The sequence below is a fragment of the Vulpes vulpes genome, chromosome 16 (genome assembly GCF_048418805.1).
Source record: "Vulpes vulpes isolate BD-2025 chromosome 16, VulVul3, whole genome shotgun sequence".
NCBI lineage: Eukaryota > Metazoa > Chordata > Mammalia > Carnivora > Canidae > Vulpes > Vulpes vulpes.
This window is the reverse complement of record NC_132795.1, coordinates 68,970,078-69,100,582: the sequence shown is the minus strand read 5'-3', so window position 1 is coordinate 69,100,582 and position 130,505 is coordinate 68,970,078. Positions and strand designations below refer to the sequence as shown.

At 40.5% G+C, this 130,505-nt stretch overlaps 2 protein-coding genes and 1 pseudogene across 3 annotated transcripts; all 3 read left to right on the top strand.

The window, feature by feature from the left end:
- The first annotated feature begins 8,328 nt into the window (after window positions 1-8,328).
- On the top strand, window positions 8,329-33,054 carry IL18RAP (interleukin 18 receptor accessory protein). 2 transcript variants are annotated; one of them, XM_025992742.2, is made up of 10 exons: window positions 8,329-8,472; window positions 10,582-10,900; window positions 10,997-11,183; window positions 18,573-18,723; window positions 23,323-23,388; window positions 25,071-25,194; window positions 27,076-27,227; window positions 28,365-28,502; window positions 31,156-31,329; window positions 32,235-33,054. In XM_025992742.2, the coding sequence occupies exons 1-10, from the start codon at window positions 8,400-8,402 to the stop codon at window positions 32,597-32,599; spliced, it is 1,749 nt and encodes a 582-aa protein (XP_025848527.2). In that variant the 5' UTR covers window positions 8,329-8,399; the 3' UTR covers window positions 32,600-33,054. The 2 variants fall into 2 exon arrangements, with proteins under 2 accessions (XP_025848527.2, XP_072597722.1); XM_072741621.1 differs by lacking the exon at window positions 28,365-28,502.
- Window positions 33,055-54,927: 21,873 nt separating this feature from the next.
- On the top strand, window positions 54,928-128,972 carry SLC9A4 (solute carrier family 9 member A4). Its single transcript, XM_025992386.2, has 12 exons — window positions 54,928-55,799; window positions 61,939-62,402; window positions 87,915-88,174; window positions 89,380-89,597; window positions 92,241-92,443; window positions 93,007-93,093; window positions 96,493-96,563; window positions 103,742-103,903; window positions 108,997-109,093; window positions 114,110-114,241; window positions 115,410-115,497; window positions 121,816-128,972. Exons 1-12 carry the CDS (start codon window positions 55,544-55,546, stop codon window positions 122,169-122,171), a joined length of 2,394 nt encoding a protein of 797 aa, XP_025848171.1. The 5' UTR covers window positions 54,928-55,543; the 3' UTR covers window positions 122,172-128,972.
- On the top strand, window positions 99,307-100,552 carry LOC112915310 (dynactin subunit 2 pseudogene; annotated as a pseudogene).
- Window positions 128,973-130,505: the final 1,533 nt, after the last annotated feature.

The following is a 130,505-nucleotide window of genomic DNA, read 5'->3' as shown; positions in this document are numbered from 1 at the left end:
GTACACTTGACTGGAGCATGTCCACTATGGCATCTGCCAAGATACAGGGAGTTGGACCTCTGATGGGTACTAGGAGCTCACACTATATTGATGCCAATGGTTGGCCAGGATGGTCAGTGAGGTGCAGAAAGGATGAGCTTCCCTGCAGCTATCAACATACTTGTCTGAAGCAAGGACAATGACAAAACCAGTGCCCAAGATCAAGTCAATTTGTAGCTTTAAATACTTGGAGGAAATAACTGAAGTGCAGCTCCGAGGAAGGAGACTCAGCCTCTGGGGGAAGCCATCTTTCTGAGCAGAGGCTACTCTGTGAGGGGAGCTCAGGAGCAATGGAGGCCTCTTCAAAGAGTAAGGAAGCCACAGATCTAACAGGAAGCAGTGTGTATGAGCTGTGGGCAGGCTACAGGGTCCTTCCTGCATGCTACACCGGTAATGAACACAGTCAGGGCAGGGGACTCCGAGACCAACATCTGTATTTCTGTGTCAGGTTTGTGATGATAAGCTTTTCTCTCTTTACAGCCTGTCTTGCAGTTGCTTATACATACCCAAGGGGTGTGATTTATGTTATACCCATTTATACATCAAGATATACAAGCTGATGTGTGTGCTTAATAATTAGTGGTGAACATGTTAAGGATAGACTTCCAGATTGTGTTTTGAATGTCCTAGGGCTCCTTGTGGTGCCTTAGGGACCACCTTGGGCAGTGGGATGGAGTGAGTGGGAACACAGGGGCTGGGCCCAGTCTTCTTCCCCCTGCCAATTCCTTCCAGATGCCTCAATTAGAGCAACACTGCTTTTATATATTTTTATGATGAGGTTCCATACAGCAACTGTATTTAACAAAACAAAATACCACTGAGTAGGTCATGGTTTAGATCTAATGAGCATAATCCTCTCTAGCTAGCTGAAACAGAAACGGTTCTAGACCTGTTTAGAGAGAGAAAAAAACAGACCCTGGGCTACTCTTCCAAAGCCACACAAAAAAACTGGACTACCAAAGGAGCTGCTGATCCTACCACAGACACGAAGAAATCTGTGGAATCAGGAAGCTCCTGCTGTAGCTGCCAGCTCCTGAGCTAGTCTGGCGTAGAAGTTGAGGGAAAGCCCCATACCGTGGAGTTGTCAAAGGGTGAAAAAGCCAATTGTTTCTGGATACCTAGGTCTACCAGGAGTCAACATAGTTATTAATTAGCTTTATCCCACAATAAAATAGCCTCAGAATAATTTATCATACTAACATAGCCATTTATATTTTGCTTACTGAAAACAATCCAAGATTTTTGGGGGTGGTACTGTTTTATACCTTGAGAATATCCCATTAGAATATAATAAAGTCAAGCTCTTGCATTCTGGAGTCATGTGACATTAGTCCTCTTGATGTAGTTTTGTCAACTCAATAAACAGTTAAGTTTCTTTGATTCTGATTTTTAGGAATTGCTTCTTAAAATTTTGTTTTGTTTTATTATAATGTAATAATGGCCTTCAAGAGCAAATCTGTAAAATAAAAGCAAAGTCAATATGCCCTTCCATTTTTATTATAAATGAAGATACATTCATATTTAAATCCTCTCACTTCTTACAGATAAACAGTAATATATTACATACAATTTTTCTACCTTGCTTTCCCATTTCATAATACATTCAGAGATCATTTCCCATTTACGTGTGGTGCTGCTTCTCATTCTTTCTTACAGATACATGACACATGATTTGTGTGACTGTACAAGTTTATTCAACCAGTCTCAAATGTTTCCAGTCTTTTGCAATTTTACATTATGTTATAAAGAATAGTCTTATGCATACATTTTCTCAAATTTTGGCTAGAATATTTTGGGGATAGATTTCTAGATGTAGCATCTCTGAGTCAGAGAGTAATGCATATGTACTTTGGCTTAATATTGCCTTTTCATAGGGATTGTCCTTTTGCATTCCCATTAGCAATGTAAGGAATACCTACCCTTAGCTTTTGCCAGTTTTTCTGTAAAGATATTGATCTTTTTCATCTCTGTTTTTAGAAGATTTTTACATATAAGCTATTAAGACACTGCAATGTAAGTTGCAAATGTTTTGTTTTCCTGATCTATCACTTGTATTTCTGCTTTGCATTGGTATTTATCCATTACCTGATTATAGAGGAATTTACCCATTCTTCCAATACTTGTATATATTCACTCTTTAACATTTAAATATTTAATCCAAGTCACAAAATCAACAAGGATTCAAGGACAGGGAAAATAGACCCTATTTCTGGACATGTGAGGCAGAATACACATGAGGGGAACAGAGGAATTGATGGCCGCCATTTTGGGAGACTATCCCCACAAAGCCTACATTGGGATAGCCCATGTCCTGAAAACCTATCCAAATCCTATTAAAGTGATTAAATTCAGTATCCAGGTCTGTGTTAGGAACTCTACACTTCAGGACTGTTCCCACACTCCAATTCACTTGAATCCAGTTCAATTCAACAGTTACTGAATACCTGTCATAAACAACACCTTAAGTTTGACCTTCTCATTCCGTCTACCCATATCTCCTCCCACCCCAGGTCTGCTGCCTTTCTTCCTGCTGCTCCCACAGGACACTATGAGCCTGGAGCTTCACACACCTGGAATATCCTTTTAGCTGCTTCCTCTGGCCTCTTTTGGAATAGGTCTGAGAAAAGAAGCCACACTGTCTTGGAATACCAGGCAGATTTATGATCAGTGGCAGATCCTTTTGGGGGTCCATTTCTGGCTATAGTTGCTGATTCTCTACCGTCCTACCCTCACCTCAGGTCAACACTTATTTTGCCTTCATCCCAAAGTGAATTTAGTCTTCACTTGTGTTTTATGTTCTCCTCTAGTTAGAGGTAGTTGTGGAGCTCTGATGTGCTCAGATGAATCAACCTTATCTTTATCAGAATATAAGACTCTTGAGGGAAGGTGATCTTGAAGCTTAATCAATATGCTTTCTCAGCAGAACTCTTTTTTTTTTAAAAAGATTTATTTATTTATTCATGAGAGACACGGAGAGAGAGAGGCAGAGACACAGGCAGAGGGAGAAGCAGGTTCTATGCAGGAAGCCCAATGTGGACTCAATCCTGGTACTCTGGGATCACGCCCTGAGCCAAAGGCTGATGCTCAACCACTGAGCCATTAAAGCATCCCTCGGCAGAGCTCTTTTGAATAGTGTGATCTCAGGGTCCTTACTAAGTTATTTTAGTTGTTCTATCAAAGGAACAGTAGTGCTCTTAATTATATGTTATATTTTGAAGCTTTCTCTATTAATAAATAGTACCAAGAAACCTTGGTGAAATTAGACTTTAAGTTTATTTCCCTCTTTGTCAATAAATTGTTGCCTTAGATAAACAGTGTGGGAGAGTGATTTTTTCCTCTTCCAGAGTTAAAAGTAGTCTTAAGAGAGGTTTAAGCTTATATCATAGGGGTTACACTTTCAAAGGTTAGTTTTATAAGATGAAAGAGAAAAAAAAGTTGAGAAATTGAGTGCTAATATTCTTTACAGGAAATTCCTGTAAAGGAAATAGGCTTACTCATTCTGTCAACTAAGCCTAACCACAAAACCTTATCTAGTTGACGTGGTTGGTCAGAGAAGAGTTTTAGATGCTTCATCTTCAGGACATTTACTTCTACTGATACAGATAATTAATTTGATTTTTCTCTGTATAACCATAGATTTGGCAATGATAATGGTCATTTGCAAAATAACAAATGTTTTCTTTTTTTCTCTAGGCATACTCATTATTCCCAAATATGTGTGAGTTAAATGGTTGTTGTGTCTTCTCTAGGGATTTCTCTGGCTAGGAAGAGAAATATAGTAGAACTCTTTGAAAATTAATATTCTCCTGTGTTCTTTGGATATAGAAGCTGACAGTTACTGAAATAAGGAGCCAAAGTTCCTTCCTCTTTTTTTATGTCTTAAGAACAGGAAATAAATGTAAGAATTAGTACATTGTTTTCACTAGATTTCCTAACCAGAAAATATAGGTTGAGAAAAGAGCTTAAATAATTTTCAAAGTGAATTTCTCACATAATTCCTTTTCGTGAAATCTTTATCAAGAAAATTTACATATCTCTATTTATGGAGTCTTCACTTTATAAAAACATCACTGTTATCAAATAAAACTATAGTGACTTGAGCATTTTGTGGAATTGGCTAAGAGTAGCAGGAATCTAGATATTTGCCAAATTCTGTTTGCCTTCACTTGACCATAAGATCAAGTGAGTGAGAATAGGCACACACACTGGATTTTCTGTAGTTCCCAGACAATGAGGTATAAAGCTAACATGGACCATGTGAAAATAAAAATAAAAATAAAAATATAAAATAAGTAACAAGAGATGGTTGCTCGCTGGTGCAGTGGTGAGGAGGGAAGGATGGAATTCATTATGCCAATGGCCAGACAAGGTCTCTCTGGAGACAAAATGCAAAATAAGACATGAGAGAGCCAAATCAAGTCCCACGGGGTTTTGCAAACCGTGGTTGGAATGGATTCCTTTTTTTTAAAATTTTTTTTTATTTTAGAGAGAGTGCAAGAGTGTGTGTGATGAACAGGGGGAGGGGCAGAGGGAGAGAGAAAAAAATCCTCCAGCAGACTCCCCACTGAGCTTACAGCCTGATGCAGGGCTTGATCCCAAGACCCTGAGATCATGACGTGAGCTGAAATCAAGAGTCCAGCGTTTAACTGACTGAGCCACCCAGGTGTCCCTGGAATGGATTTGTTTTCTCAAGTGCGGCTGGTGATGACTGCAGCATGGAAATGGCATTCTCAGGTTCACTTTTTGGGAAAATGCCTAGAGGCATCTAGAGGCTGGAGATGGGGAGATTATTCTTTGAGTTAAAGGAAAGAAAGGTGAAGGGGAGACCACATCTTGAAAGGCAATTGCTGATTCTGCCTTGTTCCTTGACCACAGTTCTTCTAAGAAGAGCCACCAATGGGGATAAACAATGCAGCGACTCTAGTCTCCATGCCTGGCTCTCTTCAAGGTGCTCCACCATCCCATGAAGCCTCTCCTCCCCTGCACACGCTGTCCTCTCAACAGGTCAGCAGCCAGTACTCTGGTCCCCACCTGGGCAAACTGGTCTGGATGGATCCTCCACCCTGTAAGGCTCTGAAGCCTCCTGTCCAAGGGATTCCATCTCTTCCTACTTCCTTCCTCTCGCTTGTACCTGGCCCGCGAGCCTGCACACTCATTCCGCTCATAGCCAAATGGTGTCCAAGCTCTGTCATTGTCAACAAATGCTCAGACACCACGTCTGGCTTCCCTGCACAGTGTAGACTGTGGACTACACGGCTTGTCCTCACCTCTCACATTCCTTCTGCTACTACCTTTTCTTGTGCTTCTCTCCATCAGCTCACCCCCCGGCCTCCCTGCACAAACTGATTGATCTATTGGAGCCAAATCTAGAGGACACTTCTTAGTCCTTATCATGCCAACTCTGTAGCTCCTGACACTGACATCCCATTTTTCCTCCAGACTTTCTCTGTGCTTAGGATCAAGATGGTCTCCATGCTCTGTTTCTTTTCTTCCTTTTGGGTTTATCCTTTTTCATTTCAGCCTTGGCTCTGACCCACCCTCTCCAGGCTGGTGTTCTTCAGGGAAATCTGTCTGCCCTCTCCTTGCGGCTTACAGAGGCTCCTGGCTTGAACTCTTCCCCTGCTGCTGTGCCCCCAGAAGCATTTCTTAGTTCCTCCCAGCTGCCTTTGTGGTGCTCCAGCTGGATCTCCAAAGGCACTTTAAGTTCAATGTTTCTGTTAGATAAACATTAATTATTAACAAAAAATTATAGATCTTAAAATTTCTTCCTCCTGCATCTGAAGATGTTGGAGACATGGTGTGTGTGTGTGTGTGTGTGTGTGTGTGTGTGTGTGTGTATTGGAAACTGGTCAGAAATGAAGAATTTCATAAGATGAGGAAAGCCCACTATTTTATTTCTTTTTTTTCCCCCAGTATTTTATTTCTAAGAAAAGATAGAGGAACCTGGAAAGAAAGGACCTAAGAAAGTTGAAGGTGGAGGCCGTGGTCACAGGAATATCCAGTGAAGACAGGGAGGGGTGAGGGGAGGAAATTGGCTGGTTAGATGTGGAAAGAGAGGAAGACTGATTTTGTCAGCTTCCTAAAGAACACGGGTATTGTGTGAATGTTTCTAAAGGGCCAGTGGACATTTCGTGTAACTTTTTTCCTTTCCCTCCCTCCCTCCCTCCCTCCCTCCCTCTCTCTTTTCTTTGTGTCTTTTTCTTTCTTTCTTTCTTTCTTTCTTTCTTTCTTTCTTTCTTTCTTTCTTTCTTTCTTTTTTCTTTCTTTCTTTCTCTTTCTTTCTTTCTTTCTTTCTCTTTCTTTCTTTCTTTCTCTTTCTTTTTTCTTCTTTCTTTCTTTCTTTCTTTCTTTCTTTCTTTCTTTCTTTCTTTCTTCTTTTCTTTCTTTTCCTCCCTCCTTCCCTCTTTATTTTTTATTTTCTGTCACCACCATATTGGTTTCTGTCTTGCATTCTCCTATAATTGTTTATTTGCATGTTTGTGTTGACAAAGACTCTTTTCATGACCAAATTTTGGTCAGGCTCTCTGAGACCTCTCCTCCACTAGGCCTTGAACACAGCCTCAGTCATATGTCTGGTCTGCCCAGTCCATTCTTAGGAAAAGTGTCCTGCTAAGCCATCCTCCCACCTTTGATGTCTAAGCCCCTGACACACCTTGCACAAGAACTCTGTTGCATCAATTTCGTAAGAATACCTCTACACTCGATGCCTCCTTAGTTAATTTTCTAGCTCCTGACTGCCTACCTTGCTCCTTGGTTATATCCTCCCCTATTCTTCTTGAATTTTGAATTGAGCCTGATTTCTCTCCTCTACTGCAATATTCTTGAATAAAAGTCTTTCTTACTATTTCAATTTTTTTATTTTACATTGTTCTTCACGTTGTAACAGATGCTTGAGGACAGGGACTCTACTATTTGTTTTGTCTCACCCCATTATACACGGGTGGCTAAGCAGTTTAATGCCTGCCTTTGGCCCAGGGTGTGATCCTGGAGTTCCGGGATCGAGTCGCACGTCAGGGTCTCTGCATGGAACCTGCTTCTCCCTCTGCCTATATCTCTGCCTCTCTCTCCTCAATTAGGCTACATCTCACCACCCATTACGCACTATTCTGGATTGAATGTGTTCACTCCCAAATTCATACGTTGCAATTCTAACCTCCAAAGACACAATAATGATGGTATTAGGAGGTGGGACCTTTGGAAAGTTGCTTAGGTCATAAGGGTAGAGTCTTCATGAATAAGATTAGTGTTTTTATAAAAGAGACACCAGAGAGATCTTTAGTGACTTTTACCACATGAAGACACAGTGAAAAGGCACTATGCACTAGATAGAGGGCCTTCAGCAGATTACAACCATGCTAGTGACTTGATCTTGGACTTCCCAGCCTCCAGAAGTGTGAGCAATACATTTCCTTTGTGCATAAGCCACCCACTGTGTGGTATTCTGGTAAAGCAGCCCAAATGGATGAAGACACCCACCCAATGCCCTTATCTCTCATCTTTTATAAATGGCTTGAAAATTCCACTGGCCACCCTATTGAGAGACAAAAGTACCATGAACACAGATCAGGTTCTCATTCCCTCTCTTCAGGTGATCCTGTCCCTCACTTTTTCTATTTTAGAGAATTGTTTACCCCCTCCCAACCCCATCTCATCTTAACTTTAAAAAGCCTAGGCCAGTATAAGAGTGTTTTAGGGCAGATTTTTAGGTAAAATTCTTTATTCCTACAACCAAGCTGAAGAGTGATACACACAGTAAGACAGTGACAACTTTTCCTTTCTTATTTGGGGAACAGAGAGTCTATTCTCTAACAGTTAACACAAATAATTAGTAAATAAGATAGACACGTGGACATTCTCAAGCTGTACACATATGAGCCATAGCAGAGGCTTCCATAACTGTGGAATCCTGACATTTTTAATTAACGTGGGTCACCTTTTCAGGAAAAGTTTCATTTAACTGTTTCCAAATGACGCATGGAAATACACATTCTAGGTGATAACATAAAATAAAAAGAAGAAGAAGAAGAATTCCATGAAGAAAGGGCACCAAAAGAACATATGGTATGGAGCAGAGGTCCAAGTGTTTCCTGTGAGCTTGAGATACTCTCCCTCCTTCAGACGTATAAGAAATGACACATGCAAAGAGACTGCTACACACCATTGTGGGCATTTGGGTAGGACCCGCCCCTTTCAAAGCTTCCTGTGCGACTTGCATTTTGGTCACTGGTTCTGATTTCTTCATTTCTCATTTCTTGACTTACAGAAATGAAGACGATTCTCAGGGAGGAGCTCTGAAACACGAGGTACCACAGCCTGGCAACGCAACAGACTCACTGAAGTGATGACAGGACCCAGGAAGAATGATGCTTTCTTTGGGCTGGATTTTTCTTTGGCTTGTCACAGGAGAGAGAATTAAAGGAATGACTACTTCAGGTAGGGTTTTCGCTTATCATGTTCACTGTGAGTCTTAAAGTCAAGATTTGAAGTGACAGATAGTCTGATATATCAGCAGCTTGACCTATTAATGCAGAGCATTTCCTTTCTGCTGTTGAGATGGGTGCAGGAAGACAGAAATGACTGGGGTGAACAGCTTTCAGCTGATACCAAGCGTCAATAAGGAGCCCAGTTATGGTAGCCAGGTGTTCAGTGGGAGCAGTTGAAGAGAAATGAGGAGTGGTTCAGTCGTCTTTAATAGTTAAGTGCTGCGGCTACTGGCCAGCTCAGGTCCACTGGGAGGGCATTAGAGCCTGACCTTCTAAATGGAAGCAGTGCAGAAGACAGACAAGGGAGCTTAATTCCTCATTAAATCATGTACTCTTTATAAACATAGGTTAGAGTTTGATCTTTATTTCCTCCAGTTTTGTTGACATGTAAGTGACATACAGCACTGCACAAATTTGATAGATAGCAAAATGACTTATGCGTATAGTGAAATGATTAGCACAATGAGTTTAGTTAATATCCATGATCTCATGTAGCTACCAAAAAAGAAAAAAAGAAACTTCCTTGTTCGTTAGTTGTGATGAGAACGCTTAGAGCGCATTTTTTTTAACTTTCAGATCAACCACACAGCAGTGTTAACTATAGTCACCGTGTTCTCCAGTATATTCCCCTTACTTATGTATCTTATTACTGGAAATGTGTGCCTTTTGACCACTTCATCCAATTCCCCCACTTCTCATGCAGCCTCGGGTAACCACAAATCTGATCTCTTCTATTTATAAGTTTGATTTTTGTTTTGTTTTGTTTTGAGACTACGTGTAAGTGACATCATCTGGTGTTGGTCTCTCTGGCGTATTTCATTTAGCATAATGCCCCCAAGATCCATCTATGTTGTTGAAAAAGGCAGGATTTCTACCTTTTTTTTTTTACCACTAAATAATATTCGTGTGTGTTTGTGTGTGTGTGTGTGTGTGTGTAATACATCTTTATCCATTCATCTGTTGATGAACACTTATTTCTGTATCTTGATTATTGTAAGTAACGCTACTATGAACAAAGAGGTTCAGACTGTGTCTTCGACATACTGTTTTCATTTCCTTCAGATATATTCCCAGAAATGAAATTTCTGCATCTTATGGTAGTTCTATTTTTAATTTTTTTGAAGGAGACTCTACTCTTTTCCATAGTGGATGTACCAATTTATGATCCTGACAGTACGCAAGGGTTCCCTTTTCTTCGCCCCCTTGCCAGCATTTCTTATCTCTTATCTTTTTGTTGATAAGCCAGCCTACCAGGTAGGAGGTGATATTTTACTGTGGTTTTGATTTACAGTCCCCTAATAACGAGTGATGTTGAGCACGTTTTCACGTACCTCTTGGTCAATTATATATGTTCTTTGGAAAATGCTTATTCAGGTTCATTGTCCATTTATAAGTGGCTTATTTGGGGGTTTTGTTTGTTCTTTTTTTTGTGGTTTTGCTTTTGAGTTGTATGTATTCTTTTTATATTTGGATGTTAATCAGGCATATTTTATTAGATACATGGTTTGTTTACTTTTTCCCATTCTATAGGTTATCTTTTCATTTTGTTGATCATTTCTTTTTTTAAAATATTTTATTTATTTATTCATGAGAGACAGAGAGAAAGAGAGACAGAGAGAGAGAGAAAGAAGGAGAGAGAGGCAGAGACACAGGTAGAGGGAGAAGCAGGCTCCATGCAGGGAGTCTGATATGGAACTCGATTCCGGGATCTAGGATCACGCCCTGGGCTGAAGGCAGGCACTAAACCACTGAGCCTCCCAGAGATCCCCCTGTTGATCATTTCTTATGCTGTGCATAAGCTTTTTAGTTTGATGTAGTTCAGCTTGTTTGTTTTTTCTGAGATTTTATTTATTTGAGAGAGAGAGAAAGAGGACCCTGAGATCATGACCTGAGCTGAAGGCGGACGCTTAACTGACTGAGCCACCCAGGCACCCAATACTTGCTTATATTTTTTATTTGGTTGCTTGTGCTTTAGATGTCATATACAAAAACTCACTGCCAAGAGAGAGATTTGTCTTCTAATGTGCCTCCCTTTCTCTTTGTTCCTTGTGGTTTTCAGATTGCCTCACCAAAAAACTGCTCTGGGAATATTCTTCAAGGAGTGAGGAGTTTGTCCTATTTTGTGACCTAACAGAGTTACAGAAATCCCATTTGTACCACAGAAGTCAACTCTTACCAACCCAAGGCTCTGAAAACTTGCCCTGCAGTGGTCATGAGGACCTATCTGATGTCCAGTGGTACCTACAACCTCAAAATGGCGATTCATTAGGGGAAATAACTAACAACTTTCCTCACATCACCCAGGACAAGAGCAACCTATGCTTTCTGACCGCAGGAATAAGTAATGCTGGGTCATATATCTGTAGACCTAGGATCTGGTACGTCCCAAATGCATTCTTAAACGAAAACATTCCCAAGCCCTGTATTACCTGGATATAACATCTATGTTCATAGGCCTTTGTTAACTCTCCTAGGACCCCTCAGGATGAGGCCTGTTGTATCAAGACCATCTTAGAAGTTAAGCCTAAGACAAATCTATCCTGTATACCAAATAACTCTGTATCACAGCAATACCTTCTTTTTGGTAGCATTGCCAAAATTAATTGCCCTAGCCTCAACTGCCAAAGTGATGCACAAAGTCCAGAGGTGACCTGGTACCAGGTAAGAATGATTTCTCCAAAGTATGATTTCTCAGCTTTGGAACTTTATGGAGCTTTATGGAGTTACCATAAAGTATCATTTTTATGGTAACCTACCCATAGACGCTTTATAGAAACGTGAGTTTGAGGATCTGAGGTCTAGAGCTTTGCAAATACTGACCTTGTGCCTACAGAGAAGACCTAACTTTCTAAAGTGGTCTCTCTCATAGGTAACCACAGGGAACCATCTTTTTCATCCATGCCAACAAAATTTCTAAAATTCAAGTGTATTACACCTGAGGTAAGACATAAACTTATGAGCATCAGCCAATGCAGAAGACCAGATAAGTTCCTTCCTATTGTCTTTGGAAAGCAATGGGGATTCCTATGGGGAAGGGAGCTACCAACAAGTGAGTCCTGGAGGGTTTCTGAATAAAATAGGAGACTGGAATGCTTTCCAAAGAGAGCACATCTGGGAGGACAGTTATGGCAAATGCAGATGGCCCAGGTAACAGGTGCCTTGCAGAAGTGAGACTGGGGTTGGGGGGAGGGAGTACAGTATAAAGAGGAAAAAGGGGCAGGGATGAGGAAGAGGCAAGTTTCCTAATGATTTTGAGTTATGAACCACATGTGAATAAGCTTCATGACAAAAACAATTCTTATTGCCATTGTGTCTCACGGTTTTTCCAAGTGCTAACAGATACATAAATGTCACATAACCCCATGTCAACATAGCCTCATGGTCGTTGACCTCGTGGTGGCAGAAACAAAGAATAGAATTTCCATTGCCTCCTGTAATTGTAATAATTGTTGAAAGTCTAAAACTTTGCCTTAAGTAGTTGTATAAAACATTAAATTCGATTTCAAAACATATGTTTGTTAATACAAAAATATCTTTTTTAAATTATTATTTATTCATTCATTCATGAGAGACACAGAGAGGCAGAGACAGGCAGATGGAGGAGCAGGTTCCCTGGGGGGGGGCCCGATGCAGGACTTGATCCCAGGACCCTGGGATCATGTACTGAGCCAGAGGTAGATGCTCAACCACTGAGCCACCCAGGCGTCCCCAAAATTGCCACTGATCAGTCATGCCAGTGGCCATGTTTATCTGGTGGCTCTACACACTCCAAGACTCAGCAATCAGAGAGTCCTGGCGGTACAAGCACCAGGGTATGAGAAGATATATCCTCACTTGATTCCCTTGAGACCTGCTGACAATGGGTAGACAGGTGTCATCATGTCCACTATAGAATTAATATACAGAGAGAGAACAAGTGATGTGATGTGCTGTAAGTCTCACATTTGTATTTTAAAGTGACACTAAAAAAATGTTGGCCTCCATAAACTCCTAACTTAAGAAACATACAAATTTCATAACCTCTAAAATGAGGTTAGGCAGCAAAGTCCATGGTTCTGTTCATTATTTTCAGTTCTCTTAAGAATAAAACTTCTCTTGATTCAAAAGTATTTAGTGATCTGGGCTGACAGATTCCTAGCCATGTCAGGGTCGGCTGTTCCTAGGCCAGTAAAGCAGGCTTGCCCCCCGCCCCCCGCCCCGCTCCCCCGTCATTTCAGATGAAAACACATTTAAATTTTCAATCATTGTATCCCTGAAGGCAGTTTTCATTTTCAGGTAAACAGAAGCCACACAATTTCTGTCAGTTTTCTGCCTGTATCTCTTATAAACAAAATCCTAACGGTGTATGACTTTCACAGAAGGAGGTCTGTGGGGTCTTGATTTCATGTCTCTGGGGTCTCAATTGCAACGTCAGGATGTGCTTAGCAGTGAATAGACATCTGTCCTTAAAGTGGGTGAACGATTATGGCTCTTATCAAAATTGTACTTTCTGATGCAGATTTGGATAGGTCATTATTCATGTGATGTTTCCTAATTGCATGTATGTGTGCACACGCATACATGCACATGTGCACACACGTACATACACAGGCACACACGCACAGACCTTATGGAAGGAGTGTATCACTAGAAGTGGTGATACTAGGCAGCAGCTAAGACATGAGGCTCCTTGCCTTCATGCTAAACCCCCGGCACTCAGGTGATGGGTGGGTCGCATCCAAGCCATCTCAGAAGAGATGACATATGCTAACACTGGCTGAGCAGATGAAAACATGGTGCTATTGAATTCAGATGAAACTCCTGGCCAGGGAAGCCCCCGTCAGATGTACAGAATATGCCACTGAGATAAATTCAGGGGCTCGAGGCTCTGGGGGTTTCAAAAGATTTTTAATTGACCCATTAAAAAAATGTAGGCTTGGAGATTCTTCACTGAACTATTAAGTGACCAAGAAGTCAGAATTAAAATGAATTATCTGTTATTTACTCAAGAAACATTTTCTCTATATTTTGCTGATTTCTAAAAATATAATTAAAAACTAGCTGAATAGGCACCATCTTAAATAAATGAGAATTGTATTGAACGAGAGGGCATTTTATGTTCTCTGGCTAAGCAAATCTTGGAAGTAGGCAAAATTATAACAGGGCAGTGGGGTTGGCATTGAGATACAGGTGTTGGTGATACAGGTGTCAGTGACACTGCTGTGACCTCTTGTCAGTTAGACTTGTGCCCTGAGTAATCTTTCCATTGGTGCTTTAAGACAATCTCACTCATAGGCCACACTCACTGGCCACAATGATGACGGAGCTGCTGCATCATTTGAGCCCTGCTTTCCATGGAATGTGCACACACAGACTTGCCACTTCTCCTTCTCGGTTCCTTTATGGCCTCCTCTTCTCATAGTCACTAGTACTGCCTGGTATCCCTTGAGCCTAGTGACATGGGGAACTGCTGAGTTGGTGACACTGGCTAGACCTAAAATCAATGTGGTTGCAAGTAAGGAATAAGTACCGATTGTTTTGACTGGGTTTCTGAAAAGTATTTTCAAGGTCGATATACTGGCCCATTCGGTGATTCTCACTGTGCAGTCTCAGAGTGCTCATAATCCTGCACAACCTCCTAACATCTGTTCAACGCTATAACCCACATGTTGCCTAACTAATAGTGAAAACAGAGAAACTATTTTTTTTCTTTGTTCTACACAGTGTATCAATGTGGTCTATGATTGCATTAGCTTTGGGACAGGTCCCTTATGTGGTTGATTCATTCTTAGTTGGCAGGTAGGGTTTGTTTTTTTTTTCTTTTTCACAAGAACTGCAGTCAGGCCAATTCAGCTTTGTGCTAACAGAGTAGAATTGTAACCCATGTTCATGATTTTACATGTATTCCTATTAAATTCTGATTTGATGGTTTAAGCTCATCATTCAACATATCAAGAGGTTGGCATTTTGATTTTGAAATCCACCATGTTAGCCATCATTCTCAGATTTGTGTGACTTGTAGATAAGATGCAGACATGATACTCTTAGCAAAAATTTTGAATGGCCTGGTACTGAGCAGCCAGTCAACTCATCTATTAACTCTAGCATGATCCTCTTAGTTATATACAGTCCCTTAATCCACAACTTGGGAAGTATTACTGTTCAATTAACTTTAAAAAGTCACCTAAATGATGACTCATTCAGCCCGTATGTATCTATTTTTATTTAGCAAAGACATCATCAGAGTATTTTCCAAATGACTCACTACAGTGAAGCCAGGACATCTATTATATTTCTATATTCCTCTGAGCCTCTGGTCTCTTCATTTTATCATGGGAGAAAATTACAAGACTGGCGTGAATGTTGGTAGTGAGTGCAAGCTGGCTGATATTAACCCACTTTTTTAAGGGCTCATAAGCCATTTGTCCAATAATCCATTCAAGATTTGGCTAGAGATGAACATCTAGCTTTTCATGATACTTTTCATAATGTACCCTTTTCCACTTAGAAGACAATTATTAGTACAGAATTTATGTAAAAGTACAATGTTGTCAGTTGATGGATAGGGCAAGAGACTGAAGTGCAGGAAAAGGTAGATGGGCAATGGAAGCAGAAGCATGAGGGACACATCGTGTGAATGGTGAGTGGCTCAGCATGGTAGGACCAGAGTGTTCCTGAGAGGTGTGGTTAGAGCTGAACACAACGGTTGTACATTGATTATGTGATATGGTTATTGGGGGTCCCTGCTGATGTGATTGAACTTTATGAGTGTGAATCCTGATCCAGGGAATGAGCAGTGGGAACAGAAAGAAGTTGGTGGATGCTAGTGATATTTTCAAGAATAAAAAAACAAGGTAAAATACTTCAGGGGGACATAAAAGAGATGACTCATGTTTTGGGTCTTTCTGGCTCAAATATATTCACAACATTTAGCAAGTTGAGAAAGTAGACATTAATTCAATGAGGAATGAGAAGAGGTCAGGTATGCAGATCTGGACATAATGAGTCATTAAAACAGTCATGGAAATGTCAAGTCCATCAGAGAGGGTAGGGCTCGAGATGTCCATACTGGGAGTCCTCCCAGACTAGGTAGCAAAAGCCCCAGTAGGAGCTCCATTGTGTTGTCCAATGCTGGGGAGCACCACCCCCACAGAATAGCACCGTGTGTATTGTACTCCCGAGAGGGGCTGCACTGGACAGTAGTGTTAGAGCTTGATGATACTGGCTGGAAATATTTCAGTAACTGCTCCTACGAGAACACATTTTCTGTGCTCTTCTTGCTTTAACATTCCTTTAGAAGTCCTGTTTTACTGTCTTCCTTGTTTCTGCAAGCTTCGCTTGTGTCTAGAACTTACTGAAACAAGTCATCCAGGTTCACCCTGAGATGTTCCTCCTTCTGTATTTTGTTCAAGAGTGTGGCACAGCTGAGCAAAACAGCCCCATCAGCACCTCCCTTCCTACTGAAATCATTTGCTATCGTCTTACTGGAATGGGACTCCCATCGTTCTTGACACAAATTACCTCTCCCTTATCTGTTTTCTTCAATGTTTCCTTTTAGTTCCATCTTATTAAGTCTTAATAATACATATGAAGTCACGTTTACTTTTTTACATTTTTTGAAATTTTATTTATTTATTTGAGAGAGAGAAAGAGACACAACAAGAGAGCGCAGGAGCAGGGAGGGAGGGGCAGAGGAAGAGAGAGAAGCAGACTCCTCACTGAGCAAGGAGCCCAGTGCAGAGCTTGATCCTAGGATACTGGGATCATGACCTGCGCCCAAGGCAGACCCTTGACTGAGCCACCCAGGCGCCCTCATACTTAGCTTTTTATGAAAAAAAAAAAAAATCAGGGCAATTTTGATTTGACCCATCCCCCCTGTGGCACAGCTGAGGTCTCAGCCCACGACTCTGCAGCCCATCACTTCCTTGTGTGATTCATGACACATCTCTGCTCCAATTTCTGCTCTTCAGATGTGATTCTTGTATTCTCTAGAGTTTTATTTCTGACTTTTACCCCATGCCCTGATCCATCCTTTTAAGAGGTCCTTGACCCCTGAGATCAGCTGATTGATATTTAACCTGGTCTGCCTAACTTCTTTGCTTTCTTTTACTTCCGGCCTGCCGTTGCTGCTCTCTGACCTGTTCCTTGCCAACCTACTGGAAGTCCCTTCTTGGGCCACAACAACCACACCAGAGACTTGGAGTAGGGGAATCCCTGTTCCTCTGAGTTAGCAGGTGAAGGAAGGGAAATTCCTCAATGAGAACATGAAACTCAAGAATTAGAAAAATTCACATGGATGCTCGGTCCTCTCAGTTACTGGCTCTGTGATAGAGAGCCACACACAAACTCCAGAACCTCAGTTTTCTCATAGAGTCTGTGCAATCCAGGTCAGGGGATCCTTTGAGTGAATCATATGAAATAGTACATGAGAAAGGATTTTTTAATCTGTATAGATAAGAAGTACTTATTTTGTGATTTTGTTTTGTTTTGTTTTTTGCTTATCTCTTTGTTTTTGACTGCTGTGGTAAGAGTCATATACTCTGGGGGCTATTTGTTGAAGATTGGAAGGCCACGTGCTACATGGAAGTCAGGGGCTACAGAATTATTGGTACAGTGATACTTCACCATTTAACAAATATTTATTTAGCCCCAACTATGTCCTAGCCCCTAGTGATACAAAGGTGATTACATGGCTCTTATGCTTCAAAACCTTTCAATTACACATACTTTATTCATTCATCATTTACAAAGAGCTCACTGTTGCTGGCCTGTCTGCTGTGTACTAGAGACACAAAGACCCAATCCATCTACATGCATCAGCCTCTTCCCTTTGGCCTTATTTCCTATATAGAAGCTCCATTTCAAAGGTTTCTAAGATGGCACTCAGCTTCAACGGAGTGATTCTCACATATTCCTCAAGGCTCTGACTAGCCCAGAGGGAGCATCCCTGCTTCCTGTGAACAGAGACAAGGCCGCCCAAGTGCATCATACTCTGGCTTACTGCTCAGGGGTCTGCCTTCTTCAACTGAACACTCTCTCAATCCTAGAAAGCAGTCATGACTCTGCAGTCTCTGATTGGAGGGACTTCTGTTTATTCCTGCCAGTGTGTCCAGGAGCAGTGATGTGTCTTGGCACAAAGGCTGTCTCAACAACGATAGAGGAAGAGGTAACCGTGCACATAAATTATGATCAGAAGGCTATGTGCAATCATAGAGGTCTGGGAGCATGAGAAACTGGTTCTGCTGGGAGAGCGCCTGATTGCTCCTACCATGAGAGTTACCTCCTGAGTTGGAGTTAAAGACTGAGCTGCAGCCGACCCAGTTGGGGGAAGTAGTGGGAGAGATGTACACACACATGGAGAAATAATATGGTTATTTAGGGAGTGGCAAGTGGGTGGAGGGGCAGTAGCAGGGAATGAGAGCAGGAAAGAATGGCAAGTTCAGCTGGGGGAGAACGTTAGACCTTAGAAGAGTATCCCTGATGGATATGCTAAGTAAGAGAGAGAAATGTTCCTAATTGCAGTTTAGCTCTCACCTTAGTTTGGGTCCACCATGAGCTCATTGTTTGTCACTCATCGGTCATTCTTTGTCATATCTAGGTATTCCTGTTTAGTTATTAACTTAATATTTTAAATTCAAATTTCACCTTTTTTGAGTTAAATTTATTTAGAGAAGAAACTTTATCTTAGCCTCATTACACAAGAAATTATGTCAACTTCCACAAATGTAAATACACATTTTTTTTTTAAATTCATTGAGGTATCAGCTACTAAAGGAAATGAGTTTTCTATAATGTTCTCAGAGGCCTGAGTCATGCTTTGAGAAATTCTAGGCTAAATAACTCTTTGTGGGTTAGTCAGATTTGGTGCCTCGATCTTAACAGATAATGTAATTGTATCTGAAAACGCCTCTCATGAACAAATGCGAATCTTACAAACACAGTTTTTGAGCAGAAGCTCTTCATAGCGTGGGTGATGCTCTCATTTGTGAAGTTTTTCTGTTGTTGTGACGAATATTAATAACAAATCTCTGGTTAAGGAAAGTTATTTATTTTTCTTGTCCCCTGGATTAGAACGGAAAACTACTCCCTAAAGAAAGGAGCAACCCGATTGTAGTGAATGAAGTTTATGAAACCAACCAGGGCACATATGTATGTGATTACACTCAGTCGGATAATACAAGTTCATGGATAGTCAGAGCTGTTGTTCAAGTGAGAACCATAGGTAAGTGAGATTTTCATTTCAAGATCTGGGATTTGAAGCCCCATTACCCAATTAAAGATACCTTCCTTTGGCTTAGTAATGGTTTCCTTTTTGGGGAAAAAAAAAGATAATCATATACTGGTAGTCATGTGAAGCCTTAAATGTGGGAAAACATTAATTTTCCCATTAACCTAGATTCCAGCCCCCAGAGAAGGCCTAGTTTTGGATCATATTCAAATTGTCACAAGTTGGGTTTTTCCTGCATTGACAATCCCTGGCTTGTTTTTCTAATAAGTTTAAAAAATAATGTTAAATATTTCATACACAGCAGTAAGTGACACTATGAACCTATTGCCAGCTTTAATACATGTTCATGTTTTTCCACATGTTTAAAATCTTGCTTTTTCTGTAAAGAAACAAAACATTGCAGGGACAGCTTGAGACCTATGCTTTTATCCTTTCCTGCTTCCTCCCTTCCCAGCTGTAGTCTAATCTTGTATACATTCTTCCATTTATATCTTTATGCTTTTCTAAAAATGTAGGTAGGCATTAAAAAATAGAATATTGTTTTATGTTATAAAATATGTTTTGTGTTAAAAATATATGTTATTATTCTAAGGTATCATTTTGTTAATTTACACCACCCTCAGCAAGGAACAGATTCCCATTATTCCCAAATAATGTTTGGTGTTGTTACACTTTTTGATTGATGTCAAGTGAGATCTCTCTCTCTCTCTCTCTCTCTCTTTTTATTTTTTTAAGATTTTATTTATTTATTCATGAGAGAGAGAGAGGGAGAGAGAGAGAGAGAGAGAGGCAGAGACACAGGCAAAGGGAGAAGCAGGTTCCACGCAAGGAGCCCGATGTGGGATTCGATCCTGGGTCTCCAGGATCATGCCCTGAACCAAAGGCGGCGCTAAACTGCTGAGCCACCTGGGCTGCCCCCTCTCTCCCTATTTAAATCCCAATTTACATTTCCATGAAGTTTGATATCTTGTTATACGTTTGTTGGTCTGTTAGGTTTATTCTTCTGTAGCCTGCCTAGTCTTTCCACTGGGTCATTCTTACTAGATTTACAAGTGCCGGCATGAATAAATTGTATAATGCAATTAATTTAAGCATGGCTTTTGCCAAAACACAACTGAGTCAGTCATTCATGCTCTGTATTAAATAGCTACAGAATGGTTGACTCAGCTCATAGTAAATACATTGATTATTTTTACCTCCTCTTCTTTTAGTGTAATGTACAAATTACATTAAACATGCTGAGGCCGGGATGCCTGGGTGGCTCAGGGGTTGAGCATCTGCCTTTGGCCCAGGGTGTGATCCTGGAGTCCCGGGATTAAGTCCCACATCAGGCTTCCTTTGGGAAGCCTGCTTCTCCCTCTGCCTATGTCTCGGCCTCTCTCTCTGTGTCTCTCATGAATAAATGAATGAAATCTGTAAAAAACAAACACAACACACACACACACACACACACACACACACACACACACACACACACTGAGACCAAGTTAACCACTTCTACCTACTTCCTGGATGTCAGTAATTTACATTTATATTATATTGCTCCTTGGGGGAAAAGTTAGAATGCAAGTACCCCACTTGTACCATTTGCTCCCTCCAAGGGATGTGTGATTGTTCTTCACTCAAGGCATGATAACTCAGCCCATCAAATTTTCAAGGGAAGAATGTGGTTTTCTCTTTTTTCCAAGGTATGCCTTACAATATCTGTTGCATCCTTTCAACCAAGCATTCCTGTCTTCCTCATTCACTCCTTCATTCTTTCACATATTCATTTTTTACACAAATATTTGTTGAATATCTAATATGTATCAGGCACTGGGCTTGGTGCTAAGGCTGTAAGCATGAGTGTCTGGACATTTTCTGTGACCGCTCAGAACTTCCCACTTTGTGGGGCACACAGGCTATCCCAATGCATTGTAATGAGTGGAGGGAAAGCAGCGGGGCATATGGAAGGCCCACCAAACCCACACCTGGACCCACCATGTCCAAGTGAGAACTGAGGGGCAAGCCCAAACCAGAGCAATGAAGATGGTCAAGATGCCGTTCCAGGCAGAGGGAACAGCATAGTCAATGTCCCAGAGATGAAAGAGCACACACAATCTGGGAAGAAAAAGAAGGCCCACTGAGAGTGAGTGTCTGGAAACAAGACTGACATCACACTGTTTTAGTGAGTTTGAATTTCATTTAAGGAGCAATGGGGAGCTTTTGAGGGTCCTAAGCAGGAGAGCATCATGAATAGATTTGCCTTTGAGATAGATCACTCCATCTGCTGTGTATAAAATGGGTTTGGGGGGAGCAAGAATGGAGAGAGCAATGACTGATGGTGGCCTGAACCAGGAGTTGCAGTGGGAATGCACTGAAGCAGACAGACTCAAGAAATACAGAGGAGGTACATCTGAAAGGATTTGGGAATTGGCAGTGAGGAAGAGGGAAGAGGTGGGATCCAGGAGAAAAGAGTTGGGTTTATGTTGAACAACTAGATAGACATTCTGTTAGGTACTGATGGAGGGTAGCATTGCATTGCATAGGTAAGAGCTGACCTAGGGCACAAATGGGGGAGCAGCAGGTTTGATACACATTCCAAAAAGATGTTCCTGATTGCTCACTGCACTGACTTAGCAAAGGTGATGAGAAATGGCTATTTGTGCATCAACAGAACATGATGATGGATTTAATGTGTAAAGAGAGAAATGAAGGATGCTTTTGTTTTGTGGCCTAGTTAAGTTGGTAAATGGTGACACCAATTCATGAAGCAAGAAAAGGCTGAAAAAGAAGAGGATCTAAAAAGAAATTAAGGATTAGAGTTTTTAAAGATTTTATTTATCATGAGAGAGAGAGGCAGATACATAGGCAGAGGGAGAAGCAGGCTCCCTGTGGGTATCCCTATGTGGGACTCGATCCTAGGACTCCGGGATCACGACCCGAGCCAAAGGCAGATGCTCAACCATGGAGCTACCCAGGTGCCCCAAGGATTAGGTTTGAAAGGACTTTCAGTGATCCAAATCCCAATGGCAAGGAAGAATTTGGATAAACCAGTCTGGAGGTGTTAGGGCTGGAGATGAAATTTGAGGGTGGTCAACATGATTATCTAAAGCAAAGAGACTGAATGAGGTCACCTAGGGAGTTAGTATAGAAAGAAGGCCTGGAACTGAGGCCTGGAGCATTGCAATACTTGCAGAGGTTGGAAGGAAGGAGGGAATCCCCAGAGGAGGTGGAGCAGGGGTGTGAGAAGAGAGGGAAACTGTCCCAGGGCAAGTGACTAAAGAATGTCGGGGCAAAGGGAGTGACACTCTGCTTCAGTGGTGATGTTTGAGAACTGGTCATTGGGTTTGTGCAGATGGCAGTCATTCTTTACATAAGCCAGTGGGTGCCAGTGGGAGGAAGTGAAATTAATGACATAGGAGAGAGAGATCATTTCAAGGTTCAAGACCTATGTAGGGAAGAGGCCTAAGGAGTGAACAGCACCACAGCAGAGAAAAGGGAGAGAACTGATATTCACGAGAAGCACAGAAAGCAGAGCCCCCAGACACACACCTGGAAACGAGCAGAGAGGCAGAAGGTGAACTAGAGAGCAGAGAAGCAGGGAACCAAAGGATGAGAGGGTTCCCAGAGACAGTGCTCAGCAGTGTCCAATGCTGCTGAGAAATGAAGCTGAAGAAAAACTCAGTTGTGCCCAGTGGATTGAGGTGCCAGAAGGTCACTGGGGACTTCAGTCAAAGCAGTTTCTGTGGAGTGATGGAATCCAACTCCACAAGAAGTGAGAGAATGGAGATGAGCATAGAGCACTGTTTCAAGGATCTGCCTGGGAAGGAAGGAGAATGCGTGCCACAGGGAAATGGGGTGCAGAGATTTTTCCCTGTTTTAAGATGGAGAGACTGAGCATGGATAAATACCAATGGGAAGAAGCCAATGGGAAGATGGGGCAGGTGAGAGAGGAGAAAGAGGCAAATATACAGGGGGAGAGATGGAGTATTTGAGGGAAGGAGGTCCCCAAGAAGTAAGTGGACCATTCCTAGAGCAGAGGTGATGAATTTTCCCTTATCAAGAGATGGGACATAGTCAGGAAGAGTTTGACCACAAAGCCCCAGTTTGGCAGTTTGTGGCAGGAAGCTGAGGGATAAATGAGTAATGGAGTTCCGGACTCAACTTTATTTTGAAATAAACCATGTACTTAGTGATGGAGGAGGTGGACTCCAGTCTAGGTGATGTGAGCATTTTCTCAGGTGCATTCTTCTTCCGGAGAAGAAACCAGATGGTACCAAAAATAATCTTGTAGGAGAAGACAGGAACAGGGGCTCAGGTTGGCGATGGTTGAGCAGGGCTGGTGTGGAAGTAAAAGCACACCCTGGTGGATAAGGATTTACCAGGATTTACTGGTATTTCGTTAGCACCTGTGACCTGATGTCATGGTCATTTGGGAAGGCTCATTTCTCACACGGAAATCGAAGTTCCCAGCCTTAATAGAATCCGAATCAAAGTTGAAGAGGGATCTGCAAAGCATTTAGATCAAAGTGCCACTTGATGCACACACCTTCAGCAAGCAGGCCTTCAGATTTCCCAGTGCAAATAGTAATTTCTATTTTCATCTTTTAGTGAAAGACACTACTCTCAAACCAGATATTCTGGATCCCATCAAGGATGTGCTGGAAGTAGAACTTGGTAAGGTGGATTGTATTATCTCCATTGAATGACCTGTGCTTCTGGGAGCGGCTCTAAGTGTGATATAAGGAAAAGAGCCTTGGAATTTTTTTTTAAAAAATTATTTATGAGAGACAGAGACATAGGCAGAGGGAGAAGCAGGCTCCCCATAGGGAGCCTGATGTGGGACTCGATCCCAGGACTCCAGGATCACAACCTGAGCCAAAGGCAGACGCTCAACCACTGAACCACCCAGGTGCCCCAAAGAGCCTTGGGATTTTAAGTCAAATAGAATTAAGTGTGAATCGTGGTTGAGCCACTGGCTACCTTTGTGACCTGATAGAGTTACTTATTCTTTCTAAGTTTCAAGTTTTAAATATGTAAATAGACGAAAGAAAACTGGCCTCATCTGGATGCACTGAGAAATGTAGGAAACTGTATGTTAGGTGACTAGTGATTGGATATGATCAACAGATTTTAGATTCTTTCTTACTCATCCCAGAAACAGGTGTTATATGTATTAGGTCCATTGGTTAAGTCTGTAAATTTAACCAAATTACCAATCTGAATAGCATGAATCCTCGCAAACATGGTATTTGGTGTGGCCTTTAAGACAATTATGGAGGAACACTGTATCTCCTGCTCAAGTAACTCATATTCCTAAGTGTGTCTTCTTGTGGGTAGAGGGGCAAAGTAATTTTCCTCTGGTCCCCTTGTATTTTATCAACCTCAATAATATCTACACTTTCTCACACAGTAAAATGAGAACTGCTCTACTTAAAATCAAATGCTGGTTGTTCCAGTGAAATAAATGCTCTTTTAAATGCTAAAATATTTATAATTGCAGAAATGTAAAAATAGAGACTATGGTTAAATACCGCTAGATGGCGGTATTAGCGTGTCCTGATTCTGGAAATAGACTGCAAAACCAGCGGCATCACAAGGATGCAAGGAAGGAGGAAAGAAACACAATTAATGATTCAAAAGTAGCTGAGCCACGTATGGTTTCAGTTAATTTGAAAGTATGACAGGGTAGGGGGACAGTATTAAGGCACACAGATGATTTTTGAATGGAGTCTTTAACTGTTTCAAGGTGAAAATTTGAGTTTGAGGCAGTGTATCTGGATACCCCTTAGGGGAAAAATGAGTAGAAAGAGGATAAGTGTAATAATATGCTTCCCAACTGTAGTGCTTTTGCTCAAGAAACTGCTGAATATTTAAACAATTCCTTCTTTAAACTACATTACAGTGACCTGACGATGTTATTTGAGCATGCAAATATTGGTGAGCAGTAAAATGTTGAGGGAAGGAGGTCCTTATGACGCACCTTGTCATAAAGAACATTGTCAACATCAGCGTTGAGTGAGTCAACATCACCAGTGACTCCTCATTTTGTGGAGTCAGTGACTGAGGGGACTCCTCATCTTGCTGGTGTCTATCCTTCAGCCCCATCAGAATTCTTAGTGCTATGCCTATGTAGTCGCAGGTTTGAGATATAAGTATTGCCCTTTGGAGACGAACAGACTTGGTCTTATTTGTTTCCAAATGGGAGTCAGGTAGATGTTGGGTTGTTTCTGACAGTCTCTTTTACCTGCCAACGTGATTGCAGTCATGAGCGGTCTGTGGTTGGAGTCTTCCTCCTGCACCGGACAAAGCGTTCTCACGGACTTCCTTCCTATTTTCTGTGTCGCCTTCATTTTTAGGAAAGCCTTTAACTCTTAACTGCAGGGCACGATTTGGCCACCAAAGGGACTTTAACCCTGTAGTGAAATGGTACATTAAAGATTCTGACCAGGAGAGTGAAGTCCCAACACCCGAGACGATCAGGTAAGAAGGAAATCAGCAGACTGTTATTCTCTGCAGCCCACCCTACATGCTTTCACCTTTGGAAACCTCGAGAACGGGCCCCCCAGAGGTGAGCCAACAGGTGCAGCTGACGGAGTGGCCACTCGCGCCACCTAGTGGTGACTAGAAAAGCGCGGTGACTTTTCACTTTGTAGTGGTGACTACAAAGGGCAAGCTCACGTTAAACAGCAGTTTCTGAAAAGGCCGTATTAGGAAATATTTAAGTTGTGAAGTTCGGTTTATAGCAACAGTTAGATGCGGCTGCTTGAAACATCAAGCTGACAAGCAGACAGACGTAGTGACCCACTCAGCCTGAATAGAAGCAGCACGTCCAACCAACGGGGAAGGAAGGATGCCCTCCTCCTCATTTTTCCTGGTACCATCCATTGAGAGCCCTGGTGAGTTCAGGGATCCACATGTTAACAGTCTGGGATGTATCCAGGGGAAAGCGCACAATAATGCGTCTGACCAAAACTATGAGAAGTGAGGAATAGTTGAAGCAATCCAAATGGAAAAGGAGATGCAGACATGGGATAGCTTTCTTGACATCCTTGGAAGCCATTATGTTTTATGGAAACTAGACTTAGTTTGTCACCCTCTAGAGCTCAGGACCCCCATTGGTGGACAGAATTTACCGGGAAGATAGTTCGGCTCAATAGAAAGAAAAACTCCGGCTATTCAGAGCTATCCAATGCCTCAAGAATCTAGATGCTGGTCCCTGGAAGGATTAAGGGAGGGTTTGGATCCAATCTGTCAGGACAATCGTTAAAAAATAGAGTCCCTTGTTTTTCCAGAATGTGCTCCAAGGTAATAGTCTATGTATTAAGCACTTGCTTCTGATTTTTAAAACCATTTCAATGAACAAGTGTAGTGTTATTTTGAAAAGTACATGTCGCTGCAAAAAATAAAGACCAAATTTTGATGACAGTAATAAAATCCAGCAAGGACTTCTAACTCAAGGGAGGTCACACAAGCCCTTGAGTTTGAATCTATTTCCTACCTATTGGCAATTTGACCCTTGACCCCTGCAAGACTCCATCCCACCACATGCAATCTATGGATGCTTACGTCTACTTCACAAGGTCCCTTGAGGGAGCTGCTCCAGTAGAGGTGATACGCTCATCACAGTTCCTGACCAGTAGGAAGCATTCAGTGAATATGAGTTGATATTGTAGGCTCCAAGCAACACAGCCTAAAAACACCATCCATATAAACAATATTCCTCAATGTAAAGACAGACTATAAATCAGCAACCTTAGAAACTCATATTGTGAATAAATACTGACTCTTACAACTTGCTGAGTGGGGCAGAATGACCTAGGTCCAGGACTCAGGGTGCCATTTCCAAGCAGAGTGACCTTAGGCTGTCACCCACCTCTTGTGCCTGGTCTGTGTTGCTGGTTAAGTTAGAATGATCATATTCTTACCTCATGGGGGCTCCAGTGAAGTGAGGCATGAAGGAGACTTGATTGTCCACATTTAGTGTTCAAAAGAGTGAGCACAGATACATGATAAGCCCTTTGTGGAAATGAGTCAGTATTCAATATTATTCTTAAATTATCATTATTGTCTGTTTCAAGGGGAGTGCTTAGAGTAATGGAGGTCAGATGAGGCCCACACTAAATTAAATTCTGATTAAGTGAGTAAAATGATGCCCAGCAGATTCAATAATCAAAAATGAGCTCTCATCACAAGATGGTCAATATTATTGACCAAGTGCTCTTCTGGCACTTCCTGCTACTATTTGATCCCATAGATCTTCTGAAAGCCGAAACTGTTGGCTGCTAGTATGAATTCCAAATACAGCAAGAGTTGGTCAGTTTATGCTACTGAATGAGTAGGGTATTCATCCTTCTGACCTAGAGTTAAGCACACCATAAAGGATGAAGTCTATGAGCGCATTATCCACTTGAAAGAAGTTACTCAGAGGGATCTTCGCAAGAAGTTTATTTGCTTTGCCCAGAACTCCATCGGGAACACTACCCAGTCCATCCAACTGAAAGAAAAGAAAGGAGGTAAGCCTGGAAGGTTGCCACACCATGCACACAACTGCTTTTATCTGAGAGAAGGGGAATTTTCCTAGAGATTTGTGACAGTGATGGTAGCAATTAATATTTGCTGGATGCCGGACACTATGCATTTTGCTCATATGAAGCCACTTAATACTATGACCAGGGACACATCACTAGTAAGTTTCATATCAGTTATCCAGAACTGGTCCTCTTAACTAATGCCCTGTGTATCGAGGCTGTGTTGGAAAAACCTGTCATTCATTCATTCATTCATTCACTTACTCATTTATTCATTCTACAAATACCTAAAGGGCATGTCCTGTGCAACAGGTATTGTGTTTGTGTTAGGACCTAGCTCCCTTTTAGGATTTTCTTTTCCTTGCTTCTCCATCCAGAGAATGTGATGGTTGGGTATTGGAGAACGGAGAGAAGAGTCATCTTGCTCACTGCTCCGGGTGGTATGTGTATATCACAGATCACAGCCTTTTAAAACTACAGTGGAAATGCCTGGTAAAGAAAAGGTTTGAAATTTCTTTAAGAAGATACTCAATGATGAAGTTGATATCATTCATTCATTCAATTAATAAATGATTCCAAGGACAAGCAAGTTTTGAATACTGGTGAGGCTTACATTAGACAGAATCTGTGCTTGGCCATAGTGGCTGCTCTGTAATGGGGCTCCCATCAGCAGAGGTGCGTGGAAGGGCTCGTGTGTTAGGTGCTACGGAGGGTGTGAAACCAAGCCACACGTAGCTCCTGGCCTCAGGAATTTTAGACTTTAGTAGTGATGATAGTGCATGAAAATAATTTCTAATATGCAATGAGAGGGATCCAAATGGGTGGTGTGGAGGTTTATGGGGGAAAATAATGAGAGTGGCCATGACCAGTTTCCCTGGCCACCTCAATGAGGAATAGCCCATTCCCGTGAATTGTCTCCAATTCATTGTAAGACAGTTGCCCCAAGATGTAATTGCATGTGTTTCCAGATTCAAGAGGAAAGAAAGCTTCCAAGAGCAGTGATTTTGATAAAATAATAGAGTCAGAAAAGGTGCTGGGCCAGCCCACAGCATTGGCCGGAATGTGCTCTTGTCCCAGGAAAGCTGTCTCTGTATTTGCTCATGCCTACCATGTTTCCCCCAGTGGTGTTCATATACATCTTACTTGGCACCGTCATGACTCTGGCAGGCATGCTGACGGCAGGTGCTCTGCTCTACATGTACTGGATTGAAATAGTCCTGCTGTACCGAACCTACCAGAGCAAGGATGAGACACTCGGGGGTAAGGTGACCTCAACTTGCCTCTGGCTTTTCCACTCAGAACTGGCTTAGAGGGAGAAGCTCAAGAAATGGATGTTCCCCAATGGAGAAAGTCATGCCCTCTGGCTTTGAGACCTTCTTCCAGATGTGGTGGCTTCACACCTGGGAGAGCTGGGAGCAGGTGGAGAAACAACTGCTTTTCGGTTCACTTACTGGAATCTTGCTGACCAATGGTACTATGGTAGATAGAGCATGTTGGGCTTGAAAATAATCTCTCTGCTCACCAACCTAATGCAATATGACAAATGACCTGACATCTCTGTGCCTTTGCTTCCTCTCCTTTGAAGTGGGATTATAATCACAATTACAATGAATGCTACGAGCACTCATTGAGTTAAGACATATTAATCATTGAGAACAGCATGTAGTAAACACTCGGTAGATGGTGCCAACTATTATTACCTCTTGAGTGCTGAGGGCATGCAAGTAAGGTGTATTAGCTAGGTGAACTGTCACAGCAATCCTGCAAGCCAGGCAGAGGGACATGAAGTATTGTGCCCAAAATTGGACTGCAGGATGGTGTTAGAATCGGGGATTTGGACTCAGGTGGTTTGGCTTAGAGCCCCCATTAGCTATTACCTCAGTTAGCCTCATGTATAAAATGAGGGGTTTGAAGATGGTGTCAATGTTCGAAGAGTGTTAAACTCTATAAAACCCAAGTACTATTACAATAAATGGAATTATCTGTCCACTTCCACAGGAGACAGGATCATACTGATTAGTGTTTGCTTCTTTAGAATAGAAGAGCTGTTCGCATGTTTTCCTAGCCCTGGAGGTCTCTAAGATTAGAAGGTTTGCAGTTTTAGTGAGTGATTCTCTTGCTTGGAAAGGGCAGGATCCCTTTTGCTGGATTATGGGGAAAATCACTTCCTACACCAGGGCTTGCCCCACACCAGGAACGCAGTGAGGAGCTGTCAGATTTCCAGGGAGAGGACAGGTAAAGAGATGTATCAATCGTACCTTTCTTTAGACTAATTATTGAGAATTCATGCAAGAAATCCTGAAGCTAAGAATGTTGTTTTTTTGTGTGTTTTTAGTTTTTTGGTTTATTTCCTTAAATTAGCTTTTTAGCTTTTTTGAATTGAGCAAGCTATTTAACCAATGTCTTCTTCATTCCCCTGGATGACATATATGTATATTTTTACTAAAATGCTGCTTGTCTTAAGATTCTAGAGCTTGTACAGAAGAGTTGATCATGAAATTTTTAAATCTGTACTTTCCCTTTTTACTTTACACAGTGGCTGATGAGGAGGCAGTGCCTGGTTTTAAAGTATGGAGATTTAGCACCCTCTGTGGCCAATCTAAGGTTTTACAGCAAAATGTCTGTTTCCTTGGACATTAATGTGGAATATCCACAATCTAAGACATACATAGACTGTTGGAGTTGAGAAGGACCTAATACCCCCATTTCCACTAATTTTATTACCAAAGAAATGCAATGCTTCCAGTTAGAGAAAAACCCAAGTTCACAGGAGTTTCACAGGATTTGGAAGGAATGGAGGTGATGAGGGGGGGTGTCACACATTTAAACCACACAGACCTCCATGCCCACCATGGCCCAGGAGCCTCCTCCTCCTTCCCACCTGGGCAATGAAGAGCTTTGCAGATGAGCCCCTTGGGCCTCGGTTTTTTGGCATCCCCCTTTTCTCATCTCCTGGACCTCCCCTCTCCTTCTTTTTCTATTGCTGGCATTTTCATCCACTAAGGCCTCTCCTTATGTCCATGTTGAGCAAGCATGCTATCAATTGCATCAGCCACCTGGGCTAATGTTTGCTATCTTGTAACACTGCTATTTGCCCAACATGGTGCAGAGGAATGGAATCTGAACCAGGCATGTCCAGATTCCAAAGCCCATAAGTTAACTTTTGAGATTTTCTACCTTTCTTGGTTAGTTAGCTACATAACACATCCCAGTACTCGATGTGCATTTGTAATAATCCACTCAACGGAAGTATGTGAGACTTTGCAAATATCCTGAAACAAATTTTATAAATATGATTTCCCATCTAGAAAGCAGGGGAAAAAGATATTTATTTTGTGCCTGCTGTTAGCCAGACACCAAGCACTTTATATACATTATATCACCCAACCCTGGAAACAGTCCACCGGGGAGTTATTATTACATCATTTTACACAGGAGGATTTCTAATATAGGTACATGTGCTGTCAGCTGTCTCCTGTGCAAGTTGCTGGGTCCTGGCAGTGCTTTGCTTGCTGGATATTACCATGCTTTGACGGAACAGACTCCTTTAGGACTCATGAGATAGCAACAGCACGGTGCAAAGAAAACTCAGAGGAATTCACCCCCCACCTCCCTCATCCCTGGGTACATGTGACTTAATCACAGAAGCCACAGCTGTTTGATCTGAACTCAGTGAAAAGGCAGCAGTGTGTCATAAATTAGAATTCGAATCTGGTTAGACAGTCGATACTACTCCGCAGTGTGATTTTAAAATGGACACAGCTGCTGTGTTTTATTGTTAAATCAGTTCAATAAGGAGCTCAACGCTTAATTCTTGCCCATACATCATAGGATGCAAGCATCTGTAGATACATCACGATAGTGAGAAACATGTAAATGGTTGACTGTTTTTTTAATCGTTTCTCTTCCTCAGACAAAAAGGTATTTGATGCTTTCATATCCTATGCGAAATGGAGCTCCTTTGAGAATGAGACCACTTCATCTTTAAGTGAGGAATACTTGGCTCTGAATCTGTTCCCGGAAGTTCTGGAAAATAAGTACGGATACAACTTGTGTTTGCTCGACAGAGATGTGGCCCCAGGAGGAGGTAGGTCCTGGGTGCCAAGAGAAGATATAGAACAAAGAGAAAAGTCGAATAAAAGTGCTCTGTGGGCTTTGGTGTCATTCCTTCTGTTGGGATACACATCTTCCGGAAAGTTTCATGAGCTTAGACTATGTTGGGCCATGGCACAGAAGAACATGTGTTGCAGAACATGTAGCAGGCCTTCCCAATCAAACATATAGCTCCTGGTTCCTCTATAGGAAATTATCTCTGTCATTCTAAACAGATGGTCCCCTGGCTTTGTAGGACTCTGCTGGCCACAGCCCTCAGCATTGGGTCAGGTGGGGCACAACCCTGGCCGCTCATCAGAGGTACAGATCTCATTCAGTTCTCCCCTTCCTCTGCCCCAGGCACCCCACCATGGAGCCTGGGACATCCTGTGTCCCCCTGTTATTCCTAACTATGCCAACTAGCTTTGCTCCTAAAGGAATTGACAGCTTGAGGACAGAGAACACAAAGAGAGGAATGGAAAGTTGAGAATCACTGGACACTAGAGTCTGTCTTCTTTTTTTTTAATATAAATTTTTATTTATTTATGATAGTCACAGAGAGAGAGAGAGAGAGAGAGAGAGAGAGAGGCAGAGACACAGGCAGAGGGAGAAGCAGGCTCCATGCACAGGGAGCCCGACGTGGGACTCGATCCTGGGTCTCCAGGATCGCGCCCTGGGCCAAAGGCAGGCGCCAAACCGCTGCGCCACCCAGGGATCCCTAGAGTCTGTCTTCAACTGTCAGTAGAGTTGATGCAGCAAAAGTGACATAGTAAACCATGCTTCCTTCCCTCCTTCCCTACAAGTGCCTTTGCAAGGAACTCTCTGGGTTGATCTGGGACATTCGGGGTTATTAAGACCCCAGGTTTAGCAATAACAGTTAATTGAATTCTTTATTTCCAGTGTATGCAGAAGATATTGTGAACATTATTAAGAAAAGTAGAAGAGGAATATTTATCTTGAGCCCCAACTATGTTAATGGACCCAGTATCTTTGAACTACAAGCAGCAGTGAATCTTGCCTTGGATGATAAAACACTGAAACTAATTCTAATTAAGTTCTGCTCCTTCCAAGAGCCAGAGTCTCTACCTCATCTTGTGAAGAAAGCTCTCCGGGTTTTGCCCACAGTCACTTGGAGAAACTTAAAATCAGTTCCTCCCAATTCCCGGTTCTGGACTCAGATGCGCTACCACATGCCAGTGAAAAACTCTAAAGGACTCAGGTGGAACCATCTCGGAAGTATCTCCAAAGTTTTTCACTGGAAATGACTCAGTAAAACAGAAACCACTGGGAGGAGCTCCCAGCCTAGAGAATGGTCAAGCGGACAGACCCTGAGCCACCTCCTTCCCATCCCTGGCGGAGTAGAGATGTCAGTGGAAAGAACGCACAGCACGGATCCAGCTGATACAAGATGGGAAGGGCTTTGTCGACCCTGAGCAAGTCTGACAGGCCCCAGAATGATGAGGAACCTCTGGTTAGAGCCTCTGATATTCTGTGGACAGAGGGAGAGTAAATTCTCTAGATGCTTGCATGCATTCAGCACACAGTGCCCCAGAGACTTTCCAAGTGGTCTGAGCAGAATGGGCAGATATAGCCACTTTTGCTCTGTTGCTCTGCTCTCAGGTCTGTTATGTATTATACGTATAAATTTATGTATGCATATGTATATATATATATATTTGCAATCAAATAAATATTACTTTGTAGAAGTGAATGATTTAAACTTTGCCTAAAGCTCCTCGGAAAGAAAGAAACACCTAGTTTTATTCCATCCATGTTCACCCATTAACTCTGGAGTACAGAAAACAAGTGAGAAAGGCAGAAACCATGGGGGAACCAGGGGCAGACAGGGCCTCCATCAGTCTCTACTCTGTCCCTGAGGGAAGTGCCCCCTCTGAGCAGATGAAATAGATGAAATAGAGGAATGCCAGGGGTAGGGGGTTGAGGCACAGCCCCCTGCCGGACACAAGGCTAGGGGAACAATGTAGGGCTAACTTCAGCCCCTCCTTATCCCCTTGGCCATTGGGCAGAGCACAAAGTACACAACCTTACCCTGGACCACGGGAAGTAGGTACAAGTAGGTCAGAATGATCAGGCCTGGGGCACCTGGGTGGCTCAGAGGATGAGCGTCTGCCTTTGGCTCAGGTCATGATCCCGGGGTCCTGGAATCGAGTCCTGCATTAGGATCCCCACAGGGAGCCCGCTTCTCCCTCTGCCTGTGTCTCTGCCTCTCCCTCTCTCTGTCTCTCATGAATAAACAAATAAAATCTTAAAAAAAAAAAAAAAGATCAGGCCAATGAGGAAACAAGGAATGGCTGAGTATTTACTTATAAAGTAGAAAGGCAGTGGCAGGAGTTAGCAGCCCAGATTAAGAGTTCAGGAAGTAAATGCATACATTGGTCAAAAGGCAGCAAGAATGGAGCTTGAACAGAGCTTTCTGGTCTGAGCCCTTTGCCCGGCGAGGCTGGCACTCCTTGCACGTGCTTCCTGACCTACTGATCCCAGCTGAGTCCCAAGTGACAGGGTGCTATGCTAGAGCACCCAGTCGTAGTTTCTGATAGACCAGATGGATCTCATTCTCGTGTGTCTTCCTTAGGAGAGTTCAATCTGTAGTTAATGTTCTGGTCACATAGGAATGTAAAATCTTCACACTCTGTCATCCCTGTCTGAGTGGAATGATGCATTTGAGCAATAAGACAAGCAACTTTCTGGACTCATTTGACTGTAATGTGTCACATTCACCATATGAGCATGATCCCAGTTCAGGATGGACAGAAGTCATCGAGCATCATCTAGCCACCGCTTGGAGCCTGTATGAAATGCTCTGAACTCTTTTTCCACAGAGGATCCCACATCATAAAAACCACTGCGGCTTTGGCACCAAGCAACATCCTTGTTGGGAATTTCAGTGATGAAGTTAAAGATGAGTTAAAAGGTATAAATTATTCCTGGAGGAAGTTTCTTGTGGGAAGGCTCATTGTAGGGTCTCAGTGGGGAAGAATCCACACTGTCATTGTGTCCTTGTGCCATGGTGATGGCCAGAACCCCTGGTTTTCCTGCCAGCTTCTCTCTCAGATCTAAGACTCAGAAACCTCTTTTGGGCCAGTTTACCCAGGTTTATTTTATCCTAAAATAAATTTCGCTAAAACTGATCTGTCCAGTGGTCCAGAGTTTTGTTCTTAGCTTCACAGAAATTCAAACTCAGCCTCAGCCTCAGGTGTGTACCTACTCAAAAAAAAAAAAAAAAAAAAAAAAGCAGGGCGGGGGGGGATTCTCTAAGCTGACATTTATGTCATTTATAATATACTTTATACTTTTTCCAGATTATTAGATACATAGAAGATGACAAATTAGTATTTGGAACAAGGGTTGATTTACATTTCTTACATGCAAATCAATCCAAACAAACTGGGCAGCTTAAACAAATTTTTCTGTATATAAGAAACTAATGGTAACCAAACAGTTGGACTCAGTGGACTACTATAAGAAAAGTGTTTACATTTCCCACTCCATTTTCTAGATATGGGACCATATATTCCAGTTTCTGATTTGCACCTGTTGTCCAACTATAAATCTCACTCTGAAAATGTGTCTTAGTTTGGATGATGGTCACTCTACCCCTAAAACACACTGGAGAGTACTCCCTACTAATTCTAGATGACACCTCAGGCAAATTTCACACCATCCTGGTGTCTTCTGGGTTTTAATAGCTACATTTTCTATCTATATTATTTCCAGATCACAATTCCAGGTAAGAAGGAGTAAGTATACTCTCTCACACACTCATTGCCGCTATAAAATCTGAATAAAATGCTTAGAGAATCAGTCTGAAGATTTTGAAGGTAAATCAGAGCAGAATGGTTGGAGAGGACAAGAATTCAAAGTTTCATGATTTTATTTTCCTCTGATATCCCTTGTCTTGGACTCAACACAGTCTGAAATTCAGAAGTAGATGTTAGTAATGACAGAGGATTCCAGAAGAAGCCCTCTCATTTACCTTAACGACTGGGAAAGGGGTTTCCTAACACTCTCCTATGTTTTTTCCTTTCTAGGTTCTTTTACTTTCTGGCCCCTATGTAATTCTGCAAAAGCTGAGGCAAGAGGGCCCTTAGGAGCCTGAATCTCTGTGGAAGGGGAACTGTTCACTTTAATACAAGAAGCTGTGGTCCCTAGAGAGTGTGGCAAACCTCTTTTGATTGTCCTTTCTGGGACTCTCTGTCTTTTTACCATTTTGGTGTAGACATAGAAGCAGTTGGGGAAGTGCACTGCAGAGTAGGTACAAAAACACCAACACTCTAGCCAGAGAACTGCAACAACAACAACAAAAAAGAAGTTAAGAGGCCTTTAGAACCAGAAAGTACCCTGGGGATTGCAGACAGAAAGGAGTCCAGGAAAGCAAACCCATGAGGTTGCTTGCAAACTCCTGGTCTCATTCCCATGCCGCATATACACGAATCTGGCCCCAGATAGACTACCATAAATTTTGAGAATTGAACTATAGAATAGGCCATTTCCAGAGTTCCAGACTGACCACTGAAAGGTGTATATATGGAATAAGTCTAAGTAGAACTGAAAGACCGTGAAATAGAACTGACATTGAAACCACAAGGCTGGTTAGAATTTGGGGCGTGAATCCAACTGGGTCAAGTGCTTGTTAAATAAAAATAGCATTCTACATAGGATTTCAACAAGATCCAAAGTTGCATAACAGAATATTTAAAATGTTTAGGACACAATCCACTGAAAGCAAAAAATTACATTTTCTGATAGGGTTTTAAATGTAGGTAGATATAAGTTAACAAGAGAGGGAAGGGGAACTTACATGGTGATAGGTATCTATATAGCTCTTGAAGTGGTAAAATCTTGATTCTAAATAGAAAGTGAAAACATAAGTATGTCCTATTTTAATGCCTTAGGCAACCACTAAAACAAAGAACAAATTTATTTATTTTTTTATCATATTTTATTTTTTTAAGATTTTATTTATTTATTCATTTTAATAAATTTATTTTTTTATTGGTGTTCAATTTGCCAACATATAGAATAACATCCAGTGCTCATCCCATCAAGTGCCCCCCTCAGTGCCCGTCACCTAGCCACCAACCACCCCCCCCCCCCGGCCACCTCCTTTTCTACCACCCCTAGTTCATTTCCCAGAGTTAGGAGTCTCTCATGTTCTGTCTCCCTTTCTGATATTTCCCACTCATTAAAAAACCAATTTAAATGAAAATAGAAGAATGAAATTGTTTAACCCAAAAGAGGGAAGGAAAAGGAAAACAAAGGAACAAAAAACTGAGAAGCAAACAGAAAGCAAGTAATAAAATGGTAGACATAAATCTAAACATATCAATAATTATATTAAATCTAAAATGTATAAATATAGCTACTAAAAGGCCAAAGTTATTAGAATACATTTTTAAAATAATGACCCAACTATATTCCCTCTACAATAAACATATCTCAAATAAAAGTTAGATATAAATATATTATATGATCAGAATTAAAGGAAAGTTGGATTTCCTGTATAAATATCAACTTAAGTGGACTTCAGAGCAAAGAAAATTACTGGGATAAAGACAATATCAATGATGATTAAAAGCATAAATTTACTAAAAAGATGTAACAATCTTAAATGTGTACGCACCTAACAACAGAGATTCAAAATACACAAAGTAAAAACTGACAACCAAAAGAAAAAATAGATAAATCCACACTTGTAACCTGGAGGCTTTAATATTCTCCTCTCAGGTATTGATAAAACAAGTAAACAAAAACTTAAGGACAGAGAACTGAACAATACCATTTCATTGATAACTTCTGGATCTATTTGATGATTATAGCAGAATACCCAATAACAGCAGAATATGTATTATTTTGATGTATACATGGAATATTTTCCATGATAGACCATATCCTAGGTCATATAGCAAACATTACAAAAAATAAAAGAATTATACAAAATACATTTTCTATAGTGGATTTAAACTAGAAATTAATTAAAACAGAAAGTAATAGGGAAAAATCTCAGAACACTTGGAAATTAGCACATTTCTAGATAATCTCTGTCTAAAACAGGAAGTCTCAAGGGCAATTAAATAGTATTTTGAACTGAAGGAAAATGCAACCTATCAAAATTTGCAGGAGAGACCAAAGTTGTGCTTAGGGGGAAATATAAAGTATTAAGTGCTTATATTAGAAAAGGAAAACATCTCAAATTAGCCATCTAAATTTCCACTTTAGCAAGAAGAGGAAGAAAATAAAGATAAAGTACAAAAAATGATTAAATTCATTATACTGAATACAGGAAAACAATAGAAAAAATTAACAACACCAAAAGCTGGATCTTTGAAAAGATCAATAAGCTTGATAAACCCTGAGCAACACTGATCAAGAAAAAAAGAGAGGACACAAATTACAAAATCAGGAATGAAATAAATAATAACACTACAGACTTTGCATATCTTAAAGAGATGAGAAGAGAATACTATGGATAGCCACACGGTCTTGTATTTGACAACCTAAATGGAATGAACAAATTCTAAAAAAAACCCTACAAGCTATGAAAATATATCCAAGATGAAATAGATAAGCTGAATTACAAATACAATTAAATAAATTGAATTTGTAGTTTAAATTTTCCAAGTGCAAAACCTCCAGAATCAGATGTTTCACTGTCTAATTCTACCAAACACTTAAAGAAGAAAAACCCTCCAACAACTTTTACACAATTTCTTTCAGAAAATAGAAGATGAGGGAACATTTTCTTTTCCTTTTTTAAGATTTTATTTATTTATTTATTTATTTATTTATTTATTTATTTATTCATGAGAGACACACACAGAGGGGAACATTTTCAAAGTTATTTTATTTTATTTTTTTATAAATTTATTTTTTATTGGTGTTCATTTGCCAACATATAGAATAACACCCAGTGCTCATCCCATCAAGTGCCCCCATCAGTGCCCGTCAGCTATTTAGCCCCACCCCCCACCCACCTCCCATTCCACCACCCCTAGTTCGTTTCCCAGAGTTATTTTATGTGGCAAGAATCTTCCTAATACCAAAACCAAACAAAGCATTAGAAAATTGTCAACCAAAACTCTTTATAAACATTGACACAAAATTATTCAAGAAAATATTGGCAAACTGAATCCAGCAATCCATAGCTACAATAAACCATAGCTAAGGAAGGTATCCTGGGTAGGCAAAACTGGTTTAGTATTCAAGAATCTTTCAATATAACCCTCCATATTAACAGTCTGAAGAAGAAAATTCACATAATTAATCAATTCCAAAAGAGCATCTGACAATTTATCACCCACCCATCATAAAAATTCTCAACAAACTTTCTCACTATAGTTTAAAAAAATGTAGTTAAAGTCATTCTTGATTGTGACACACTGCTTTCTCCATGGCATTGGGGGAAAAAAAGCAAGGATGTTTGCTCTCAAAACCTATTCAAGCTTGTACTGAAAGTTCTCACCAGTACAACAATGCAAGAAAAAGAAATAAAATGCATTCAGTTTGGAAAAGAAGAGATAAAATTGTCCTTATCCCACTTGATTTTCTGTATAGAAAGAAAGCTACAAAAAAAAAAATCCTAGGGCTAATAGATGACTTTAACCAAAATCAAATCTCCAGCAAATAAACAATTCAAAACCAAAGATTAAAAAGCACTATAATTTACAATAGTTTCTTTCAAAAAAAGAATGACTTAGGGGTGAATCAACAGAACATGCCAATGTTTCATACACTGAAAACTACAAAATACTTATGAAATAAATAAAAAAATAATTAAATAAATGGAAACGCATAGCATGTTAGTTGATACAAAAAAAATCAACATATTCTCAAATCAGCAAATCTCCCCAAATTGATTTAGAAGTTTAACACAATTTCAATCAATATCCAAGCAAGATTTTTTTTTATAGATACAGGCAAACTGATTATAAAATTATATGGAAGGTCAAATGATCTAGAATAACCAAAGCAATTTGAAAAAGAAAGTTGGAAGAGTTACACTACTCAATTTTATGAATCAATATAAAGTTACAGAAATGAAGACAATGTGATATTGGCAAAGTGATAGATCAATGGAACAAAGGCAAAAGTGCAAAAATATATCCACACAAATATTGCCTGATGATTCTTTTTTTTTAAGGTTTTATTTATTTATTCTTGAGAGACAGAGAGAGAGAGAGAGAGAGAGGCAGAGATACAGGCAGAGGGAGAAGCAGGCTCCATGCAGGGAGCCTGGTGTGGGGCTCGATCCCTGGACTCAAGGATCACACCCTGAGCCAAAGGTGGCGCTAAACCACTGAGGCACCCAGGCTGCCCCAATTGCCTGATGATTCTTGATAAAGTGTAATAGGTAATTGAGTGATGATAGAGTTTTAAACAAATGATGTTGGATAATTGGACATACATATGCAGTAAGATGAACTTTATACCTTATGCAAACATTAACACAAAACGGACCATATATCTAAATGTAAAACCAAAACCTGTAAAAATGTAAAACCAAAACTAAAATGTTCAGAAGAAAATATGACCTGAGATTAGGTAAGGAATTCTTAGATATGGAATTAGAGGGACACCTGGGTGGCTTAGCAGTTGAGCATCTGTCTGCCTTTGGCTCAGGTCATGATCCTGGTATCCCTCCATCGAGTACCACATTGGGGTCTCTGCAAGAAGCGTGCTTCTCCCTCTGCCTCTGTCTCTGTCTCTGCATCTCTCATGAATAAATAGATAACATTTATTTTATTAAAAAAATAAATAAATAAAACTTATTTTATAAAAAAAAAAAGATACCGAAATAGAGGGTATTATACTAAGCTAATTAACTCAGTCAGAGAAAGACAATTATCATATGATCTCACTCATATGTGGAATTAAGAAACAAAACAGGGATGCCTGGATGGCTCAGTGGTTTAGTGCCTGCCTTCAGCCCAGAGCATGATCTTCCCTACTACCTCTACCCGGGATGGAATCCCACATTGGGCTCCCTGCATAGAGCCTGCTTCTCCCTCTGCCTGTGTCTCTGCCTCTCTCTGTGTGTCTCTCATGAATAAATAAATAAAATCTTAAAAAAAAAGAACTTTTGTTTTAAGAAAAGTGCGATTAAAAGAAGGAGAACACAAACTTTAAACTGGTAGAAAATATTTGAAAATCACATATCCTACGAAGGACATTGATCTAGAATATATAAAGATCTCTCTAAATTCAATAATAAAAATGCAAACTATTCAATTAAAAAAGAAGCAACAAACTTAAATAGACAATTCACTGAAAAGGATGTACAGATGGCAAATAAGTACATGAAAAGATGGGCTGGGCAGCCCCGGTGGCCCAGCGGTTTAGCGCCGCCTTCAGCTCGGGGCCTGATCCTGGAGACCAGGAATCGAGTCCCACAGCAGGCTCCCGGTGCATGGAGCCTGCTTCTCCCTCTGCCTGTGTCTCTGCCTCTCTCTCTCTCTCTCTCTCTCTGTCTCTCATGAATAAATAAGTAAAATCTTTAAAAAAAAAGAAAAGATGGGCAACGTCATCTATTAGGAAAATACAAAATAAAATGACAAACTAAAATGACCAAAAAAAAAAAAAAAAAAAACAAGAAAAAGAGAAAGGAAGGAAAGAAGGAAGGAAAGAGAGAAGGAGGGACAGAGGGAGAGGGAGGGAGGAAAAAAGGGAGGGAGGAAGGAAGGGAGAGAGGGAGGAAATAAAGATAAATCTGACAGTATCAAAATCTACACTGGAGAAATAAAAACTGATGTTCACACACACACAAAATCCTGTACATTAATGTTTATAGCAGTTCTATTCATCATCAATATCTGGAAAAACAAACAAACCTCAGTGACCTTCAACTAGCACCAGTCTGGGTTCAATCAGAAGATGGAAACCACACAGTAATTTTAAAGGGGAAATTTTAATTTAAAGAATTATTTGGCTATAAGAGAGTATCTACAAAAAAATGTGAAAAGAACATCAGAAGTATCTTAGGGCCAAAAAAGAATAGGAAGACAGAGTTGGAAGGGGGTCCTCCTCCAGCTGGGGTGCAGATGTCATTAAAGAAGGTGTAGTACCGGGATCCCTGGGTGGCGCAGCGGTTTGGCGCCTGCCTTTGGCCCAGGGCGCGATCCTGGAGACCCGGGATCGAATCCCACGTCGGGCTCCCGGTGCATGGAGCCTGCTTCTCCCTCTGCTGTGTCTCTGCCTCTCTCTCTCTCTCTCTCTCTGTGTGACTATCATAAATAAATAGAAAATTAAAAAAAAAAAAAAAAAAAAAGAAGGTGTAGTACCCAGCCAATGGCAAAGTTCTCCCGGTTGCCTGTGTCTGGGACGTGGCCACCCGAGGCTGGTGGACAGACCTGAGGCAGCATCAGCACACGTCTGGGGGAATGAGGTCTGGAACACATGGTGTCCACCCTGATGGAGCTTGAGGGAATAAACTTTGGTCCGCAGGAGAGTGGCTGCTGATGTGGGGGTGCCCGGGGGACGGCAGGAGTGCCACCGTGGGCCTGAGGCCGACAAGGTCACTGAGAGACTGCTTACTCTGAGTGCAGGGCTTGTGTGGGGCTCCACCGATGTCTCACACACCCATACTGCTCAGTGATGTCGCAGCACGAGTGAGGAAAACAGAAGGGGTGGCAGGTGGACCCAGGACCCTCCGGCAATGCCCCTCCAGCTCCCACTACTGATGGAGCTTGATGTTCTTCCCCTGGCCGTGACGCAGAGCAGGTGATGAATGGTCAATTCGGGGCTGACAGGTAATAAAGTGATAATGGGCACAGGCCCAATCGATACTTAAATAGTTGTACATGCAGAAAGTTAGATACTTCTCAGTTCACTACCGAGACGCAGGACCTTGGATGAATCTCAAAGCATCATGCTGAGTGAAAAAAATGAATCTCCAAAGATTACATTTTTTTCATGGATGTGGCATGTTAAAAAAAGAAAAAAGGCAAATCTGTGGCCAAGGAGAAATCTGTGGGTTCCAGGGATTAGATCTGTGGCTTCCAGGAGGGTGTGACAAAGGGACACTTGAAGCGAGACAGAGCCTGATTGTCTCTGTGGGGATGTGAACCTACATGTGTGTTACCCCTCACGTGGCCGTGTTTTAGTATATTTTATTTTTGTTTCATTTTATTCTATTATTTTAACTTATTCTATTTAATTTTAAAACAAAAACTTGAAGTCTAGCCCTGTCTAATATCACAACTTTAATTTCAAATCCAGCTCAAACCTCTCCACTTCTCCTAGTTTACATCCTGTGAGTCTATAGACCGGCGGTGAGACGGGGGACAAGGTCTACTTTTCTCTCCTTGTTCTGTGTCCTCCTGTCTGGTTCTGCCTTTCTCCTCATCGGGTTTGCAGGGGAGGAGAGAGGAGAGGAGGAAGACGGATCTTAACTCAGATGGTGTCTTCTGAAATTGTCTCCAAATGGTGGAGTGCCCTCTCTTCTACGTGATGCCAAAGCACTAGCTCCTTCTGGGCGCGGCATTCTGGTGAATTTGAGGGACAGGATCCCCTCCCCTGCAGCCTCACTGGGACTCCCACGAATTGCCTTCTCTGGACCCCCTCAAACCTTGCCCAATGTGGTGAAGCACCTCACAGCCAGTCCTTTCAGTGTGAGTCACCTGGTTCATGAGGAATCAGATGCCCACTTTCTTGCCATCCCAATGGTCCCAGTTGACCTCCCACTGCCAATGATATTCTGCTGACGGTCAGCCACCAGCCTGATCTTTGAATCCCAATGGAGAAATGTCCCATTTTTTCTCTCAAGATTTTTTAAAACTCTTCTACATCCCAACACCAAGACTGCTGTGGGAAGGATAATTCTTCAGCTCCCCACACCTTCAGCCAGGGGCGGGGGGGGGGTGTCAAATGTTAATTATCCAGCTGGCAGACAAGCTACCCCTCTGAGTTGTCCTTTTAGAGCACTCTCTCTGGTGGTAGGGCTGAAGTGCCTCTTCTCTTGGCTGCTAGGGGTTGTGGCATGGAAGTCCTGCAGGGGTTTTGTCTAACACATCTGGATAGACCAGGAGGGCACTGCCATTCACTGTCCTTAAATGTGTGATGTCTGCCCAAAATAAGAGTCAGCTGGGAAAGCCCCACCTAGCATCTTGCTGCACCCACCATGAGTGAATTTTGGTGTCCTTTTCAAAACCAATTACACTAAGGCAAGTTTTGGACCACAATTTTGCACATTTAAGTACCTCATACCAGCCATTCTTACCTTTCTAACCTGGCTCAGTTCATGTTTAGATGTTTTTCACAAGCCTCTCCAACTCCAAGTGGACTATTGAACAGTTGCACTTATGAAGATACCTGCAGGAAACGGCTTTATTTTTGTCCCACCTCTGCCTTGCGACATTCCATAGAGTCTCCTTCGCTTCGGGTGCTCAGGTCCCACAGGAGGATGTTTATGAATCAACACTCAGCCATGGGTGGATGATCACTAACAGGATTGCACCTTGAGTCTAATTAAAGCTACTGCAGAGGTGTAGTAGATCCTGCTATGTGTTCTCCAAGATCATCTCGTCTTTACAAGTTGGTCACTTTTCCCAGCCTCCTTTGTAGTTGGATGAGGACATGTAGACAAATTTTTCTAGAACATGAATGGAAATGATATGTGATTTCTACACAGAGGCAAATACATGCGGGAATAATGTTTCCACACTCCCTCTCCTGCCATTGTGATCTCAGAGTCCACATGCCTGAGATGGCATTGGTGTGTGACAAAGAAGGGCTTCCCAACCCACATTGGACCATAATGTGAGTGAGACGTAAACTTGCTGTGTTGAGCCACTGAAGTTCCAGGATTATTTGCTACTGCGGTAGAACCTAAGTTGTCCTGACTAATGTAAGGCAAAAACTTTTCTCTTTTCCTTCTTAATATCTCAGAGTACTCACTTTAGGGTTTGCCATTTGAATTTGTCGTTGCTTTTGGAGTTAAAGAAAATAATACCAAAGCAGGGTTTTTTTGTTTGTTTTTGTTTGTTTGTTTGTTTGTTTGTTTGTTGTTTGGTTGGTTTTTGGTGGGGAGAATCATGCTTTTCCTTTGTGTTCTTTCACCTCATTTCTCCTCTATTGACTTCTTCCTTTTGCCTTCTTGTTCTGGACAACATCTTTGTGACAGGGTTATTCAGTCAATAGTTGTTGAATCGAACTCTGGGGCTTTGCTTGAGGAACTGCTGATAAGGAAATCCATCCCACTTACACCCAGAGGTATTTACAAGTTACTCTGATAGGAGCTCTCTCTCACTCTCTTTTTTTTTAAAGATTTTACTTATTTGAGAGAGAGAAGAAGGGGGAGCAGAGAGAGAGGGTGAGGGAGAAGCAGACTCTCCACTGAGTAGGGAGTCCAATGCTGGGCTCGATCCCAGGACCCCGAGATTATGACCTGAGCTGAAAGCAAACTCTCAACTGACTGAGCCACCCAGGCACCCCTGACAGGAGCTCTTTTTAACTTTCCCAAACCTGTCTTTTTCCCTTCTCTTAAAATTCACTAAATGATTCTTCTCTTTTGTTGGGTAAGCAGAATATAGACATTTCTCAAAGGGACTCGATTACACCAGAATGACATCATTTAACATATTTCTCAGTAGAATGAGATCCAGTTTGAGTGTGTAGGTATGGGTACTCCATTGCAAGGGGACATAATGTTGTAAAAAGATCACATCCTCAGTCCTTTTCTTTTGTCACACACACACACACACACACACACACACACATACACAGTGTACTCAATGGAACACTGAACTCAATGGAATGAAGCTGGCTGCCCCAGATGGAGCAAATGCAGACTATCTGTGGATGATTTCTCCAGCTTTCTAGTTTTCTGTTGATCACAGAAACCAGTCACCTTCTCCACACAATAAGACTTATGTCAGAGTAAAAAGTAGTACCCGGCAAAGTGGCACCATTCTTGGTACCCCACTCATCTTGGTCCTCAGAGCTATGTCAATTATATCACAAGAAACTGCACTGACAGTTCATGACTTTTGTTTAAGGGCTTTACAAACCTTGCATGTTCTTAGTTCTCAAACCAAATTCAACTTTGGTTAGGCCACAACACGAGTGGGGAGAAGGTGGAAATAATGTCTAGACCTCTAAATTCACCTTTGCCTTTGCTTTCTTGTGTCCCAGAAGTCCTTTCTTATTTCCCACAGAGAATATCTTAACTCTGAGTAAAATCTCTCTTACCTGGGTGGTTCTATAATGACTTTGGACTAAGAATCATGGGCACAAATTCATTTGATGACATTAAGACACAATCCCAAATGGATTAAAGACTTCATCATAAATGTTTACACCGTAAAACTTCTAGAAGAAAATAATAGGATCTAAGCTCCTTGACATCAGTCTTGGCAATGATATTTTGGATTTGACTCCAAAAGAAAAGGCAACAAAAGCCAAAATAAAAATCTGCCGCACAGCAAAGAAAACCATCACCAAAATGAAAAGATAATGTACTGAATGGGAGAAAATATTTACAAAGCATCTGATAAGTGATTAGTATCCAAAGTACAGAGAGAGCTCACACAATTAAATAGCAAAACATACTAAACAATGCCATAAAAAATGGGCAGAGGATCCAAATAGACATTTTTCAAGAAGACATAGAGATGATCAACAGGTATATGAAAAGGTGCTCAACATCACTATTCACCAGGGGCATGCAAATCAAAACTACAATTAGATATCACTTTATATCTATTAGAATGATTATTGTCAGAAAGACAAGAAATAACAAGTGAGGATGTGGAAAAAGGGAAACTTTTGTGCACTGATGGTGGGAATGTAAACTGGTGCAGCCACTACAGAAAACAGCATGAAGATTCTTTTAAAAATCAAAGATAATACTCCAATATGATCCAGTAATTCCACTTCTGGGTATTTACATGAAAGAAATGAAAATAGTAACTCAAAAAAATATATGCACCCCATATGTACAGCAACATTATTTATAATAGAAGACATGGAGGAACCTACGTGTCCATCCACACATGAATGGATAAATGTAGCGTGTACACAAACACACACATCCATACACACACAGGAATACATTCTTCATTCATAAAAAAAGAAGTACATTTTGCCGTTTGTGACAATATGGATGGACATTGAGGACATAATGCCAAGTGAAATAACTCAGAGAAAGATAAATATCATATAATCTCACTTATTTCTAAAATCTAAAATAAAAACATGAACTCATAGATGCAGAGAATAGACTGTAATTGCCAGTGGTAGTGGTTGGGTGGGGGAGAGGCAAAATGGGTGCAGGGTGCAGGTGGTCAAACGGTACAAACTTCTAGCTATGAAATAATAAGTCCTGGGGATGAAGTGACTACAGGTAATAGTACTGCACTGTAATTTGAAAGTTGCTGAGAGAGTAAATCTTAAAGATTACCATCACGGGAAAAAAGATTTGTAAGTATGTGTGCTGATGCGTACTAACTAGACTTAGTGTGGTGATCATTTGGCAATATATACACAAACACCAGTCGCTACATTGTGCACCTGAAAATAGTGTAATGCTATACAGGAATTATATCTCAATAAGCAAAATAAACTTTAAAAAAGACAGAATCCTCTCCAAGTTGCTTCAATTATCAAAAAGCTACCTCCCTGTAAGAGCCTTTCTCTTATATCTGAGCTGAGTGTTCGGTATATACCCCAGAAACAGGTCTGGTCTTGTGGCTTTCAAGAGGGAATCGCGTTTGGGACTCTTCCAGAATTGATGAAACAATTCAGCAGCCCCCTCTGTTTCTCTGAGCAGTGGAAAGTTGACTTTGGGGAGCAGGAACAGAGTTCAGCTCTCCTGTCCTGAAAGCAGGGTCAAAGCTCTTGACTTCACTCCAGCGTGGGATGCAGCCTTTCAATTTAGGGGTATCGTCTGCCAGAACTCCATCCAAGGCCATCCAGCTTAATTGCTAGCTATGGGCTTGGAAAGCAAATCATGTTTCTGGACAGCACTGGCCAGTTCTCTAGGTCTGCTTTCTTGTTCTTCTTCCTGGGGGGAAACAAAAAATACAAAGTTCAGCTATGAAAAAGTAACAGGAGCTCGGGGGCAAGCAGCTAATTCTGTCGGTCCCAAAAGTACTGCACAAATCATTTCTGGTAAAGTCAATTACTGCCAGACACTCTGGGAAGGAAGGAAACAGGTGCTCATCATTTTGTCTGAAACCTGTTCTGGGAGAGAGTGGACATCATGCATGCAGGTACAGAGTAGGGAGTCAATGTCACCCTCGTTTCTTTTGCAGCTTCTCTTAAGACAAAAAAAGTTGCCTTCGGGAAACAAAACTGAGGGTGAAAGGGAAGTGGACCAAGCCCCCAAAACTCTGCTTCCAGCTATGCACAGCTGGAGCCCTAGGGGAATGGATGATCCCTCTGCTGGGTGCACCACCCTTAATTAGTCCCATGAGGGTGGACCGGATATGGTCACTTAAATTATAAGGGATCCACTGGGGAAAGGACAGCAGGTCATTCCTCCCCCACCACTGGACTGTGTGAGTAGATGGGTTTCCAAGGGCAGAGGACAAGGATAGCAAGGATTCTTGGCACCTGGCACCAAAGGTCAGAGCAGGCCAGGTTTCTACTGCCCATACAGTTATTGGATAATTAGACCAAATCATGACACATTTCAGTAGCTTGCTGCTGACCTATAATTCCAGAATAATTCCTTTCATTCTTTGTCTTGCAAGTGAGAGCTGGTCTTTTTCCCCTTTACCTTTAAAATCTCTTTCTATGTAGAAGTGCTTCAGTGGCTCAGTTGGTTAAGCATTTGGCTCTTGATTTCTGCTCAGGTCATGATCTCAGGATCATGGAGCCTGCTTTGGATTCTCTGTCCCTCTCTCTGCCCCTCTCCTACTCTCTCTCTCTCTCTCTCTCTCTCTCTTTCTCTGACAAAACAAAAAAACAAAAAGATAACTCTTTCTATGTACACCAATGGATGGGTAAGTATCCAGTGCCCTACAGTGCCCTGAAACTTTCTCAATTGATCTTTCTCAAGGAATTAAATAAACTGATAATTATCATGTGGATTGTATTACAATGTAAACACACATAAGGAAGAATTTGTTTCAACTGAACAATGAGGATATAATTAAAAGGCTCCTTCTTATCAATTGCCAGGGCTCTTCCTAAATGTCTCATCTTCTCAGTTCTAGTCTGGGAAACCTGCACAATGCAAGATGTGTTCTTGAAACATCAGAGGGTACGTATCTGAGAGTGGAGTTGCTGAGTCATGTGGTAATACTGTGTTTCACATTTTGAGAAATCCAAACTGACTCATTTTAGATTTCCAGTAGCATTTTACATTCCTGCTATATATCCTTGCCAGCTTTGGCAACATTAGTTACTACATTTCTTCCTCTATTCCTCTTTCTTCTTATTATCATCACTATTTAGCCATTTTAGCAAGTATGAAATGACATCTCATTGTGGTTTTGAATCATCTCTCCCTTTGACTAATAGTATCGGGCCTCTTTTCATGTACTTATTGGCCATTTATGTACAATTTTTGAAGAAATGCCTTTTCAGATCCTTTGTCCATTTTTTTAATTGGGTTATTTATCTTTTCATTATTGGGTTGTAAGAGCTCTTTATACATTCAGGATACAAGTCCCTTATCAGACATGTGAGTTACAAGAATTTTTTCCCATTCTGTGAATTGACCTTATCACTTCCTTGATAGTATAGTTTGGAGCACAAGGTTTTTATTTTGATGAAATCCAGTTTATCTGTTTTTTTCTTTTGTTCATTGTGGCTTTGGGATGTGTATATAAGAAAGTTTTATCTAATTCAGGATCATTAAAATTTATTATTTATTCCTTTTTTTTTTTTTTTTTTGTAGTTTGGGGTTTAGCTCTTACCTTAGTCCATACTCCATTTTGAATTAACTTTTAAGTATGGTATAAGGATGGAGTATGTCTTCATTCTTCTGCTTGTGGATATAAGGTTTTCTAGCACCATGTGTTGAAAAAGTTATTTTTTTTATTTTTTAAAGGTTTATTATCTATCTATTTGAGAGAGAGGAGTGAGCACACAGAAGGAGAGGAAGAAGCAGACTCCCCACTGAGCTGGGATTCCCAATGTGGGGCTCAATCCCAGGACCCCAGGATCACAACCCGAGCCGGAGGCAGACGCCCAACAAACTGTGCCACCCAGGTGCCCCCCAAAAGTTATTTTTTACCTATTGAATTGTGTTGGAACACTTGTCAGGAATCAATTGACAATAAATGAAAAGATTGATTTCTGTTTTCTCAGTTCTGCTCTACTTATCTGTATGTCCGTTCTTAATGCCAATATCACATAATTTTGATTACTAAAGCTTTGTAAAGATTATTTTACAAAGATTTATTTATTTATTTGAGAGAGAAAGAAAGAGAGAGTGACCAGGGGGAGTGGCAGAGGGAGAGAGAATACTCAAGCAGACTCTGCATGGAGCATGGAGCCTAACCAGGCCAATCTCGTGACCCTGAGATATGACCTTAGCTGAGATCAAGAGTCAGACACTTAACTGACTGAGTCACCCAGGCATCCAAACTCTGCAGTAAGTTTTGAAATTGAGAAGTGTATGTCTTCTAGCTTTGTTTTTTCCCGTTTCAAGAATTTTTTTGGAGACGGGCTTTTATGGGCACATTCCATATAAATCTCAGGACCAGTTTGTCAATTTCTGAATAGAAAAAAAAGACACAGGATTTTGAAAGAGATTGTGTTGAATCTGTAGATCATTTTGGGGGAATATTCCCATCTTAACAATATTAAGTCTTTTGATCCATGAACAAGGATATCTTTCCACTTATTTAAGTCTTCTTTAACTGCTTTCAACATTGTGTTTTTTTGGAACACAAGTTTCACATTGTTTTTGTTAAGATCATTCCTAAGAAATTTAGCTTTTGATGCTATTAATTTCATTTTGATATTGTCATTGTTACTGTAAAATACAGTTTGTTATTGTATACTGATGTCATATCCTGCAAGTTTGCTGAAGTTACTTATTAGATCTAAGAGTATTTTATTCAATTATTTAGGATTTCCTATATATAAAAGGACATGTCATGTAAATACAGATGGTTTTACTTTTCCCCTTCCAATCTGTATATCTTTTACCTATTTTTCTTGCCCATTGCCCTTGCTAGAACCTCCAGTAGAATGTTGAATATGAGCGGCAAAAGCAGACATCTTTGTCTTGTTCTTGATCTTATGGGAATGTATTTAATCTTCACCATTATGGATGATGGTGGCTGTGGATAGGTTTTTTTTATAGATTGCCTTCTTCATGTTGAGGAAGTTCCCTTCCATTCCTACACTGTTGAGTATTCTTAAAATGAAGGGTTATTAAATTTTGTTAAATACCTCTTCTCAGTCTATTGAAATAGCCTGTGGTTTTGTCCTTTATTCTTTTGATATGATGTTATCCTAAATGACATGTGGATGGTTAGTTGGCTTTGTATTCCTGGGACAAATCCCATTTGTTATAGAGAAGTTTATAATGACTATGTTTTCTTGATAAATTGGCCCTTTTATTTTTATAAAATAAAATATTTTTGTCTTAACATCTATTTTGTCTGTTATTTGTATAGCCATTCCAGCTTTCTTACCTTATTGCCTTACAATATCCTTTCTCCATCCTTTTATTTTTAATCTACCTGTGTCTTTTTTGAAAGATTTTATTTATTTATTTGACAAAAAGAGAGAGCACGAGCAAGGCAGGCAGTGGAGGGGGGGGGAGGAGCAGGATCCCCACTGAGCAGAAGCCTGATGTGGGGTTCAATGCCAGGACCCTGAGATCATGACCTGAGCTTTAGGCAGACAATGGACTGAGCCACTCAGGTGCAGTGCCCCCCTCCACCCCCCACCCCCTAAACTACTTGTATCTTTAAATCTAAAAGTATATGTTCAGGGCACCTGGGTGGCTCAGTTGGTTGCACCACCAACTCTTGGTTTCAGCTCTGGTCATGATATCAGGGTCATGAGGTCAAGCCCCATGTCAGATTCCATGCTCAGCAGGGAGTTGGCTTGAGATTCTCTCCCTCTGCCCTTCCCACCACTTGCTTTTTCTCTCTCTAAAATAAAAAAATAAAAATAAATATTAAATAAATAAATAAATCTTTGTTTTTTAATATCTTCTGGAAATAGTATATGGTCTTACATTTTGGTTGTTGTTAAAAACTAAATATTTTAACATCTTGTAACGATTCTTGTTACTGATTCCTCCCCTTCCTCCAACACCAGGTGTTACTGTGGTTTGGTTGTCTATGTTTGTTTGTTTAGTGAATTGGATGGACTATTTCAATAAAGTCCATTTCCCTATGCAGACTTTAACCATACAGTCTTGGGTATACTCATAACCCCCCTGACTTCTTCCTCTCTCACCTGGGATGACAGTGCCTTGAATAGGGTTCTCTTTGGCTCTTTCACGGATCTCCTTATTAAGCTTCTAGCTGGTCCGTTGTCTCTATTAACATTATACCTAGCTGTTAGCCTCCAGTAATTGCTAGCTGATTGATCCATTGTGTTGAACAGGCCTTAAATTGCTCAGCAGTCTGCTCTAAAATAAAGTCAGGCCCTTTTCAGGGTAATCTTTGTGGCCAGTCTTTGACACTTCTCTGACCCTATGATGATTTTTTTTTAAGATTTTCATTTTTTAAAAAAGATTTTATTTATTTATTCATGAGAGACACAGAGAGGGAAAGAGAGGCAGAGACACAGGCAGAGGGAGAAGCAGACTCCCTGCAGGGGGCCCGATGTCGGACTCAATCAGATCCCAGGGCCCCAGTATCACGCCCTGAGAAGAAGGCAGAGGCTCAATCACTGACCCACCCAGGTGCCCCTTTTCTTATCTGTTTCTTTCCCTAGTTCTTCCATAATGCTTCTAAGTAATCTGCCTTTCACATGTTGGTGTCAGGGAGCTACTGGCCCTTCTTACTTGTGCTCTACCTAAATCTCCCTTGGGCTTGAGCTTCCCTACATTTTGTTACAAGTAAAGTCAGTTCCCTGAGAAATAACTTGAGGAGTTCTTTGTTCTATGGCCTGCCTTCCCCTTTAACAGAACCTCTGTTGCAATACCCTGGAAAGGGACAGGGACAGCAACCTGCTTCTCTGGGAGTAACACTGCTACTATATAAATGAGCTGCTGGACAGTGGCAGTAACCCTTTGTCTTCTTGGCTTGTCTTCCCTGGTGTGGAAACTCAGCCCTGTAAGTGGGGGTGAGAGTGACTGGGGCCCAGTGTTCTTGGCCCACCATGCTTGGGGTAGAATTTCAAGCCTATGAGTGAGTGGGGCTGTATAGGTGAAGGGATCTCTTGGTCATACTTGTAGGCAATACAGCTCATATAAAACCTTGCTTGGGGAATGGGGGAGGGGTGATACTGATGACAAATACTGATATTCTGACTTTCTGAGTAGAATTTGTAGCCCTAAACTAAGATCCCCATCCTCTTGTCTGTGCCCAGCTGGAGTAGAGTTTTCCTTATACTGAACAGGAAGGTAGGGGCAGAAACAAGTCTGGCCATAGACTCTCACAGGTTTTACTAATATTTAGAAGACTGTCTTTAATTACTGTACGCCAATAGGACAATTTCTACAGACTGAATGGCTATTCCCTTTATTTTCAATAGTTCTTCCCAATTATGGTTGTCTCCCTAACACTAAAGAGGGTCTATAGAGTTCCCCACACTGCCATTCTGGAAGCGTTTCTCCCTTGTTTCCTTTTTTCTCTTACTTTGCTATCTTTGGTTTGCACCACTCACGTAAGCTTTGTCTCATACTGTTTTCTAGAGAATCAAGATTAAGAAGGCAATTTTAGGGGTGTCTGGGTGGCTCATTGGTTGAGCATCTGCCTTTGGCTCAGGTTGTGATCCCGGAGTCCTGGGATCAGTGAGGCATTGGGCTCCTCATAGGGAGCCTGCTTCTCCCTCTGCCTGCTTTCTGCCTCTCTCTGTGTGTCTCTCATGAATAAATAAATAAAATCTTTTTTTTTTTAAAGGGAAGGCAAAAAATAAAAATACAAATAAAAAAATCAAAAAGGGAAGAAGGCAATTTCAGAAAGAATATTTCAGGCAGCTGTGTGAAAGCAGTATTGATTGCATGGATGGAGGTGGTGCCAAGGGTTGACAAGGGGAAACAGCAAATCTTAACCTGGAAGACAAGGTGGTTGACTATTATAGAATTCAGGTTTTCCTCTCACTATCCCCTGATCTTGGCATCACTTCTCTGATAGTGATTGTACCCTCAGCTACCAGTTGAGTATAAGGCAAAATCTTTGTTTCACAAAGATTTGAAATTTTAGAGCAGGAAAGGATACCATATGGACAGCATCTTCATTTTATAGATGACAAAATTGAGGCTCAAAACAGGTAAAGTGGTAAATTACCTGGACTGAACCAGGTAATTAATGCCTGAGAACAGAGTTTTTCTGATTCTTACTTTTGGCCTTGACATGGAGCATCATGGGAAATTCTCTCCCATTTCTCTTTAGAAAACAAAAGTAAAATAAAAGTGCAAATGAAAAAGATAAAATATATATTCTAAAGAAGTTTTCCATTACAAGGCTATGCATGTCATCTTTTCTGAAAAAAAAAAAAAAAATGACCCAATATGGTGACCTGCTTGCTATCAACGTGATGGTCTCAGTTTAGTGACTAAATCAGATCTATCTTAGGGCCAAATTGCAAAGGAAAGAGGAAAAAAAATCCATATGAGAGCTTTTAATCCTTGTCTTACTAAGAAGTTGCATCTAGATGCTAGCCTTCCTCACTCAACACCTCCTACCCCTGCTTCCCAGTGATCTTTGCTGAGCATGTGGTGGGGGGTGGGAGTCATCTACACTCACTAACATGAACCAAAAATATACATAAATTGTCCTGCAGTTTGATATGGAAGAAGCATTGAGACTATTTATGAATAATAATTCTCATTTTCTATTGAGCACTATTCCTCATTTAAGCAAAGCTCTTAAAAACCAACATTTAAGTGCCAGTTAAATGCCAGATACTTTACTTGCTTTATCTCATTTAATGCTTCCAGCCAGTTGATGAAGATATCATCATCCCTTACAGATAAGGATGCTTTGAAAGGTATCTAATCTGGTTAAGGCCACCTGGCCAGATGTAGAAGAAACAGAAGTAGATAAAACACTCTGTAGTACTGCTCTTTCTGAACAAATAGACCATAATAACAAAATTCTTTAAAATGAAAAACTTGCATGTGCCATGGAGTTTTTTTTTAAAAAACTAGGTTGTAGATGTATTTCATGAAACTTGTTCTTCTGTTTGTTTGTTTGTTTGTTTTCTCCTGAAGTTCATGGAAATCTAGAACTTTCTTTGAATTACTGCTCATGAGTTCAGTAATGTGTTACACTGCCTCCTCTTCCTTCCTAATTTGCAGAGACCGTATGATTCCAAAACCATCCTGGCTGACACCTAGAGTCTGGCATCATTATTAATCGCTTTTCTCTGCTCTGGAACATGCCCTGTGTGGGTGATAATGACAAGACCACCTTAGTGGTTCATCATTAGAGACGCCAAAGTGTCATATTGCAGCTGCCCACTAGGTGTCAGCAGCGTAACCCCCGGAAAACACTTCAAGGCAAGCATTTCATTACAAAAGTCCTATCAGAGCAAATAATTAAGTGTGGTGCAGGAGCTACCTGCAGCCTTGCCCATTCAAAACAAATGCGAGGCAGGGGGAGGAGAGAAGGAGCAGGTGCAGGCCAGGTAGCTCCTTGCTGAGACCTAGTGGAGAGGGAAGGACTCCCTTCCTCCTCGTCAGAAGGACTCCAGTGGTATCTGGAATGAACACCGTGGTATCCTTTTTAATTTTCACCCACAAGATGAAACCAGTATGCAGTGAAGTGAGGAGACAGCTTTGAACGAAGACATACCTTTCCCCTTCCTAAACTGTTCTTCAAATCATGATCGATCGGATGAAGGTCACACAGGTGACTTGGGCTTTAACGAGTCTACTGAATGACTGATGCCTTTGAGCGAGAAGCTGAGTTGTCTGAACACAAATCCTTTAAAGGTGATTTGAAAACATCGACACTCACAACTCCATGACATGCTTGGACTCTTCTTGGAATGACCCACAGACTGTGCGTATATTACCTTTGACCCAGGTAGACGCGTCTGCTCTCTAGAAACCCTCCTCGACTGCGGATGTGTGGCACACAGTGACACAAGGGGTACGAGAAGCCCACAGGATGGGTTTTCAGATGCTTGTGCCTTTCAGTCCTTGGAACTGGTTGCTACTGCTGGTGGCCTTCAAGTGTTCTGAAGCATCTTCAGATTTGAACGAATCCACAAATTCCACTGCCCAGCATGAGCCTAATGTTCGGTTTGCTGCTGCCAGCTCAGAGGCAGATGAGAAGATATCTGTTTTTGCACTGGATTATGACTACGTGCAAATTCCTTATGAGGTCACCCTGTGGATACTTCTAGCATCCCTTGCAAAAATAGGTAAGTCCCCAAACACCTGCTTGTGGGAGTTGTTCTCCATGTGAGATAATGATGTGAAAATGCCTTGTAGGTGGTGAACTACATGGATTTTAACTGTCATTGCTATTACAACAAAAAAGAAAATATGTTCCTTTTAGTCAAGGGGAAATCATAACTGCTTTTTTTATAAAGCCGTGTAATGCTTCAGGACTGTGCTTTGAAATTTGAGCATACTTTCTGGGTTCTGGGTTGCTTTGATTTCTTCTTATTTCAGGGTGACACCCGTGTGACATTATTTGGCATGTAAAAGTTTCAAGTTCTATGCATTAAGATATAGAATGAGGCAGGTAGACCTCAGAATGATGCCCATTGGACATTTCAGGAGCACATAATGATTCTTCTGTACAATATTCTTTCCTCATTCTTGACCATGTAAATGTGGGCTTCATCAATGACTCCCATTGTTTATTCTTTAAAAGTGACATGTGCTCTTTGCAGAATGACAGAAAGCAAGGAACAGGACAATTAGAGGCTACTCTTAATGTTACTCAGTGATGGGCTATGGGGGCATAGAAGATGATGTGTCAGATACTGGTTTATGCCTGAGTTATATGGTATATGGCTCCAGTGCCCCACTGGTTTCCTTTGTGAAATAAAGGGAATTCAAATTCATAGATTAAATTCTAATCAGGATTATTTGTGCCAAAACCTCAAATAATGGCTTACACTCTGTTATCATTTAATTCCTAACTCCACCTCCTTGTCTCCTTAAAACCAGCTTATTCCAAAGTGAAAGACTGATACAGTTATCTCAATTATTAAGCTTAACATCTCCTTTGCCTTTATTATGAACTTTGTTACTTGAGTGGACAAGTTGTCCTACTGGGATAGAATCTATGAGACATTTTGATGCTTATTTATAATTTCCCTCTAGCATGGGCGTGAAATGTGGGTTGAGCTATGGGACCTGGTAGTTAACTCCTTGGGATCAGGACTGTTGGCTCTGTCTACTCATCAAACTCCCTCCCCAGGGGTGACAGAGGTACCGGCATATTTAATAGATGCTCCTTCCAAACTGCTATTCATTTTGAGCTAGGAAAGTATGAAGAGTGATGGGAGATTGTTAATTTGAAGAACTCCTGTGTGATTTGTCAAATCGTGAAATTACACAAAGGATCTCACTTTATTTCTAAAAAGCACTCAAGTTGAAACAGCTTTCTAAGGGGATGACATTCTCAGTTCAGAGCTAGGGTTCTAGGACCTTCCGTACAACCACGTGGGCATCGAGATCGGTCAAAGTGGACTTGTGTGGATCTTGAGTTTTCCTTTGTGAACAATACTGTCCCCACCCACTCCTTCCCCCTTCATGGTAATGGGGGAAGTTGGTCTGCAAATGAAGGAAGTAGAGCTGCCAATGACTAGCTGGTCACCGTGTCTTTCTAAGTCTCCATGTGCCCAGCTATGAAAAGATTTCTAAGGCCTCCTTTTGGTGCAAAGTAGGATTTCCTAGTGGCAAAGAAATTTACATTCTACGTCAGTAAACAGCCCAATGCAGAAAGGATATATTTTATCTTTGTTTTATATTAGCATAAAACACAGATTGTTTTTTTTAGAGTATTGCATTGCCCAGACTCACCACATCTAGAAGTTCAGAGGATGGTAAGGACACTGTTGTTCACAAGACTATTGGCTTAAATGTTCTTGATTTTCATTTTGATGGACTTCAACATACTTTAGATAAGGAAAAAACTTCAGTAGGTTATTAGTTGGATCATGCTTATTCAAATACATTTTCCTATTTGCTAGTCATTAAGAACTCAGACTATTTCTGTACTCTACATGGAAAGAAGGCTGCAGTTAGTGATTATTATTTCTCATGTGTCAAATACTGGGCTCATAGTTTTATACATGGTGGCTCATTTGTGTGGGGCAAGAGAAAAAGACTCAGAACTTTAACATGTAAGGAATCTATAAAGATTTCTTTAGATTCTATATTGTAAAACTTGAATCAAAATATAATTAATATTCAGGATGCCTGGATGGCTCAGCGGTTAAGCTCTGCTTTCAGCTCAGGACGTGATCCTGGAGTTCGGGGATGGAGTCCCACATCGGGCTCCCCTGAGGAGAACCTGCTTCTCCCTCTGCCTGTGTCTCTGCTTCTCTCTCTCTGTGTGTCTCTCCTGAATAAATAAATAAAATCTTTAAAATATATATATAATTAATAATCATTACATTTAACATTCATTCTTTCATTCAGTCATTCTATCAAGACACATATATTGAATGTCCATACCACATGTGGGAATGACCATGGTTCCTGGCCTCAGATATTTAATTTAATGGGGGAAAAAATGAATCTAGCACTGCCTAGTAGGCACTCTGACACAAGAACATCACAACTTTCCTTCAATCCTTTTTAAAACAGCCAACTATGTGTATTAGAGAAGAATAATATTATAGAACAAAGACAACACAGAGTTGCCTCAGATTTTGTTGTTTATCTTTTATTTTAGTTCCACCTCTTGGCACATTGTAGAAGGGTGTTTCTTGAGTTATTGGGCAGAATGGAATCATAGGGCCATCTTTGATTTTCAGGCCAAACTTTGTTATTGGTGGCCGTTCAAATTTCAGGCACTGGAGCTGTAAACTCTCAAAGTGACTAACTCTATTGTCCATTATGAAAGGAAAGGAGAATTGTAAAGTGTGAATGCACTTGGCGTTTCGCTTTACAATGCCCTACTTTACAGTGCATAGTGCCTCTTCCTGCTACCTCTGTGTAGGTGTAACTTGGCATAACATAGGTACACGTTAGATCCATCTCAGGAAACTCAATTCCTGGAAGAAGGGCCAAACTGGGGAGACACGGGTCCTGAGAAAGTCACACTAGAGGCTCTTCTACTTCTTTTACCTGTTAAAAAGTTCAGGGTAGTTAAAATAAGTACTAATTAGAGAAGAGGAAAAAGAAAGAAGAGGAAGAGGAGGGCGGAGGGGAGAAAAGAAGGTTGTCATTAGGAAATGGAGAGAGCAGGACTCCCAAACTCTTTAAAGAGGACTTAAACCGATCTTGAAGCAGTGGGTAGGGTTGTGGTTTTGGACAAGTATCAAATATCCCTTGATTCTAATTATTCTGTAATAATTAGAATTATATTCTATCATAATAATATGTCTGCTGATAATAAATGAAATTCAAAGCTGTGATCAGGGAACCCTACATGGATTTTGGATGAGTGTACTTAAAATTCCTTTTTTAATTTTATTTTTTAATTTCAAGTTTTATTTAAATTTTAGTTAGTTAACATATATGGTTTTTTTTTGTATAGAATTTAGTGATTTGTCACTTACATATAACACCCAGTGCTCATCACAATGAGTGCCCTCCTTAATACTTATCACTCATTTAGCCCATCCCTTACCCACCTCCCTCCATCAACCCTCAGTTTGTTCTCTATAGTTAAAAGAGTCTCTTATGGTTTGCTTCTTTCTCTCTCTCTTTTTAAATTGCCCTTATGTTCGTTCATCTGTTTTGTTTCTTACTAAATTCCACATATGAGTGAAATCATATGGTATTTCTCTTTCTCTGACTGACTGCTTTCACTTAGCATAATACACTCTAGCTCCATCCACGTTGTTGCAAAAGGCTAGATTTCATTCTTTTCAATCGCTGAGTAATATTCCATATATATTTATATATATCTCATATCTTCTTTATCCGTTCGTAGGTTGATGGACACTTAGGCTCTTTCCATAGTTTGGCTATTGTTGATAATACTACACTGGGGTGCATGTGCCCCTTTGAATCTGTATTTTTAATCCTTCGGATAAATACATAGTAGTGCAATTGCTAGGTCATATGGTAGTTCTATTTTTAACTTTTTGAGGGAACTTCATACTGTTTTACAGAGTGACGGCACCAGTTTGCATTCCCAACATCCTAAAAATACATAATCCAGATAAGAAATGGACAGAAGACATGAACAGACATTTTTCCAAAGCCTTTCAGATGGCCAACAGACACATGAAAGGATGCTCAACATCACTCATCATCAGGGAAATACAAATCAAAACCACAATAAAATACCACTTCGTACCTATCAGAATGGCTAAAATGGAATTAAAATTCCTAAAGAGACATTCAATGGCTCCGAGTGGCCTGTGGGGGAAATCTATACTCCTTAGCCTTGAACTCAAGACCTTCTCTTATTAGGATCAATCATCTTCCAACTCTCCTTCCAATATTTTTCCCAATTCATAATTTGCTCCAGCCAGGTGGATCTCCTCAATGAATGTCAGACCACTCATTCATCTGACTCAGCCACTCCCATCTTTCTTCATTTTTGTCTTGGAGTTCTCCCCACCTAATATATCTCTTCTCTTCTGCTGTCCAACTATGTAAGTCCTAGTCATCCTCCAAAACCTATTCAACTTCTTCTCATATAAAAGCTTCTCTGGTGAACACATAAACCAATCAATCATTCATTTACACATTTATAGATTCTCTCAGCAAATAGACCAGCTATTGTGTGCAAGGCATCTTGCCAAGTGCTTTGGGGAGATATAGAGATGTACATCATTCTGTCTGAGTTGAAAGAATCTGGAGGTTAGCAGGGGAGATAAGTCATGCACAGAAAATGATAGAAAGAGAACATTGTTGTTAGATAGTGATAAAATATTATGGCAATTCAGAGGAAGACATATGATTTCCTTGGAAAGCAGTTGGGAAAAGTTTAATTTTGAAGATTGAGCAAGACCTAGATAGATTGAAGAAAAGAACAATCCAGGCAGCAATAAATGAAGACAGGAAAGGGGAATCACAGGGAAAAGTTATGTGGTTGGTTGTAACATAGGATGCATAAGGATGGTGGTGGGTGGGAGGGATATTGACTTGGAGAGAACCCCAGATTGGCCTGCTGTGCTCTGATCTCTTCTCATGCATGTCGATATAGTCAATATATACTTCACTGCATACTTAGCTTTGCTTTGTGTTTGTCTTCTTATTTGTTAATGTCTTTATCTGAAATATGATTAATAGTTGGAATTAAAATAAACATGCTTGGTTCTCTGTGTCACACGCAGTGCTTAGCAGTGTGTTGGTCTTGGCTCAAGGATGCTTCACAAATGCCCTTAGTTTAAAATCTGTGAGATGCTTTGTGTGCCTTCAGAGTCTTAGATGGGTAATGAGATGGGTTTGGAAAAGTCATCTGGCATCAGGAATGGGCTGGGGGAGTGAGGGTGAGATAGAAGATCAGGAAGCCAGTACAGAAGACAGGATGGAGAATGGGACCCCTTACATAAAGGCAGTGACTATCAAAATGGGGAGGCAGAGATGATCTTTAGGGGCAGCTACCGAGAGATATATATGATAAAATAAAAAGCTATTACACGGGGGGCCAAGTGATGGAGGTTCAGGGAATGTAACTTGATTTCCTGCTTTCTTTAGGATTTATTTATTTATTTGAGAGAGAGAGAAAGAGAAAGAGAGCACATAGGGGGAAGGACAAAGAGAGAGAATCCTCAAGTAGGCTCCCCACTAAGCATGGAGCCCAATGCATGCAGGACTCCATTCCCCAACCCATGAGAGATCATGACCTGAGCCAAAACCAAGAGTAAGGAGCACAACCAAGTGAGCTACCCAGATGCCCCTTGATTTCCTTTATACCTGGCTGGCCTGATGGCAGTGTCATTGGTTAAATAAGGAAAATAAAATAAAAGGCTGAATTTTCTTTTACTGGTTTTGTGGAAGGGAGGTTTGGAAGAAGCTGATGTTTAGGTGACTGTGACTGACTCTGAATGAGCCTCAAAGGTGGGTTTTGCAGGAATGCAAAGGAGCTCCACGGTCTTCATTCCTCTTCCCCCACTGCCCTCTTGGACCCCATAAGGTAGGGAAGCAGGGAGGAGGAAGGGGAGGGGATGGCTGGTTGAGGACCACTCTGAGACCTTCACTGGGCCCGGCATGTTAAGTATTTGACCTCATCGAGACTCCCTGCAGCACTTCCAGCCCCTGCTACAGATGGGGTCCTGAGGCTCAGGGCTGCATGCCAGCCTACCCAAGGTCCCCTCAACTGGTTTTAGAAGGCTTCTTTTATACCAGTCTCCTGGTATCTTAGTAGCTAGAGCCATCGTATTTGCAAACCTCTAAATGTGGTTCTCTGCTCTTCCCTAGGCTTCCATCTTTACCACAGACTACCAGGCCTCATGCCAGAAAGCTGCCTCCTCATCATCGTTGGGGCTCTGGTGGGTGCCATCATCTTTGGCACTGACCATAAATCTCCTCCCGTCATGGATACAAGCATCTACTTCCTGTATCTCCTTCCACCTATCGTCCTGGAAGGTGGTTACTTCATGCCCACCCGGCCCTTCTTCGAGAACATTGGGTCCATCCTGTGGTGGGCAGGCCTGGGGGCCCTGATTAATGCCTTTGGCATTGGCCTCTCCCTCTACCTCATCTGCCAGATCAAAGCCTTTGGCCTCAGTGATGTCAACCTACTTCAGAACCTGCTGTTTGGCAGCCTGATCTCAGCCGTTGACCCCGTAGCTGTGCTGGCTGTGTTTGAGGAGGCGCGTGTGAATGAGCCACTCTACATGATGATCTTCGGGGAGGCCCTTCTCAATGACGGCATCAGTGTGGTGAGATATCAAAGCGAGTCCCCAGGGAGAGGAAGGGACAGAGTGGAGCTGGAGGTGGGAGTCTGTCCTCAGGGCAAACGGAGAAGGTTGAGTGGGATGGCCCATGGCAGGGCAGGGATAGACTTCGATAGGGATAGTTGATGGACTGTGGCCCAAAGTTTGATGACCTCCGTTAGGATCTGCATCAAGTACGTGATTGCTCGCTAATGCTGCTTGCCATTCACTAGCCAAATGGCTTCTTTAAAGAGAGAAAAAGGAAAGGACATCTCCATCATTTTTTAGTTAAATTCACATTTTCACTTAGCATGAATAAACAGTTGCCAAGGGCTCTTCTGGTCTTCACACTAGGATGAACAGTACTTAGCCATTTTTCATTTCTCTCATTCACTGGAACTCATCCTCCTCTTTATATACTTGTTTGTTTTGTTTTTAACATATTGCATGAGATGATGATGGTAAATACAAGATGGGGTAGGAAAGGCATTGAAAAGGATTTGCAAAAAATGCGTTAGCTGATCCAGAATATGTGACTCCTGGAGAAAAGCTGAGAAAAACTTACCAGGCTAAGTCAACACGTAGCACAAAGGCCCAGAAGATATCTTTGGTGCTGGGACATACAGTCTAGCCACTCTTATTCTTGGTTGTGTTACGTTACTACAAACAATCACCAGGTGTCGGTCTATGAGATTTTTATATATAGTTTCGTTTACTTTTCTTGCCTTTAAATTTCTATCACATCACAGAAGTGATACTAGAATGAATTTTTAGTGTAGAAGACTCTAACAGTACAAAATTAAACAACATAAAAACACAGAAGCCTCCTCTTGTCCCTCTCCTCACCTTCCAAACAACCTCTTTGATCAGTTTGACATTTTTCTACCTTGTTTTTATTTTGTGTGTGTGTGTGTGTGTGTGTGTGTGTGTGTGTGTGTAGGTGTATGTTATTTTGCATAAATCGATTCTATGCATTGCTTAAATATAATAAGTCTTGGAGTCCATTCTATATCATTTTAATTGTTATATAGTATTTCAGAGATTATACTGATGATAATTTATTTAACCATTTCCTGATGGATGGACAGTCAGGTTGCTACCAATTTTTCACTTTAAAAAAATACAACGTTCTGGTGAATATTCTTGTTTCTGCATGCATTTTTGCATGTGTGTTTGTGAGTATTTCATAGGGTATATTCTTGGAAGTGAAATTTTGAAAGTGGGTACCTTTAAAAATTTGAAAGATGCTGCTGTTTTAATCACCTCCTCTTTATCCGGTTGATAAGGGAAAGATTCCTCTTCCAGGGATAAGGAGTGACACCCGATGATGATAAAGAGATGAAACCAGTTAGATACTGTACTCACACCCCAGGGGAGGAGGACACCACATACCACGGGGGCTACATGGGGGCTGCATTTGGGAACAGAGGGATCAGTCAGGGGTGTAAGAGTAAGGTTTTGTAAGACCAAGAAGAGAGATGCCTCCTGGTTCCCTCAGGATGACATGATTGGCTTGTTTTGAATAATTCTCTAGACTGTCAGGAGACTGACATCTAATACTCAGGGATGGACAAGTATTATGCTTGGTCCCATTGGTAAGGAGGGCTGTTTGGCCCGCAAGTGGTCAGACTGGGGAGGAAGACTTGCAGTTATGTCATTCAGGACCCTCCCAGTTTTACTAAATGTCAAGGTAGCATGTAATATTGGATCTTAATTGTAGGTCTTTCATCAGAGCTACTAGAATTTTCCAGAAATGCTTTATGGTCTTACATTTTCCATAGAGTGTGTTAAATGCATTTTTCTTTATCGATGCCCACAGGGGACATTGCTTTGTAATGTATTACAGTCGAATGAGCAAAAAACGAGTTAGTCGTGTTTGTTTTAATTTGTATACATCTTTTCAACAATCTTGGGTCATTTGTGTTTCTCATTCTGTAAATTGGAAGTTCATATCCTCTTAGGGTTGCCAGACTTAAAAAAAATTCAGGACACTCAGTTAAATTAAAATTTCATATAAACAATGAATTTTATATATATATATATCCCAATTATTGTATGCAGGGATCACATCCTGCCCATTTTTCTTTACTGTTTTTTAGATTTTTAAATTGATTTGTAGAAACTCATTAAATTATCTAAATTTTAAACTGTTGAGTATTACATATAAATCAAAGATTGTCTCTCATTCTGTCACTTAATTTTTTTTAAAATTACAGTATCTTTTATCCTATAAAAGTTTTAAATTTTTATGAGCTCAAACCTAATGTACTCTTTTCTTGCCTCCAGGTTTCATATTTTGTTTGCAGAGATTGTGTCTAACCAAAGAACATGCAAATATGGGGTTTTTAAGATTTTTTTTTTGAAAGAGAGAGAAAGGGTGTGTGAGCTGGGGGAGCAGCAGAGGGAATGGGAGAGAGAATCTTAAGCAGATTGCATGCTGAGCGCAGTGTCCAATATAGGGCTTCTAATCCCAGGATCCTGAGATCATGACTAGAGCTAAATCAAGAGTCAGCATCGGAGCCAGCTGAGCTATCCAGGCACCCCACAAACATTATGTTTTTGTATTTCTCCCTTTTTACAATTAGCTATTTAATTAATCTGGCACACAATACCTTATGGTGAGGATTTTATTCAAAAATGGATAGTGCAGGAGGTAAAAGGCTCCTAAAAAGTAACCCGAGGACACCTGGGTGGCTCAGTGGTTGGCCGTCTGTCTTTGGCTCAGGACATGATCCCAGTTCGGGGAACGAGTCCCACATTGGGCTCCCTGTGAGGAACCTGCTTCTCCCTCTGCCTGTGTCTCTGCCTCTCTCTTTGTCTCTCATGAATAAATAAGCAAGATCTTAAAAAAAAAAAAGTAACCCAAGATATCTATTGTGGATTTGCCAAGTGAAGGAGACCCATCCTTGAAGTCGAAAATCAATTTATTGATACATAATGCAAATCTCTAACTGTTCAGCAAGATGCTAGGCTCATCAGGGCTACACATTCTTTCTTTCTGGGCAAGTTCCACAGGGAGCCAAGTTGTCTGAAGCTGCGAGGGGAGGCTGGGACTCCAGACTCCCACCATGTGCCTCAGAATCACCTCAGTGGGATTGATGAATATTTGGATGTCCAAAGCCCATCCCAGACTCTCTGAGAATGGAACCTGGCCATCTGTATTTTAACAGGGACCTCAGATGATTGCTGATGTTTGAGAACTAGTGGTTTCTTGCCTTTACGTTGAAAATAGCTGCTGTATCTTGACCTAAAACAATGCTGTTTGGAACAAGGGCTGTTCTCTCCTCAGATTGGGTCAAATTAACCTCTGAGATCCTCTTTCCTCACCTCATTCTGTCTTTAGATATGTTCGTATTTTCAGTTTTGTCGCAGTGGAGTAAGTGGCCTTGGCTGGGAACCTATTCCACTCCTAAAGTGGTCCATTTGAGCCATGATGTGTTCCTATCACGGTTCGTCTCCTGAAGATTTCACTTAAATCCAAGTGTACTGTAACCCCCACTCTTGGCAGTGTTGTTGAGGAGGCTTATCTGTGATAACATCAAAGCCACCTCTTGGCAGCCCATTCTGAGGTAATTAATTCTTCAATCTTTCCTTCACAAGTGACTTTCTAAATACTACTGCTTGTAATTGTCACAGAACATGCTATTTATAACACTGGGCTCTGCTATCTCTTTGGTATTGCCTCTGAACTTGGGAATCTGATGTCCCCCTGAATTTTCTCTAGATTTTACATCTAGAGCCAATCACAGCTTGGTTTCTGGTTGGGGTTTGTTGGCTAGCAACATTTGTTTGACTTTCCCAAAGTTTAATTGTTTCCACTTGGACATTTTTTTTAAATGATCATTTCAAAAAAAAATATTATAATTTTCAGCTGACCAGAGTATCTGCTAAGGGCACTGGTGTGACCTCCAATGGGCAAAGCTGTCGTTGTGTTGGCTCCAGGGGGGTTGCCCACACGTCACTCCCGGGTCACTCTGTGGTCACCCACAGCACAGTGAGTATTAAGTGTGTGCTGGGGCACTTCTGTGGCCCTACATGAAACCAGAGAAGCTCCAGGGCCAGATTTAGAAAGCAGTTTGAAAGCAACTGGTATTTAATGCAGTCCAGTTGTATTTTGAGCTAAGAGCATTGAACTCACCCTTTCATTGAGGAAGGGGCCTTCCCAAGGGCAGCAGTCACAAGCATGCTCTTTCAGCAGAAAGTCTGAGTCATCTGGAAAGCGATCTGTGATTTGTGGGCTACATGTGACAACTCTACAGATCTTTATCCACTAAACAGTTGCTTTCTCAGTAAAGAGGAGCTGTTCCAAAATTGTCGAAATACCAATGAATCTGATTCTCCAGGTCTCCTGTCCCATGTATTTCACCTTCTTACTGAATATTTCTCCAGAGCATATCCTTAATGATAGGCAAAGGGAGCAGAGACAAAACCCAAATAGCTCTGAAATGATAACTAGTATCCCCAGTTAGATCTCAAGGCCAAAGTCATAGCAGGTGACTATATCCAGCTACTATATCCAATCCCTGCGTGGAGTCACTTTGACCCTATTTTATTAAATTCTTGCATTTTAGTATAAGGCATGGCCTAATAACTTTATTTCACGGATGAAGAAAACAAAGCAAAGGAAGCTAAAATTGGACAAATGTATGCTGCCTGGTGAAGGACAGCCTGACACAGACACACAGCTTAGTCTCATTCCGATATCTTTCCTTGTATTCTTACCTCTTGAATTTTCTTTCTTTCTTTCCTTTTTCTTTCTTTCTTTCTTTCTTTCTTTCTTTCTTTCTTTCTTTCTTTCTTTCTTCCTTCCTTCCTTCCTTTCTTCTTTCTTTCTTTCTTTCTTTCTTTCTTTCTTTCTTTTGTCTTTCTTTCTTTCTTTCTTTCCTTCTTTTTCTTTCTTTCTTTCTTTCTTTCTTTCTTCCTTCCTTCCTTTCTACCTTTCTTTTTTCCATTCTTTCTAAACATTTTATTTTTTAAGTAATCTCTACACCCAACATGGGGCTTGAACTCACAACCCCAAGCTCAAGTTGCATGGTCTACCAACTAAGCCAGTCAGGTGCCCCATCCTTTTGAGTTTTTAATTCATGGAGCCCCAAGGGTTACGAGAGAATTCATGTGTTACTGATGAGTGCACTGGGCTTGAGTCCACTTAGTGAAGCCAGTGGTTTTTATCAGAATTGGCTCACTGGGCAAAATCCGATATGTGGCTCCAGGAGAGATTCTGATCATCTCTGTGCCTCATTTCTGTAAAATTGGGATGATGATATTACTTAGCTCATAGGGTCACTGGAAAATTCATACTAAATTTTTAGTATAGTGAATACCCAGCATGCAGTGAGTGCTCAGTGAGTGTTGGCTGCTATCATATCACAGCAGCTTATGGACATAGCATAGAGGTTGACTAGCTCTTAGTAGGCAGTTGGTTTTAAATATGGCATGACTTCATTTACTGTAGGCAGATGGTTCTTACTGCAGATGCATTGTTTCTCCCTGGTTTTCTTGGGTCAATTTGCTGAATAAGCAATAAGGCGATACTACCAAAGTTTCTTTTGTGTCCCATCTCTCCCCAGCTGCCTCTTCCTCCATCTCTTCTGAGAGGTCCAGGAGGCTAGCATGGGCCAGGACTGAGACTTGAGCTGAGGCAGATGGCTCCAGAGCATGTCTGCTTCTGACTGCTACTCACCTCTCCCTTAACCACTTTCTTTCCCTCTGTTTTTCTTTCCTTTCTCTAGTGAAATATTCACTTGGCATCTTGCTGTACTGGAATCTATTCTCCAGGACTACAGTGAATGAAAGAGTAATAGAGAGAGGCAAATGAAAATGTCTGAGCACAGACCTTGGGCCACGCATATTTACAAGGCTTCATTTACTTTTCCTTATTCTATGTGGCTCAGTCAGTATCCAAAAGATAGAGTGAAAAGTTGCCCTTTCAGTGCTTCTCCAACGTGCTTTTCAAAGCCAGCAATCCATAGCAATTTCTTCACAAAGAGCCTTTACCTTTCATTCAATTTGCCCCTCTTTTTATTATGCATGCCTGTCACTGGCCTTAGATCCTAAATTGCCAGACCCCTTATGCTAGAATTCCCTGCCCTCCTCTCACCTCATCTTGCCATCCCTTTGCCAGGATTTCTCTCCAAGCATCTCCTGTTATTCTTCTAGGACCAGCATGTGGCTCTGAGCCTTGTGAGGCTGCTGAGTCAATGTTTAGAATGCAGGAATGAATGACACAAGGATGGTAAATAAATAAATGCCAATGGGGATGAGGACTAGGAGAGACTGTGCAGAGGCTGTGTTTGCTCTGGGGCTGACCAGCCATTCTGGTCGTCTCAGGGGACCACAGCTTTCCCTGCCTGACTCCCAAGAGTGACACTCAATTTGAACTTGGGTTTGTCAAGGAAGCTGTGAGAAGACTGGGGTGTTCGCCTTCTGACACACTGGCACCACTGAAAGCAGAATTGCTCTGTGAGCCTAAATGCTAGAGGTGGGATGATACCAGTGAGAAGTGTCCCAGTGTCCTTCCTTCCCACACCTTCAGGGAGCGCCATGCCACACTGAGGCTGTCATGGGCATTGGCACATGAAGATGAATGGTGGGCCTTTGACCCTTAGGGCAATCACTCTATGGAGGAGGGACAGCCATCAACCTTACTGATTTTGAGGACAAGATGGCAAGTTTAAACCAAGCTAGGATGATAGTGAGCAGCTTGCCAGAGGAAGCTACGTTAGATCTGGGAAAGATTTCTAAAACAGTTGTGTGGGGGTGAATTTTCCTTCATGATTTTCTGTGGTTTACTCTTTTCCTCCCTTAAAAGGGTCCTACCTCCAGTGACATCATTTAAAAGGCAGTGAAGTATGGCCCAAAAGCATGGATGGCAAAACCATACGCCTTAATTCAATTCCTGGCTGCATGGCTTGCAACTGTGTGACTTTGCACTAGTTACTTAACTTCTCTGGGCCTCAGTTTCTTTTCTGTAAAATGGAGATCATGCTGTGTGGGAATTAAAGAGAGTTAATATACGTAATCATTAAAATGGTTCCTGGCACAGAATAAGTACAGAATATTTGGTGCTTGTGATATTGTGATTTATAATAAATATATGCTTGGTTTTCATCCCCATTCAGGGCACAGAGCTCATAAAACCCTTGGAATTTCCAGTTATGACAGCTGTAAAGGTGTCTTTTTTATGTTAATGAGGTGGCTTTTGGAAAGCCCTTAGGTCACCTAAGGTTGGGGGCCAGTTGTCAGGGAAGCCAATTCTGTGATTAGAGGGTTGGAAATTTCAGTCCCACTCCCAGACTTCAGGGAGAAGAGAAGGGCTAGAAATTGAGTTCATTCATCAATACCCAATGATTTAATCAATCATGCCTATGTGATGAAGCCTCCAAAAAACCCGAAAAGACCAGGTTCTGAGAGTTTATGAGCTGGTGAACTTGGAGATTCAAGGACAGTGGTGTATCTAGAGAGAGCATGGAAGCTCCACACCCTGTCCCCACACTTCGCCCTACACATCTTTTCCATCTGAGTTATATCCTTCTATAACAAACTGGTAATCCAGTCAGTAAAATGTTTCACTGAGCTTTATGAGCCATTCTAGCAAATTAATCAAGTCCAAAGAGGGGGTCGTTGGAACCTCCTTTCTATAACCAGTTGATCAGAGGCACAGGTGACAACCTGGACTTTCGATTAGCAAGTGGGGGTGGGGAGGACATTCCTGTGGGACTGAATCCTTAACCTGTGGGGTCTGACAATATCTCCAGTTGAGCTAATTGCATGGTGTTGTTGGATAAAGCACACACAGTGATACTGATATCAGAGTCAGGTGTTATTAATGATACAAGTCCACCTACTTGAGCGCTTTGGAGCCACAGTGCTTGCCTCACATCCCAAGTGATGCTACATTGTCCTGTCCATCTGGCTGGACTTTGCCATCTCAGCTTTTCCTAGAGAAGTGCTGTACACAAACTTGATTCTTTGGAGGGGTGGGGGATGGTGGTTGGCAACTTTTTCTTGTCCCCTTTTTACTTCTTTTACCTCTTTATTTTCTTTCATTTTATTCAGATTCCTAGGATAGGAAGTGAGAGGCTCCACACACAAGTAGACGGTTTGCTCTGGCCAAGAATGTAGGGAGCTCAAGGTATAAGGCAGAGGTGAGCCTTACAAACTGTACAATCTTGAGCAGGAGACTCAATCCGCTTGTGCCTCCATTTTCCCATGTGTAAAATGGGACGATTAATCTGACCTCAGAGAGTGGTTTCAAGGAGGAAGTGAAAAAATACACATAGATGTCTGACACCTAGTAGGTGATGAATAAATGTCCCTTTGCCCTTCCTGTATTTGAGAGGAGGCTCCACACAGAAAGGCAATCTGGATGACAGCTGTTGGCCTAGAAATGGGAATAAGGCCTAATCGTCAGACAAACTGGGCTGTGGAGGCTTAACTGGCTGGCTTTAGTTGCCTGGGGAGTGAACTTCACCCCCACCCAAAAGGGCTCAGCAAGTGCACCTGAGCTGTGAGATATTTCCCCCAGAGCAGCTTCTGACACATGGTGAGGGAAGGGCAGGTGTCTGGTGTTCACCCAGCCCAGGACCCAGGCATTTTCCTTCAGAAATGGACTCTCAACCAAACATTTGGAGGTTAGCCCACAGCTGCCATTGGCAGTGAGAGTACTGACCTGCAGGATATGTGTGTGCGCCTGCCCACGCACATATGTGTCTGATGCAACAATACAAATAGCTTGGGATAATGCTTGGAGCAGGCTGGAGAAATGGAAAAAAATGGAGAAACAGAGGTACAGAAGACACTCCCATGCAAACAGGACGTTGGAGGTCAGAGATTCATGAATCTGGAGGAGGCAAATCTGACTCCTAAGTGTCTCCAACTGGATGACACCTTTACTGCTCATATCCAGGGTCTCAGCTATAGATTGTTGTTCACCAGCATCCTGAAAGATCTGTCCCTTAGATCCATGTTACAATTCAGGAGCTTAAGCAGTACAGGATCAGAGAGGGACACTATAATCCCTATATCATTGGAATTCCTCAGATTTGAGTCACAAACACTCGTTTGGCTCATTTTCTTTAGGTTAAAGAAATGATGATTGAAGTTGGAATTGTATAAATCAATTTTCAACCAGCCTATGCTGTGAGCCCTTTGGGGTGGTTAGAACTCCCTCCAGTTTACAAGTGCAGGAGAAAAAGAACAAAGCCTCCCTGGTTATCAAGCTGTCCTTCCTTTGTCGGGAGGGTGGGCTGAGCAGCTATGGAAATGGATTTGGAAAAGAAATACTTAGGGAGAAAAGTAAACTCTTTAAGTCTTTAGAGAACAATCAGAACGATCACAGAAAAGCTTGTAGAAGCAGTTCTTTCAAAATCATAACAACCGCCCACTGCACACCAACTGTGCTAAGTGCCCGGGATGCAGAAGCAAACCAGCATTGCCTTTGAAGAACCACAAGCTATCAACATTTGCCGTGTTTCTTTTCATATGTAAATTCTTTTCTTGCCCTACAGCCAAGAACCTACCTATTCTTCTGTATTTTTTTTTTTTTTTTAAGATTTATGTATTTTAGAGAGAAGAGAACACACAAATGGGAAGAGGAGCAGAGGGAGAGAATCTCAAGCAGACACCCTGCTCAGCACAAGCCCCACATGGGGCTCAATCTCATGATCCTGAGATCATGACCTGAGCTGACCCTGAGATCATGAAACCAAGAAACCAAAGACCCGAAACCAAGATCATTTGTTCAACCAACTGAGCCACTTAGGTGCCCCCTTCTGTATTTTTTTTACTGCCCTTTCAAACCATAGAGATTTCTTAGGAGATTATACAATTCATTAATAAAAGTCATTGACTGGGAGAAAAGCCTAGAACTACAAAAAGCCAAAGGAGTTTCCTAGTTCAGAGGTTTTCAATAGACCTCACCCTCCTCAACAGCATGTGTGCATGCATTCTCAGGGGTGAGTTGGGTGTGTCAGGCTGGAGTATGGACAAAATATGCTCAGTATCATGTGAAAAGTCCCATGAGTTGGCTCAAATAGTTTCCCTATAGCTTCCTCAATGATTATGTAAAGTGAATAGTATCCAGCAGAACCTGTTGTACAAGCCTACTCTGCGACTTTATATCCAGGTCATGGGTTAGAGAGGGGAAGCCACAGATTCTATCTCTGGGCTGTGTGGTTCTCCAGACCCCTCACCACCCTGGACCAGCTACAGACCTTAGTGACTATGAGACTTACAGCATGGGAGAAAACTGAAATATGAAATCCAGCGCCTTAATTTAATTTAATTTTATTTTATTTATTTTTTTAAGATTTTATTTATTTATTCATGAGAGACAGAGAGAGAGAGAGAGGCAGAGACACAGGCAGAGGGAGAAGCAGGCTCCATGCAAGGGAGCCCGATGTGGGACTCGATCCTGGATCCCCAGGATCACGCTCAGAGCCAAAGGCAGGTGCCAAACCACTGAGCCACCTAGAGATCCCCCTTAATTTTAAATATAAAAGTTCAGTCCTGTTTGATTGAGCCACAGTCCCCCTGAATCTGAATTATCCATTTACTCATCATTCATTTATTCACACAAAAATATTACTGAGCAACCGTTTTTGGTTTCTGAAAGTTCAGTTTCTCCAAAGAAACAAATCATCACCAAGCTAGCCTTCACAAACACTCTACTGGTCGCAGCTAATATTTGCTTTTATAGTTTAAAAAAAGTTCTGAGGTTAATAGCCTCTAAATGACTTTTCCTGCCATGTTGGTGTAGCAACACCAGATGGTGAAAGATAGTCCTGTGGGCATTTACTCTAAGCTGATGAGAGGGTGGGGGAGGCCAAGGTGACGTAGACTCAGGGGTGCTAGGCTGCGGCCTTCCTTGGATGGTATTTTGGGTGAGGAACAGGTGTTGGTGGGGGCCGGGTGATTACTATTAGGTTGGTTTTGACCTGCTGACTTTGAGATATCTATAAGCCATTGAAAAGAATTTTTCCATAGTTTTAAAAATAGGAGTCTGGAGCATAATAAGGGAATGATCTAATGGAGATACGCACTTGGAAGCCATTGACAGGTAGGTGGCAATTGTAGCGTTGAAATCTTCCTACCATTCTTCAAGCTGAAAAGAATTGTCAAGCTTTTGAAATGAAAATGAATTTCTCAAAGAAGTTTCTTTGCTGTGCCCTACATCAATAAAATCCTGCCACTCACACTTCTCTTGATTAAATTTTCTGACATCTGTTTAGGTCATCTTCCTGGCCTCTGTTCTCTGAGGTTCTAAGCAACACATATTCAAGGATATACAACCTCAGAGAGCTGGCAAATCCCATGTAACATGTCCTGTCAGGGGTTGCAGATCTTCTCTTTCCTTTCTTTGGGAGTGAGGCTAAAGCTTCATCCATTCTTCTTTTATATCATCAGGCGGTGCCTGCTAGGTCATTGCTGGTTTCCTTAGTTGGTTTCCTTCACCCATGAGAGCAAGTGGTTGTCAAGGAAATGCTCTATGACAGAGTTTAATGTGTCCATGACTCTTCAAATAACATAGAAAATTAGCTGGGTTCATTATTTAATTTCCTGTAAGGTCGATGGATACAGCTCCCTCTGACATTCTCTGTACCTTTCTGGTGTCTGACATACAGTAAGGATCATTTTTACCATTCAGCACCATGATTCTGAACTTTCAATGCTTTGTACATGTGTACAAAGCAAAGCTCAAGTAATGAAGATTAATTAAAAAGACACACAAGGCGACCAGGAAGACATAGGTCCCATAGTAGTCTGTTAGGGCCACCATAATAAATAGCACAGATGGGGGATGGTGGCTTCAACAACAGAAATGTACTTTCTCACACTTCTGGAGAAGTCCAAGACCAAGATGTCAGCAGGCTTGGTTTCTGGTGAGATGTCTCCTCCAGGTTGGCAGTTGGCTGCCTTCTTGCTGTGTCTTTGTCTGTGCACCCTCTTGGTGTCCCTTCCTTTTTTTTTACAAGGATACCAATCCTACTGGATATATCCCACCATTATCACCTCCTTTCACCTTAATTACCTTTAAATAGACCCTGTCTCCTATCCAGTCACATTCTGCAGTGCTGGAGGTTAAGACTCACATAAATTTGAGGGGGTCACAATTCAGCTCATAGAAGACCCATTAGGAACCCCTCAGGAAGTGCTTTATGATCAGGCCTCATAAAAGCCATACCTGGAACCAAACAGGTTTTAAGGATTTTAGAAGAACCCAAAGTCCCAAAGGTAAAATCAATGAGTCACTGAAGTAGTTATAAGTTTATTGTTCATAGACCCAAAAAAGATGTTTGCAAACTGGGAGCCCTCAAACCAAAACATGGAATGAGGATGATAGGTATATTGTGAGAAAGCAGCTTATCTAATGTGAAGGCAGAGACTATTTGTTCTTTATAGTGATTGGTTACAATATTAGAATTTTCTTAAATGAGAGGGAATTGGTTGGCAATTACTTCATATCAATTTTAGGGAACTATTTAAGTTTTGCTAGGGGTGCCTGGATGGCTCAGTAAATTAAGCATCTGACTCTTGTTTCAGCTCAGGTCATGTCTCAGGGTCGTGAGATTGAGCCCCTCATTGGGTCCAAGCTCAGCAGGGAGTTTGCTAGAGATTCTCTCTCTCCCTCTCCCTCTCCCTCTGACCCTCCCCCTGCTATCTCAGTCTCTCTCTCTCTCTCTCTCTCTCTCTCTCTCTCTCTCTCAAACAAATAAATAAAATCTTTAAGTATTGCTAATGATTTTTGGAAGTCTATGCCAAAAGTGACCCAGGTTGAGCTTGCCTGGCTTGTCTTAAAAATTAAGCTAAATTAAGATTTTGCTGACTAAACTGGTTTTGTCTTCTCAGGAAATTCTCAAGTCTGGCTTCCATTTGTGTTTAGTTTTAACAGAAACAAGATTTCATAATCTTCTCTGATAGTCAGGAAGGGCCAGGTTATGCTGTGGTAGTACCTTCTAAACCTCTGTTGGCCTAAAACGACAGAGATGTACTTCTTGTTTACACTATTTGTTTCTCACTGACCAGCAGAACACTATTCATTATGGTCACTCAGGACTGTGGACTTATAAAGCAGGCAACATATTGAGTATTGCTGGGCACTCTGCCAGAGGGCAAAAAATTTATGGAAACTCACCTCAGCAAGCAAGTGCCCCATCTCATAAGTAATATGTATCACTTCTTCTCAAAAGTCATTCAAACTCAAAATTTGCCCTGGCATAGTCACATGGTACAGCTGGAAGTGCCATCCTACCAGGTGCTTAGAAGGAAAAGAAATATGGGCTAATTGGTGCTAACAACTATCACATCATAACTCCAGAGCCCTGCCATGGATGCATCATCAGTCAGCTTCCCAGAATCTGCTGCTTTTTATAGATCTTTCTGATTTCATCCCATCTAGACTCACCATAATCTACTCAGTTATCTTTCCCCTGTTCCTTAGAGTTTAATATTCAGTTTTTGGCCCTTATAACCCATACTTCTTTGTGGCCCTTTATCATCTTTTTATTGGTCTCATGGTCCACACCTAGCCTTATCTCCTCACATTTCTCAGAAAATACAGTTGCCATAGCTCATACCCAAGTAGAAGGTTTCACTGACAGTCCTCAGTCTATAGACAGCCTTCTCAAAGATGTGTCTGCTCCTGTTCTTGAATGGAAAGTCTCATGTTGAGAGTTACATGGGGCTACCCCTTCCTTAGATTCAATGTCATAGAAGTTACCCTTACAAGGAGCCATAAGCAGGGTGGGGAGTATGGCTATGATGTCTAAGAGGGCTTGTAGTCACAAAACATCCAATAACTTATCACTACAGCCTCAGCCATCAGTGTCAGAGGAATCCAGGAGATTTAATATTGTGGAAACAAATAGCTTTCTTACTCTGAAGAATAGTTAAGAGCCAGTACATTTAATGGACTTACATGATTTTAAGATTTCTTTATTTTATGTGAAGTGGTATAATGTTAACATAAAGAATCCTGTACAAAGTTGAGAGTACCAGTGAACATAATGCAAAGAGGTATGGACAATAATAATAAAATTAAAGTAGAATTCTAAAAAGTATTCAAATAAAATGAATGTTAAAAAACAGAGGGAAAAAAGGGAAAATAAGTAATAAAATGGTAGATTTAAATCTAACCAATGCAAATTGAACAAACCTTTCAGAATCTCTAAAAGAAATAAAAAAGAGTTTTATTCAAGCAGAAGACAGGAAAGCTGCCCCCAAAACAGGAAAGAATGTACTTCAGAGAATGAACTGTTTTTACAGGGTTATGTAAAAGCTCAAAATATTATAGATTAGCATATAGGCAGAAACCACGAGTTTTATCATAAAGGAATGCAGGGAGCAAGGGCATTGATTGATATCTCAAGGACAAGATGATTTTTCTTTAGGTTACTCATTCACGAAGCAGATGTACTATACATGCATGGTGGCCATAAATCAGGCTTTTGGTTGGAACAAAGTTTATGTGCAGTCATGCTGATGTAAAGAAATCTAAAATGGCTTCCCTTGTATACTAGGCCTTTAGAGTTTTTCTCTCATCATAGTAATTACATTAAATGCTATGGACCAATGCTCTAGTTAAGAGCTAAGATGACCAGAACTGATTCCAAAGCAAGATTCAAATATATTCAATTTATAAGAAATACAATGTAATTATGGAGATACAAATAAATTGAAAGTAGGTAAATGCAAAAAGATACACCAGCAAATAGTAAGCATAAGAATGCTGGTGTGGCTATATTAATATCAGTTAAAATAGATATTGCAAAGAGTGATCACTTTCTAACTCATATTGTGAAGCTAACTTTGCCCTAACACCCAAACCAGGCAAAGATAATGCAAAGAAAGAAAACTACAGATTAATATCTATCATGAATATAGATCAAATATACTTAAGCAAAATATTAGCAAATCAAATTCAGCAATATGTAACAAGAATAATAAATCATGACCACAAAACGTATATCCCAGAAATGCAAGTGTAATATCGGGAAGAAAAAAAAAATCTTTCGATATAATTCATACTGTAAATAGAATTAATGATTGTATCAATTAATGCAGAAAACCATTTGACAGAATTCAATGCCGATTTATGATAAGAAACTCCTAGCGAGGTGAAGAGTAAGTAACTTCTTCAACAAAGCATATTTATGAAAAACCAGAGCTAACATCATACTTAAAGGTATCACTCTCAACATTTCTATTTATTAGGCAAGAAACAAAAAAGCATCAAGACAAAATCCCTAAAGAAATAGTATGTCTGTCTCTATTTATGGAAGATATGCTGGTTTATGAAGAAAATCCTCAAGACAAAACAGCTACTAGAATTAAAAAAGTAAATTTAACAAGGTCACAGGACATAGGGCTAATGCACAAAAATCCGCAGTACTTTAATATAGTAGTGACAAATTACTTTAAATACTAACAGCAAGGGGAAATTTCAAAATTCTATTTAAAAGTACTGTCAAATAAGTAAATAAATAAATATTTTTTAAAATACTGTCAAAATGAAAATTCTTAGAAGTTCAACAAAGATGTGCAAAAACTTTTCACTGAATATGTAGGTCGTTGCTGACATGAATTAGAAGACCTAAATAATATTATATTTGTTAATGAAAGATTGCATATTATTGAAGAAGACAGCTTTCTCTTAATTGATCTGTAGATTCAATAAAATCTCAATCAAAATCCTAGAATGTTTTTGTAGAAATCGATGAGCTAATCTTAAAATCTGATTGGAAGTTCAAATGACATTAAATAGACAAAGCAATTTTTAAAAAGAAGAAAGAAGACTTATTTGAAGACTTATTATAATGCCACAATAATAAGCAATAACATCACAATATTGATCAAACAATACATACAACATCATCAAGGAAAAATAGAGAGGCCAGAAATAGACTTACATATTTTTAGTCAGACTTATAAGTCTCCTGAAAGAAAAAAATCTTCATGACCTTGGCATAGGAAAAGACAGAAAAAACACAAACAACAGAAGGAAAAAGGTAGTAAGTTGGATTTTATCAAAAGAAAAAATGTTGCTCTTTGAAATACACAAATAAAGAAAAATATAAACCACTGGATGGGAGAAAATGCTTGCTACTCCTATATTTCAGAAAAGACTTACACCCAGGATAAAGAATTTTGTAACTCAATAATAAGAATATAAATAACTCAAAAATGAGTAAAAGATTTGAAAAGATATATCATAAAATATGACATACAAGTGGCCAATAAGCACATGAAAATTTGTTCAACATCTTTTGGAATTAGGAAAGTGAAAATTAAAATCACAATGAAATATCACTACACAGCCATTAGAGTGGTTAGAGTTAAAAAGACTGACAGTATAAAGTGTCGACAGGGATATAGAACAATTGCAAATCTCATAAATTTCTGGTGGAAATGGAAATTATCCAGTGACTGAAAGACAGTTTGGCAGTGGCTATAGGCTAAATGTTCATGACCCCCCAAATTCATATGTTGAAACCTAATTCCCAATTTTATAGTATTGGGAGAGGCGGCCTTTGGAAAGTGATAAGATCCTGAGAGTAGAGTCCTCATGAATAGAGTTTGTGCCCTTGTAAAAGAGACCCCAGAGAGCTTACTTGCCCTTTCTACCATGTGAGGACACAGTGAGGAAAGAGCTATGTAAGTACCAGGAAGTGGGCTCTTACCAGACACCAGGACCTTGATCTTGGACTCACCAACTTCTAGAACTATGAGAAATAAATTTCTGTTGTTTATAAGCCACCCAGTCTATGACATTTCAGAGAATAGCATCCCATGTGGACTAAGACAGCAGTTTCTTAAAATTGTGACTTGTATGTACCATACTACCTAGTCATTCCACTCCCCGGTATATATCCAAGAGGAGTGAAAACATAGGCCTACACAAAAGACTTGTATGTAAGTGTTCACAGTAGCAATATTCTGATAGTAGAGCCTGGGTGGTGGGGGAAGCAGGGAACACCTGTCCTTCAACAGGTGAATGGATGAACAAAATGTGTCGTGACCATATAATGGAATATTTCTTGGTATTAAAAAGGAATGAGCCACTGATACTGGTACAACATGGGTAACTCCCCAGAACATTATGCTGAGTTAAAGAACCCGAACACACAAGAGTCCATACTTTATTATTCGATTTATATCAAACACAAATTAATCTAGGGATGCCTAGGTGACTCAGTCTATTAAGTGTCTGAGTCGATTTTGGCTCAGGTTATGATCTCAGGGTCATGAGATGGAGGCCCATCAGGCTCTGCACTGGGCGTAGAACCTGCTTAAGTTTCTCTCTCCCTTCCTCTTTGCCCTTCCCACCCATCTGCCACCCCCCCTCTAATAAACAAAAAACAAATTAATCTACAGTGGTAATAACAGGTCAGTGGTTTCCAGGGGCCATGGTTAGAGGGAGGGATGGGCTTTAAAAGAATAATAAGGAATCTTTCTGGGTTCATGGAATTGTCTGGATCTTGAGCATGATAGTGATTTTATAGATATATACAATGGTCAGAATTCATTCATTTTTAGATGCAACTTATCAGATGTTAATTATCAATAAATTTGACAAAGAAAAAAATATCAGCACATTTAAAATCAACCCTCCACCTCTTCTAAGCCTTGGTCAGTGGGTTGGTGTCTTTAGCCATTATTTTGTATATTGAAAGGGTCTTGCAAACTTTTGCAGTAGTTTCTGTCATGATATTGGGAGGTTTCATGAAGTTCTTAAGGATCACATACAAGTACCATTTCCTGAGCCACATTCTCTGAACTGTTTTGCTTTACAACACCATTTGTGACAACAAACATGTGGGTGTGTTTCCCTATATCAGCCAATTCTCCAACTCTCCAGACCCCAACTTGGTGTTCTACAATTTAATTCAATTCTGACACTAATTCTGAATTTACACGGACCCCATAGATTAAGGGCTCAGTCCCATTAGACTGCCCTTACTTCAGACATCAGTTGCAAGTCTGGGCCACCCATACTTCTGACTGACTGGCTGTAAAATTGGGGGTCCCACAACCATCCCCTCAGGTTTGATAACTTGCTAGAATAGCTCACAGAACTCAGGAAAGAAGTTTACTTTTGGTTACCAGTTAATTATAATGGATGCAATTCAGGAGGAGCCAAATGAAAGAGAAGCACAGGGCAAGGTATGAGAGAAAGGTTGCAGAGCTTCCATGTGCTCTCCAGGCATGCCACCCTCCTGGTACCAATCTGGATGCTTTCTGACCCTGATAGTTTAGAGTTTTTTTGGAGGTTCCATTTCATAGGCATGACTGATTAAATCATTGGCTGTTGGTTATCGAACTCAATCTCTACCCCCTCTTCTCTCCCTGCAGGTCATAGGGTAGGGATGAAAGTTGCAACCCTCTAATCACTTGGTTGTTTCTTTTGGCAACAGCCTACCTCCAGAAGCTCTCTGGGACCTAGGCAAGAATTATCTCATTAGCATAAACTCAGCTGTGGTTGAAAATTGTCCATTACAAATAACAAAGGATGTTCCTCTCAGGAAATGGCAAGGTTTTTAGGAACTCTGTGCAAGGTACTGGGGACAAAGACAATATATATATATATATATATACTTCTTATTATCTCACAATATTGCACTTCCACCCTGACTGAAGAGGGTAAATCTAATCTTGTTTCCATGAAAGCCAGGGACATGTTTGAGATTTAGCACTGGCTGAGATTTCTCCTCCAAAATGTGAAAAATATGCACATGATTGTGATTGAAATGAATCCAAAGAAAACCTTTTACAACTGTAATGACATCCAGAGCCATGTAATTTGAAAGATAAGAATTGTTTTTCATGTAGTCATATGGATTGTGTCTGTAAATGTAGTCTTCTTAAATTATATGTGCTACTTTAGCTTCTCAAACTACCATGGCATCTTTCTGGCAGGGCTTACTGGTGTCCAGAGACAGGCCTGGCCCAGCTGACTTTCCCAGGCCCTTGGAACAGACTGGGTAGCTACTTATAACCCAGAGAGCGATGCAGAGGAGTTTTCGTTTGTGGCAACAACATGCAAATCTTTGAGTCTTAATTATATTCCCTGTGTTTCCTCTGGATTTGAGAGTCAAATAAGCTCCCAGGTCCCACTAACACTCAGTCAGAACCTGCCTTTGGGGGGCCTTGTGGAATGTCTGGCTCCTTATCTTGGCTTCACTCCTTGGAATATGAGCACATCTGTAAAGATTCTGCAGGGCTTCTAGGACGTTCAATGTCGGGCAGAAAGTAACATGGGACTAAATAAACTCACTGAGTTGGGATAAGACCCCTCAGCCAAGATTTTTCTCAGAACCTGGCCTTACTTTGCTTACATAGAAGAGACCAAAATTATAACAGTTTTATAAAATATGTTTGGTATCCAATGGACAGATCGATAGATATTCCAGGTCAGCCAATGTACCAGACATTCAAAGGGCAGTGAGATGCACAAACAATGTATCAGGGGGAAACCCCTGTGAGACAAGATGGGGAGGGAGCTCGGATAAGTAGGGAGCCTCAGACCACCAAGCAGAGTGACTGCAGGTGAGGGAGAGGGAGCTGACAGGATGGATGGGACTGGCTGACCACATTTCTGAGAGAGTTTATCAAGCCAAGCGGAGTCTTCAGGCTAAGAACACCCATCAGAGGAATCCTGCACCTTCCGAGATGGGGCCTGCCTTCGTGCCCTGCCACACCAGGTGCTTGGCTGAGGACAGTGATGGGAATCCAGGTGCAGCAGCTGGCTGCTCAGATTCATTCCCTGCAGTCAGAGACCCAAGGCCTGACTGCCACAGATGGAGGGGTAGATGATAGATGCCATGCAGATAGATAGATGATGGATGGATGATGGATGGATAGATAGGTGATAGATAGGCAAACAGACAAGCAGAATTAGAAAGGATATATATTATATATATGTTTATATAATATTTACATATTTACATATGTATTTATAAATGTACATACATATACGTTTACATATATAGTATCTATAATATTCGGAGTGGCTTTCTCTGGGAGGGACTAGGAGACAATTGTGGGGATTCTCCTTTGTACTTCTATATTTTCTAAAATTTCTGTGGATCAGCGTGTGTATTCTTAATCAAATCTGGTGTGAAATTTCAGCAAGTCTCTCCCCCTCTCTTTTGAAGGCAATCCCTTTCCCAATTGCACAAACCTACAGTGCTCCTGGTGGGTCTGTGAGTATGCATGTCCTTGCTTGAGCCAATTCGCACCAAGCTTTTTGCTTCTTTTTCTTTTTTAATATTTATTTTTTAGAAGTTTTAAAAAAATGTATTCATTAGAGAGAGAGAGCAAGCATGAGTGGGGAGTGGTGCAGAGGGAGAGGGAGAACAGATTCCCCACAGAGTGGGAAGTCCCATGTGGGGCTCAATCCCAGGACCCTGAGATCATGACCTGAGTTGAAATCAAGAGTTGGCTGCTTAACCGACTGAGCCCCCCAGGCACCTCTTATTGCTTCTTCTTATTTATCTTCTTCAGCTTCTTCTCCCAGAAGATGCACTAGAAACATCTCTTTGGGGGAGGAAATGAACCTGTTTATAATCTTCTGTCCATATCCCCTTATCTAACCAAACTTATTGGTTACTGGCTACTAATCACATTAAAAAGCAGGAACTAACCCAGACACTGAAAACATGTGTCCTAGGGTCTCTAAAGAAATAAAATGGATCCATTCTGAGGACAAGCCACAGATTAGGGCTTTATGAAATTTAAAATGAAATTGTAGCCTGAGGGAGGTAGAACAAAAATCAGTCTATAATACAAGTCTATTTATTCATTGTAAGGTCATTTGAGTTATAGAAGCTGTACTGGATTGTAGAGTGTTTCCCCAAAACTCATGTCGACCTAGAACCTTAGGATGAGATAGGCAATGTCAAGACACGGAGAAGGGGACACACAGGGAAGGCCATATGTAGACAACAGTGGTGAGTCCGCAAGTCAAGGAATACCAAGGCTTGCCAACAACCACTAGAAACCAAGAAGAAGCAGAGAAGTGTCCTCTCCTAGAGCCTTCAAAAGGCACTGACAACACTTTGATTGCAGACTTCTAGTTGCCAGGACAGTGAGAGAGAATAAATTTCTGTTGACTTAAGCCATCCAAGTTTGGGGTATTTTGTTATAGCCACTCTAGGCTTATATGGAGGGCAATGTGACAAAGCCGCACTGGGGAGGAGAGGTGCCTGTGGATTGGGGACCTGGGAGCAGAAGGGCCACTAGACACCCTCTCATGTCCCCTCTCCCCCTTCAACTAAGTCCATTAGTGATAAAGCATCCTATGTGAGGATTGGTGACCACTGAGCTATTCTGAGGACTGACCTCTCTGCCAACTCACATTCCAAAACCAAAAGCCATTTTGTACTAGATAAGATTTTTTTCTCAAAATTCTCCTTACTAAAGGTCTTATCATTCCCAAAGCTAGAGGGTGTAGAGACTGAAATTTCCATTTAAAGGTAAGTGCTCACAGCTGCGAGGGCCATGCAGGAACAGGAAACCACACAACACATTGTCATTTCCGTAACATCAGGGCAATATAAAAGAGTCCTAAAAAGGTCCAAAAGGATCTTTGAGGGAAAATTAAATGGAACAAAATTGGAGGCTGTAAAATGGTATACTGTGAATGCATGAAAATTCCTCATACACAGAGATAGCATCGTATTTTAAGACCCATTATTAGGAAAACCCCAAAACAACAAATGACTTTCAACTTTTAACTAACAAATTCCCAGAAAAACAGAAACACTTGTGTGGGGTTTTTTTTCCCCCATGTATTGTTATCTTTTGAATTGAATTTTTTCTGTTTAACTTTTCTTCTTCGTAGGTTAGTAAATGAAGACTACCTGTGAAAAATCGCCACTCTTGCAATATCTTATAGCAAAACCCTAATATCCTTTTGTTTGTTTGTTTTGAGAGAGAGAGAAAGAGCACATGTGTGCAATGGCAGGAGAGAGGCAGAGGGAGCAGAGGAGAGAGAGAAACTAAAGCAAGCCCCACACCCAGTGTGGAGGCTGACACAGCACCTAAATTGGGGCTGGATCTTATGACCTTGAGATCATGACCTGAATCCAAATCAAGAGTTGGTTGCTTACACCACTGAGCCACTCAGGAGCCCCAAAACCCTATCCTAAAGAAGGTGGTATACAAGTCTGTGATTCAGAAAGGAAATTCAGGTCCAGATGTTCTGTAGGGAAAAGTAGGGCCAAAGTAGAGCATTTTCCCAATGAGCAGCTCTATTTGGCACCCAGGAATCCAAACCAGTGTAAGAAAGAATAGAATGGATTTCCAAGAGAAGGAAGCAGGGAGAAAGATCTGAAATATCAGTGTAAGAAAGAAGTTCTCTCCACTTGATTGGATTAAGTGCACCCTGCTTTGTGTGGGAGGGGGGCCAGCACCCAGAGAACAGTATTGAAGTGTTGGTTGCAGTGTAAGCAAGTTCTGTGGTGTTCTGTGGAGTGCCCATAGTTATAGCAGTAACCGGCTAATTATGTAAAACTTGAAAGAAGGAATTATTTAAATTCTTCTTGGGAAAAACGAACACCAATTCATCATTCAGAGATGTAGTACAAGGGTACATTTTGTAGACTCTCAGGGAAAGACATGACGTGGGCATAAGGACCCATCCTGCTCCAGGTGTCACTGGCTCCTGCCCCAGCCCCTACCTCCTATCTCCAGAAAAATGACTTATGTATAAAAGTAGGAGAAATTACATGTTAACAACTGGACTCGAGAAGAATTCTGTCTACACTCCACAAACTTTTAAATAACTCTGCTGAAAAAGCTTTCAGATATACCAACTGCAATTTAAAACCTGTTGCAGGGACACCTGGGTGACTCAGTCAGTTAAGCGTCTGCCTTTGGCTCGGGTCATGATCCCCAGGTCCCGGGATTGAGCCCCAAGTCAGGCTTCCTGCTCATAGGGGAGTCTACTTCTCTCTCTCTCTCTCTCTTTATGTCTTTCTCACTACTTGTTCTCTTTCTCTCAAATAAATAAATATAATTAAAAAAAAATAAAATGTTGCAAATCCCATATTTCCTTCCTTTTCTTCCTTTCTCCTCCCAGCTTTATTGGGATATAATTGACATATGCCCTGTGTAAAGCTGGATAAGATTTTTGATTTCCACACAGAAATCAGTAGCAAAGTGTGTTCACGGTTGACATCGTCGCTCTTGGGCATCCATGAACAGAGATACGCATTGCCACAGACCAGCTGCTTGTTCTGTTTCTGCTACTGCAGAACAAACTCAAACAAATGTGAGGCACTCCTTAGAAAAAAAAAATGCAAATGAGTTGAAGTGGGACTTTGCTTGAATTGCACCTTGATAGTTTATGATTGTGAACATAACAAGAAGCCAGCCTAGGCCCCTTTGCTGGCCATCTCTGTAAGAAAACAACAAACTTTTATCATAAAGGTGATGTCATGGGGCGTCAGCAGAGGTCCTGCATAGAGCAGACCTGGAGGGTCCAGGACTGGGAAAAGAGCTGGGGAAGATCAAAGACCGTGGTCAAGGGGTCAGCATGTACACAAAGCAGTTCTGGTCAGCCCTGTGGGTGAAGCCAAGGCTCCAAACACTGTCAGGGCGCGCTGAGGCTCACAGGTGACACTGAATGTCTCAGCAAGGGTAGATAAATTGGGGATAGAGAAATCAGAGTCGTGCAAGAGGCTTGGGCCTGGGCAAGTCCTGCAGGTCACAAAGCATAGGATTGTTCCAGGGGTAAGGCAAGAGCAGAATGCAAATCGGGGAAATGAATGGGATATAGACCTGACTATTCTGGAGGCTCAGTCCACTCCTGTGGTCCCACACACAGCAGATAATTGACTCTCTTCCCTTGAGTTTTAGCTTCTGCTCCTGCTCTTGATATTCTCCCTCCATTTTTCCAGATATAGCAAACAAAGGCCAATGGATATGTGCTGTGGTTTATCAGGACTCTTCAGGGCCGGACAGCCTCAAAGGTCTTCATTTTCCACAGAGATCTTACTTTACCTGTCTTGTGTGTCTCATTAACTGTGTGGCTGCTGCCAGTTTTCAGGAGCTCAGTCTAAGTTGTGGGTTGTCAAGTACATGAAGTAGTGATCCCTAGATCACTGGAATTTCTTTTTTTTTTTTTAATATTTTATTTGTTTATTTATTTGAGAGAGAGAGAGAGGGGGAGAGAGAAAGCAGAAGCGGGGTGGGGCAGAGCAGATGGAGAAGGACAAGCACACTCCATGCTGAATGCAGAGCCCAACTTGGGACTTGATCCTACCACCCTGAGATCATGACTGGAGCCGAAATCAAGAGTCAGAGGCTTAACTAACTGAGCCACCCAGATGCCCCCACTATGATTTCTTATACATGTTGACATGAACAGAGAAATAGCAGGAAAGTTGAAGTGTGTGTCAGGGGGGCTCAAGTGGTTTGGGGGATTTAATGAGATGACAAGCATGCAAAAAGTAGCAGGAGAGAGAAAGCACACAGTAGGTCAAACGGAAATTTTAACATCAAAATGATTGACTGTAACAAAGGCCTAGCTACAAGGTATGAGAACTCTTCCTGGAACCCTAAGGCTGAGGGACATTGCTCCCCTCAGAGGACAAACTTGGAAGGGGTTCAGACCTCGCTGGAGGTGTGGATGGACCACGAGGCAGCAGAGGAACTGGCTGGTTTAGCCAGGGGAGCTGGTATGGAGCTGCTGGGTGTGCAACAGGCTCCCCTCCACAGGGCAGGCAGGGAGCAGGCATCAGGAGCGGCGACACCGGGCGTGCAGTGGGAGCCTGGGCTGGGGAAGGGCACAGAGCCTTCAGAGGAGCAGGCTGTGTGGACAGGGCACAGGAGAGGGTTTACACAAGAGGGCTGCTCAGAGGGACCCCGGATGACAGTTGTCCTGCATGAGGGCTTTGCCTGGGCTTCTTTTCTTCATGGCAAGAGGTCCAGGGACAGGTTATCTCCAGCTGAAGCTGTAGGGTTATGGAGGAACCTCCTCCAAGTCCTAGGGCCCTGGCAGGACCTAACGGAAGTCCTCCCCATCACCTGACTGACTCTTGCCCCTCCCACTGGAAGTTGCCAGAAAGCCCCTTTCTCCCGCACTGTCTTTCCAGCGCCCTCTGCTGACAGAGCTGTAACTTGCTGCTCCCTTGAAGGGAAAAATCCTGCTGAAGGAATTGCATTGTTTATTATAGGGCCCATATTGCAAGGTGCATTCGGAGCTGGGAGGAAGTAAGTTGATAACCGACACAGAAGCTTCGCAAAGAGAGTGGCACAGAGTGGGTGCTCAGTGATTGAAAGTGTTAGACTCTTACCCAAGGTAAATGGATAAAATTACATAATTTGGAATACATTTAAAAGTTAGGTATTAGCCATGCTAATACTCATGGTCACCGTTTTATGCACTGTTTTATGCTAATATTTATGCAAGTCACTGTTGTGCATTCTTCAACTAGACACAAGTTAAGAATCTCTGTGTTAAATATTTCTCAATTCTAATTCATGTTTCTTTTCTCTCATTTTCTTTTTGTCTAGGTCTTATACAATATATTAATTGCCTTCACAAAGATGCATAAATTTGAAGACATAGAACCTGTGGACATTTTGGCTGGATGTGCTCGATTCATTATTGTAGGGGTTGGGGGAGTATTTTTCGGCGTCATCTTTGGGTTCATTTCTGCGTTTATCACCCGTTTCACTCAGAATATTTCTGCCATCGAACCACTCATCGTCTTCATGTTCAGCTACCTGTCTTACTTAGCTGCCGAGACTCTTTACCTCTCTGGCATCCTGGCGTGAGTACAAACCAAGGACCTACTCTCACAGCAATGAGAGAATGCAGGACCACACCGTGTGGACTAGCATTTGCAAAAGGCAGAACTTCTGACACTAAGCCACAAAGGTGTTGCTGGATTTGGGTTTTTTTAAACTTTTGTAGAATCCGATTCGGGTCCTTTAGCCAAAGGAATGCTTTCCCCAGTGTTTGTATTTGCTCTTCGCCTGAATGGCCAGAGCAATTACAAGGTCAATTTAAAAGGCTCAGAAGAGCTGATGCAGAGAACAACTAGAAGTTCAAGGTTAAAGTCTCATTTCAATAGTTTTTTTTTCCTTGAAAAATTCATTATTTTAAAGGTAAAGGACACATGCCATTCCTGAGCTCAGCCTTCTCCTATTTCCCTTAAATCACAACACAGCTCCAGGACTTATCAGTGTGGAATGGAACTAGGTAGATGGGATAAGACCAGAAGCCCCCATTTTTTTTCCTAATGAAAATATTTGTAAGTGTTTATCCTTCCATAGATCTTGGAATGAGACTTCTTAACTTGGTTTGCTGTATCTGGTCATGTTGTTTTCTCTATGGCATTATCCTCACACCCAGCTACTTAGGCAGAAATATTTAATTTTATTGTATATAAATACCTATTTTAATTAAATATAATAGTATAAAATCTAAAAACTCATTATTGTCCTACCTTAAAAGTGATCAAAATTAGACAAGGCAAAATTTTTTCTCTTCCCCTGTCCCCGACTGCCACCCTCACACTCTCCCCTCTCACCAGACTTGCTAGTGATTCTGGAACAAAAATATTTTATTTTATTTTTTAAAAATATTTGATTTATCTATTCATGAAAGACTGAGAGAGAAGCAGAGACATGGGCAGAGGGAGAAGCAGGCTCCCCATCGGGCGCCTGATGCGGGACTCCATCCCAGGACCCCGGGATGACCTCACAACATGAGCCAAAGGCAGACATTCAACCACTGAGCCACCCAGGTGCCCCTAGAACAAAAACATTTTAAATGAAAAATTTCTCATTAAATTTTTAATGAAAAGAGAAAGGGAAAAGAGAAAGAAAGAAAATCTGTGGGGAAAAAGAAAGGGGAGAAGACATTCTCTCTGAATAAAAACAGGATGTGTGTATCTGTGGCATTGCCAGAAGGAAGGTTTTCACGGAGGGGCAAAGTCTTGGGACTTAATCTGAGACCCTGTTCCTTCTGCAGGATCACGGCCTGTGCAGTAACAATGAAAAAGTATGTAGAGGAAAATGTGTCCCAGACATCCTACACAACCATCAAGTACTTCATGAAGATGCTGAGCAGCGTCAGCGAGACCCTGATCTTCATCTTCATGGGCGTGTCCACCATTGGGAAGAACCACGAGTGGAACTGGGCCTTCATCTGCTTCACACTGGCCTTCTGCCAAATCTGGAGAGCCATTAGTAAGGGACAGCAGGACCCAATGAGGCTTCTGCTTGCTGCCTTTTTTTTTTTTTTTCTTATTCCTTTCTGCAATGTAATAGCCTAAGCAGTGAGCTGACACTAACTGGTTTTACTGGTTAGGGGAGGATAGGCACCTTGTAGGGACTAGGAATGTTGTCTGTGTGCTCCCCCAATCAGTTCGGAGTACTTAGAGGCTGATAAGCTTGTGCACCGAAGCAAGACTGGAGCAAGGAATTTGTTTTTCTTTTTGATTTGAAGAGCAAACTTTCACATCTGCACATTTAAATATAACTCAGTAAATTTATCCCTTGCTCTTCACTTCTTTGTCAATTTTTACCCTCTTGCACCTTAAATCAGATACAGATTATACACTGTGAGCATTTACACTTTTATTATAGGAAAAGTGAGATCTCACCAAGTGTATTCTGTGTAAGGCAGGTACTGTTAGAAAACATTCCCTTAAGGCACACAGGTGGTTTTAGTTGAGGGTTGAGTTTGATGTTGAAACAACCAAGGACCAGAAAGTAAATCTTTATTTTTAAAAAGTGCTTGTCGTTAATTAGTAAAAGCAACTCTATCATGTAACTGACATCACCCCCATAAAACATGCCTAATTTAAAAAGAAAAAAAAGTGTCTTGACTAATGGCTGCTTATTTATCTTGTACATTTATGTTTCCAGGGCCAGCGAGAACATTCAGTACTGAACTACATTGTATGTGCTGCCTTTTGATTAGAAGCAGTTTTATTTTAAAATGATTTTGACCAGGGTTTGAAGCATTTGCTGAATTGACTTTGATCCATATTTTCAAACCAATTACAATTAAAGAGAAATTGGAGGAACGACAGGGAACTTACCTTGAACATATCAACTCTAAATTATTTAGGGTGGGTTTTAGAATCTAGGAAAGAATAACAAGAATGCAAAAAAATATTAAAACATTTATAAAACTAAGTCTGAATATATGTCCCTGTTAGGTTTCCTGGGGAGAAAAGAATGAAGGAAACTGCGCTATTTAATTATATAGATTTATCATTTCAAAGCAAATCTTGGCACTGCTACTAACTAGCTATACTCAAAATCTTCTTCCTCAACCACAAAATGGGAGGTGTGAACAAATTTCTTAGGTTCCCTTCAGTTCCAGTACTCTCTAATGTTGAGAGAAGTAACATTACTGAGCTTCAGTCCAGCCAACAGGAATATAAACCATCTAAAAGAGGATTAATATTGTGGATACCTCAACATTGTTGGCCCTTGGTGACAATCCATTCCAAGTCCTTCATATTCTAGCTGATGAGAGAGTCACTAAGAGAATGACTGACTGGGTCATGTCACAGTGAGGGACAGAGCCAGCTGTCAGGCTCCAATTCTCTCTCCCAGCCTCTTTTCATCCCGAGTCTGACTCATTGTGGCTAGTAGTAGTTCACACTCATGAAGCCTTATAATGTCCTTTCCCTGCTTTCTGTTAGATATAGATATTAAATTTATGTAAATGTTCCATCTACCTTCTGAGGTAAATACCTCCTTCAGAGAGACTGAGCACAAAGATTAGAACCTTAGCCAAGATCACATGACAGTAGGTGGAGGAGTCAGAACAAACAAAAGAAAATGAAAAAGAAATTTTTTTAATATTTTATTTATTCATGAGAGTCACAGAGAAGCAGAGACATAGGCAGAAGAAAAAGCAGGCTCCCCACAGGGAGCCCAATGTGGGACTCAATCCCAGAACCCTGGGATCATGACCTGACCCAAAGGCAGATGCTCAACCACTGAGCGACCCAAGTGTCCCAAGAAAATGAAAATTTTTAAATGTTACAGTCTCTCACACTATGCATGTGCCTGTCATCAAAGATTGCTTGCTGTTAAGTCTGTGTGATTAGAAGTCACATGTGGTTACTGAGAGCTTTATTCTGCAGTAAAACCTCCTCTTTAGTCAAAGCGTTAGTGAAGGGACCTTACCCACCAGGAAGCACTGCGTTGGTGGTAAGCTAGGTTATGTGGGCCTCTCAGGGATGGAAAATCAGTGTGGTAGAAAGCACCTCTGTGTTTTAAACAATCTCTGCCACCATTCACCTTCCACTTACTGGAGTAAGAGCCTCCCCCGACTTTGAAACCTTGCCAGCTTTCTTGTTTGCATTGAACCTCAAGAAGAACCAAACCAACCACAAAAGTTTTGCTTACCCAGCACAGACCACAATCACTAAGAGACTCCTCTTCTGTTTAAAATTATATACCTCCTTTGGTTACTCATTGAGAACATGACAAAAACGTTTCTATCCCCCAAGTAATACCCTTGCTTTACCTAGTTTTACAAGGCAGGGCAAAATTTATGAGTATCGATTAGAATATATATGCCATTTCTTATATCAAAAAATATCAAGATTTTACTATTTATTACTTTTATTATACACACACACACACACACACACACAAGCTAGGAAGCTAACAACCTGAAGCACTACTATTCACAACTACTGAAGAAGTGAAGTTTTATAAGATGTTCTGTTTGGGATGGACAATAGTGGGTGTGATGAAATTAGATTGCATTGTTCTGTGGGCACATGCACACAACTTGGGTTCACTATCACTGTGTATCCACTCATTTATGACTCTCTGCTCTAATATATATTTCTCCCTTTCTAGGCGTCTTTGCTCTCTTCTATGTCAGTAACCAGTTCCGGACTTTCCCCTTCTCCATCAAGGACCAGTGCATAATTTTCTACAGCGGTGTCAGAGGAGCTGGAAGTTTTTCACTTGCATTTTTGCTTCCTCTGTCTCTTTTTCCTAGGAAGAAAATGTTTGTCACTGCTACTCTAGTAGTTATATATTTTACTGTATTTATTCAGGTTAGTAGATTTCTTCCATATTTGAAATAAATAGATTCTTTCAAGGTGATGTATTAAATTAGCATAGTACCAAAAAAGTGATTCTTTATCTAATATGTCAACATATGTGCAATACTCAAATTGAATTCCCAAATATTTCTAGATCATGTTTGTGTTCATCCTTTAACCTCTAAAATATGTTGCCTTTTAATCAATAAAGCATATTGATCAAAATATCCCTGGATAGCAGGGGAATGATACTCTGTTGTGTTTTACTGAAAACACATTTCCAATTAGTACTGGATAGCATAAGTTTTTATTTTAGCTGGAATTTCTTCTCAGCAAACTAATGAGAGTTTATTTTAAGGGATGACACAAAATTCCTGTTTTAAAGCAATGCCCATTTCACTATACAATTTAAAAGAATGAAATAAGAACTAAAGTAAACACTAGAGCATTTATTTAGAAGCTAGTACAAAACAAAGATATGAAAATCGGAAGCTCTAATAGTTTTCCTAATAGAGTTGCTCTCTATATAATGACAATCACCACTACAACAAAACTCTTTCTCATTTGTGGTCTAGGGAATTACAATTGGCCCCCTAGTCAGGTACCTGGATGTTAAAAAGACAAATAAAAAAGAATCCATCAACGAAGAACTTCATATTCGTGTAAGTTATCTCTGTCATAATTAATAAGTTAATACGATGTTCTCTATTTATTATTGATAGGAATAATCTAGAGCTTTGATGAGATGTTGTGTACATGGCGTTAAAGGTAGCCTCTTTCCTCACCAGCTACATCAAGAGTGACTGTACTAGTTTCTGATTGCTACTGTAGGAAATTACCACAAATTTAGTGGCTTAAAAAAACACAAAGTTAAAAAAAAAAAAAAAACCAGAAAGTTATTATCTTATAGTTCTGGAAGTCAGAAGTTCAAAATGAGTCTCACTGGATTAAAATCAAGATATTATTGGACTGCATGTCGTTCTGGAGTTTTTAGGGAAAACTCTGCTTTCTTGCCTTTTCCAGCTTCTAGAAGCCTCTTGAATTACTTGGCTTGTGGACCTCTCCCATCTTCAAAGCTAGCAATGGCCACTCAGGTCTTTCTCATGCTACATCACTCTGATACTGACTTTTCTTTCCTCTTCTTCCATATCAAAGACCTTTATGATTATATTAGCCCCCTGTGGCTAATTTAGAATATTCTCTCTATCTTAATGTTATCAACCCTAAGTCCAACTACTATCTTAATTTTCCTCTGCATATAAACCAACATATTCACAGGTTCTGGGGATTGAAATGTGGACATCTTTGAGAACCATTATTTTGTCTATTACAGTCTGCTCTCTGCCCCTCAAAGATCCATATCTATTCCACATGCAAAATACATGAACTCTATCCTGACATTCCTAAAGTCTCAATCCATTACAGTGTCAATTCAAAGACCAAAATCCCATCACAATTTTATCAGCTCAAAAGTCCCAAATCTCATCATCTCAATCATCTAAATCAGGGATGATTGAACCTCTGATATTATCCATCCTGAAGCACAGCTCCTTTCTAATGCTGAACCTGTGGAATTCAAGAAAAAAGTTATCTGCTCCCAAAATACACTGGTAGGGTAGTCATAGGATAATGGCTATAGATATTCCCTTTCAAAAAAGAGGGAAATAGAAGGGGAAAAAAATCATTTCCAAGTATACCTGGAAAAACGATTTGGTTTCAAGGCCTGGGAACAGACTCTGTTCCACCAGATTGGAACTCCAATCTGGGTTCCACCCTCTGGGTTCTCAACTCCACCCTCTGAGTCATCCTTCCTTTTTCATGAAAGATAGCCTGTGTTTTCAGCTCATTCCTTTAATCAGCCTATTCCTTGCCTACAGAGCTTTGGATTCACCCCCCCCCCCACACACACACACACACATACAACTCCCTACCTCCCGCTTACATTTTATCTTTTCTTCTTGTCTTTTGGTCCAAGCTGCCAGTGTTTCTGTCAGGCTCAACAGGAAAGCAGAACTGGAACAAGATATATATTAAGAATTTTATTGTAAAGAATTGGCTTACCTACTGTAGGGGCTGATTAGGCAAGTCCAGAATCTATATGGCAGCCCTTTAGGAAGGGTAGACCAGAACTCTCAAGCATGAGCCACAGCTACTGTGCTTGACTAGCATTTTCTTCTTCATTAAGGAGGCATCAGTTCTACTCTTCAGGCCTTTAAATTGATCAAAGTGGGCCCACCCAGATTATCTAGGATAATCTCCCTCACTTCAAGACAACCGATTATGGACTTGAGTCATATCTGCTAAATACCTTCAGAGCAACATCTAGATTAGTGTTAATAATACACAGAGACTAGCTTTGCCTAGATGACACCTCAAAAGATGCAGAGTGACTAACGCTCTGAATTGCCCTATTTGCTTTTGAAATCATTGCTCCAAAAGAACACGAGATCCTCTGCTCTTTCTGAACTTTTCATTAGGAAGGGGTAAAAACTTCTCCTACTTGCAGATATAACCTAGAGCAGTTTTCAGTGATAACATTCAACTGACAAAGATGAAAATGAAGTTGAGCATGGTTTCAGGTTTCTTTCAAGTTCAGCACAATATTAGAGAGATGCCATTTTGTATGGCTCCAGGGAATAAAAATGAGAGAGAATACCCAGAAGACAGAGGGAAAGAATGCTTTCAGCTCAGTTAATGAAGAGCATTATGGCAATTGTTTTTCTTATGGCACATCCAAAGATGAAATGGATATGTATAAACAATGACTGGGGACACTTGGTATAGCTGCTGTACAGGAGATTAAGGCTGGGAGGGGATGTATGATTGACCCAGATAATTTTTAGGTTTCTTTTATCACTGTAAATTCATGATTCTAATGTTGGAGAAACTGATGAAGTCTTTCAAAATCAGCCCTGAATTATATGACCAAAGTCATCCAAAACCAAACCAAAAATTTTCAAGGCCATTTGGAAATATTCAACAGATGGGAGTAGGGAATGAGTTTTCAAATAAGAACTGCTTTAACCTGATTGAAGATTTTTGCTTCTATCTTTATACCCTCTGTTCTTTATTTTTAGAAATTAAGTAATATACATAAGACAATGGAACTCAGATACTTCATTGTTTTCTTATTTATTTTTTCTCAGATAAAGCTGTAACTATTGTTAGAAAGTACAACAATTAGGTATTTCAGAATTAATTTAGTATTTTGATCTATTTTGCAAAAAATTAGAAGTCAGCATAAATTCAATGATTACAAGTTTAAATTATGAAGACTGGGATGCTTGGGTGGCTCAGCGGTTGGTTGAACGTCTGCCTTCGGCTCAGAGCAGCATATCTTGGGATCCAGGATGAAGTCCCATATTGGGCTCCCTGTGAGGAGCCAGCTTCTCCCTCTGTCTATGTCTCTGTCTCTCTCTGTGTGTGTCTCTCATGATTAAATAAATAAATCTTTAAAAAAATAAATAAATTATGAAGACTAATTCATAAATTTTGAAGAGATTATGCTTTTTCCTGAAATTCCTATAAATAATTTGGGTGAAGCCAAATGTAGTATAATTGGCTTAGATGGTGAAATGTAACATTGAGACAAAATGATCAGATAAATAATGAAGCAAATAGGTAAATTTTGTTGTTATTATTATAGGATATCTGTAGAATTATATTTTCAGAAACTCTATAAATTGGATACTAGCCATGTTTTTCTTTTGCAGTGAAATTAAAAGTAATAATTAGCTATTATATTTGAGTAATTTCAGTAATGAGACATTTTCTAAATCATTCTAGAAAAATATTATTCAAAACAAATGGCAGATACCCTGTTTTCACTGAGAGTTATGTGCATTATTAAGAAGCTTATCAACAGAGTGTGAATCATGAAACTAACTCGAATTACTATGGAAGGCATTATAAATTTCACTTACACACACAGAGTGATAGAAAAGAGTGCATGTTCCAGGAAATTAAAACTTCCTTGTTTTCCAAAATGTGTTAGCTTTCCTTGTGTGTCTTTTAGAGTTAACGTTTCACCAGCAGTCATTTTCCTGTATTTGGTTTGGCAGCTGATGGATCACTTGAAAGCTGGAATTGAAGATGTATGTGGGCAATGGAGCCACTACCAAGTGAGAGACAAGTAAGGAGGCCAAGGGTTTCACTGCCTGGTATGGTTATTTGTGACATGAGGAACCTGAAAATGTTACATTGAAAACTGAGCATAAGACTAGAAAAGAATCCAGAGGAACAGGACCAGGAATATGGAGGGCCTGGGAACCATGGCAGAGAAGAGGCAGGTGGAAGCCATGCAAAATGGAAAGCTTTGGTGGGGGGGGCGGGGGGGTAGCGGTGCTGTAGACTTGGGCTAGGTTGCATCAGAGAGAACTAGTGCAACATTCAGATTGAAATTTTCAGATCTAAATTTAAAACAAGGACAAGTTTCCCAATGAAAAGAGAAGCTCAACCATAGAATGACTGGCTTAGTAAGTCTACAAAGGGAATTTGGTGAATCATCAGGGATCCTGGGGAAGATAGCCCTCCACTGGGGAGGGAGGCTGCAGTGGAAGACCTTCAAGGATCCTTTCTATATAATGATTCTATAAGAAAGCCAAAATCCCTTTTCTCCACCACATCTCTGATTTCAGAACATATTCTCTCCCTGAATTTTAGTCTACAGCATGTTTCTTAAGTAGCCCTGAGGAGAGTTTCATTCAGCATAAGGAAGATGAGAGTTTGGGAGTTAAAGACAGCTATTAAGCAAACATAGGAGTTAGGAGTAGTTGAGTTAACCAAATGGTAAAAGTTTTCTCTCTGAAGCTTGCCCACATATTGATGTTGATGATGCCAAGAGAAACTAGGTCTTTAAAAGTCTAGCTGTCAAAAAAAAAAAATAAATAAATAAATAAATAAAAATAAAAGTCTAGCTGTTGAGGCAGGTAGTGGCACCTAAATGAGAAACTGAGAGCTTTGGGTGGCCTTTTATTTTATTTTTTTATGTTTTTTTAAATTTTTATTTATTTATGATAGTCATACAGAGAAAAAGAGAGAGGCAAAGACATAGGTAGAGGGAGAAGCAGGCTCCATGCACCGGGAGCCCGATGTGGGATTCGATCCCGGGTCTCCAGGATCGCGCCCTGGGCCAAAGGCAGGCGCCAAACCGCTGCGCCACCCAGGGATCCCTTGGGTGGCCTTTTAAAATTTTATTTTACTTTTTATTTATTTGTGTGTGTGTGTGTTTGTGTGTGTGTAATCTATTTTTAAATTTTAATTTCAGTTAGTTAACATGCAGTGTTATATTAGTTTCAGTGTACATTATAGTGATTCAGCACTTCCGTACATCACCCAGTGCTCATCACAAGTGCACTCCTTAATCCTCATCACCTATTTCACCCATCCTCCCACCAACTTCCCCTCTGGTAACCACCAATTTGTTTTCAATAGTTAAGAGTTTGTTTCTTGGTTTCTCTCTTTTTTTTTTCCTTTTTCCCTTTATTTTATTTCTTAAATTCTACCAGTGGATGAAATCAGAGGGTATCTGTCTTTGACTGACATTTCACTTAGCATTATACTCTCTAGCTTCATCCATGTTGTTGCAAATAGCAAGATTTCATTCTCTTATATGTATACCACATCTTCTTTATCCTTTCATCTATAGATGGGCACCTGGGCTGCTTCCATAGTTTGGCTATTGTAAATAATGCTGCTATAAACATAGGGCTTCATGTATCCCTTTGAATTAGTGTTTTTGCATTTTGGGGATAAATGCCCAGTAGTACAATTCCTGGATTGTAGGGTAGTCTTATTTTTAACTTTTTAAGGAACTTCCATACTGTTTTCCACAGTGGCTGCACCAATTTGTAATTTGAGTGGGCTCTTTCTATGAGATAAAAAGAAGGACAGTTTTAGCAGTCCTCATTGTGTTAAAATAGAATGCTTAGATTATGTAAATGTCCACCAATCTAGAACCTAGGTCATGGATTTTTTTTTTAAGTCTAAATCCTTTAGTTTTCTGAGTGAAAAATCACTTGATATTATTCCATTTAGCCAAATTTATACCAAATTTGCTAGACACTAAGGAAGAGCAGTAAGGTACACTTAATGCATTCTAGGTCCTCACAATATAGTAGACAAGGTCCTGGGGAAAAAAAGAGAGAAAGAGCCTGAATGAGTAATTATGATCCATATAAGAAATGCTATAACAGAGGTAAATTCATGGAACTATAATAGTACTGAAAGGAGAGTATATTTTGAAAATAAATGAGGAGTTCTCCAGGCAAAGAAGAATGGAAAACATGCCAAGCAACAGCAGTGACAGCAAGATATTTCAAAATGCAAAGGCAAGAAAGAGCACAGCATGGTTTGAACACACAGAGAGAGAGACGTGGTGAGACAAGACGTTGAAAAGACAGAGATATGGGCAGCCCCGGTGGCCCTGCAGTTTGGGGCCACCTTCAGCCCAGGGTATGATCCTGGAGACCCAGGATGGAGTCCCACGTAGGGGTCCCTGCATGGAGCCTGCTTCTCCCTCTGCCTGTGTCTCTGCCTCTCTCTCAATGTGTGTCTGTCATGAATAAATAAATAAAATCTTAAAAAAATAAAAAGACAGGGATATGCTTCTATTCTGTAGTGCTAATGGCTATAAAGCCATTAATGCTATAAAATTCAGCTTGACCTTTAATACTCAGATCAAAAGATTTTTAAGTAGAAGAGTAGTGGAAACAGTTGACAAAACCTAAAGACAACCTACAGAATGGGAGATGATATTTGCAAATGTCATATCAGATAAAGGACTAGTATCCAGTTTAGCCCGGGACTCGGACCCAGCCTCTCCCCTACCCGAACACCGGCCCCGGCTCCACCGAGGCCCCCATCTCCCAACCCCGCCTCGATGCCGCCATGGCAGACCCCAAATACGCTGACCTTCCCGGCATTGCCAAGAACGAGCCAGATGTTTATGGAACCAGCGACCTACCTGAGGATGATCAAGCAGAGTTTGATGCAGAGGAGCTGACGAGCACAAGTGTGGAGCACATCATTGTCAATTCCCATGCTGCCTATGACAAGTTCAAAGACAAGAGAGTGGGGACAAAGGGACTTGATTTCTCAGATCGTATTGGAAAAACCAAGAGAACAGGATATGAATCTGGAGAATATGAGATGCTTGGAGAGCGCCTAGGAGTGAAGGAGACACCCCAGCAAAAATACCAGCGACTACTGCATGAGGTCCAAGAGCTGACAACTGAAGTTGAGAAAATCAAGACAACGGTGAAGGAGTCCGCCACGGAAGAGAAGCTGACCCCAGTGGTTTTGGCTAAGCAGCTGGCAGCCCTGAAGCAGCAGCTGGTTGCTTCCCACCTGGAGAAGCTGCTGGGACCAGATGCAGCTATCGACCTTACTCACCCTGATGGAGCTCTGGCTAAGCGCCTACTGCTGCAGCTGGAAGCAACAAAAAACAGCAAAGGAACTGGTTCAAGGGGAAAGACCACCGGTGGGACTCCCGTAGATAGTAACCTTGTCACTTACGAACTACATTCTCGGCTTGAACAGGACAAGTTCTCTCAAGCTGCCAAAGTTGCAGAACTTGAGAAGTGCCTGACAGAGCTGGAAGCCACTGTATGCTGTGATCAGGACGCTCAGAATCCCCTTTCAGCAGGTCTACAGGGAGCCTGTCTTATGGAGACCGTAGAAATGTTGCAAGCAAAGGTGAATGAATGCCCTGGACCTCACAGTTCTGGACCAAGAGGAGGCTCGGCTACAGAGTGTCCTGGGCAAGGTGAATGAGATTGCCAAGCATAAAGCTTCTGTAGAGGATGCAGATACACAAAGCAAGGTGCACCAGCTCTATGAAACCATACAGCGCTGGAGTCCCATCACCTTCACCCTTCCTGAGCTGGTGCAGAGACTTGTCACCATCAACAGCTGCATGAGCAAGCCATGCAGTTCGGTCAGCTCCTGACACACTTGGATATCACACAGCAGATGATCCCTAGCTCCCTCAAGGACAACACCGCCCTCCTGACCCAGGTGCAGACAACCATGCGTGAGAACCTGTCCACAACTGAGGGGAATTTTGCCAACATCCATGAGTGGATGAAGCAGCTGGGAAAGAGCTGCTTTCAGCACCTTTAGGAGATGGAGAAGAGGGGTAATCCCTGAGCCTTTGAACTCTGTTATCAGCTTACATAGGGCTCCCCCTTCATTATAACTCTTGCATCCCCATCCCATTTGACACTGCAAGGGGTTCTTCTTGCATGTGGGGTTTACACCCCCCTTCTGATGAATATAGAGTGGTAGCTGGAGGACTTTAGATGGTGGTCTCCCCTCAGGCCCTGGGGATGTGGGCCCAGCCACAGGGCAGCTCCTATCCAGTACTGCTTTGCCTGGGGTGGGGAAGGACTGTGTCCTGTCCTCCAGCACAGCTCCTGTGGCTGGCTGTACTACTGTACAACTGTTTCTGACCATTAAATGCTGTTGTACTCTGAATTAAAAAAAAAAAAAAAAAAAAAAAAAGGACTAGTATCCAGGATCTGTAAAGAACTTTTCAAATGCAACACCCACAAAACAAATAAACCAGTCAAGAAATGAGCAGAAGACATGAATAGACATTTCTCTAAGGAAGACATGCAAATGGCCAACAGACCTGTGAAAAGATGCTCAACATCACTGGGCATCAGGAAAATACAAATCAAAATCACAATGCACGATGAGATATCCCCTCATACCAGTGTGAATGGCTAAAATTAGCAAGCCAGAAAATGACAAATATTGGTGAAGATGCCGTGAAATGGGAACACTCTTACTCTGTTGGTGGGAATGTAACTGGTTCGGCTACTCTGAAAAAAAAGTATAGAAGATCCCCAAAAAGTTAAAAATATAGCTACCCTATGACCCAGCATTGAACTAGTAGGTATTTACCCAAAGGATACGAACATTGTGATCCGAAGGAGAACCTGTAGCCTGGTGTTTATAGCAGCAATATCCACAATAGCCAAACTATGGAAGGAGCCCAGTTGACCATTGACAGATGAATGGATAAAGAAAATGTGGTCTATATATATAATGAAGTATTACTCAGCCTTTAAAAAGGATGAAATCTTACCATTTGCAATGATATGGATGGAACTGGAGGGTATTATGCTAAGTGAAATAAGTCAATCAGAAGAAGACAATTATCATATGGTTTCACTCATGTGGAATTTAAGAAACAAACAGGATCACAGGAGAAGGGAGGGAAAAAGAAAATAAGACAAAATCAGAGAGGGAGACAAACCATAAAAGGCTCTAAATCATAAGAAACAAACTGAGGGTTGCTAGAGGGGGTGCAGGGGGATATGGGGTAGTTCAGTGATGGGCATTAAGGAGAGCACATGATGCAATCAGCACTGGGTGTCATATGCAATTAATGAATAACTGAATTCTACATCTGAAACTAACCATACACTGTGTTAATTGATTGAATTGAAATAAAATAAGATAAATTAAAAATAAATGAATGAATAAATAAATGGAGTAGCATGACCATATTTAGCTTTTAGAAGACAAACAACAACAGTGATATGGAAGCTGAATTTGAGATAGATACTATGGGGCAGGAGATCTCTAAGGGATATCACATGGATATTCATAAGAATTTCATCCTAAAGTAATAAAATAAGCCTCAAGTACTATGCTTGCTCTTTCATATATTATATCATACATGATCTCCTGAATCTTCTGTGTTAGCACTGTTTTTCTCATTCTGAAGATGAAGAAACCAACTCTAGATCAACTAACCTACAGCAGAAACTTGATTGAATTCAGATCTAGCTTGAGAGTCTCTTCTGTTTTCAATGGACCACAGAGTTTTCAGAATCATATGGGTGAGGAACTAGCAGAAGGGGCACTGAAATATTTCTGAGGTGGACATGGTGACTGGCTCTGGGCATAGGAAGAGGAAAGTAAGGGAAGAGACAATAAGAATGACTCTCAGATTTCCAGATAGTGAGTCCAGGAGGATAACAATGCTATGGTAAAATGCATAGACTATAGAGGAACATTCAGTTAAATAATATAAGGGTGCGAAGAGGGGAAGCTGGGTGAGGACAGGACTCAGAAGCTTCCATTCCTCTGGGGCAGGTAAGGAAGAGGAAGAGATTTGGAAGAAGCCTTTAGGGAGGCTGGAAGGGAAGCAGGTGAGGATCAGGATGTGGAGGGCAGGGATGAAATGACCCAGCGGCACATCAGGAGAAGCCAGGTGGCATGTAGGGCAGGGGCACCCAGCCTGGCACCCACTGGCACTGAACGGTAAAGGTCAAGGTGAGCTCAGTGTGAAGAATGTCAGAGAAGTCCTGATGAGCAACAAAGTGGACTGAGGAATAAACAGGAACAATAGCCTCTCATGAAGAAAGGCAGAAAACAAGAAGGCTGACGGGTTGACCCATTTGGAGCAAGAGCAGGCCTGGGACGAGCCTAACATGAATCATAGGGAATCACAGCCTGCTAACCCTGGAGGAGACTTGACTGATAGAGTGTCCATCTGCCTCACAGACCAGGAAACCAATCACCAGATAATAAGCCAACAGCCCTGGGAGTTATGTTCCCCTCCAAAAAATAAAGCAGGCACACATATTACTCTTTGAATGTAAAATGATTGGAAGTATTGAAAATTCCTACTCCAAACAAATGGCCAACTCTGAAGGCACCATGTGCATATGTGCAGCTCAGTCTAATGGGTCAGCCAGAGGTTTGCTACAATAGTCAGCGGCCATCAGTGTCTAGCCTATTCAGATTCTCCATCATTCAGACTGTCAGGATATATGGGTTCTCCCCCCACCCCTTAATTGTCAGGATTCAAAATGATCTGCAGCACAATGGGCAAAACTACTGTAACTACTGGGCCATTTAAATTTATTGGGTTCTGGTTGAATAGGCCAGTATTACTGTAAGTGCAGCTGCCACTGTTAGGAGCTATTAGAATGGAACATTTGTTCAAAAGCCTCAACCCCTCATTTCTTCTCATACAATTGGAGCTGAGCTGGGCTGGGCCTCCCCCGCTCCCCACTTATGCATACTTTCTGCCCTGATTGCAGCTTGTCCCTTCCTTTTGTCTAGTTGATTTTCAATGTATTCAGGCCACTAGGCTATTCTTTCTTTATTTAAAAAAAAATCTATAAATCCCATGATTTTTTTTTCCCAAAAAATGTATTCAAAGACCGAATTCTCAGCCTCGTCCTGGTGTTCGGGATAAAGTGAAGTAGGAGTTTGTTTAAAAAAAAAAAAATACTTCCATAACACACACAGGGGATTAAAGATTTTCAAAATGTTGGTTTTCATTTTTAGGTTTAAGAAGTTCGATCACAAGTATTTACGGAAAATCTTAATCCGAAAGAACCAGCCCAAATCCAGCATTGTCTCCTTGTACAAGAAGCTGGAAATGAAACAAGCTATCGAGATGGTGGAAACCGGTATTCTCAGTTCCACAGCCTTTTCCATACCCCACCAGTAAGTACAACATGCCCTTTGATCTGGACTTTACACGTCAGAATTCCTAAGAGCACTAACTCATTGTTCAATTTAGAGATAATATACTGGGAGTGAAGAGGCAAAAATTTGAAGGAGGAATCATGAAAAATGAATGACCTAAGTTTGTACTTTGGCCCATGCTCAGCCTCTCTCACCTGGTTTCTGAACATTACTTTTCTAGCCAAAATTGCATGCAAGAGTTGTATGATACCTTTCCTTGGAAAGGAGGGCAAATGAATTATGGTTTACAAGACTTTTTCTCTCTCTTTTTGATTAATTTCTACCCTTTCACCCCTGTTCATTTGATTTTGCTAATCATACACTAATAATAATATGCATTTCTCCCATAAGTCATTTCTCTTCCTCTCTTGCATGAGGAGAGACCCCATCAGCATTTTGTGATGCTAGCTGGGATTCAGGGTTGGAGTGGTGGTAACAGGAGGTAGGGTGATTGGTGGGCTAGTAAAATTTACCCCTCCCTCCACAAGGATGTTCTGATTTCTTTCAAGAAGCAGTTTATGAATTAAGAAAATTGCAGCATATTTAGGATAAACAACACCTCCATCCTGTCATCTTCTATAGGTAGGTAGTTGATCATGAACTTCAATTGTGTTCTCAATGTTTGGAAAGCAGGTTGAGATAAGAGCTAAGAACAGATAGCAATAAAATTGTCACTAATGCTGGAGTGTTATCTCACATCCCTTACGTGCTAATGAGTCAGAAACACCCTTCCCTTTCTTCTATGGCCTGGGAAGAATCTCAAGTAGGGTCCCTGAGAATATCTCCATATAAACAGAAAACTTTCTGCCTTATTTCTTGGTGAGACTGTTTTCATGCTGCTTCATTGCATGGCTTGCTTTAAGGAAACTTTTTTTTTTTTTAAGGAAACTTTTGATACAGAACTGGCAATGTGCTAACAAATATTTATTGGCAATGTTGTACGGAGCCATATTAAAGCCTAAGGCAGAAGAAAAAATCAGTAATATCAATCCTGTCTTTAATCATTTAAAATGTGGATATTTTATTAATCATGAATTTTTTTTTCTTTTCTGCACTGACCTTTTTTTCTAAAACATTGCATTTGCATCCCCCTTAACTTGACGGAACTTTTTTGGCATCATCTTAGGCCCAACCTGTAATAACTCACCAATTATGTGCTGGGAACTATAAGGCAGACACAGTCACTGGCCTCATGGAGTTCCTACCCTAGCAGGGTCATGGCATCAAACATACATTTGTGAAGTCTAGGGAGCTAGGAGAGTGTAAGAGGTGGCCCTTTGGTCCCCAGGCATTAGACCTGCTTACTGAAGGGTGAATGGGAGTTCATGCACTGCAGGAGGGCTGGTAGGTTGAGGCACTTTAGGCCATTAGGAACTTCCTCAATCTGTTTGCTTACTAGTTATGTGAGCTCTTGGTCTAAGAATGTAAGGGCTCTTATCTCAAGTGAGAATCAGTCTGTCATGTGCTAAAACATATTTGCAATCTCTGTATTACATTGCATTAGTTGTAGGCAGTGGCCCCATCTCTAACCTCAAGGCAGTTTTCAAGCCAGCTTTATTTGGGGGGGAGTCTTTCTGTTGAGTTCATTAGTTTTTAGACATCAATTCAAAAATTACTAAGGGAGCCTTATAGACTAGAAACTATTTTTCCTCTTATAGCCCAGACCAGTTAGTTAACTGGAGTAGGAGAGGAGATTCTTTTACCTGATATTTAATACAAGTTTAACTGTATTTAAATTGCATTTATTTGATCTCATCAGAAATCTGTACGACATCAAGCAAAAAGGAATTCCTCTCCCAAGATCAAAGCAGCTAATTTCTTAAAAACAAACCTTCATACAATAATAGGAAAAAGAAGTGTGTACTCAGCTCGCTTTTTATTTTTCTGTATGAGATGATAACAAAATGCACATATATTTTTTTCTTTAGAAGTTTAAGCAATTGTTCTACAAGAGGTTTAGCTTTCCAAACTAACTCTGTGAGCTGCAGAACACTACCACCAGAAGTTGTCAATAGCTTGGTGCAGACTGTGTTGTTTCTATGGAATTCCCTTACTTTTGCACACATTATGCTATTTGACCCTCTAAACAGCCCAATGGAATGGGTAGGGTATGTACATGGACTATTATTTTAAATAAGAAGCACCTGATTTTCCCATGAGTAGTAAGCTTTTAGAAATAACAGACGACAAAGGCTCAAACCAATTAAAAGTGTCAAACCTTTAAAAAGTATTTGGTTAATATTAAAGAGATATTAAAGTGTGTATAAAATTTAGAGGCATAACAAACTGCAACCATAAACTTCAAAAGATCGTCCTTAAAAAGTCCCAAATAATCTTAACATGTCATTTATTTTAAAAAGCGTGAATTACTTTATTGTAGTTTAAGAATTTTTTTAATTGATCACACATTGACAGGCATAGGTTTACACTTATGCATTCTTACACCGAAGATTCTGAAATGAAAATTCTGGCAGCATTTTCACTTCCATAATGGAGCATTGTGTTGTTCAGAGCCAGGCTCTCTCCAGTGCCACTCTTGACTCATTCTAAATGTTGGTCATTTTTGTGACCTTTCTAGAAAGACACAAGGAACCCACACACAGAGAAGAGCAGTTGGGTACCATTGGTCAATCAGTGGGCACATTCTTCACTCACCTTACCATGCATTTCTCATGGATTTCATGTGTAAAGCTATCACAAGAGAATGGATTCTTCCAAATGACTCAGGGTATCACACTTGATCTTTTAGGAATTCATATTATGCCATGAATTGAATATCTACTAGATTTCATATCTATATTTCTGTGTTTAGAACTGAAGCATCTTTTTACATTATTATAGCATCTGATTTTTAAAAAGTTAAGAGAAATGTGAAGCTTTTATTTCAAATACATTTAGATTCAGATTTTCCCAGTTTGATTTTAAAAGCCATGAAATTACCACAGGACTATTATTGAAGGTGACAGTAATTTCCTTTATGGATATTGAATAAATGTTCTAGTGACAAGAGTCTTTCAGCTTGTAATTTTACATTTTTGACCTAGAGATTGTTAGCATTCAGGTTTTCTAAGGATTATACCTTTCCTGCACTCACAATATGATCACTTTAGGGATGATTTTGCTAACGAAGTGGCATGTAGAAAAATATAGGCATCACCTTGCCTAAATTAATAATTCCTCTGTATAACTTCATAATTGTTGCTTCTCAGTGTGGATCAGTACGAAATAGTGCCTTTGAGATACCTATATTACATATCCAGGTAATTACATATCAACACCCTGAATGCACCTTTATTAAGTCTGGTCTTCCCCAAAGTGCTCAATCACAAACTGGGAAGAGCGCCAACTACTGCTATCTAGAGCTTAACTTTACCATTATTTTATGGTTTTTGCTATTTGGTTATAAATATTATTATGAACATAGGAAATGTAACTTTTTGATTAGCTGTTGTTTCTGCTCAGCCAAAGATTGCTTCCACCATACTAAAGAAATGTATTCAGATGGTGGGAATGTGTAGGTGTATCTCAATCAGAATAAATTAAATTTCAAGGACTTTTAAATAGTGAGGTTGAAATGCCCTGATAATAATGTTTAGATCACCAAGGGTGGTAACTGAATATCAATAGTGTTGACATTTGCACCTCTGAGATATGGAAACACTGATTTCAAGGATTTTGTAGAAAGGGCATTTGTCAGTCTACAGATAGAATTGCTAAATAAAATCTGGCATCCTGTGATACCCAGTATCCAAGTCCTTAAAAATATTTTACCAGTTGTACTTACAAATGCACAAAAAGTACTCACAAAATGTCCTTGCTCTTTATGGCTATATTGCTACTAATGTTTGGGGGAAAAAATACTTAAAAAGTGGCCTGTATTGAAACCAATAATTACTGATCTCTGTGATCAATACCCTAAGACCTTTGCGAGCAGGTGGTGGCATCTCAGTGCCTTTATGCATTGAGAAGAGCTCCAGTGAAGAAAGAAAAAAAATCAACACTCTGTAAGGTTTTATATCAAGATATCAAGGGAGGTGAGAGTATTAAAAAATGAATTTGATTTTCTTTAGTTCTCTCTTTTTTTGTTCTTACTTTCTACAGTGAACATATATTATTCATATAATGAAATGTTTTCTAGAAATTCCTGCCACTAGGTTGAAATGATCGAAATCAAATATATTTGTCACATGAGAATTCTACACATAGCAGTGTCATGACCTTGAAATCCTCAGAAGACAATCGTGCATTGACATAACCTGGACATGACTTGATTTTTAAACCCTTTCGGAGGCACTGCAAGGGGAGGGAGGGTTCATGGTGAAGGAAGCCTTGGGGAGCTGGTGATGCGGAGGCAGGGAGCAGTCAACTGCTTCTAGAATCTCACAGAGTACCCAGTGTCTCAGAGCTGGGCTGGCTTTCAGAATAGAAATAGTCTAAATATTCTTGTAAAATAGGATTTTAGTTTCTCACAATTATTCTTTAACTAATGATAAAATCCCTAAAGGGACAATTCCAAGGTAAATGTACTCACAAAATTTTAATACTCCCTTAGATCAGTATTATTCAAAATGTGCTGTGCGGATGGTGTTGTCCATGAACTGTTAGTCACCTGTCTGTGCAAAGAGATAACTACAGATCTAGCCAGAGTCAGTCTTAACTGAGTAATCTTACTTCTATTGAATCTAACAGTAAAACTTTTGTTTCTAATTTTATGGTATCTTTTTAAGAGTTTATTTTCTAGCAATTGATTTTTATTGTCTTTTACCAACGTGTTTGTTCACACCAGATATGGAGGGAAAAAATACTGGTTTGCGACCACCTTAAACCCCTTTTTAAAAATGAGTTAGAATAATTCCTATGTAGCAGCTTTAGGCAAGGAAACCATATTTTCAAAATATTAAGTCAAGACACATATACTGACATTTCATAGGAACCTAGTAAAACAACAGAAAAAAATTATGTTAAAACTGGAGTTCTGGAACTTAGAACTCCCACACATGTATTGATACTTTTATGGCACTCTTGCCAGGATGTTAGAATAATGCTTGGCTTCCCTCCAATGATGTTTCCAGGGCCCAGAGGATACACGGAACCAAAAGGCTTTCCCCGGAAGATGTGGAGTCCATGAGGGACATTCTGACACACAACATGTACCAAGTCCGACAAAGGGTGTGTATTAGCTGTCTGACTTGTCCCATTGCCTGTCCTTCGAACCAGTCATTCAGGAATCAGTTCTTGTTCACATTGTCTCCTCTATATCAGCCTTCTTGCTAAACAATTTCTTTCTGCTTAATTTGGGGGACAGAAAGTTAATTGTTTACCTTTCTGCTAAAAAAAAAAAAAAATTGGCACATGCGGTGTAAAAAGGAATGCAAATCCAATTGCTGGCCCTAGGGGTCAGGCTGCCCTAGCCCTGCAGCCTGGTACTTTCCAGAACCAACAGGTCTCCCTCTCCCTCCAAAGATGAACAAGTGGTGGAGCTCATTCACCGCACCATAGAAAAAGATGGCACCGGGACATCAATGAGAGTATCAATCTGACTGACTGTAATAGAGCTTAAAAAGTCGAGATGGTTATTGAAACTGCAGTGCTGAAAGCCTACATTAAAGGAAATATATTGGGCATATTATTTTTAATTTTGGAGAAAGGAATGGAGTCTATACTACCACCTGGGAACCAGGACAAAGTGTATAATAAGAACATTCCTGGGGGGCAGTGAGTGAGTCTTTCTGAAATTTTGATGTAGTTAAATAACATTTAAGCTTGTAAACTCTAAGTAGGATTTTTTTTTTTTTTTTTTGAAGTTTGAGGATTCAATTGAACATCCCAATTCTTGAGTATGGTATGATTACAAGTAAATGCATTGTGAGGGCCTTGGTTTTTGTGACTACATTATATATCAGTCTTGATGGGCCAAAAAAATCCATCAGGCTCAAGTGCCTCGCTTTCAAGGAGAAGATGCTAAGGTTAGGAGAGTTATTTATCTGACCTATTGAAGGTCACACAAAAGGTTCCACGTTAAGAACCCGGGTCTGCCAACTGTCTACCCAGTGCTCTTTCCATGACTCCAAACTTACATGATCCAGTTAAAGTGAACGTTTTCTGGCTTCCTGTTTTGGAAAGGTCAGTGATTAAGGCGTATGTGTCAGCCAAAGGCTCTGCACCTGCTGAAGGAATATAGGTCAGCATCAATCATAGCAAGCTTAGAGTAAATTCAAGAGCTTTCAAATCATTCCAAGTGAAACTGTTTCAGTAAGACTATCACATTCTGATAAATAGTTAGATAAATTGTTAAGAACTTCCTGGCTAAAAGAATGTTGGCTGGCTTAGAGGGGCCAGAGCTCAAAGGCTGCCTGAAACTCAGCCTTTTCCCCATGTTGATGAAGGTTGAATTTAAGGAAGGTCCAGAATGGAGATGGAGATGCTAGAACTCCAACCTAGTCTAAAGTGAGGTTAAGTTCCATTCTAACTTTTTTTCCTTTCATGCAGGTTCCAAGAGAGCCACCTTTCTGCTTTCATAAGGGTGCCTGTTCAGTCTGTCCTCTGAGTTTCTCTCTTCTAAGCTATGTAACATATCTTCCTTTTTCATTGCCCCAAATAAGCAAATGGGTCATGGAAGGTCTCATGGGGAGAACATAGGTAATAAACAGAAGGGACTTTCAAGCCCCTGAGATGGCTTTTGCTTCCACTTTTGTTGCTTTGAGAGAGTATGCCTCATCACTCCTTCCCTTCCTGTCCCCTTTCGCATCCCATGGTTTACGTAGGTCATGTGACTCCTCTTTTCCCCATGGTCCTCTTGCCCTCTTGAAAGAAAAACTACTCTAGAGATGCAATGCAGGACAACTGCCTCCTAGGGTTCTAGTGGGTGATCTATAGTTTTGAGGATTGTCAAAAGGTGGCATCTGTAATCTCTAGCCTGGGTGATAGGTCAGTGGACCTCACCCGGTGCGGGGCTGATGGCTGGGGCATTTCTCACAGTCTGCATCTGAGAAGAGGCCATTTTGAGAGTCAGGAGTCACTTCAGGGCAAGGTTAGGATGAGTGGACAGTCTGGGAGATCCTGATTCATAGTTGATCTGAAACTGGGCTGGTCCTGCCTGGTCTGTTGCACCTGGAAGGGCTCCGGACACTCCTGTTTGAAGCCACTCCTCTCCACACATCCAGATTATCACTGCTGGGCAACTTGATTAACTAACCTCTGGAGGTTCCCAGTGGGACAGCCCTCTGGGTTGCAGAAGCTCTTTGGAATGCCCTGGGTATGGAGATTGAGAAATACTCTCTTTACATTTACAAGGGAAGAAACTGACTTCAGCTCAGACTCTAAGTCAGAGATTGATGGGCAGCCCCCTGGGGTGCTCCTAAATGATTCAGGTCACACTCAGAATCCCCACACACTTTCAAAGAAATAAACAATTTATCTAACTTCAGCAAATATTTAATGCACATTTAGAGCTTCGCCCCATAGAACTCAAGTTCAAGGGGGAAATACAGTTTTTCAGTGATGCATAGGACCTACTATGCTCCCTGCAGATAGGCAAGGAAAAGCACATGGGTGATGTGATATGAGATGAAATAGAACAAAAATATCCAAACATTCCTTAAAGTACAGCCCTCAAGTCAAGGTGTAGGAAACTCCTATTAGCAACATATACATATACATATACATATATACATACAGACACATACATATATGTGTATATATAAACATACGTGCACATTGAATTCACTTTTACATGAATTTAACACTGATGAAAAATTGTGAAAGTTTGTTTTGGTATTCTAGGGATTTAATTTAAAAATCTTTTTGTGGTAGTGTCGTATGTCATTCTTTAATAGCTTCCTGTATACAATGTACTTAAGTTGAAGTCCATCATTAGTGATGGTGGATGAGAGCCCATATTTCAAACTATCTTCAAAATTTAAGTGTTTTTGCCAGGTTTTTATCAGATTGGTTGATTTGTCAACAGTGGCTGGTAAAGATCTCCTATCAGGTGACGGTGAAAGGTGGCTTTGCAAATTCCTCATTGTTCTCTTGGCCTCCACTTATACCTTCTTTATGGAACTTCTTTTACACAATTGTCTGTTTTGTGAGGATTATTAGTTAACAGATAATAAAGGCCACAAATCTACTTAAGTAGCTATATATACACTTAAAACAGAATAGACTAGGGATGTCTGGGTGGCTCAGTTGTTGAGTGTCTGCCTTCGGCTCAGGGCGTGATCCTGGGTCCTGGGATCAAGTCCCACATTGGGCTCCTTGCGGGGAGCTTGCTTCTCCCTATGCCTATGTCTCTGCCTCTCTCTCTGTGTCTCTCATGAATAAAAAATAAAATCTTCATTTAAAAAATAAATAAATAAATAAACTAAAAGCCAGTGAACCAGTGAGGACACTGTTGTCAACCTCTCCTCTTCTGTTCTGACAGGAAACTGGACCATCTTGTATATCAACCAAGCAGGGGTCTGTTATAAATCTGCATATTAAGTACAAATAAAGCTTAAATTCTCTTGTATTTTTTATAAAAATGAATGGAAACATAAGTATTAGCATTTTTTTCCCTCACACTGGGGATCACCTTGTGGCGTCTCCTGGAGTGTGTTCACCTCACCTAAAGGACCCTTGCCCTGGAAATGGAGTCTCCTCTTTTGGCCGGTTGTCCCCAGCTACTTCCTGTACCTCTGTCCCACTTCTCACTATACTTTGAATAAAGGACTAAATCCTCCTGTGGTAAACAGATTCCCAGCTCTGACCCAGGTGGTCCTTCTATGGCCCATAACAGTTTTTCACAGCTATATATATATTTTTTTTTTTCACAGCTATGTCTTATCTCATGTGTTCCCTCTTTCTGAAGGGACCATTTACTCATCTTTCAAGACTCAGCCCAGTGCAATGCGCCTTTCCCACCCAAGACTGGATCAGTGCCCTTTGCCTGGACTCTATAAGTCCCTCCAGATCCCAATATCTTCTCACTTCCTGAGTGTGTAACCGTATATGCTTGTTTGACTCCCCAACTAGACCATGAGCCCTTTGAAGACCATTCTTCAAATGTATCCATTTTTAAAAAATCCTGCACCTACCATGGCACCTGACAATATAGAGCATTTGCTATTTTGCTATTGAATTGGAAATCCTTATCATAATATCCATTAACCGGGAATGCTAGCACCTGCTGTCCTGAATCTGTTATCCAGTGGGACCAGTATATTTCCTGCTGCAGAGTGAAAGTAGGGAGAAAAGAAGTTCCAGTTAAGCACTCTGTAAACATCTGAGGACCAAGGTTTGTCTGTGGTTTGAGAAAGGTTACCACTGGCCTGGTAAGAATAAGGAAGACATTTTTTATAAAGATAATTGATTCAGTTTGAAGGACTACTCTTTAATCAACAATTGTGTCCTTCCTACGTTTTGGTGTAAAAATCTCTTCTCCGCCTGGGTGGCTCAGTCGGTTAAGCGTATGCCTTTGGCTCAGGCCATGATCCTGGGGTCCTGAAATGGAGCCCCCGTGTCAGGCTCCCTGCTCAGTGGGAATCCTGCCTTTCCTCTCCCTTTGCTGCTCCCCCTGCTTGTGCTCTATCTCTCTCTGTCAAATAAATAAATAAATATTTAAAAACAAACACAAAAAATAAACAAAACCTCTTGTTTTTTGAACTGATAATGGTGATAGTAATCTGTTGATTTTTTTGAATGTATCTTTAATTGGCAAAATGTAAAAATGGCAACCTTAATGAAATTCCCAAAGTAGTTTTGACATTTTTCTCATCCATTAGATCCAAACACTCAGTAACCACTGTCCAAACATAAAAAAAAAAAAAAAAAAAAAAAAAAACAAAAACAAAAAACACAACCTGGGAAAGGGGGTGGGTATGGGGCAGCCGAAGTGCATGGGTACATGAGGACCCGACTGCTGCAAGGATACGAAAATGACAGTGCAGGTGGGCAGCAGGGCTCCACAAGCCAGAAGGCATAGGCTCCAAGCCACAGCTCTGTCCTGGTAGGGGTGGCCTCAGTCACAGGCTTTTCTTCTCAGGGGTCACTGCTTGCTCCTCTGTAATTGAGGCAAAGGCTCAGGTGGCCTTTTCAGTGTCTTCTTTCTGTATAGTCTTAGTTGGTGAAATGTCCATCCATGGTCTCTGAAAGCCATGGTTGGGTGGAGATGTCCTTACCTTATCTGACATTCTGTTCTTTCTGCAGACCCTGTCCTACAACAAATACAACCTCAAACCTCAAACAAGTGAGAAGCAAGCTAAAGAGATTCTGATTCGCCGCCAGAATACCTTAAGGGAGAGCATGAGAAAAGGTCACAGCCTGCCGTGGGGAAAGCCGGTAAGGTGGGGGCTGTAGACTCACCCAGGAGCAGGTGACTGCAGGCAGGAGTAACAGGAAACCACCACCTTGTTGTCAGAGTAAAACAAAAGTAAGAGGGCACAAGACACTAGACAACTTCACTCAGGATCCAGAGCCTTCAGGTCCATGGTCAGGATGAGCCTCCAGGATGGGTCAGTGACTGGAACACTCACACTGGGCTGTGAATCTAAACCAGATGCTAACCAGGTACTGACCATTCCAGGGGAACCTCCATGGACTGGGGTGCTGGGCTTGAGGAAGCTTACTTCTCTCCCAGGGAGATATAGGGAAGGATTTGTTCTTGTTCTGGGCCTCATCTTCGGATCATTCCCTGTACATTGGAACTGTTCTATTTGAGGCCATATCGAAACAACTTCTGGACAAATGTTAGGTCTGGAGTAGATTCTATTTTCTACCCTAATCTTAGTGGCTAAAATATAATGATAATGATGAAGGTAGTAATCATAGCAACTAACCACCTGAGCAGAGGGTTAAGTGACCTTGTTCAAACATTTTAGTTTCACAATTTATCATTTTCAAAATAAAAATCAAACTATTCAACCTGTGATCTTGTAGGAATACCTATCCTAAGCTAACACTGAGAGGTACCCGTGAAATTACTAATAATGTCATGACATAGCATGCATATTGTGTTTTTAAAGCAGACACATGCTTTCTAGTGTTTTCTTTATCCTCACTTTCTGTGAACAATGTAACCCAGGCATTTTATCCCCTTTTTCCAGACACAAAATTCAGGCACAAAAAGGCTAATTGGCTTATCCCACTTAATTATAATTATTCCTGTTATCAGTGACTGGAATGCAGATCTCCTGACAATGGACTAAATAGTCTTTGTTTTTCCTATAAAAATATATATCTCAATAATCCATAATTCTATTTTCCTTACTGAAAAACAAATGCTTTCCAAAATAAAGTCACTTTGAGAGGTTCATAATGGTCTCTTTTATCATGAGAGGGAAAGGAAACACAAAGAAGCATTCTGCTGTCTTTAAACCAGAGTAACGGGGGTACAGGCGAGCCTGTAATCCTAAAGAGGTCCTCAGTGTGGGCCGATGTCTCCCAGTTTCTCATAGGACACTGAATCTCAGACTCATCTCTGCTATTCCTTTCTGCTTGTTACCCACAGGCCGGTACCAAAAATATCCGCTACCTCTCCTTTCCCTATGGCCACCCTCAGCCCGCAAGAAGAGATACAAGAGTTGATGATTTCACAGGTAACCTGCCTACCTGGCTGCTCTTCTTTGCCTATAAAGGGTCAGATGACAAATATTTGGGAGCTCGTGGGCCAAAAGACAAAATCAAAAATATTATGTAGGCACTTATATGATAAGAAAAAGAGAAAACTTTTTTATTAATCTAATTCAGAACTTGATTTACAGTTTTTACATTTACTGAAATTTGAATTTCATGTCATTTTTACCTGTCATAAATAGTCTTATTTTTTTTTCAGCTGCTTAAAAATGTAGCAATTATTCTTAGCTCACAGGCAATACAAAAAGAGTCAACAGCTGGATATAGCCCAGGGGTGATAATTTGCTGATATAAAATTGGCACTTTTTTGAAATATTTGAAAATTCTAACTCAAATTAATTAAATATTTGAAATATTTAAAACTTAACAGGATTCTCCAAAGTTGGTTAAATTTTATTAAAATAATTTCTCAAATTTACTGATGACTGTTTCCTGTTTAATATCTAATCCTTAAGTAGAATTCTTAGAATTATTGAAACTGCCTATTGTTCTATTAAAAGCCATTATTTTTTAAGTGTATATATAAAATGATTTCCTCTTAGCAAAAACACATTTGAAACTCAAATAGGCTAAACATATAGGATTTTAGTATTAAATCTTTGAAGAGTGAATATAATTACTCTTTAAAATGGAATTTTATTTCCTTCTGATTTAAAAACATGCTTGGTATAAAATAAAAACCAATCAGTAGGAAAAAAGCATAAAATAAGAAAGTTAAAAGCACTTGAAACCCCAACACCAGATATAATCACTAGAGAACATTCTGGTAAATGTTCTTCTATAGTTCTCTCTGCACCATCTTGATCCCTACCTTATATGTATCTGATACAAGAAATAAAGAAAAAACACACAACATCATGTTATCCACAAAATCACTGTATCATCGTTGTTTTGGAATTTTTATGAATTACCTAGTTCACTCAACCATCTATGTGGACATATTTCCATTCAATGGATATAAACTAAATAATAATTTTTATGAGCAATCAATAGTCAATTATATAAAATAATCCTAGCTTAGTTAGGTAATCCTTATTAACAAATATTAAGGTATTTTGCCTTTATATCTAATATGAGCAATGATATATAATAAGCATCTCAGATCACTCATGGTTGATTTTTGCACAAATAATCTACTTCCTTAGTATGTTTCCTTGGAAGCAAAATTTGGGCATCAAAAATCACACATATTTAAATTTACCCTCACACCAACAGTCTGTGAGAAAGGTCATTTCCAGACACTTTACCCATCACTCAAACTTTTGAGTAACCTATGATGTGATAGGATAAAGTTTATATACCATATATACCATATTAATTTTCATCTGAGTCTCTGATTTTTAATAAGGTTAAACATCTTTTCGTATTTTTTGGAAGCAACTGTGTTTCTTCTTGGGAAGTTTCTGTTTCTGTCTTTGGTCATTTTTTTTCTATTCCATTGTTTATTTTCTTAAAATTAATTGGAAGAACTCTGTATAACAAGGATATCATCTATTGTCTCATGTTTGTTGCCAATGGTTCCTCTTCCAGTTTCACATTTATCTTTTAGTTTTTAGATATACTTGCCATTTAGAAGGTTTTGTTCTGATTAATCAAATCTGCTCCATCCTCCACAGAAAAATTAGAAAAAAATTTACTCAATGTTTTTAAACTTTACTAGTTTAATGATTCTGTTTAAATTTCAAACCCTTTGAGATTTATCTTTATGTGGATTAAGACAGAGACACTCTTCAGATTGTTTTCCAATGGTCATGCACCTGTCCCTACCCCATCTTTTCCTCCAAGATGAGAAGCCATTTTTGTTGTGCTAAAGTCATTTATCCTAAGAGAGTTTGGGGCTCTCAGTTCTCTTTCACTGATCTAGCCATCTATTCCCAGAGCACTGTCTTGAAAGTAGTGTCATTTTATGTCATAGAAGAGCTAATCCACAAATAAAAGCAAACAAAACAAAAGACCACCACTGTAGGATGTATAATAAATTAATTTCTAAAAATCTTCCTGGTACAAACAATCCGGTGCTATTTACATTGTTTGAATGAAGAGAAAACATGAAATTCTCACAATCATTTCTTACGGTGGACCTCAATATCATGTGCTCCTGTAGCAGATCACCATATAGCATTCCCACTTGAGCACAAATGTGCTATTCTTAAATAAAGCATTATAAACAAATACAGTAGAACATTAAAGAGATACTATACCTTACAAAGTGGAATTTATTGCAGAAGTAACATTGTTTAACATTTGGAAATATGCTTACATTATTCACCAAATGAATAGGTCAAAGGATCCTATTCTTTGAGTAGATACCCTAAAAGGCATCTCACTCATATTTTCCATAATAATAATAAAATCTGAGAAAAATATATGTAGGATTTATATGAAGAAAACATAATAGCCTGTCATTTTCTCTGTCATTTTGTTTCAGTAAAGGGGAGAATATTGGTACCTCCCAGAAACAGCAATTTCACCCTGAGGTGAAGCCAGGCAATGCATACAAAACTCTTAGAACAGTGTCTGGAATCAAATAAATGAGAAAGAAATATTACCCATTATAATTAATACTACTGAGGAATATTGAAGAAGACTTAATTTGTCAGTGGAACATGAATTAAACTAGGCATGGAATGACATCTTGGCCTAGTGCACTTTTTTTTATTTCAAATGTGCACAACTGGTTCAAAATTTTATTAAGTGAGCAAAAATAGACCTAGAAATATGAAAGGGAAAGTAATGAAATGGGACCTATTTTAAAATGCTTAAGTTTTTAATTTTAATTCCAATATACTGAAGATACAGTGTTATATTAGTTTCAAGTGTATGATATAGTGATTCAACAATTCTATACCTTACTAAATGGTCATCAAAATAAATGTACTCTTAATTCCCTTCACCTATTCCCCCCACACACACACCTCTTCAGGTAACTACTAGTTTGTTCTCTATAGTTAAGAGTTTTTTTCTTGTTTTGTCTCTTTTTTCCCTTTGCTCATTTATTTTGTTTCTTAAATTCCATATATGAGTGAAATCATATAGTATTTGTTTTTCTCTGACTGACTTATTTCGCTTAGCATGATACTCTCTGGCTCCAGCCATGTCTTTGCAAATAGCAAGAGTTCATTCTTTTTGATGGCCAAATAATATTCCATATATAAAAGTATAAATATATGTATAATCCATTATATTCCAACATATTCTATTTTATATATATTCTAATATATATAATATGTATTATATATACCATTATATATATTGTATATATATATACACACACACATACTCATATATACACATACACACATGTGTGTATATATATACATACACACACACACACACACACACATACTCCCCACGTCTTCTTTATCCATGCATCAATCAATCAGTGAACACTTGGGCTGCTTCTATAGTTTGGCTGTTGTAAATAATGTTGCAGTAAACATTAAGAATCATATATCCTTTCAAAGAAGGACTTATTTTATCATTCTTAATAAGTTATAAAGCATTATAATAATCAGGGTTAGACTGAGATCATTTTCACTGTGTCCCTGGGCATAACTATTTGAATCCATATTCTCTCCAAACTTGAAGTCCTTCTGCACTCGGACTACTCAAGGAGTGGCCAGAGGGCCTTTAGGGGAGAATATGGAGGAGAGCCAGCATCTGGCAGGCAGTCTTTGGCTAACCAGGCTGTGACTTGGAGAGCATTCTCCTTTCTTACTGTCCCCTTGCTCTCCAGTGTTGGAGCATCACTTACTCTAGATGTCTGGGGGTCCTACATATTCTTCCAAGGCTCTTTTGCAAGGAACCAAGGCTCACTTGGTATTATAAGTAGAGAGATCTTTCCTAGACACCGCTCCTCTGCTCTCAGATGGCTTACAATCCATGTGGATTGGAGAGGAGGGAAGAGTTCTGGAGATGGACACACAACAATGTGAATGTACTTAATGCCACAGAACTGTACACTTCAAAATGGTCACAATGGAAAAAAAAAAAGTTAAAATGGTAAATTGTATCAGAATTAAAACAGAACTATGAGGAGAGGGAGAAGAGTGGGTTGCACCCAAGGTCTGGTTCTCTAAACAGCATATATTGTAGGAGATCGTCCAGTGTCACCCCCTGGGTATCGGGCTCTACCTTGCCCTGTGCAGAAGCACTTCCTGTTTTCCTTCACCCTGCCCCTGGGTGCCCAAGTCCAGAAGTCAAAATGGAAGATAGAAGAACAGATATTCAGATTTTGCTGCCAGGTCTCCATTAATGCCTCCCTGGAACTACCTGCCTAGTTGCTGACCTGAGGGAGGTTGTGCATTTGGAACACAGCCCAGCCCCCACTCTTCCTCCTTCCTCTTCCACTTTCAACTGGCTTCCTCCTCCCCTTTTGGACAGATCTACTGACTTAAGTTGAATGGCATCTTGCAAGTTGCCCACTCAAGCCTCTTCCTAATGTTTGGAAACTACTTTTCAAGAAGCAGAGGTGGTCAGAAAACGTCAGCTATAATTTGTTTGCCGATGGGGAGCATATGCTCAGAAGAACGGATTGGAAACTAGGTTGGGGGAGAGGGGAGTGGACCAAAGGACTGCTCTTGGCAGAAGCATCCAGGCTATTGTTTTTCTTAGGTAATATTCCAAGCCCCAAAGGATCAAGAGGAACTCTTGTTCCAGGCCAGGTCATAGAGTACAAATTAAGGGGAAGTAGGGAAAAATGGACAAATATTCTTAACTTTTTTTTTTTTAATTCAAAGAAGTTGATTCCTGTCCCTTACTCCCCTCAACTTCTAGAACAGATTATTTTACGTTTTTCTGATGACTAAATACATTTTGTTATATATAAATCTATGTGCATCTCAGTTCTAGCTGTGGGGTTTTTATTTAATTTTGTGTTTGATTTTTTAAGAGGGAATAAAGAGTGGGAGAAAGAAGCCTGCTTTCAGATTTAAGCATAAAGTTCTTAAAATACTTAAATTCTCAGGAGAATATTTAAAGGACAAAAAAATTTATAAGGTTAAAATTCGAGGAAGTGAGAATCAATGGGATTTGTGAAAAATACTCCCTTAAAGATGTATGCACAGTGAAGTAAGGAAAAGGCAATGTTGTAGGCATGAAGGAGGTTTTTGGAAGGTCATCTGAGAAGGGGTGTTACGTAGATACTCAGTGGCTTGCTTCTGCTCTTGGCATAGCCTCCCGACCTGTGTATGCACGTATCAGGGAGCCAGACACAGTCTGGTGGAGAGCAGATATGCAGCTGGTCAGACTCTGTTCAAACTGCAGTCCCATCTTCACTGTGTGATACTGAAACTCACTTAACCTCTTGAAAGGTTAAGTGAACCTCAGCCTCCTTACCTATGAAATAATCCATTCACTCATCTTCAAGGGTGGTCATAAGGTTTAAATGGCAAAGGAGATGTAAAATAGCACAGTGACAGGTATATAGTGAGTTTCAAAATATGGACATTTCCACCACTATCATTGTTCTCATGTGCCAGCAGAAATCTGTTCACCCTCTTACCTCCTTTGAAGGGAGGACATCTAGTCACATTGATTTTGCCACACATAGCTCTCTACTCTGGCTCTCTCCCATCCCTGTTTCTCCAAGATGGGCTATTTTAAGGTCAAAGGGATTAAACTCAGATTTAGTGCTTTCTGGTAACCACTGATTAAAAAGCCAACCAACCAGAGCACCTGGGTGGCTGAGTCAGTTAAGTGTCTGCCTTCTGCTCACGTCATGGTCCCAGGGTCCTGGGATCAGGCTTCCTGCTCAGCGAAGAGTCTGCTTGTCCCTCTCCCTCTGCAGCCCTTCCCCCCACTCATGCTCTCTCTTAAATCAAGAAATAAAATATTTAAAAAAGACAAAACCAAAAACAAACAACAACAACAAGAAACCAAACCAACCATGTTCATATCACAGTTACCATAGAATCTTCAGTTAAGGATTGATCTCTGACAACACAAAGCATCTTTGTGCCTTATGGCCTATTGCCTATGGCCAGTTGATCTGATTTTGTAAAAAAACAAAAAAGAACAACAACAAAAAAAACCCACTTCCTTACTTCCCTGAAGGAGTCTAGCCTGATACACAGGTCTCCATGCCTTTCTATTTATTTATAACACAGCACATAAGCTTCTATTCTATGCCCTCCTTGGGGTGGGGAAAGTCAGACAGATGAGTGTAAGAGCTAGAACCTCAAGAAGAACTCTGCTTCACTCTGAGTTCTTACCATCCAGATAGGAAGTCTTCTATCTGATGTTAAGTCATGTTCTTTTCTCCTCTTGTCGTATTTTCTTAGATAATGACAGCAGCGATTCAGAATTCCCGTCTATTATGTTCAAAGCACGCTCTCGAACAGGGACACTTCAGGAAAGACGGTTGACACAAGAGATAATCCCAATGAAGAGCTTACCCAGAGGAGGGAAGCCGCACCACTTCGGTTATCAAAGAAACACAAGCCAAGAAGAGTATGTTGGTGTGGGCAGAAGGGAGGCACTACGGCCCAAACCACTGTTCCATGTAGTAGATGAGGAGTTTGAATCTGGAGAGGAGAGTGAGGAAAAAATCTCAGCAAGTGAGTCTCGATGGTCAGCAGAGTACAGACCCAGCAGGCAACACCACAGGTCCCACAGTCCTTTACTACAAAGAAAATAGTTTCATCGTCCACATGATTGTCTCCATGTATTTCAAGAGTCCATTTTCCTACTATTATCGAAGAAGGATTTTCAGAGTTACAAAGAGAGCTACTGAATTCATTTTTTTTTTTTTTTTGGAAGCTGTTAGATATGCATCTATAAGAGGAAAGGAGATTCTTTTGGAGAAAAACTTGGAACAAATTTGCAGGCTCCGCTACATTCCTAGTTGGTGTACTCTGTAGATGAATTCCCTGTGAGTGATAAATGTTAATCATCACAGGAATTATTACTAAAATTCCTGAGAGTGTGTGATCCATGAAAATTATTGAGATAGAAGCATGATTGGTCAGTAATTCACCTTGACTATCTGCATGTGCAGCCTGTAATCATGTTAGAACTGGGAAGGGCCTGGAAATCCTCTGGCCCAATCCTCTTGTGTTTACAAATAAGGACACCTTGCCCAAGGTCATGTGAGTTGCTGCTTTCACAAGCTGGCTGTCCTCCCTCCCAAGAGAATGCACTCAATAATTATATTTCTGGGGAAAGGTAAAATTTGCCATAATGTGGCTTTATTTAATCAGTAGCAATAATAAATGGATGTGACATGTACTAGAGGATTAATCTGCGAACAATGGGTTCATAGTCTATTTTATAATTGGAATATTTATTTTAAAAACAAAATAGCTATAAACAGGCTTTAAAAGCAATGACACGAACAGCAGGTATTTATTAGATGTGCAGTTGGAGGCTGTGGTACCGTGCCCTAGGATTTGAAACTGTTTCCCAATTTAATTTTCCATCCTCATCACCCCCAGACTTGACCTTGAACCTCACACTCTGTCTAGCTCACCAACTTCGCTAGATGACTTTATCTTTCCTCCCTCCTTGCCCTCTTCCTCTTCTCTCTCTGCTGGTCACTGTAGATGAACACATATTTTTTAAGTGCTATTTATTGTGCCAAATGGCTGATCTATAATAAACAATTAACCGTAATATCCTTTACCATTGCTATTTTTGTCATCCCTAACAACTGATTTAATGCTATGCATCTCTAAAGTATGCTTTCCAATGCACCCAGGTCCCTACACCTGCCCTGATCCTCTTACTCAGAAGCAATGAAGTGATCTCCCTCCTCCTCGGTGCACCCACACCCCACTGAGTGTGTTACAGAACTTATCAGGGAATTACACTTATGCATGTGCATGTGCATCTACCATGATCTGAAAGACAGGGAGGATTGTCCCTTCATTTTAAATTTTATCCATTCATCAATTGCATTCTTTATCTCTTGGTTTTATTCTTTTTCTATTACTTTTAACTTGTATCCATTTTTGGTCTTAGTTATTACAGTGCCTTGTACATGGTAGATTATCTATAAATCTTGAGGCATCAGTGACCTTTTACATCAGGAAAGGACATTGGAGGAGATGTTGTCAGACATCTTATTTTCCAGGTGACAAAAATGAGGTGTTGGGAAACTGGCTGGTGCCAGCTCAGCGTTTTGAAGGGCTTGTTCTCTAATATAGCCCATGCATACCAATGACTGACAAAGGATATATGACTTTCCTGGATTTATAGTTTGTGAATGGCATTTACTCAGGTTCCTGCTGCAGTGGTAGAAATGGCAATCAAAAGAGCCCACTTGGCTTTTCTTCTTTTGCATCTGATATATAAGACTGCTTCTAGGTTGTCTAAATATTTTAAATTACATATTACCAAACAATCAGCTGTAAGAGATAGAAGTATATGTAAAACCCAGGGATCTCTGGGCTTTGGGTTTGGGGTGTGTGTGTGTGTGTGTGTGTGTGTGTGTGTGTGTGTTTCTTTATTATTGTTTAAACAAACAAGCAGTCAAAGCAACAGTTTTATGAGTTTTTTCCCTCCCATGAGAGGGAGTCAGTGAGCCATTATCCTCAAATTGTAGGTGAAGATACAGAAACAGAGTAAGGGCATCAGAAACCACCTTTCCAAAGCCATATGCAAAACCAATTCTTGAGAGGTAGATAACGCTGTGTTCCTTGCTGGATTATCCATATAACAGAAATCCAAACTGTGAAGGCCCCTTCCCAGAGTCACCAGCAAAGTCTAAGGATCAATGGAATTTATCTAATTCTTTTGTTTTCTCTGACATGCTGGTGCCGTTTGAGAGAGGGATGGTGGGATTTAGTGAATGGATGGGAACTCACCCCTTTAATAGGTAAAAACCACAATAGAGTTCTTTGCCCTGAGCCCATTTGTTTACCTAGACACTGTCTAGCCCTGGCTGCCTGACTTGGGAAAGTGGCCCTGCAGTTCCTTCCTGAAAAGTATGACAGGTTGAGGGCTCTAGGGGTCCTGGTAGCTCTGGTATAGACTTGGAGAGCTTATGGTGGAAATGGCCTCTTTCCTTAGTCATCCAGGATTGTTTCAAAATGCCGTGTGATCTGATCTTCATTCCCCTAGTGACAGTCCACTCTGGGGGTTGGCTGAGGGTGTGATAGGTACCCCAAGAGTGCTCTTGGATATCGATATCACATCATGAGTTTTTCTAACAGGCACCAAGCAGTTTTTCTAACAGGCACCAAGCAGCAGAGAAAGTTCTCTCTTGAGTGTTGAGAAAGATCTGCTTCTTGCTCCCTACTCAGCTCAGGGAGGGGTTAGAATCCCTTAGGGTGCTCTCCTGGGCCTGGCCGAAGGTCCACTGAGCATCACATCTTTTCTGCCAGTGGCAGAATTTGTCCTTTTGTCTTCAACCTCGAAAAACCAAACATACAACCCACAAAATCCAATTTTCCATATATAAGTTTTTTATTTGTTTTGTTTTTTACTTTCTCAAACCTGTTCCTATTGCTAGCCTCAGTGGTCTTAGGCTTTAGTAAATTCTGAAATTGGGTAGAGTAGCATTTCCTCTTATTTATCCTATACAGCAGCTTCCTACCTAAAAGGTTATGTTGGTGTTTGGGATGTGGTGACTATTTGTGCTCACTTAGCCCAAACCTGACATGGGACCTCCCCTGTCTTTCATCAACCTGCTAAAAGAGAAACATTGGCTGTAGAAGAGAATCTGCTATGACAAAGTGGGGATGGCATGGTGGACACTTCCTTGTGCTTCCCTCATGCTTTTCTCTCTCATGAAGGCCATATACTTCTATGCTTCTCTTCTGAGAAAAAGTTAAAGGGTCCTTGGGAGTAGGGCTAGAATTGCCACTCGAATTTAGTGATAGAATTACCATTTCTAGGTATAATAGGTGACTACTACTACTGTTCAGGTCTTTAGCCTACATCGTTGATTTTAGCCTGCAGGGAAGCTCCTAGAACACTTCCTTGCCTTTTCAGATGCCAACCACTCAGATCATTTACATTTTTAAATCAATATCATTAGTTCAGAGTTCAGGCTCTGGAGTGAGATTGCTTTTAGCTGTGGGACTTTGGGAAACCTAGTTATCATCTTCAAGCTGAAATTGACTGATAAAATAATTATTTTATCTACCTCGTAGAACGATCAAAAGGATTAAATAAGATAATATTTTTAAGATTCTCAGCTTAGTGCTGGTTTGATAGTAAGAGTTTGGTTACTAACAGCTATAATTATTTAGGCAAAAATATATGTACTCATAACAGAGGACATACATTAATTTAATTACATGAAGAGGTATAAATAACAGACATCTGAGACCTTTCTGAGAGGCAGTTTGAATAACATAATAGAGGATACTTGGGACTATGCATCAATCCATAGCAAAACCAGAGATCAGGTCTGGATACAGATTCATGTTTTTCCAGCAAACCTTATTTAATTTTTTTGTCATTATCTCAAAATTATTGTATTTTCTTGTTTGGGGAAGATGGTCACCATGGTGTCCATTCCTAATCATGGTTTATTCTCAAAGAGACAAAGAATTTAGAAGACCTAACTCTGCATATCGTGATAGGTACCCAGTGAAGAAAGGGAAAATTTCTCTGTGTTGGGAAAAATTCAATGGGCTTTAATTCCTCAGCTTGGAATCTTTTCTGTAAGAGACCTCCCCTCTGAAAGAGTGATTATTTTTAATTTATAAGTATTAACTAGTGAAATAAGTGATTAAGGATTTTCAGCATGGAAAAAAAAGGTAGTTTTACTGTGTTTCATAACTTTCTAAAATTAGGGAAAGTAGTTTTTCCTAAATAAATAGAGTCAGTGTATGTGTTGGTGTTGTGTAGGGTTCTTGTAAATATATTTCATCCACAAGTAATACAGGTGGTTTCTTGTAGTTTAACATTTTTTTTTTTCCTGAGTAAACTCTGTCAAGTATCTTATTTCTAACTCCTCCTGAGAAAAGCCAGCAGTGCAGACAGAAAGCTTCCTTTTAGGACATCAGTCACTGCTAATTGTTAATTGGGCCATAAGCCGAGGGGAATAAAAGAGATGCCTGCACCAGTGCTAGTCACTCCCGTAATTAGCAAGTGATGTGTTGTTTCATCTGTGCACAATATTTGATTTAATAAATTCTTTTTCTTTCTGAGACTCTAATACGCTTCCAAGCCAAGGGTCGTAGTCAAAGTGAGTATGACATGTCAGAAATAAAAATTTCCACTGCTTGGCCTTCTTCAAGTTTGGGCTTCTTCAACAGAGTAATGGGAGCCATGTTGTAAACTGAACCAAGATGGCCATGACTCTGTTTCCAGGCACAACAATGCAGACCTTGAATCAAAATTGGTCCTAAAATCAAGGTGTATACTCTACGTCCTAAGAGATCAGTCTTGCATAAAACAGCAATAATAGCCCACATTTACAGGGTACTTATTATATGCCAGGCGCTATTCAAAATGCTTTATCACATAGTACATAGATGTGGTGTCACCCCATCTTAAAAGAAAGGACAGACTGAGTAACAGGTCCAAGGTCTCCCTGCTTCCAACAAAGATCTTGAAAACCAGGTCTATTTGGTTCAGAACCATTGACTAAACTCTCTCCCTGAGAAGAATTGAGAATTTGATTTTTTTCTCACTTGGGAAAGATCCAGTGGAAAGAAACAGCAGACCTCCACCCTCAAAAAAAAAAGAACTTGACTTTAAAATGGACAAATACAGCAGAAAGTGATGTAATTCTGAAAATCTGTTTTTACAAACAGGGTGGAAGGGGGTCAGGAGAGTGACTGACTACTAAAGCATTCAGATAATATCTAAAGAGGCACATATATTCTTGGTGAGCCCTGTGCCATTAATTGGAAACATATTAAGTACCTCGCTTTTTTACTAAGAATTTTTCATACACGTTTTTAAAAATTTAATTCTCTTAATAATCTTGTGAAGTTGCCATTAGGATTATTATCCCCATTTTACAGATGAAGAAACTGAGTGTCAGAAAAGCTTTCACTAAGGACACACAGTTGCTCCAAGTGTTCATCCAGGGACACAAATGGCAGTGTATTCACATTTAGAACTGAGTCCAAAGTCACTTATTCTATCCACTGAGCTAGAGTAACACCTTTAGAGATGTTGTAAAAAATATATTGAGTAACCTAAAAAATGAATTTTGTGTTTACCATCATCATTTGAATTCTTAACATCACGTCACTACATCAAGTAATGGTTCTGGTCTTGTTTATGCACCTGCTGCCACAACCAGGACTTTCCTTTCTGTTTGGCTTGATGTTCAAGTGCTAATTGAAGCTAACAGTGCCTGTGGCCAAATCATTGCTTCCGGAGTCTGTGTCTTGTATTAAGTATAGTGAAATGAGAACATGAATTATCCTTTGACTGGTTTTTATAATTTTAATATTTTTATTCCTATTGGAGTTTATCTTGGAACTAAAGAAAATACTAGAAATAAAGCCAGATAGAAACTTTCAAAATAAGGGGTCACCCAGCACCACAGCCCTGGGCCAGTGGAAAAGGAAGGAAGGCCCCATAGTGTTTCATTTATTTTGTTTCCTTACAGGAATTTTTCTGGGTAACTAAGAGCGAGCGAAACCAAGACTCTGGGTTTCACTGGTGTACTGTTTCATGGGTGAAGGCTGCCCTTGTTTTGAGTTTGTACCTTTTCTGGACCTAGTTCAGGAGGCAGCCCTATTATCTAATTATGCCATCTTTAAATGGGATTGTGTGTATGGGCAGCGGGGCATGTTCCAGAGTTATAAATGCAGAAGTGAAAAAAGCAATCAGAAAGAGGAAAAGAGGGATAAATGCTTTGTCCTCCAAAAAGGAGATACTCTTGAAACAAGAGGACAAAGGACAGGTCCTCACCCAGGGAAACGCCCACAGGAAAGGCTTACGGAGCAGGGCAGTCCAAACCAGCAGTCTTAAGAGCATGGGGTTTAGCAAACAATGGTTGTTGTACTCCACCCACACCCCTGGAGCTGAATTTCAAGTTCTGAATTTAGACAATACAGCTGGAATTTCTGCAGTTTCTTTCCTTGACACATGGAGCTTCGGGCAGTTCTCGTTAAAAATATCTGGACAAATATTGCGAGAATCAAAATGAATATTTGAAAAGTGAAATACATCTTTGGTGAGTTGGGATAAATTCTTCCAGGCAAGATGAAAGAAAATAGCTTTTGAAGAGTACCTCCAAGCAGGATAGTAGTTTCATAATGGTTTGAGGAAGTAGAATGAATTTGTTGGAGGGAAAAAAAAAAGGTAGAATCTTGATTATTTCATACTAGATCCTTCCTTGCACTTAGGGTGGACTCAAGAAAACTTCATACACAGAAGATAACTTTACATTTGATTAATTACTTGCAAGGCTTGGTGTACCACACTGTTCCCTTCTAGACCGTAAACTCTTTAAATGCCAGCTATAAAGAAAGCCTTGGGAAATGTTGTTGCATTAATGTGTCTTTAATAAATGGTAAGAACTAAATATCCTAGAGCAGTTGGTCAAATGTTGGTTGAACACCGCAGGGTCATTTCTTCCAGGGCTTTGTTCAGAAAAATTACATTACTCCACGATTATATTGAGAGGAGTCACCCGGCAGTAGAGTCTTTCTCACTAGCCATTTCTGTCTTCCTGGGGATGACCTGACCTCCTCCTCCTCCAACACAGCAATGTAGAATTCGGAATCCAAAGGTTTGGGTTGGAGTACTAGCTCCATCCTTCCAAGCCAAGGGTCCATCCTTCCACACAAGGGTGCTTGTGTGATGCCCATCAAGCTCTTTAACCTCCTCAGTTAATTTCATATCACTAAATTGAGAGTAACAACATCTATTCTACCTAACTCATGAGAGGGGTGTGACTCTGGAATGAGGTCAAGAGTTTAGTGAACTCTAAAAAGATGGATCCCTGCATTATTCTTGAGCAAGCTGAAAATTTGAGGGGCTGTGAGAAGACTTAAGGAGGCATTCTAAGACAGTGGTTAAGAGCTGGAGTACAGGAGTAAAGCAGACCCGATTCTGAATCCCTTTCTGTGGCTTTGGGAAACTTCACTTAGCCAAGGTTTACAGTCTTCAGTTAGCGGAGTGTCTTAAATAGTTAGTGCATGATACACTTTACTTGTTACCCTAATAAAGGAGTTAGCATAGTTTTGTGATGAAAGATGGGGGCTCTGCAATCAGATCACCTAGACCTGTGAAAGGGCAAGTCCTTTTTTTATTTTTTATTTATTTATTTATTTATTTATTTATTTATTTATTTATTTTTCATTTTGCAAGTCCTTTTTAAAGAGTTAACATCGTGACTCTCAAAAAATAAAGTGCACACTTGTTGAAGATGATATTTAACTCATTAATTCATGAGGGAACCAATACAATATCTCAAAGGAGAATTCTGAATACCACACATTTAAGAGGCGGTCATAAATGCTAAAAGGAAATCACAGATAAATGTGAAATAAGCTTTTAACATGGTGGGAAGAGAAATCAGTTGTCTCTTCACCCAACAGAATCCATTTGCGTGTCTACAGACAAGAATTATTTGGAATGATATCAGTTTTCTACAATTTACAGAATCAAAATTAGCTGAGAAACAACAGTATAATTTAAAGACAATGAAAGCGTAAAACCATAGTGCTTGGAGCAGGTTAAAGTTAATGGAGAAAATGAGAGAAAAGGACTTTTTTTTTTTTTTTTTCTGCACCTTGAGGTGGACTTAAATTCTCATTTGCTAAAAACTCATGGGAAATACTACAACTCAGAAAGTTCCAGTTTCTCTGGTAAAGGGGATAAACCCCAACTACATTATTGTCTACTGTTCAGATCTGCAACTAATTCAAATCTGATCCTTTCTCCTGTGCTTTCAATAGATTTGACACTTAAAGTAGTATACTGATCCAGGTGCTTCTCATGAGTCTGAGATTAGCAGTTGCCTTCATTTGATTATTACTAATTATGATACAAATATCCTAGGGTATAGTTCATTTTGTTCCCTATTTAAAACTCTTACCCCATGAGGGGAGCC

Coding starts and splice junctions, on each gene's coding strand:
- SLC9A4 (XM_025992386.2), top strand. CDS start 55,544: ATGGGTTTTCAGATGCTTGTGCCTTTCAGTCCTTGGAACTGGTTGCTA. Junction 92,444..93,006: donor ATTTTACTGTATTTATTCAG/GTTAGTAGATTT, acceptor TTTGTGGTCTAG/GGAATTACAATTGGCCCCCT. Junction 96,564..103,741: donor CACTACCAAGTGAGAGACAA/GTAAGGAGGCCA, acceptor TTTCATTTTTAG/GTTTAAGAAGTTCGATCACA.
- IL18RAP (XM_025992742.2), top strand. CDS start 8,400: ATGATGCTTTCTTTGGGCTGGATTTTTCTTTGGCTTGTCACAGGAGAG. Junction 25,195..27,075: donor CCAACACCCGAGACGATCAG/GTAAGAAGGAAA, acceptor CTTCTGACCTAG/AGTTAAGCACACCATAAAGG. Junction 28,503..31,155: donor CAAGGATGAGACACTCGGGG/GTAAGGTGACCT, acceptor TCTCTTCCTCAG/ACAAAAAGGTATTTGATGCT.